General features: G+C 37.4%; 3 protein-coding genes and 1 non-coding gene across 12 annotated transcripts in view; 2 read left to right on the top strand and 2 right to left on the bottom strand.

The window, feature by feature from the left end:
• Positions 1-16,580, bottom strand: part of DEPTOR (DEP domain containing MTOR interacting protein) — a 148,079-nt gene extending 131,499 nt beyond the window's left edge. For all 3 annotated transcript variants that reach the window (XM_068525539.1, XM_068525540.1, XM_068525542.1), the window contains exon 1: positions 16,398-16,580. In XM_068525539.1, coding sequence (XP_068381640.1) covers positions 16,398-16,519 — 122 coding nt within the window. In that variant the 5' untranslated portion in view covers positions 16,520-16,580. The remainder of the gene's footprint in view (positions 1-16,397) is intronic.
• Positions 16,581-28,044: 11,464 nt separating this feature from the next.
• On the top strand, positions 28,045-44,097 carry DSCC1 (DNA replication and sister chromatid cohesion 1). Of its 3 annotated transcripts, none has more exons than XM_068525567.1 (9): positions 28,045-28,494; positions 30,520-30,688; positions 32,937-33,071; positions 35,305-35,395; positions 37,179-37,317; positions 37,775-37,827; positions 38,018-38,172; positions 40,596-40,744; positions 43,750-44,097. In XM_068525567.1, the coding sequence occupies exons 1-9, from the start codon at positions 28,316-28,318 to the stop codon at positions 43,856-43,858; spliced, it is 1,179 nt and encodes a 392-aa protein (XP_068381668.1). In that variant the 5' UTR covers positions 28,045-28,315; the 3' UTR covers positions 43,859-44,097. The 3 variants fall into 3 exon arrangements, with proteins under 3 accessions (XP_068381668.1, XP_068381670.1, XP_068381669.1); XM_068525569.1 differs by having other exon boundaries at positions 40,596-40,792; positions 43,750-43,837; XM_068525568.1 differs by having other exon boundaries at positions 40,596-40,748; positions 43,750-43,824.
• A 2,166-nt stretch (positions 44,098-46,263) lies between these two features.
• TAF2 (TATA-box binding protein associated factor 2) lies at positions 46,264-127,541 on the top strand. 5 transcript variants are annotated; one of them, XM_068525696.1, is made up of 27 exons: positions 46,264-46,634; positions 47,056-47,109; positions 55,628-55,788; positions 63,253-63,371; positions 64,712-64,853; positions 66,071-66,302; positions 68,593-68,777; positions 70,104-70,217; positions 71,820-71,919; positions 73,559-73,644; positions 76,343-76,478; positions 77,473-77,627; positions 78,279-78,393; positions 78,749-78,858; positions 80,722-80,787; positions 82,868-83,120; positions 84,574-84,714; positions 87,360-87,470; positions 91,755-91,948; positions 92,778-92,917; positions 95,300-95,369; positions 101,633-101,742; positions 110,710-110,939; positions 112,268-112,423; positions 112,916-113,021; positions 115,406-115,528; positions 126,098-127,541. In XM_068525696.1, the coding sequence occupies exons 1-27, from the start codon at positions 46,551-46,553 to the stop codon at positions 126,358-126,360; spliced, it is 3,756 nt and encodes a 1,251-aa protein (XP_068381797.1). In that variant the 5' UTR covers positions 46,264-46,550; the 3' UTR covers positions 126,361-127,541. The 5 variants fall into 5 exon arrangements, with proteins under 5 accessions (XP_068381797.1, XP_068381799.1, XP_068381798.1 ...); XM_068525698.1 differs by lacking the exon at positions 112,268-112,423; XM_068525697.1 differs by lacking the exons at positions 46,264-46,634; positions 47,056-47,109 and adding an exon at positions 49,881-49,984.
• On the bottom strand, positions 98,355-98,461 carry LOC137751642 (U6 spliceosomal RNA). The gene has a single exon (XR_011070892.1). It is a non-coding gene; the product is annotated as a U6 spliceosomal RNA (small nuclear RNA).
• Positions 127,542-144,179: the final 16,638 nt, after the last annotated feature.

The raw sequence follows: 144,179 nt of genomic DNA, 5'->3' as shown, positions 1-144,179 counted from the left end.
CTAAAAGAAAATCAGAGTAACACCAATCCAGTGAATATCGCAACAAATTACATAGCTATAAAATTTAGAACCTACTGCCAAGGGATGATTTATCCATCTCTCTTGGCAGAAGGAAGCCTGGTGTTAAGCTATTAAAAACAAGGCCAGAGGTTAAAAGACATAACCTAGTTTGACCTTTGAACTAAATACCCTCACTTATAAAATAAGGTAAAGTTTAAAGTCCTCGTTTCAAAACTTCAGAGTAAGTCAAAATGCACTTGTAGCGTTGAAATACGGTATGCCTCTTCCTGGATTTTAGACAGAGAAGTTCTGGACCTAAGAACGAGTGAGGTGCCGTACCTTGCCTCGGAGAGTGCACAGACCTGCCAGCTGCTGGGGGGGACACGGCAAGATTTGTGACCTTAGAGGCCCAGCTTGACTTCACAGGCAGCGAGCTGGCTGGGACTGGGAGCCTGGTCTTTCCCCAGCAGGAGGGGCTGCACCCAAACCCAGCTTCCCCTAGGATTGGTGGCCGCCTTTCCCCAGCAGGAGGGGCTGTGACTTCGAACAAGCCCCGGGGGTCTCCAGGTGCTGTGCATCTGGCATTTCCCAGCTCGGACACTTAGGCGCCTGAGTTCACATTATTTGTAACCTAGAGATAAGGCCATGCTCATGCTTGCATTATAGGAAGGTTGTGTAGCCGGAGGTCAGGCTCCCTCCCATGGAACAGAAACACACTGTATGTCAGGCAGCTTCATGCTTATGCCCAACTGTGGAATAATGAGAGAATGGAGGACCACATATCCCCTCTTGCTGACCCTTGGCATTGATGGGCCCGCAGTAAATATGTTCTTTAATCCACACCATAAACCATGGTATTCACCTTCACCCTCCCTCACTACACAAGAAGGACAAAAATGGAAAGGGTTGTAGATGCCCTGATGTACACCTGTACAAGGTACTGGAAGGCTCAAAACCAGAGAAGCACCCATTCTTTTAAGTCACTAGAATAAGTTCAGCAATGAGAGCTGGACTTCCCTTTTAAAAGGTGTTACCTTTTGCTGACACCTCCCATTTCTAAGTCTAAAGGGCAAAAGGAGTCAGGCCTGCAATCACCTTGACCCTCTTCCAGAAGAATCATGAAACTGGATGCAGGGGCTCTTAGAGAAGAAAACATCTGCCCCGTGAAAACACATACTTCGCTTGAACAATCCTTCTGGTATGGGAGGTGATGCAGGTCACACAGATAAGATACGATTCTCAAGGCCTTATGGTGAAATACTGAAATATCTGCATTCCAGTAAATGCAGTTTTAAGTGACACACTGAGTATCTCAAATTTAACCTTCGAACACGTCTCTGAATAGACTACCAAATAGATTTAAATAAGTGTTTTTTCTTTGTTACCTATTGTACTATAATCTCCATGAAGGCCTATCTCCCAGAATTCCCCAAGCAATATAATTTAGTATCTACTGCTATGCTCTATCAAGAAGAACATTTTTGACTACAAAGTAAAACAAATTGTCATATTTTATTATAGATGGGTGTTCTTTTAAGGAATGCCAGGCTACATTTCAGTAAAAAAAATTTTTTTTTCACATAAGCCACCAATAAGGACTACAATGATTTCCCCAAATGTATATTAGATTCCATAATTATGATTGCAGTGCTAAGGGTGGCCTATCCCCTCACTACCCATACATTTAGATGCTCATAAAGAAGTGACTGAGTCCTGGCCACTAGAAGTTTTCTCTGGCAGAGGCTAGAAGGTCAGCTGAGGAGCATTAGTTGGGTAGGCACAACATCAAAGAACTGAAAATGTCCAGATAATCCCCCAATTCTCACAGGGTTCAAACTCCTCCCTGAATAAACATTCTTTCAGAACTGCTGACAAATAGCCAAACCAACTTCCTCTCCTTCTCTGTGTTCCCCTTTCAGAAATGAAATTATCTAGCAGCAAAATAACCACCCAAAGTGGAGCTACAGGAAGACAACTGAAGAGATTCCCTCTGGTTCATTAAGCTTTTAAATAATCGAATGGTTTTGTCCCTTGTTAAACAAAACGGCCTGACAAACCCTGATGCATTGGAATTGTGGTTTCTAAGGAATTCCTGGCCCTAACCACTACACCTCCACTTGAGGTATCATAATTGTAAATTATGATAAAGTCCTGAATAATCAGACTCTGCTCTTCTTGGCTTAAAGCCCCGATTACTGCCAAGTCAGCAAATGTTGAACATGTAGACAAATGCATTGGCTCCAAGCTCAGCTTCTTAGCTTTCATGGATGCTTCTCAATGGGTTTAACTGGAGCTTCTCTCTTTTGTAGGCAACACAGGCATAAGAAAAAATCACAATTTTATATCACATTTTCTTGTCAGTACTTGAGGACAAAAGGTTTATTGCATTTGTACACACACCACCCATTTTGAAGAATAAAAGGCTAAACTCATGCAGTATTCTCTAAGAATAAAACCATAAGAATAAATTTGGATTTATTCCTATTAGTTATCTTTATGGTAAGATGTGGTACAAAATCAATGCCAAAGTTGCTATTGTAAAGTCAGTGCAATGGTGCAATGAGATATAAGCTTAAATCTTACTAACAGTGGTGAAAAATCTGCCTTCTTGATAATCAAAGGTAGCTCCTATTTCCAATTTCTGGAGAAGGGAGGGAAAACATTGACAAAATATATTAAAACACATGACCTGAAAGACCTTTCTTTTGAGTTATGTAAGTAAAGAACATTTTGCAACTTCCTCAGAAAGTCTGCATCTTAATGATTCCTAAAGCAGCCTGCTTAAACAAAGAGATAACTTTTATACAGCTTTGGCTGGGAGTCTTTCTGGGTGGAGGTGTTACTTGGAAAGACATCAAAACCCAAGTGATGCGAAAATCATTCTTTGCAATTTGAACCTGAGCCACCTGCTGTTTCAGTCATCTGTTGAGAGTTCTATTTTACTTCTATTAATTACTGAGCAAACCCTGAACCCCAGAGGCATCTCTTCCATTTCAGAGGGTAGTGAGGGGTGAAAGGTGAGGGAGGGCGCATATGGATGACGAACAGGTGATCATCATGATGGGGAAGTTTACAGGGAAAATTACTTTGAAAGCAGTAGGGTCCAGGATGTATGCCAATGTCTCCTAACCGTTCCCAAATTGTATCTCCTTTGTGGCTTTTCTGTGAGCACTTTCTTCTTCTCTGTATAAGCTCCCCCCCTGCAACTTTAAGTTATTTCTCCTAAAATTTGGCCTTAATTACACCATACCCTGTACAATTTTTTTTCCACTGCATTCTCATCATTGAGCTCAAATTATCATTTGTGGAGGACACTGGGCTTATCTCTGCAACACTCAATGAACCCTTCACCAGAGTATAGCAGCTATGATCCTACCCTGTGCCCCTAACGAGGAGGCGGGGGGCTCCTGCTTGACTTAAGGCAGTCAGGGTAATACCATCCTTCTTGCCACAATATTGCAGATGGGTAAGCCTAGGACAACCAGCGAAGGACTTTGTTCTGCTTTAATATCTTGTGAGTCTGTAAGTCAAGATGATCCAAAAACATGAAAGCTCAAGACTGCTGTAGATGGTTGATGGCAGCCCTCTCTCTTCAGTCTGACTGGTGCTAGTGGCCATCATATGACTGCAAAAGAAGCCTTCATGAAGGCAAAGTTAATGCACAGAGAAAGGTAGAATCAAGAGAACTTAAGAGAAATAGACCTGGAATCCTAATCAAACCTCATGTGAAGTCTACATATCTCTGAAATTTAACATTACATAAGCCAAGAAATCCCCTTTATTGTTTAAACCACTCTACATGTTGCCCTTTATATACTGCCCCCATATATTATTTAAATGCATATGTCTTTTTCCCCTCTCTACCTGGCATAGGCTGTGACCTGAAGGCAAGAAGGATGGGCCTTACTGCTTGATAGTTCACAGAGTTATTTCCATAGTTGTTTGCACCTAGTAGGAATTCTGAGAGGCCTGGATTCAAAATCAAGCTCCCATACTTACTACTTATGTGACTTTGGTCAAACTGCTCATGCCTTAGTTTCTTCCATTTAAAAATAGGGATGACAGAATTATTTTCAGAATTCAATAAAACAATATACATGCAAGCTCACAGAACAGGACCTGACATTTTGCTATTATTATTGTTTAGTAAATGCCTGAACTGTCCAACTGTCCCTCACTTTACAATCCACATATAAAAACACAAACCTTGGTCACCCTCCTCTACAATGATTATCATCATCTCTAACTCTTTTGTACCAAATTTCCCTACAAGTTATGAGAAGATCTTTGTACTGTACCAAACTACTGCCCCATGCTTGTTAGGGAAGAGTAGCATATTCAGGGCAACCCAGAACCTGAAGACCCGCTTCTGGCCAGGTTTCCCATGATATAAGCTGTTTATCACCTCTCAGACTCATGTCCTAGGTCTCTGGCCTATGTCTTTCTTTTGTCATTGATCCCTCTTGCTCTGCAGGAATTTCTGACTCAGTGATCTCCCCTGTGCTAGAAGCATGGCTTCCATTTCTAAGTGTCCTTCTCTGCCATAAATGCATCTTCGACGCTCCCCCATCCTTAGATTTTCAATAATTTCTTTTCCATTTCTCTCAATTTTTATACTTACTGAATTATACTGCATCATTAATACATGAATTTATTAAATTATATTTATTATGTATCCATATTTTAAAACAAATTTATTATGCAAAGATATACGAGACATGAAATTCATGTAATATATGTTATTTGCCCTTTCCCACCCTGGCATCCTTGTAGATTCCACTCCCCTAAGGTGTCCACCCCTTCATGAAATTAATTTTGCTTCAGGACAAATACAAATGGAACAAAGGACTCTTGCCTTAAGCAAGTCCAGAAATGTTATCTTAAGATTAATATTCTTTTCATTATTTTGCACTTGGTTTATTTCACGATTTGGAAATCTTAAACCATAAAAGTGAAAATAAAGTTTCTGATCCACAGTAGGCCAAAAGCGTGCTTGAAACTCTGAGAGATACAAGTGATGACAGAGGGAAGTCTGGAAAATGAAGGTCCTCCTCTTGTCCCCAGCACCTAACCCAGTGCCTGACATCTAGATGGGCTTTGGAAATTATTCACAGAACTAGTGATGAGACACTGAGAGGACTCCTGCCTGGATATGGGGGAAAGCAGAACCCTTCATGCTGCTGTTGAAACAGGTTTTGGCTTCAAAAAGTAAAATCCAACCTTTCCTTCAGCTTTGCAACACTTCCGCTGAGTGCTGGAAAGGAAAGGGAGGTAAGGACTCCATAGATGACAATTCTATAGTAGAGTATCGTAATTCTAAGGATACAGTATTATTTCAGAAGAAATATAATTACGTATGCACATGGTATCAGTTGGTTATTCACATCTCCTGGATTTCCAGTTACGGGGGTGAATACATTGTTTGAGTCGATTTTCTGTTTCTTGCAGCCAAAAGCATTCAAAGATATCCAGATAGGGGTTTGGGTTTCACAGATATATGTCTTAGTCAATACTCATCAAATGGTGCATTTCATTATACATAAGTTTTATCTCTTAAAAAAAAAAAAAGAACCTTGTAGCAACATGAATGGTCCTAGAGAGTATCATAGTAAGTGAAGTCAGTCAGACAGAGAAAGACAAATAACATATGATATCACTTATACGTGGAATCTAAAAAAATGATACAAACAAACTCATTTACAAAACACAAATAGACTCAGACATAGAAAAAAACTTATGGTTACCAAAGGGGAAGGTGGGGAAGAGCGATAAATTAGGAATTTGGAATTAACAGATACACACTACTATATATAAAATAGATAATTAAGGACCTACTGTATAGCACAGGGAACTATAATCAGTATCTTGTATCACGTGCTAAAGCAAGCACGGTGGAATGTTAATTGTGGAATCCAAGCGGTGGAGAAAAGGACGTTCACTGTAGAATTCTTTACACTTTTCTGTATGTTTGAAATTTTTCATAATAAAATGTTGGAGGAAAAAGCTCTAGTTCACTCTCGTTCCTTGTATTTGAATGTCCTTAAATACTCTGTGATAACTTTTGGCTCTTGTAAGTATGGTAGCAGGATAAGTGTACTTTATCATGGCAACTAAGGTCTATTCATCCTCTCTCATGAAGACAGGTTATACCCACTGTTAGGTCTGACTATCAGAGTCTACGAAACAGTCATTAATAAAGTAAATTCTTTTTTCCCCCAATATTTATTTATTAATAAACACTCATAACACTAATTCCCTGGCATAGTTCTAAGTGCTATACATATATCAACGTATCATTCTAAGACCAACTTACTGAAGTCTATTTTCATCACCAGTTTACAGACTAAGAAACTAAGACACAGATTCATGAAATAACTAACCCAAGGTCATCCAGCTGGTAAGTAACAAAATCAGGGTTTAAGCCGAGGCATTCTGATTCCAGTCTATACACTCTTCAGCACTGTACTTTCAATCCAACATAATCAACATGTGATCCTTTTCAGCAACTTCATCTGTGATCTCTGGTTATTTCAAGAAAACCTTAGAGACCACAAATGAGTCATGCCATTTGGTACAGACCAGTAATGAGCAAATTTTAAAAAATGTATTAATAGTTATCTTTTTATCACTTCATTTGTTGTATCTGTGTTGTGTATGTGTGTGCTTCATTTATTGTTTTACTCTTTAATAAACTTATTTTAGAACAGCTTCGGATTTAGAGAAAAGTCGTAAAGGTATACCACACACCACTAATATGGCAAATTTGATACAATTGGTTAATACTGACACACTATTATTAACTAAAGTTCATACTTCAGTCACATTTCCTTAGTTTTCTTATTTTTTATTTTTAAAATGTCATTTTACTTTTTTTATTGGAGTATAATTGCTTTACAATCTTGTGTTAGTTTCTGCTGTACAATGAAGTGAATCAGCTATATGTATACCTATATCCCCTCCCTCTTGGACCTCCCTCTCACCCCCCCACTGCCATCCCACCCATCTAGGTGGTCACAGAGCACCGAGCTGAGCTTCCTGTGCGTTATAGCATGTTCCCACTAGCTATCTATCTTACGCATGGTAATGTATATATGTCAATCCTAATCTCCCAATTTATCCCACCCTCCCCTTCCTCCCCCACCACCGTGTCCACATGTCCATTCTCTACGTCTCTATTCCTGCCCTGCTAATAGGTTCATCTGTACCATTTTTCTAGATTCCACATATATGCGTTAATATACGATATCTGTTTTTCTCTTTCTGGCTTACTTCACTCTGTATGACAGACTGCAGGTCCATCCACATTTCTACAAATGACCCAATTTCATTCCTTTTTATGGCTGAGTAATATTCCACTGTATATATGTACCACATCTTCTTTATCCAGTCATCTGTCATTGGACATTTAGGTTGTTTCCATGTCCTGGCTATTGTGAATAGTGCTGCAATGAACATTGGGGTACATGTGTCCTTCTGAATTATGGTTTTCTTAGAAAGTAAATTTTAACAAATGTGAAGGAAAATGAATCATGGTTATGCATCAGATAACTGTCTTAAAACCTCACCTCTAAACTGATTTTTGTTGTCTGTTTTTAAGAAGAAAATAGTACAAGTAGGAGCTTTGGTAAAGTCTTATTTTATCAACCATCTTATAGCTTAACTAAAGATGGTATAAGAGGCACTTGGCATCTAGATGTAAAATACAGTCATAGAGCACCACTGCTTTTTGCAGTGAATACATTCTGTGAAAGTCACTATCATTTATGGAAATGTTAATGAGCAAAGGTAAGTAGAACTTTTATAAAAATATTCAATGAAAATAGGGTCCAAGTTTACCCCATTCTCCTTTCCTCCTGGGGAAGAGGAAAGGAATCGGGAAGCAAAACAGTACTTCTACAGTCCAAAAGTTCACGCTTTACTGGACTCAGTATATGTGCCTGAAAATAGTGTGCAAACCGTATAAAAAGAATTGCATTTTAAATAGAAAACTAACCCAGGATCCTCAACAGAAAATGTGCTAAATCCTTTTTTAAGATGGAAAAAAACAATCCTTTCTTAACATATCCTTTTTGTAAATTTGCACATTTACACACTGGTTCTTCTTAAACCAGTACCTCGTTATATATCTCTACACTAACCCCCTCCCAATCTCCCTTGTTTTTTTTTTGTTGTTTGTTTGTTTTGTGGACACACCACTCATAGTGTATTCCTCCAGAATTTTACAACTTGTTAGAAAATGGCCAACTTCACACATAATAAAAGCACAGGGACTAACCTAATTGTAATGAAAATAGGATAGCATGAAATGAGGCTTTCTCTCTTAACGAGAGAATGTTCATTCTGAGCTTCATTTGTTTCTCACACTTTAAGTCATGATCAGAGAAGCTACTGAGCATTCTGTACTAGGACTGGTCCTTCTGAAGCCTACCTGAACTGCCACAAAGCACAAGGTTCGGTTCTCTGGGGCTGTAACAGTTTCACCACCCAAAGGAGAGCCTCACAGAGCTGGATGATCAAAATAAGGCCAAGACCTAAGTGGATGCTGGGCCACAGTTTACTTCAATGAAAGGAACCTCTGGGTAAATATCAGAATCAGAAATCTGTAGGTACAAGTGTTGCAGGGAGACAGTGCCATCAGGATTAAAACAAATAACAAACACACACCACCAACAATAACAAAATCACCAGAAGCAGCTAAAGGTTCCAAGTGGAAAGATTTGAGCCTTTATCTGATGACACTAGCTGCTAACCACCTCCTCTGCAGCTGCTATGGGCTTCCCCCAGCTGGAGGCCCTGGTATTTGTCCCCTCTTGCCACACCCTAGCAACAGCTGTTATCAGAAAACTGCACAAACAAAAGGATATCTTGTCCCCCACACCCAGGTGTGTTTTCTTTCTCCATCTCGCCTCTCTTATTCAACCTTAAACATATTTGAAAAGCTACAGAAAAGTGACTCTTTGTGCAGACGAGAGTAAATTCCTGCTCTCTCTGAACTCTTCCAGTATGGAGCCATCCCAGCCCTGATGAAAATAGCTCCTGTTGCCCCTGCTGGCACTGCCACGGGAACAGCTGTTTACAAGCAGGCTGTCTGATCCGCTAAGCTCTCTCCCCGCACTCCGTCTCCACTGGTGTTCCCCCAGCATCTAATAATCAACAAAAACAGTCACTGACATAAGCTTCCAAGGTTGGTTAAAGCTGATAATACGGGGACAAGGATCCCAGATCTGGGACCCATCTATCCTTGGTAGATAATGAGGAAGAGAGAAAAGTGTGATGACTTACTAGGTAGAAAGAGGGTTGATGATTGTTTCCTTTGTCTTTTCCTAATCACTAAACTCATAAACACCAACCATTTAAGAGCCGCCACCTAATAAAGGGACGTGAGTTCCTGATCCAAATAAATACTAGAAATTATAGGAGAGGAGAACAATCATCCATCACCTCTCATTCTCTTCTTTTGAGGTGTGTTTATTTAATAACTTATTTTCAGGTTTATTGATTCCAAAGTCGACAGAAGCCAGAACCTAAATATCAGCATCGGCCTTTTAGAAAAGTCATCACAAACATAATACTCAGAAACAATTAACACTGCACACATTTCAAAAACAGGTTTACCTAAGAATAAGTGCATGAAAGTGTAAAATAATTCCACAGTCATGTATTGAGCACTTACTAAGTGTCTTCCATTTGCATGAGGGTTTTGGCAAGCGACAAAGTACCTTCCCAGGCTCTCTCTCCAGGGGAGAAAGGAGTCTTTACTGAGCTTGCTATGTGCCAGGACTGTGCCTGCTGTACCCACATCCAGTGTGTGAAGCAGAAAAGATGTTCATAGGAACAGGGTCTGTATATGAGAAAAGCCTCTGGCGTAAAGGCAGTTCAACACTCTACACGAGGCTTGTCTGCGCTGACTCCAAATACAGTCATTTGCCATTTCCTAAAGTTCTCCCTTTTTCATCTGAACAGGCGGTAATTTCCCAAGGCCAGGATATCCTCTCTGCTTATTAGAAGAAAAAAAGCATATTCCTCCTGCTTGGATCCCTACATTTCAATAGTAGCATCTGGGCAGTAGTTTTCCCTCTATTCCCTTTGGTTACAATGTCTAGTAGAGCTAGGCTTCCATATTAACGGAAGCCAGTAGGGGCTACCCCCTAAGACATTCTCTAAGCCAATCTCGAAGTTCCTTAAGTTCAAAGTGCAATAAAACAAACTACAGCTGACCCTTGAACAACTGGGATTTGAACTGCTCAGGTCCACTTATACTTGGATTTTTTCAATATAAATACTACAGTACTACATATTTCATGATTGGTTGAATCTGTGGATGGGGAACCAGGGATACAGAGAAAGTCTGACTATAAAGTCATACTCGGATCTTCAACTGTGCAGAGGGTGGGTGCCGTAACCCGCGCAGTGTTCAGGGGTCAGCTGTATTTCTCCTTGTCCTATTCTGTATCTCTAAATTCCATATCTTATATTTACTTTATTGTAGATTGGGCTTTGGTTCCAGAAGCTGATTTTTACCTTCTATCAGCATACTGCATTAACACTGGCAAAGCAAATTCAGAAAAGCAACTCAATATTGATTTAACATGTTTTTATGAAAAAGGCAATAGCAAGGCTGTAAGAGTCTGGAAAGGCAGTCTGGTGTAGCAAAAAGGCAATACATCAAACAATTTGAAAGAACTGCAATTTCCTACAACTTCCCTAAAACTCATTGCCTCATAAATTGCTTTTAGGGACCCAGCTTTAATGACTGGATAAGACTGTTGTAATTAGCATATTTAGTCTAGGTAGATGAGCGTAACTGAAAAGCTTGAGGCGTTTTCTCTCTTAATTAAGCATTCCTCATTACATTCTTAATTCTCCTCCCTACCCCACTCCCCTCCTCACAGCTGGCAAAACAGTGAACTGTAATTTATCTTCCCATTAAAATGATTACAAATTCAGAATGAGTGGAGTTCAAATTAAGTTTTCAAAACCATATGGCAAGGGAGACCCACTTTAAAAGTTAACGGAGAAACTGACCATTCTATCTTGTCAAAACATAAACACTTCTAGAAATTAATTAGCTTTTTCCCAACAGAAGGGAAAAATCATTTGTCTACTTGCTTGTTTGCAAAAGTTCTCATACCAGAATATCATAGTCTTATATATATGATTCTGTTTTACATTGGTCTTACCCTGACACTTCTTAACCCTCTAAATTGTAATCTAGCATTTTGCTTAAGAGCAAGAACTCTCAGCTCTAGCACTTTCTGGCTGAAAAATCGATGGCCAGTTAGCTTACATGCTTCGTTCCTCAGTTTTCCCATCTGTAAAATGAGGATAACAAGTATATCTTCTACACAGAGTAGCTTATAAAGCTTAAAGGCATATATATGCTTTTGATAATATATATTAATATATATATATATTTTAATAATATATATAAGCACTTGGAAGAGTCTTTGGCAGGTAATATATGCCATGTAAGTATTATTGTTATTATTATAATGCCTACCATTACCACAGAGAGAAGAGTGATATTCATTGGCCTTCTTTATTTAAATGCTCTATTACAAGCCACTTTCTTGCTAAGTATCTCTGGGATTAATCTATAGAAGAAACATAAGGTGGATTTTGGATGCTGTAATTAGAATGCCAGTTATGATTGCATGACAAATTTCAAGATAAAAGATTTATATATAAAACAAAAATAATGATTTAAAAAGTCATCGTATGAAACCTCACTAATATGAATGATTTTTATATGGTTAATTATCTTCAAATCAGGAATGTTCTGAGACAATTTTCTGGACTATTTATGGTATATTTTCTCTGTGCTGTATCAAGAATACTATAAAAAGATATATGTAAAATATCAGTCCCATCTGGTGTGGTAGTAATGTGTTATCAAGTTAATGATAAATATCATCACATTCTTTGGCCAATCCAAAAAGAAAGCATAAAGTTTATTTTAAAAGTTTTAATATTTTGTCTTTCATCACTCTAATGTGTCATCCAAATGCATTTTTGTAATAGTTTTATTGAGATATAATTCACACACCACATAATTCACCCATTTAATGTATATAATTCAATGGTTTTTAAGCATATCCACAGAGTTATGATATCACCACAATCAAGTTTAGAACATTTTCATTATCCCCAAAAGAAACTCTACACCCATCAGCAATCACCCTCCGTTCCCCCTTCCCACTGCCACTGGTAACCACTTTCTGTCTCCACAGATTTGCCTATTCTGGACATTTCATATAAATGGAGTCATATTGGGTTGGCCAAAAAGTTGTTCGGGTTTATCTGTAACAGCCTATGGAAAACCCGAACGAACTTTTTGGCCAACCTCCTATTATGTGTCTTTTTGTGTCTGCCTTCTTTCACTTAGTATCATGTTTTCAAGGTGCATCCATGTTGTAGCATGTATCAGTACTTTATTCCTTTTTATTGCTGAATAATACTCCCTTGTATGGCTAGACCACACATTATTTACCCATTCATCAGTTGGTGGGCATTTGAGTTGTTTCTGGTTTTGGCTATTATATAAAATGCTGGGGGCTTCCCTGGTGGCGCAGTGGTTGAGAATCTGCCTGCCAATGCAGGGAACACGGGTTCGAGCCCTGGTCTGGGAAGATCCCACATGCCACGGAGCGACTGGGCCCGTGTGCCACAACTACTGAGCCTGCGCGTCTGGAGCCTGTGCTCCGCAACGGGAGAGGCCGCGATAGTGAGAGGCCCACACACTGCGATGAAGAGTGGCCCCCACTTGCCGCAACTAGAGAAAGCCCTCGCACAGAAACGAAGACCCAACACAGCCATAAATAAATAAATAAATAAATAAATAAATTAAAAAAAATGCTGCTGTGAAAATTTGTGTACAAATTTTTATGTAGACATATGTTTTTGTTTCTCTTGAATACATACCTAGGAGTAAAAGTGCTGGGTCACATGGTAATTCTATGTTTAGTCTTTGAGGAAATGCCAGAATGATTTCCAAAGTGGCTGCATCATTTTACCTTTCCACCAGCAGTGTATAAAGGTTCCAATTTCCCCGCATCCTTGCCAACGGTTCTCATTATCTGTCTTTTTGATTACAGCCATCCTGGGGATGTGAAGTGGTATCCAAATGCATTTTTAAGATACAAAAACACTCAAATACATTGAGCAAGGAAGTAAAATCTTTTATGACAAGGGAAAGCACAAAGAGATTAGGAAAAGGATCCTGCAGTCAGGCTGGAAAAGAAAGCAGGAGATGTTTTTAAATGTTACTCAATTTCATATCCTTATGCAACCAGCTGCCCTTACCAAAGTGTCAGGATTACAGAGCCAACCCCCAATTTCACACCTGGAGCTTATAATAATCATAGCAACAACTACTCTTGATTTATTGATTTATTTTACAAAGTTCCTTCCCATGTTATACCCCATTTGATCCAACACCACAGATCTTACATGGGAGAATATTATTATTCCCATTCTGCAGGTGCAGTCACTGAGGCCCAGAGTGGCTAACTGATTTGCCCAAGCAAAAGTAGTTCAAAATAAATACATACATCCATATATACAATATCCATATATACATCCATAAATAAATATTAAATTAATAAAATTCACAGAGCTGGACCTGGAAGCCAAATTTTGTATTTCAAATCCCAATCCTGGTGTCTCCTTTCCTTACCACCTTCATTCACCTCATCTTTGCTGACCCAGAAAGCAATGGAAAGGAAAGAGAAGGCAGAGAGGAGGAATTGTCTGTGTGTCTGTGAGTGTGTGAGTGAGTGTGTGTGTGTGTGTGTGTGTGTGTAGCTATTAGAGGCAGGAGGCCTGGGCATCACAAAGTCCCCATAATCAGCTTGTGAGAAAGCAGTTAGGGATGTGAAAACATGTTGTGACAGTGAAAGCCAGGAGGGCTGCATCCCTACTCCTTTATGAGAGGTTCCTCCAGTAACCAAGAAGCTAGTGGCATACATCGCCACTTAAATCCCTAAATTCTGAATATTACATTATCTGTATTTACAATAGTATATTTAATTACATACACTAGTTATTCAAATATTCGAGTAATTACTATGTATTCTGTACTCAGCACAGTACAAAGATGGTAGAGATTTTTAAAAAGCAATGATGACAGTTTCCCAAAGTAAAATTAAGTAACTAACATTTACTAAGCCTTTTACATGTAGCATCTCCTCATTTAATCCTCACAAAATTCCTGCAAGAGAAGTAAAACGGAGGTACAGAGAAGTTAAGTAAATTGTCCGCAAGTCACAGGACTAACAAATGGAGACAGAATAAGAACCCAGGCAGCCTGTGTTCTTAACCACCAACCAATCCTTTCTGCTAGATCTTGCTCAGCTGGAAGTCACGTGTGGTGACACACAGACACCAATAACACTCATCAATTCCAACAACCGTTTGTTGAATGCTCTTCAATACATGAAGCCCAGGGGAAAACTCTCACAACAACCCTATGAAGTGCAATCTTCATTGCCTTTCTACAGATGAGGAAACAGAGGCTCAGAGAAGAGAATTAACTTGTCCAAAGTCACAGAACTATAATAGCTAAGGCTGGCATGGTGCATACTATATCCCAGGCACTGATCTAAGCACTAACTCATCTAATGAATCCTCATCACAATACAGAGGTAGGCTCCATTATTACCCATCATTCTTAGTTAAGTAACTCGTCCAAGGTCCCACACTAGTAAGCAGCAAACCCAGATTCACTCTGGTTTTAAAGTCCTCCTCAAAACAACTTAATGTTAACTCTTGGCAACAAAGTGGCTGAGCATAAATTCAAACCCAGGTCTATGTAACCCGAGTGCGAGACAGCCCTCTATCTTATCGACACGCTAAGCCTAGCCCTCAAACTTGCTGCCGTGCAGAGGGATGCCTGGGACGAGGGGAAGTGCTCTGGGGACCTCCCCAACCAAGGCAGGGGTATTTAAGCATCTCGAAGGAGAAAGTGCTTTCTGGACAAACAGAGGCACCCTGCGGTTTATTATTTTAAAGGAAGTGAAACGTACCCAACTGAGGAGCGGATAAATTATTAAAGTGTTTCAAGGTGAATCAGAAAAACTTTATTTTGATTTTTTTCAGTTAGAAAATCTCTTGATGGAAAAGAAGCTTTTATTCCCTTTAATTCTGACTATACATTAAAAAATCATCAAGGGATAGAAATGCGCAATTTGCCTCTTGTAACGTTAAACTCAATTAATTTTGACCTCCAATATTTACTTTCTCAATCTAAGGGCAGCAAGCAGGGTGGTTACCAAACCTTTAGGGATCGTTGCAAGAGTCTCTCTCCTTCGGGTCGTGAAACACAGCATTTTAGAAACCGAAATGAGCCTGGAAATTCAGGCCAAGAACTAGAAGTAAGAGGCAAGCGCACCGTTCCGATGGGACAGGGGCCGGCATGCAAGTTTTGGCTCAAACACTGTAAAGCCAAGGGGTTTTTCCCCCTGGCAAACTGATTCATGACCACAAGACGGACAGCTGCGGAATCGGTCATACCATAAGGAGAATTCTCAAACATGAATCCAAGAAGGACAAGGATGGGATGGGAATGATAAAGTGGGCGGGAGGGGGTCCTGAATCTGGGGGTAACTGCCTGTCCTGGACGCAGTGACACACATCAAGTCCCAATTCTTGCAGCAGCTTGGGGCCGATGGACCCTGCTGCCCAAAATGTGCGCGCTGGGGGAGCTGGCAGCAGGGCAGCGGGACAAGGTGCCTCCACGCCCCCTTGCGGACCCAAATAATGACTAATGAGTATGTGCCAATTAAGTGATAGGTACAGTGTTTCAGAAATGTTCTCAGTTTAGCCACCACCACAACCGTTCAAGGAAGTTGCCGTGATCAGCCCCATTTTACAGATGAAAATACTGAGGCTCAGGGAAGTGAAGCCAGACTTGCAAGCCAAAAGGAAAACCTTAAGTGAAGGGGATCTGGTCTGGCTCCTTTTACCTAGGAGTAAAGGGGCTGGGGTTGGGGCCGGCGGGGGGCCCTTCACCCGCCCCTCTCGCTCTCTGAGGGGAGGAGGAGCGAGCTGTCAGCCGGGAGGCCTGGCAGCTCCCGGGTGCCCGGGCAGAGAGGGCGCGCGCGGTCGGCAGCAACGCGTCTGCGGGGCGCGGGGCTGCAGCAGCTGGGCGAGGGCGCAGCGAGCACCGCGCGCCCGCCCGCGTCCGCCTCGGGAGCCCCGCGCCAGTCCGGAGTCCGCAGGGCGCCGGGCTGCAGAGGCTAAGCGGGGGTGCGGCGCGGAGGGTCGACGCGTCCGCAGGCGTCCCGGAGCCCCGCGCGAGTCGCTACCCACGAACCACGGCGCGCGTGCGCGGGCGACTGCCACGGACACTGGCTGGCAGTGCCACCGCTAGCCTCCCCCGGCACTGCCCCTCATCTTACCGTAGCTGCTCTCCGGTGACCAGAACCTCAGCCATGCGCTCCAGCTCCCTTTGCTGCGCCCCGCCACTCCCGCTGGTGCTGCTGTCGCTGCCACCGCTGCCAGCGCTGCTGCCCTCCTCCATGGTCGGGGCTGCGCCGCTGCCTCTGTCTTCGCTGTCCGCCGCGGGTTCGGGTATTAAATCAGCCTGCCCTCACTGAGGCCCTCCCCGCCATCTTTGTTAGGGGCCGTCCCGTAGTTCAGACGCGATTGGCTGGAGAGGGAATCCCTTGTGGGTAGGCTGAGGCGCTCGGCGAGTCCGCCCAGTAACTCCAGCTTGGGGGCGTGGCTGGAGCCCCGCGTGGTCGGGGGCGGGGCCGAGAGAGGAAAATATCAACATCTGGGCGGGGGGCGGTTTTGAGCTAATTGTGCTGTTTGAGGTCGAGTTCGTTGTGGACCTCTTCCTTTACCCACAAAGCTGATGTTGTGGGATCCTGGGGACAGGCGGGGAGGTTACTAGACAAGTGTGGAGGCATTTTTATTATACTGTCCGTGTCCCAAATTGCCAGAGAGTGAAAATAGTAATTTAGCTAAATAGTGAACAATGAAGGCTGTACATGTCATTGCAGGGCTTTAAGCAATTAAAGCAACTTCCTCACCAAAGATAGCTTACTTACCTTACGGTGTAGTCAATAAAGAACGCTGGCCTGGGAATCAGACAGACCTGGGATCCAGCTCCACACCTATCATTTTGTAACTAAATGTGCTTAATCCCCAGTTTCTTCCTTTACAAAATAAAAATAATTGTGGCTATCATCTGTTGACAATCTGCTGCATTAAAGATGCTTCAGGTAGTTGTTACCTTCTTTCACTGCAACAAATTATAAAATGAGTATTGTCCTCGTTTTACTCAGGAAGCAGGCCCGGAGAGATGGGGTAATTTGAGCCTCATTCTGCATAAAGTAGGAAAATCGTTTAACAGAAGTAGAGGTCCCAGAGATAATGAGATTAACTGGCTGTTGCTCATGTTTTAATTCTGTAATCATTACATAGACTATCAAAAGTTTGCATGGACTTCAAGCTCAAAAATGAAGTTTCTATCCTGATTCTGTCATTTACCAACTTTGCAAACTTAATGCTAGTTAACTTCTCTGGGCCTCAATTTCCTATCGATAAAACAGGAATAATTCCTACTTTATAGGGATGTTGTGTGGCTTAAATGAAATAACATTATGTAAAATTTCCAAGTACATGCTATGTATTCAATAGATGTTCTCTTTAATATCATTACTGCTTTTAATATGAAGAAGAAGAGAAAGAAGGAAAAAAAGAAGAAATTCTTGCCAGATACTTTCCATTATGAGTTTTTGATGCTAGACAAAACACTTTTCCTCAGGTTATCTCTAATGAATTTTTTATTATTAATAGGCCTTCAAAATGAAGAAAAGAGAAGTGCAGACCTAGCCCCACGAAATCTCTTTGATTTAATGGTTTTAAGCTTTTTGAAAGTGCAAAATGAAAAACAAAATTACCTATTCCTAATTATCGATTGTTCAAGCAACATTTAGTTTTATCCAAAAGCTCTATCTACATATTGTAAATCATATCACTATTATGATTGTCTTCCGGTTTTTCTCCCTTTAAATCTAGTCATGTTTGGTTTGAATTCAGACAGATTCCTTTACCTGAAAAATAAAAATGAAAAATGTTTTTTTGTAAAATACTTTGTTTAATAGTTTTGGATAAAAAGTTCATGATCAAAAACTTTTATCATACAAGTTTATGATAAAAAAAAAAACTATTAAAAAAAGCACCTTAACATAAGGGGAAAAAAATCAAGTCAGTAACATACCTGATACCACTACTCCAGTGAGAGATAGGGCAGAATTTATTTTTTCATGCTTGATGAGAAGGTTGTGTGTGTGTGTGTGTGTATGTATGTGTGTGTATAGATGTGAACAGGAAATGGGGAATTGGCATGCTATTATTGTTTTAACCTTTCTTTTGACATGTGAGACACACCATGTTCCATTGGGTTAGAAGACAGACCCTTTCTCCTAACTTAGGGAAACATTAGTGAACTGACTCTTGAGGACATGTGAGCATAAATGCCACGACTCTGAGCTCTGGAGCAACTGGTCCCAGAATAAAGTGTGACCTATAGGTATTGCTAGATGAGAGAAGGGTGCTGAAATGGCAATTAATCCAAGATCTTCAAAGGGCTAAAAATTCCAGCAGATCTTGGTTTGACTCCTGGCTCCATTAGAGAAAGTTCATTATCTTTTCTATGTTTTTTCCCTTCTTTGTAAAGTCAGGATCATACCACCAATCCCACTGGGTTGTTGGGAGGATTAAATAAAATTGAATAAGCCCACTTGTCATAGGTAGAAACTATTAAATGTGAGCCTTCTCCTCCAGCTCACCCTACTTACCTGCTTCATGCCTTCTGGCTGTTTTGGTGTTCTGGAGCCAGTGCTTCTCAAACTTTTGGTAGATAAGGATCAAATGTGTGTGCATGTGTGCTTGCACAGGCGTGTGCGTATGTGTGTTTTCAATCCACTGAAGACTGACACGTTGGTAAAACACAGTAAAAGAGAAATTTAAAAAAAACATACAAAGCACAAGCCCCAATTTTTTATTGTTGTGGTCAACAGACAGAAAATTGTCAAATTTCTATAAACATTTATAAATGATTTCTCTCAATATCTGTATGTCTCAGTGTCTCTCAATACAGGTAATGGTTACCAGCTGGCCGACCACGCTTTGAATAGTTCTGGAAAAGGGTGAGCAGCAATGTGAGAAGATGAACTTGATTAAAACCGGTGAAAGAGGGGGCTTCCCTGGTGGCGCAGTGGTTGAGAGTCGCCTGCCAATGCAGGGGACACGGGTTCAAGCCCTGGTCTGGGAAGATTCCACACGCCACGGAGCAACTAGGCCCGTGAGCCACAACTACTGAGCCTGCGTGTCTGGAGCCTGTGCTCCGCAACAAGAGAGGCCGCGACAGTGAGAGGCCCGCGCACCGCGATGAAGAGTGGCCCCCGCTTGCCGCAACTGGAGAAAGCCCTCGCACAGAGGTGAGGACCCGGCACAGCCAAAAATAAATACATTAATTAATTTAAAAAAAAAAATTCTATGAGAACAAAGTTTAAAAAAAAAAAAAACAACAAACCTGTGAAAGAATACTGTCAACTACGAAGCTTAATAAACATGCTAGCTATCATTACTGTTATTGCCTCTTCGTATATACCTGATCTTAAAGACGACTCAAACCCCACCTTCTTTGTGCTATCTCCTTGCACTCCCCAAAGTGGTGTGTTGTTCTTGTCTACACATTCTCATAGTATTTGAAGACGTACGTTATTCTTAACCATTAATGGAAGTCTGGAATCTCCAGCTGCCACCATTTTTATTCTCTTTCTGTGAATGGAAGCAGATTAATGGTTTAGCAACATCCTGTCCAGATATTTCTGTTGATCATTTAAGAAGGGAACTTGTCTTTAAAAATTAAATGTAAAGATAGAGAAAAATCAAGTATTCACGTGTTCATTACTTGCACACATTTTCAATATTTTTGTCACCTTTTTGTAGTGATAGAAATAAAACATTACAAATAAATTTGAGGTCCTCCAGTCCCAGCCCTGCTCACTCCCAAGTTCTTAACGCTGTAAAGGTGTCAAAAATACTTACTCTTTGGTATATGCTGCCTCCTAGTGGTCTGTTTTGCAATGACACTAAATGATACTGGGTCTCCTGCAGGAAAAGGGCCACGCTCAAGAAGGCTTCGGGGAAATTTGGATGGGGGTGGGGAGGAGGGTGTAGTTTGTCTCCTTATTGGGCGTGTTCCTGGCCTTTAGTGAGCATGGACTAGGGATACTAGGTATTCTCATTTTCTTGAGACAACACCTCACAAAGAAGAAATGAATTGTCCTAAATCCTGAATGTCTTTCTTATGTCCTGTGGGGATCTTCAAGTGTAAGAAAAACCTGTTTGCAGTTAACTGAGCTTTAACCTGATTTGGTTTTACATAGAAACACAAGATATTTTTAAATTTTTAAAATGTAATCTTGAATTGTGCATGGATGCAATTATTGTGTACATCAAGAAAAATTTGTACTTTGTTCTGTTCAGAACTTTACCAAAAAAGGTTCATCACTGTATAAAATTGCTTCACCCACCATTTGTGTGGTACCATGAGAACAGCACACCTTTTTCAGTGCATTTGTTAGATATTGCATGCCTGTGTGTGTATTTGCACAGGAATATATTAAGCCAAATTGTAAAATACCAAATATAAAAAAGAAATGATGGCAATATTCAGTTAAATATTGTCTTAATTCTGTTATTCTAAAATTATTCATTAGTTATAAATATCTGATGACCACACTAGGCCTTCTACTAGAGTCATTTGAATATTAAAATACACATTATTTTGTTATATGTGATTTTCCTTTTCTTTTTCTTCCCTATATTTCAGCATAAGGGCATCATATTGATTTTCTTTTAAATAATGCACCTAGAAAGCTTATGTTCTCTATGAATGTAATGACAAGAAAATAAAGTGAGCATCACATACTCTCTATTATTTTTAAAGGGGACATTGAGTTAGACGGGATTGAGAATTTTTTAATAATGTTATATTTATTGAGCTCTTTCTCTGTGACTGGCCATGCTCAAAGGGTTATACATGTGTTAAACAATTATTCCTCAGAATAACCTTGTGAGTTGGCCACTTTTCTTTCTTTCTTTCTTTTTTTGTTGTTGTTGTTGAAGTATTGTTAATTTGCAATGTTGTGTTAGTTTCTGGTGCACAGCAAAGTGATTCAGTTATACATGTGTGTATTCTTTTTCCTATTCTTTTCCATTATAGTTTGTTACAAGATATTGAATATAGTTCCCTGTGCTATACAGTAGGACCTTGTTGTTTATCTATTTTGTGTATAGTATCAATAGTTTGTGTCTGCTAATCCCAAACTCCTAATTTATCCCTCCCCCAATTCCCCTTTGGTAACCATAAATTCTTATTCTCTGTCTGTGATCTGTTTCTGTTTTGTAAATAAATTCATTTGTATCACTTCTGTTTTTTTGGCTATGCCGTGCAGCTTGTGGGATCTCAGTTCCCCAACCAGGGATCTAACCTGGGCCCTCAGCAGTGAGAGCACAGAGTCCTAACCACTGGGCCACCAGGGAATTCCCTGTAACACCTTTTAGATTCCACATATAAGTGATATCATATATTTGTCTTTCTCTATCTGACTTACTTCACTTAGTATGATAATCTCTAGGTCCATCCATGTTGCTGCAAATGACATTATTTCATTCTTTCTTATGGCTGAGTAGTATTCCATTGTATATATATATATACACCATGTCTTCTTTATCCATGGTTGCTTCCACGTCTTGGCTATTGTAAATAGTGCTGCTATGAACATTCGGGTGCATGTATCTTTTCGAATTAGAGTTTTCTCTGGATATATATTGTAGTTTGTATCTGCTAATCCCAAACTCCTAATTTACCCCTCCCCCCCACTTCCCTTTTGGTAATAATAAGTTTGTTTTCTATGTCTATGAGTCTGTTTCTGTTTTGTAAATAAGTTCATTTGTAAACTTTTTAAATTGCTGAGTAATATTTCATTGTATATATACACCACATCTTCTTTATTCATTCATCTGTTGATGGACACTTAGGTTGCTTCCAAGTCTTGGCAATTATAAATAATGCTGCTATGAACATTGGGGTGCATGTATCTTTTTGAATTATGTTTTTCTCCAGATATATGCCCAAGAGTGGGATTGCTGGATCATATGGTAAGTCTATTTTCAGTTTTTTAAGGAACCTCCATATTGTTTTCCACAGTGGCTGCACCAATTCACATTCCCACCAACAGTGTAGGTGGGTTCCTTTTTCAAGGATGTATAGTTTAATCCCTACGATAATTGCTAAAAAATTGCCAAGAGAAAGGGCTAAAAGATCAGTTGATAAATTATAATGACATTCTTTTTTAAAAATTCAAGTAATCCACAGGAGGGCAGAAAAGGAAGGAAAGAATAAAAAAAAGGTGGGGAAAGAAACCCAAATAAAAAAGTGGCAATTTCACTAGGAAAGACCATGTGCTAGGCCACAAAACAAGTCTCAATAAAATTAAAATAATTGAAATCATATAGAGTATGTTCTCCATGTATAAGCCATACCATAATGACATTAAGTTAAAAATTAATAAATATCTAGGAAATCACAAATATCTGGAAGTACAGTCTACTCCTAAACAATTCATGGGTCAAAGAAGTGATCACAAAGAAAATTAGAAAATATTTCAAACTGTGTGATAATGAAAGATAACTTTTCAAAATTTGTGTGATACAGCTAAAGCAGAGCTTTGAGAAAAATTTATAAACACGTGTTTATATTAGAAAAAAAGAAAGGCCTAAAATCAATGATAAGAACCTAGAAAAAGAAAAGTAAAGCAAATCCCAAGTAAATAGAAGTTAATATTTCATAAATATTCCTTCTCCTTTTTCCAATGGGCATAAGGAAACGTTTGGGGGTACTGAGAATGTTCTGCATTTTGATTGTGGTGGTGGTTTCACCAGTGTATAAATTTGTTAAATCCTTAAATTGTACAATTTAAATGGATGCAATTTATTGTACTTAAATCGTATCTCAATAAAGTTGATTTAAAAATAAAGGAGTCCTGAGGCAGCAGTGCCTCCTGTAAATTTAGGGAATAGCAGGGGCACCTGGGTGAGGGGGTGGGGAGGGGATGAAGATTGTATAAGGCCTTATGGGCCTCGATAAGAACTTTGAGGCTGTGGACACAGAAAAATTAAGATCAATAAGACAAAGAGCATTGCTCACCACCCAGCTCTATAAGAGTAAAGTCATAACCCACTGCCATTGACCACTGCCAGTGTACCCTGAAAGGAATTCAGGATGAAAAACAAGATGAGGCATTCTATGCTTTGGATGAGCAGGCCCTTAGATAGATAGATGCATATCTCAGTGAGAATTTCAATGATGCTAGATTATTGCATGTTCCCATACACAGAAAACCAGTAAAATCATTAACTTGAGATATGTATTCTTTGTGATCAGCAGTCATCTTTTACCAAGGTGTATGGCTGACTGCACATATTTCCTAGCCAAAAATCGTGTATAAACTGGTTTTTCCCCTACCTCTTCAGAGTTGTGTGGTTGTCTCCCAGGCTCTAGTCCTCATTAAGATCCTGAATAAAACTGAAATTCACAACTCTTTCATTGTGTATTTTTCTTTAAGTTGTCAGAATTTATTCTGAAAGTGATCAGAATCCTTTGGTGGATTTTGAACAGAGGAATGCTGTGATCTGACTTACATTATTGCAAGGATTGCAGAAGATAATGTATACAGGATACACACCTGAGTGCTTGACTCAGTAAATATTTAATAGATACTTCTTCTCTTTTCTAAGGCAATGGAGAACAAAACGCCAAAGCAGGCTACTCTGAGAAACATAAAACACTACCACCATCTAGTGGGGAAAATCCTGTTCTATAAGCAAAGCCTAAAAAGTTTAATTAATAAAGGATATGAAGTTAACATCTAAACTACTGTATTTCCCACAGAATGAAATAAATCTTGCTGTGAATCAGCACTTCCTTACCTGAAGTGATTTTAAGTAAATACAAGGTAATGTGGTTTCCAAGACACTATTCTGTTTTTCCTACCATGTGCAATTCTTTCCTCCAGGGAGGTATTTCTTTCAAGGCTTCCACCTCCACTGTTTGGTGAGATTTCATCTTTAGTCCAGTTTTTAGTTGTACATAACACTCTTGCTGGGTGATCTTCTTACCAAACCAAACTTGGGTCTGCTTGCCTGATGTGCAGCAAAGCCAATCTACTGACACCAGGTTGTGGTGAAGAAAAGTGAAACTGAGCAGGACCCCGTGGGGCTCCTGGGCACAGAAGCCTTTCAAACAGTTACTAATCAGGGAAGGGAAGGGATGCAGAGACAAGGGAGGAGAAGTCAAGTAACAATAGTGCAGCTTTGGCGCAGGGTCCTGGTTCCCCTTCAAGGGATACACACAACAATATCTTTGAGCTCTTTTACAGAACTAAAACCCCCAACAAATGGAAGATGTTAGCATTCTTCATTCCAGAGAAGGTCACAGTTTGATATCCTCCAGAAGCTCATCAGGAGAACAACTGAGGCCAGATTAAAGGAGTGCAGGCCCTGCACACACCCTGATCCTTATCAGCAACTCTGCCCTCGAACAACTGCTATAAAACTCCTCACCAAATCCTCCCGGGTTGGGACACACAGTTTTTCAGGGCAGGAGCCCACTGTGTCCCCCTTTGCCTGGCAAAGAAATAATGCTATTCTTTTCTACCTCACCCAAAACTCTGTCTTCTGAGATTCGATTTGGCACCAGTGCACAGAGGCCGAGTTTTCATCAAAAGTACAGCTTTATTGTGAGGTGCTCAACATGGGGCTAAACAAGGAGAACAGGCAGCTCATGCTCAAATGACCAAACTCCCTGACGGCTTTTCAGGAAAAGGTTTTTAAAGACAGTGTGAGGAAGAGAGTCATAGGATGTGTGATCAGCTCACATACAATTCTTCTGATTGGGTGGTGGCGGGGCAACTGGGTGGTATTTCAGGAGTCAACATCATCAACCTTCTTGTTCCGACTGGTCTGGGGTCTATGTGCTGGTGGTCAGCAGTTAACTTCTTCCACCTGATGGGGGTTTTAGTATCTGCAAAACAACTCAAGGATATGGTTCAGGATATTATTTGTAGCCCTTGAGGAGGAACTAAAGGTCCTTGATTTTGTTTCGTGGCTAAACTATTATTATTTTGTCTTGCTTGACTGTTTTCCTTTGTTTCTGTATTATCTCACTTCTCTGATTAAGTTTGTTCTTTGGAACTAGGGAAAGGCCTAGGAGGCTAAAGTTCATCTATAAACAAGAAGAGGGGATGGGGGGGGTCTGTCCTTGGAAAGGTCCCACAGGGTCCTGCTCAGCTCCCATCTCATTCACAGGCACCCTTGTAATTACCATATATGTGCATTTAAAAGCTTTATCTTTTAGCTCCTGGCCAAACCTTTTTTCAGACTCCAAGTTCTAGATCCTCACATGTATATTCTCATAGCAACTCAATCTCCACGTATCAAATCCAGAACTCATCTGACTCCAAACCTATTCCTACCCTTCCTACAATATGTTGTAAATGAGGGGATGCAGTTGCTCATGCAGGAATCTAGAATTCATCCTTCATTCTTTTCCCTCTCTTACTCTCCATGTCTAATGAAGTAGCCACTGTTGTCCTTTCAATCTCAAAAATTATTTCTCAAGCCCAGCCACCCTCATCAATCATTTAAGATCTTACTAGTCTCCTTCTACACTTGTCTCCCTTCAATCTGTGCCAGGAACTCTTTTTCTCCCTCTTCCCTCCCTTCCTCACTCATGTATGATTTATTACCTGTCCATTGAAGTTATCTGTCTGTATGTCAGGTTTTATTTTTTTGTTTGCCACACCATGAGGCATGCAATATCTCAGTTCCCGGACCAGGGATTGAACCCGTGCCCCCTGCGGTGGAAGTGCAGAGTCTTAACCACTGGACTGCCAGGAAAGTCTCCATACGTCAGGTTTTGTAATACTGAGGAAAAATATTTTAAATATATTTTATTACACATGATTAATGCATGTATATGCTCTCAGTGTTAAAATTTATACAGTAAAGAAAAACCAGAAATCCTTTTTGATGTCCCCCTGCGCTCCCCTCCTTAGAGGTAAACATTATCACAACTCATTCATTTATTCACTCATTCAATTGTTCAGAGAATATATATGAAGATCCATTATGTGCTGGGCACTCTGCTTAATGATGACTGAAAACATATCCTAGTGAAGTTTATAGCTTACAGTCTTAGAGAAAAAAAAAAACAAAACAATCAACCAAACAAAAAAACCCCACATTAAGTAATTACACAAATGCAAAATTACAACTTACTTAAAATCTAGGCATGAGAGGTACCTGTTGCCATGAGATATATATTTGACAGGCTTGACCTGATCAGGGAGGTCAGAGAAAGATTTCTGAGACGTGACTATTGACCCAGAGTTGAATGATCCAGTGTAGTAGCCACTAGCCACCTGTGATTATTTAAATTTAAATTAACTAAATGAAGTAAAATTTAAAATTCAGGGACTTCCCTGGTGGACCGGTGGGTAAGACTCCGACCTCCCAATGCAGGGGGCCTGGGTTCGATCCCTGGTCGGGGAACTACATCCCACATGCATGTTGCAACTAAGAGCCTGCATGCCGCAACTAAAGATCCTGCATGTCACAACTAAGACCCAGGGCAGCCAAATAAATACATATTAAAAATAAAATAAAATGCAGTTCTTCATTCACATTATCCACATTCCAAGCAGTCAAAAGCCACCTGTGGTTAGTAGCTACCAAATTGGACTGTGCAGATATAGAACATTTCCAACATCTCAGGAAGTTCTGTCAGACAGTGCTCAACAAGGACTCTACTTTCACTGTGAGGGCCCGGGTTCAGTCCCTGGTCAGGGAGCTAAGATCCCACAAGCCGCACGGCAAAAAAATAAAATAAAATAAAAGACACGTGCTCAGCAAGAGAAGAACATGCCAGACAAACAGAGGCCCGAATGGTGGGAGGCACCGAAGATCTCATTGTAAGCTTGTGTGCCTTATGTTAGGAGGAAGCCTTGAAGAGGAAGAGGGAAGCAGTAGTAGATGAGGCGGGATATAGACCTTCCAAATCGCCAGAGGGAAAAAAAATCAAACAAACAAAATCAGTTTAATGAAAGACAGTGAAAAAATAAGAAGCAACAAAACCAAAAATGTTTAATAAATAGAAAAAAAAAAAGATAGCAGAGAAGCAGTCAAATATTTATATTAGATCTAAATTTGCATACCGTGTATGTGAGCCTGTGTAGATCTGCTCGGGGGAAAAATGCTACATTCAGCACAGCCTAAGATCTAGGTTTGGTAGAAGATCTTATCTTGACGTATTAGAAGACACCTTAGAGGAAGCCGAGGGAGCACTTTACACATCCTGTAGTGGTGAGTTTGTCTCCCCAGGACACTGCAGGGCCTTGCCTACCCCAGGAAGGTGCTTTCCTCTTGACACGGGGTCTCAGCCCCTCACCTGCCACCCACCCCGGACTAGGTACTCAACGAATGGATGGATCTAGTCCGATCCATAGATTGCCAGATATGATGAGTGGTCCCCAGACCCAAAGAAGTGAGATGCCCTGTGCAATTCTACCAGGACCTCACTCCCGGTCCAAGGTGTTTGCACAAACTCGGTGTGGTATTTTTCGAGCCGTAATAGACTAGACTGGAATCAGACTTTACTACCTCCTGGCTGTGCCACCTGGGGTAAGGAGCTTGCTGCCTCATTTGCAGAACGGTATTTAAAAGGCTCCACTTCACAGGGCTGTGGTGAAGGATTCATGAAATTATGCATGCAAAGTGCTTATTGCAAGACCCGCCACTGGCGGAAGACGCGACTATTTGGATGGCGAGGAAATGGGGGTATTGGCAGGAAACAGGACGGGGAGGAGGGCAGCGGAAGCGGTGGGGGAAGGTTCCACGTGGCGCCCCGCGGGGTCGCAGCTTAGCTCGCGCCAGCTTCCGCCGAGAGCTCCCCGCAGAGGCCGGGTTTCCTTCCAGCAGCCGCTGCTAGGCCTCGGGTGAGCCGGCAGTCCTCGGCAGGGCACGAGTCCGGGAAGCTTTCGGACTCTCTCGGGGACGCCCCCGCGGCACGCTCCGCCCCGGAAACACGCCCCCAGCCGCCTAGGCGCGCTTTTAAAACAGGCTCTGTTCTATTTCTTGTTTGTTTCGTCGGGTCGCGGCCGCCCGGGGAGCTTCATTCTCTTGTCTTAAACCTGCGGCCCCTCGCGCACCGCGGGACCCCCTCTGAACCCGCGCAGCGATGAGGAGGACCCGCGACGAGGTGGACGCGACCCTGCAGATCGCCAAGCTGAACGCGGCCGAGCTGCTGCCCACCGTGCACTGCCTGGGCTTCGGCCCCGGGGCCAGCGCAGCCGCCGGCGACTTCTGCCTGCTCGAGTTGGAGCCCGCGCTGTGCCAGCAGCTTGAGGCAGGACACAGGTGAGCCGGGGCCGGGACCTGCCGCCTCCAGCCTCTTGCCATCCACCTTCTGATTTTCCTGCGGGGAAACACAGGATGGGGAAACTGGGCCAGAGAGGTGCATTGATTTGACCAGTTCCCTCGCAGCAGGCCGGTGACCTGATCCCCAGCTGGCTGCCTTTTCCCGAGGAGTCCGCGCCACTGTTGGTCCGTCCAGTTAGCTGGACTAGTCCGGCTGGTCTTGGAGGCCTCTGTCAGCGGAAACAAGTCAGGAAATAGAACCTCGGGGAAGTTTTGGAAATGTTAACAGCGAGGCCAGGCACTACACAGAACGCTTTGCCCATTCTATCTTAAAGTCCAATGGTAATATCCAGTATTTATGGAGTTCCTCTTGCCTGCTACTTATACGTATTTTACTCAGTAGATAGGAATGGGGGGGGGGGGAATGAGTGTAAAGCTGTTTTTACAGACTTGGTAATTGTGGAAGGCCCTCAAAAAACAGACTTGCTTGGGGTCACTCAATGGGGATCGGAAGCTGTTTTCTAATTCTAGGTCAGCTACACATTTGCTGCAAGACCATGGGTTAAAAAACAGAGGAGAAGTCCGTTCTGTCAACTTTGTGCAGTCCCTGGAAATGAGGGAAATGAGGAGTTAGGGGCTCTGTTCTGCTCTGTTGTTCCTCCAACACCTGTATTTTATTAGGTATAGTTTGTTCTCTGGTATGCTTTTTTAATTGAATCCTTTAGGCTTTCACTTTGGCTACTTTACTCATCTAACTGTGTTATAGTTAACTGGCCAGTCTTCAGATGCTAGCAATAACGTATCTTCAAGGGAACTGAAGGAGAACGTCACTCATGGGTTTTCATCCCAGCTGAGTTGGCAGGAATTTGAGAAAAGACTTCAGGTGCGAGGACCTTCTTTGTCCAGTTATAGTTGATCTAGCTGGCAAAAACCAGAATGAAAATGTGTGTTTTAATTTTTTTTTTTTTTTGCAGAGGGAAGGGGTAGTTGTTTTAAACAAAATATTTGAAAGCAGGGATAGTGCCATGTGGAAATAAATGTTAAGAGTAGGTACTTGGGACTATTAAATGTTGTTAGTACCAAGAAGCTTTAAAACAAAACCTTTTATTTTCACTTAAGGATTAGTTTTAAAAAAATATTTTCAGTCTTCTATTTCAGGTTTTTTATTCTTTATTTAAAAGAAGTGACTTGTGTACAGGAGGTTTAAATACTTTATAGACAAGGAAAACTACTAGAATCAACTCCTTTTTTGTCATCTCCATTACCTTTATCATTTTTCTTCTTCCACCTCCTCACCTTTCTCCTTCCCCTCTTCCTTCTTGCTTTTTTCCACCTGTGACCCTTTGTCAGAGACATCATTTAGTCTAGTTTGTAAACATACCATTTTCATATTTTTCATTCAACATTGCAGCTTTCTTTCCTCAGGGTCCCGATTTCTTTGCAGCATAGGTGACGATTAGGCCAGCGTGTGCTCCTTTGATTGTTAGGGGACACTCAGGCCAAAACAAGAAGGACAGCTCTTGGGTGGGTACCAGGACCAGCAGCATGGTCATCATCTGGGAGCTTATTAGTAATGCAGAGTCCTGGGTCCCATCCCAGACATACTGCATCCTGACCTGCTTTTTTAACAAGGTTCCCTAACGTGCCTACACATAAGTTTGAGAAGTATTGCTTCAGTAATTTTAGAAAATTGTGAAATCTTGACTGAAGCTTTTGGATGCTTTTCCCAGCAGTTTGCACAAAGATGCCACGTGGTAACATTTGGCCTCTTGGCCTCCTTGGATCTTTTTTGCCCGTGTGGAATTATTTTTCCTTAGTGAGGCCACTGGCTGCCCCTCTGGGTCTCAATTGGCCCAGGCCTTGCTCTGTGGAGCTCATGGGAGGGCTGTGAGAGCAGGGGCCAGACACAGCCTTAAGACTTAGCTTTAAATTCTAGAAGCCTAGAGGATTTTGGAACTGTTTATAATGGAGATGTCCATTGGTGTCTCGGTAAACCAAGTATTTTCCTTTCCCACTTTCCTGCAGTCTTGTGATTCGTGGTGATAAGGATGAGAATGCCGTTCTGTGCAGTAAAGACAAAACATATGACATGAAAATAGCAGACACTTCCAATATGTTGCTTTTTATTCCTGGTTGTAAAACTCCAGACCAGATGAAGATGGAAGAGACACACTGTAACATTATTCACACTGAGGTACCGTCTTCTGTTTCCTGATTTATGTGAGAATGACAACACATGTGCTAATCTTGCGTTTAATTAAAAACTCGAGGTGTGGGACTTCCCTGGCAGTCCAGTGGTTAAAATTCCATGCTCCCAATACAGGGGGCAAGGGTTGGATCCCTGGTCGGGGGAACTAAGATCCTGCATGCCGCACAGCGTGGCCAAAAACAAACAAACTTGAGGTGTGAAATGTACGATCACAGAGAATCTGAAAAGTTCTCTAATGAAATCTGAAATTTCTCAGCATTATTTTTGTTTGTTCGGAGTCATGTAAAGTTGTCTTTATTATCCCAATCTGATTTTTAAGTCCCAGATAAGCTGACCATTTCCTGTAATATAGAAAATTTGCTATTAGGTGACTCATTTTAAAAGTTTTACCATGGATAGGTTTTGAAAGGACTCCCTCAAACCATAACTAGTGCATTAGATGAGGCAGAGAAATGAAGAAGTTTGTTTCTGAGGGAAGTGTGTTTTTCACCTTTGAAATTAGTTTAGTTCATTACTATTCATAGCCATGTATAACAAATTTTTAATTATTTTGGAGACTGCTGTTGGCAGATAGCAAACCAAAGTCTCCATCCTGGCTAGATTGTTACACATATACAATCAAAGCACAGCCTTTAATTCTATTAAACTTTAGGCCAGCTACTTCCTAAAAATAGAATTGGAATAGAAATAAGGGAAAATACTGGGACATTTCAGTGATTCATATATGTTGATAGAACAGAAGAACTGCCAGTAAATATTGTATTTTGTTTTTTGTAGGGTTGTGTCTTTCATTGTAATTAACTAGAAATATGGACAGTTCATCCTTTTGGAAAAGGTGTTATTTTTCTTATCATGTACCTGTTTTGTAGGTGTTTGGGGGCGGGTATAACAACACCTGTGAGTATCTTTGAGCTCTTCTTATGGGAATTCTGTGTTCTGAGACTGAGTAAAACTTAACAAAGCTCTACTAACCAGAGTTTTTAAATCTGTGGTTGCACTTTAGATGCCTAAAAAGGCTGGGAAAGGAATGCACGTGAGCAAAGCAGACTGGTGTTGATAAGTGGTAGTGGATACCCAGTCTCAGGAGTAATAGGGAATGGGGGATCTATGGCAGATTGGAGCACACAAGCCCCAAGTAAGTGGATGGGCACTTCTTGGCCTTGTGGGAAAGCAGGCCCAGCATCGCCAGATCTTCTGATTTCTTTTGTCCAAGTGAAGCTTAAAATTTAGATTTTGGGGAGCAACATCTTATTTTTCAGTGTTGGCAACTAATGGAAACTCTATACTAGACCTCCCTTTTTCCCCAACACAAAAGTACACACCAACATCTGTGCGTTGGATACAGCCAGCAGGCTGCCAATTTGTGAACTGTGGATGAAATCAATCTTTGTGTTTTGGTCCTTAAACTTTTCTTACATTCAGCAGCATCTCCATTAGGCTCTGGGCCTTGTCTTGTCAATCAAGGCTTCTACTAGTTTTAGAGTAGATGCATTCCCTGACCTTCCATGTTAGAGCTGGAAGGAGACAATCCATTTCTGCGTTTTTCCCTTCTTTCATGTGAAACAGTTATTGGGCACCTACTAAGTGCTAGACATTGGGCAAATCCTGGAGATACAGAGAGAGATAAGAAATATTTATCCATCATTTAGCCACTGTCACCTGGATTTCTTTAAGTGATAAGCCTCTCACTGTTTCACAAGTCCATAAGGAATTAGTTGCAATTCTAACTAGTGGGAAGTTCTTGTATTGAATAGGAGTCTTTCTTCCTTAACATCATGAGCGACACAGAACAAGGGTTTCCCCCCGCCCCCCGCTCCCTTTATCATATATTAATTGTTTGAAGACTGTGATAATGCTTTTTCTTTATTTTCTGTTTGTCAGCCTAAAGATATTCTTCTTCTGTGTTTCTACCTGGTTTGCAGAATTCTCACCATCCTGGTCATTCCTTTCTGGGCATACTCTACTTTCCAGAGTATACGTGAGATATGGAGCTTAATTATCCATGCTCACTATGTTGGCAGTCTCTCCTTAACTGGGGATTGAAAAGATGTTACCTGAAGATACCCATCCATCTGCTTGAGGTGGCTGGATGGGGGCCTTCTCAGCAGAAAGCAGAATACTTTGGCTCCCTTTTCTTGCTTCTTGTGGAGGGCAGATGGGTTGGTTGAAATTTTATATGAAGTTTTCTTTTAGAATGGCCCCTAAATGATTATGATGTATTTGTAATTTCTAGATCTTTGGTTTTTCTAATAATTACTGGGAATTAAGAAGATGTAGACCTAAATTAAAGAAGCTAAAGAAACTTTTGATGGAAAATACCTATGAAGGACCTGACAGTCAGAAAGAAAAGGATTCAAATCACTCAAAAGTAAGACTAGTATTTTCATTTTTTAATTTGGAATTTAAAAAATAGAGCTATAGAGACACTTAATGCTGACTTTTTTTTAAAGTTCATATTATGAAAATTTCAAACATACCCCAAAACAGAAAGACCTCCATATATTCATCACTCTCTTGAACATCTATCAATATTTTGTCAATCTCATTTTATCTGTCCGCCTGCTGCCTTCCACCTTTTTTGTTTTTTTTCTTTTTCTGGAGTATTTTAAAGCAAATCCTAGATATCATGGTGACATTTATGTAGCTGAAAGCTTCTCATGTTCCTAACTAAGAAATAATAGTTTTTTAGAGGTTAAAATAATTTATTTAATTAAAAGTTATAATTAGGGGCTCTTGAGAAAAGACATTATGAAATTGGAAAGTCAGAATGGACTAATTCCTGGAAGCACGGAAAAATATTTATAAACCAGGTAAAAAAATTTTTAAGTTTTAAATGTAATTCAAAGTTATAGAACTCTACTGGTATTCTGAAGACCATATTTGTATTAGAAGTTTGACTGATTGATTGAATTTTTTTCTTTGTAACAGCTTTATTGAGATATAATTCATATACCAAGCAACTTACTCATTTTAAAGTATATAATGCAACGGTTTTTAGTACATTAACAGAGTTGTGCAATCATCACAACAATGAAGTCTAGAATATTTTCACCACCTCCAAGAGAAACCCTGGACCCCTTAGCTGTTAATTTCTAATCCTACCTTTTCCTCCTTCTCTCTCCCACCTCAACCCTAGGCAGCCGCTAATCTACTTTCTGTCTCTATTGATTTGCCTCTTCTGGACCTTTCATATGAATAGAATCAATAAGTGGCCTTTTCCAACAGGCTTCTTTGACTTAGCATGCTGTTTTCAAGGTTCATTCATGTTGTAGCATGCATCAGTAGTTCGTTCCTTTTTATTGCTGAATAATACCCCATCTTATGGATATACCATATTTTATTCATCCATTCATCAGTTGATGGACATTTGGGTAGTTTCTACTTTTTAAATATTATTGATTATTTGATAATTATGGATAACACTGTTGTGAACATTCATGTACAAGTTTCTAGGGAACCTATGTTTTCATTTTTCTTGGAGATATATATATACATATATATATATATATATATATATATATATACACACACACACACACACACACACACACACACCTAAGAGTGAAATTGATGGGCCCTGTGCTTACTCTGTATAACCTTTTGGGGCACTCCCAGACTGTTTTCCAAAGTGGCTGCACTATTTGACATTTCCATTGTATGAGGGTTCCAGTTTCTCCACATCCTAGACAACAGTTGTTACTATCTGTCTTTTCTGTATCCATCCTAATGGGTTTGAAGTGGTACCATTGTGGTTTTGATGTGCATTTCCCTAATGACTAATGATGTTGAGCATCATTTCATGTGCTTGTTGACTATTTCTGTATCTTTGGAGAATGCCTATACAGAAACCCCTTTGCCCAATTTTTAATTGGGTTATTTATCTTTTTATTACTAAATTGTAGGAGAGTTCTTTATATAATCTAAATACAAGCTCCTTGACAGATATATGATATGCAAATATTTTCTCCTATTTTATGAGTTGTCTTTTCTTGATTTTTTAAAATTGTGGTAAATAAACAGAACATAAAATTTACCACTTTAACCATTTTGACCCGTACAGCTCTGTGGCATTACATACACTCACATTGCTCTGCAACCATCACCAGTATCCATCTACAGAAAATCTTCATCTTCCCAACCTGAAACTCTGTACCCATTAAACACTAACTCCCCAGTTTCCCCTGCCTCTCACCCTCCGGCAACCACTATTCTACTTTATGTCTCTGTGAATTTGTCTATGCCAAATCTCCCATGTAAGTGGAATCATACAGTATTTGTCCTTTTGTGTGGATGATGTTTTGAAATACACAAGTTTTCATTTTGATGAAGTCCACATTATCTGTCTTATCTTTTGTTCCGTGTGTTTTTGGCATCATATCTAAAACCATTGCCACATCCAACATCACAAAGAGTTATCCTCTGTTTTCTTCTAAGAATCCACTGATTTTATGTAGTAATCATTACAGATTAACAAAAGAAATTAAACTAGGGTACCTTGCCTTAATCTCTTCTATGTATTTATTCAATAAGTCTAAAAAAAATTCTTTGGCCTTAAAATGTGCTTGCTTTTTTTTTTTTTTTTTCTTGTTTTCTTGTTTCAGTATACAACTGAAGATTTGCTTGATCAAATTCAGGCAAGTGAGGAAGAAATAATGGCCCAGTTACAAGTTCTAAATGCCTGTGAGATTGGAGGTAGCATGACTTACTATTATTAATAATGATGGAATTGGGCATCATATGAGAGACATTTTTGGACATCTTCACCTGTTTATTGCTGTTGCATGCTATTTATTTAACCTTTTAGGCTCAGAGATGATGATATTTGTATTTTGGGGTGTGGGGTAGAGACTACATGTGATCACCTTTACAGTCTCTGACCAGTGACTTTTTCCACTCCTTACAGGCCTTTTTCTTTGGACTGAGTGGTAATAGAAGAACCGTATTAGATCAGGAAAGGTCTTAGATATCAGGTAGTCTGATCCCTTCATTGTTTTCAATAGGTGAGGAAACTAAGGCCTAGGAAGGGAAACGGACCTGTCCAGGGTTCCATGTTGAGCTAGTGACAGGATAAGGCATAAAACCCAGGTACTTGAACTCCTGGTTCAGAATTAACTCACTGTATTTCCAAATTGCTTGGAAGATGTGTTTCTTCTTGTGATAACTCAACATACTTTTGAATGTTAAGTAGTTTATGTAAGAAGCCTGTATAAAAGTTGTAGTGGTATGTGTTGGTCTCAGGGGTTGATGGAGAAGCCCAGTAGTATCTTGTATTTTGATTATCTCCTGGTCTGGAGTGGTAGAGTAGGAGCTATTTTTTTTTTTTCTGGCATCTGGGCCTGCAGTAATACTTGAGCAGATGTTTGTGTGCATTTTTCAGCCCTCTTAAGCTTGCCCAGAGAAGCAGTAATTCTGCACCCATGTGTTAGGAAGGAGGAAATTAGCATGGTTTGGTGGATGCACTCTTAAATCTTCCAAGCAAGATTAGCTTTTGTGAGACTGTAACTCTCAAATGTGGTGAATTCTGCTGAGTGAAGCAGCTGCAAATGACTTTAGAACTAACTGGAAGCACTTAGCTCTTTGTTGTGGTGCCTTGAGACACATTTGGTCCTAAGCATCGGACATAAAGTTTCCAATTGTGGATGCCTGCTGCTAATTACTATGGTATAGGGGGTACCATGAATGTTAAGCTTAAAAAAAAAAAAAAAAAAGAAGAAGAACCAATGGGCTTAATGCAGCCCTCTGTATTATTCACTTATTGCATGGGAATGGATAACATTTTGGGGGGTATGTGTGTGTGGGGATGCAAAGATTATTTTTTCCTAGTTTTCTTTTTCAGTTTTACATCACGCATTCCATTTTTTAACATTGCCTTTATTTTTTCAGAGTAAGAATAGGAACATTCTCCCTTGGTGTGAGTGTACTTGATTTGGTGGGTGTGTACGTGATTTGTTTCTCCAGGGCTGGTGGTCCACATTGTACTTCTGAGTCTGTTATCTCTTAAATGAGCTAGACTTCTTTATGAGCATGAGAACACCTCTCCAAGATAGCTGAGATGAGGGTTGTAACCGTGGCAGTGCCCCATAGCAGAGATCACTGTGTGGGATATCCAACCTATGACCTTCACCTCATTTGTATGACTTTCTAATGAAATGACTGTACCAGCTACAGGTTTCCGTATTTCCATTTAGAACGACAAGATTATTGTGAGATAATTGAGTATTAAAGCACTTGAAAAAAAAAATCAAAATGTTAGCCATATGGAAAGTACTCTTTAAAAACCATCTGATCTCCCATAAGACACAATTTGTAATCATCAGGAGACAAGCATAAACAGAAGCATTGTTTATAAAGAAAGCTGAGACTTTTCATGTCTCTTTTTTGCAGTGGGCAAGAGTTTACTGCTGCTTTATCAGTCTATCAGCCAATTCATTTGTTAAAAATGTCCTTTGGTAAATATAACTTTTGGAATTTGTAGGTTATTGGAGGATTCTTGAATTTGATTATGAGATGAAACTTCTGAATCACATAACTCAGCTTGTGGATTCTGAATCTTGGTCTTTTAATAAAGTTCCCTTGAATACATGCCTTCAGGAACTTGGACCATTAGAGACAGAGTAAGTATGTTATTCATTGTCCTTCCAGATTTCCTTAAGGGGAAGAAAATTATTTTCAGGGTAGGACTAAACCCGGGGCGTAGACTATTTATATTTTGATATCTTATAGGAATCTAAAGAATATACAACCAAGAAGGACTTGGGAATTTTGGTCATTGGGGTGAATAAATGTGTATCTTTTTTTTCTCTGCCATAAAAAATATAAAGGAATAATTTAAGCTATTTTATAATAAAGGTATGCTCATATAATTTGTGTAAAACTATTTAGCATGGGCCCTAGTATATAGTAACTTTCCAGTGTATTTTAGTTAGTTTCTAATGTAAAGTTTTACACTTGGCAACCAAAATCCTTTAGTTATTTCAAATTTATATCTTAGTTTCTAGTTAGCAATGGTGTTTAAAAGATAGTGTATAAATATGTGAAAAACTTTTCAAATAAGTGTTTAAAATTTTTCAGGGAAATGATCGGACACTGTCTTAAATGTTATGGAAAGAAATATACAGAGGAAGGTAAGATTGGGAAAGTATTTGAACGGGTATTTTAACTCTTATGTGTTAAAATTGGTATGCCTTTTTCAAGCGTCTTCCTGTTAAAAATAAGAACTCCGTAGGGTGATGGGAGATGAGTTGTGTATAATAATGAGTTGTATAATTAATTGTCAGAGGACCATGTGAAAACTCTCTGATACATTTTCCTTAGGTGAAGTTTATTTTGAATTGAGCGCAGATAAAATATGCAGAGCTACAGCACAAATGCTACTTCAGAATGCAGTGAAATTCAATCTCGCCGAGTTTCAAGAAGTGTGGCAACAGAGTGTTCCTGAAGGAGTGATGACTAGGCTTGATCAGCTTAAGGTAAGGTCGCCATGGTGATCACCTCCGTAACTCGGGAGGTTACTAGGTGAAATGAAGCCTGTATTGGAACTGAATTTGGAGCCTGTTTATTTTCCTAGCCCCCCATTAGGAGTGCATTCTACATCCCAAAAATCCTTTAAAAACCCCCCAAAATCCCACTTTATTGAAGTGTAATTTACATATCACAGTTCACCCTTTTGAAAAGGGTGATTTGTAGTAAATTTAATGAGTTACCAGCCACCACAGTCTAGTTTTAGAACATTCGTCAACTCAGTGAGATCACTCAGGCCCATTTACAGTTAATCCTGGTTCCCACCTGGTGTATCTCATTTTGTTCCTTTTCTCTCCATTTCCATCAGCATTGTCTTAGCTGAAACGATCATGTTTGGCTCACAATAGCATCCCTAAGCAGGCCTTCTGTACTTTTAACTGCCCACCTCCAATCCATTCTCTGCGGTGCTGCTAAAATGATCTTTCAAAAGTGTCCATCAGATTAGATGAACATCTTGCTTAAATCACTTTAATGATTTCCCATTGCATTTAAGACATAAAATCCAGAGTATTATAATATGAAGTAATATTTTACAATATAAAATATATAAAATCTTGGTCTACAAGGCCCTTCATACCATCCCCTGTAAGCTTCATCTCTTGATACTTTCTCTCCTGTCCACTGCATACCAGCCTTCTTTCAGATTTTTAAGATCATCAAGCTCTCTCCTACCCTAGGACTTTTACACAAAGCTTGTTGTTCTAGGATAAACTTCTCCCCAGTTTCACCTGGCCACCTCCTACTCATCTTTTGAGTCACTTCATCAAGGAGGCCTTCCTTTACTCTAAAAAAAAAATACTTCCTGTTTTACTCTCCATGGCACCCTGGATTTCTCCTTCATGGTACTCTCACTTAGCTTCAGAAAAATGTTTCATTATGTGGTTCCCTGCTCTCCACTTTCATAGAATTTTTTTCACTGTTGCTTGCCAATATATAGCATACTGCCTGGCATGTAGTATATGCTCAATGAGAATTTATTAAATAAGTGAAAGTATTTGCTCAATATTTACAGAGTTCCTTTTATGTCTAAACACCTTGCCAGATGCTGAGCAGAAAACGTTACACAAGGTGCCATCTAGGTCCTCAGCCTGGGGTCCGGCAATGGGGGTGCACATTACATGTATATATCTCTCCTGACAATGTAGAGTGATCTGTGCCATGGGAAAAGCATGCGCAAGATGTGATGGGAGCAAATGAAGGGGCTTATCCATCTGACCGGTCAATCAGGGATGATTTTCTGAAGGAATGACTGTTTTAGCTGCCGAGTATGAAAGGATCATGTGTTGCTCTAGACGGAAGGGCAGAGACAAGGTTCCAGGAGAGACTAGCTCCCAGGAGAGCATGGAGGGATAAAAATTGGGACACACAGTAGGGATGCATGACCGGAGAGAAGGGTGCTGGTGAGTTGGTGAAGGACATTATGGACTGTGCTAAGGAATTTCAACTCTTATCTAGAAAGCTCTTTGGGGCCATTGAGTGGCGTCAGTTAGAAATGCTACCTGATGAGTTTTGCCTTTTGGAAAGAACACTATGACAGTAATGAGGATGGATTGATGGAAGGTTGGCTGGATTATGAAAAATTTAGGTTTCCAACACTTCACTCCTAACTAAGAGAGTATTGGCCAAAGAAATAGGTGATGGGGAAAGGATAGAGAAATGTTAGGGCCTTAAAATCTGTATGATTTAGTGACCACTTAGATGTGGGGTTTGAATAATGGAATCTAGGATGATGCCTTGGTTTCCTAGGATTAGCGGGGTGAGAACAGGTTTGGATGACAAACACAATGAGCGCATATATAGGTTTGGATATAGAGGTCTGGTGCTCGGAAGAGGGATTTGAGTTGAAGATACTTGCTGATGACTGTAATATTTGTAAGTAAGTGGTGGTTGAAGTAACGGGTTCAGAGAGGTTACCCAGGACAGTGACGGTGAAGCAAGTAGAGGGATGGGGTAGGGGGCCAGGGAACTTACAACATCAAGTTAGGAGAAAAATCATGAGATGGTGATGCAGGCTTAAGGGCTTAAAGAGGAAGGAGCGATCAACACTAACAAAATAAACGGGTCTAGCGAGATGAATCCAAGAAGAGGGCCCACTGGATTCGGCAACGACAGGTCATCCATCAGTGACCTTTAGCGCTAGAGCCATCTCCGTAAATTGGTGGTGGTAAAAGCCAGATTACAGAAGGGAAAGTGAGTCACTGCTTCGAGGAGCTCTTTTATGGAAAAGGCTATTGTGAGTTTCCGGGTAGTTTGTGTAAGTTTCATGCGGAAGATGTTTTAAATAGCTTGGGCTAAGCTAAACGTAAGGTAAGTGATTCATTTTTAAACGTCTGACCTTTCCCTGAACTGTCCTTTTTCCCGCTTCTTATAGGGTTTAGCCTTGGTGGATAGACAGTCAAGACCAGAACTCATATTTTTGCTGAAAGTAGATGATTTACCTGAGGATAGTCGGGAGCGCTTGAATAGTCTGTTCTCTCTGAGGGAGAAGTGGACAGAAGAAGACATTGCTCCATACATTGAGTGAGTAAGTCATTCCCTTGCAGATGGATTTGGACTGTTCCTCTTATGGTGAGTGGCCTAGGGCTTTAGATTATCAGAACTTGTTTTTGCTTGGTTTGTTCGTTTTCGAGCATTCCTGGAAGACACCGCTTCCTTCCAAACTTTCTCCAGTGGTGGCTGTCTTCTCTATCATTCTCCACAACTACTGACCTGGGAGGTGGGGTACGTGTCATCTCTCTTCCCTACCCCTGCTTCTAGAATCGCTTCTTTGCCCTTCTCCTTGCAAACCGCAGCTCACAGAGGGACAGTCAACTATATACCCTCCTATGACTCGAAGGCAAGCAGCCCTCTCCGATGGCCACCTTCTTTCTTTCCCACGCCCTTACTTTAACATTCTGGTAGAAGCCAGACTGTGGAAGGACAAGTTAGCCCCGAAGCCACTGCTTGTAGAACCAACCTCAAAGCCACTAATAAACAGTACCACTTGCTCACTGCACCTCCCACCTCTCGGGGCCTCTCTCTTCTCTTTCCCCGGCTTGCTTTCCAGGGTCAGTCTTTCTAACTCTTCAACTGTACCCGCTCTACTCCTTGCACCCTATCTCTGTGTCTCGTCATACCTCGTTGGCAAAAATCTGCAAAGATTAAACCCAACTTTCTGTTTGCTCTGTACCTGCACCAGGGCGGCTGAAATTTCCTGGAGAAAAATAACACAGTGGGGCTTGCTAGTCTCACTTAAAAACTTAAGTGGTAATTAGCAGGGCCCCTGGCAAGGCGCCATTTCCTCATGAAACTTCTCAACCATTGGAACTTACGTTACATCTTCTTTTCTCTTTTCATACCAGCAATGCCCCGTTTCCTCTTCACCCTCAGCTTATGACCGTATTTTCTTTCTCGGCTGCATTGGGTCTTCACTGCTGCGCGTGGGCTTTCTCTAATTGAGGTGATCAGGGTCTCCTCTTCATTGTGGTGCGTGGGCCTCTCATTGCGGTCTCTTCCCTTGGTGCAGTTGCAGAGCACGGGCTATAGGTCAGCAGGCTTTAGTAGCTGTGGCCCATGGGCTCAGTAGTTGTGGCACACGGGCTTAGTTGCTCTGCGGCATGTGGGATCTTCCTAGACCAGAGCTCGAACCTGTGTCCCCTGCATTGGCAGGCAGATTCTTAACCACTGTGCCACCAGGGAAGCCCACGACCGTATTTCTTGAGAACACAGAAGTAGACAAGAAAAGACAAGAACTACCTCCTTTCCCACGGCCCAGCCTGCCAGCCTCCTGTGTGTGCGCACACTTGCTCTGCCGTCCCTCCTCTGTGATGCATGAACTGTCCTTGCTCCTAAGGCCAACCCTCCTTCTGCACTAGATCCATCCCCTCTGGCCTTGTTAAAGGATCCTCTAGTTGTCCCTTCCCGTGTTGTGTTATCAACGTCTCCCACCAACTGGATTATGGCCAGCAACACGTGTATTGCTGTGAACAGTATCCTGTAGTACTGTTCATCTTAAAAAAAAACAGTAACAGTCTATGGAACCCCACGTCCTCTGCTCTCCTTCACAAGAAAGCTTCCTTTAAAAGTTTGTGTACTCACTCTCTGCTTCTTTGTCTCCCGTTCTTTCCTTAACCCAATGACAGATCCTTAACCCAATGGCATCTGTCTTTTTTACATTCAGTGGTCAATTGTCTGTCCTTGTTTACTTGGCCTCTTAACACTATTTGACGCAGTGGACCGCTTCCTACTTGAAACACACCAGCCTTCTCCCTTCTCCCCCAAGGCAGCTCCTTTTCCATCTCTTGCTGACGTCTCCTTGTTTTCCCAATCTTTAAATGTCGGAGTGCTCTAGCATTCTATTATTGGCTGTCTTCTCTTCATTTTGTATTTTTTTCTTTTGGTGCCCTCCTGTAAGCCCAGTGACTTCCTAATTTGATCTTCACACTTGACCTTTTTCCTGCGCTCCAGATTCTTACATCTAGTTACCTAATCTAAATTTCTGCTTGGATATCTAATAGGAATTTCAAACATGCTCATAATGGAACTGTTGATTCCCCCTGTCCTAACCCCATCACCCTCATCTCAGCTACCAGCCCTACCATTAATCCAGTTACCCAAGCAAAATGTCTAGAAATCTTCCTTGTCTTTTTTTCTCTTGCCCCCTGTTTCAAACGGTGAGCAGATCCTGATGGATCATCTCATACCTGCCTCTGATGGGTCTCCCTATTTTAGTTTTTGCTCCCTTCTCCTCTCCCCACTTTTAAACTTCTGGAAATTTTTAAACATTCAAAAGTAACAGTAAAATATAAGGAACCCTCCGTGTACTTACTACCTAGCTTCCATCATCATCAACTCATCGCCTCCATCGAAAACTTAGATCACATTATGCTTTTCCATGAAATAAAACCCTCCACGGGCTTCCCATTATACGTACAATTAAATTACAACTCCCTCTCATGTTCTTCAAGGCCCTATGTGATCTTCCCTTGATCCCTTCTCCAGCTCAGGTCCTCCCATATCTTCCCTTCCCTCATGATGTTCCGGTCAAAGTCTTCTCTCCTTTGAGGTGAAGAAGAGGAAGCTAAAATTCAGGTATGGTAGGTAACCTAGATAAGCTCACACAGGTAGCCTGGTGTCCAGGTTCTCTGAGTCTAGACCCCACTGTATCACATTGCTTTTATGTCTGATTTGGAAGCCTGTGTGAGATAATGGAAAAAAACACAGACTTTGGAGACCTACAGAGCTGGCTGCAAAATTTGGCTCCATCCTTTACCACCTGAACCTCAGTCTCCTCATATCTAACATGGGGTTAGATGATACATTACTCTTACCGTGAAGGTTGGAGATAATACATACATGTAATGTACCTAGTTCAGTTATGGCTTAGTAATCTCTCCCTACCCTATCTCTCCCACAAATACACACCCTTATGTTTGTTGGAAAGACGGATTTGGGGGAGAGAGATATAAATAGCTAGTGCTGTGAAAATTGTGTTATGTTCCCTAGAATATTTATGATGTTCACTAATTTTTTTACTGTTCCCACAGAGATTTGTGTGGAGAGAAGCAAACCATTGGTGCATTACTCACTAAATATTCTCGATCTTCGATTCAAAATGGTGTTAAAGTTTATAACTCAAGAAGACCCATTTCTTGAAAAGAACAACAGTCTTGTCTTTGCGACTAAAGTTGCTTTGTAAAGTTGCTGGTTATAAGAAAACTTTTTATGTGTTTGTATTCCAGACTTTTAAAAACCTAATTCTTTGAGGCATTTTTCTCCTCATTTTAAGCATTTTAAAACTACTGCTCTTTTTTTTTCTTAAACGTAATAGGGTATTTTATATCTTTCAGGTTATATTTGTATTATGTACACAGTGAAAACAAGGACAAAAGAAAGTGTTATTTCCTGTATTTAGTGTCGCTTAGTAAGTAGTCTTTGTGGGTTTATTTATAGAATAACAGTTTTGCTTTTTTTATATTTAAAATTGCATTTCTTTAATTAGGATTTGACATTCTAATTATTAATAAATTTAAAAGTTTTCAGAGAGCTAAATAGTTTCCTAGAAGAGAATTATTTATTCACTTAAATGTCATTTCTCAAGTCAGTTCCCCTCTACTTTTGACTTTCCACCAAAACAGGAAGTCACATGATGCTATATCATTTATCTAAATTAGTTGCTTATATTGATGAAATTGGCTTGACAGTTGCTCCTGTTCACCTGGCTGATGTAGATATGATTTCAGAGAGACGGCAGTGAGCGGTTCTTAAGAGAGATCTTAGTTCCCTGCCCAGGAATTGAACCTGGGTAGCCTGGATGAAAACCAGGGATCCTAGCCGCTAGTCCAGCAGGGGCTACAGGCTAGAAGCAAAGTTCCCCTGGCTCTTGCCCGGTTTGAAAGCAAGAATGTTTCTAGAAGGCAAAAACTGTAAAAAACAGGTACAAAGTTTATTATTAGAGACATGGCACAAGTGGGAGAGCACACAGAAGAACAGTTTAAGACAGAAGCAAGGCAGAAATACACACCCAGAGAGAAAGGGTGTGGGTGTCCTCCCTACCGAGGAGGAGGGCAGTAAAGAGGTGATTTAAATCAACTTACGTAGGACAGTTTTTCTGGGTCTTTGTTTATCTTTGGCCAATTATCTTGTTTCTTTTCCCACAGCTGACCTGTTCTAGGACACTCCCTAACGTGCGTGCCCAACTTCTTGCTAAGGTGGATTCCACCACAGAGGCTTGTGGGGATGTGTCCACACTTATCATGGGTGGCACCCCTCTCTCTTTTGACCTCCAAGGAGTTTTCCTGTGCCTGTGCAGTCAGGGGAATTTCCTTGACCTCAGGAGTGGTCATCTTATCTCTTTACATCAGCAGAGGTCAGCTTCTGCCACTAGCTTTGTCCTTGGAGTATGGGGTGGGGGTGGGGGGGCAACAAAGCTTCAATTTTACTTCACTTGACAGACACCAGGTGTCCAGCCCAGGGGCCCATCTACTTCCCACCTCAGATATGCACTCTGGGATGAAAGTTTGCGTACTCCCTCTCTGCTTCTTTGTCTTCCATTCTTTCCTTAACCCAGTGACCTCTCTTTAACCCAATTGCATCTATCTCCCTAAATATCCTCCATCTTCCATGCAAAATGGTGTTAAAGTTTATAATTCAAGAAGACCCATTTCAGTACTAATCCTAAATGAATGCTAACAGTAGTTTATAATCCTATAATAAAGGATACTGACACAGGTAATACTCGAAAACTACAAGTAATCTCTGGCTGGTTTTGGAACGCTTGATAAAGTTCCTTTACATCTTTATTTTCCTAGTGTGTTTTCGTTTAGACCAAAGTTCAAATTAATTTTAACTTAGCTAATGAACTTGTCACCAAGACAGCTGGAAGGGTTAGGCCAAGGTTAAATCTGGTCCGAAGTTAATTTTTTTTTTTCTTTAACTGCATAATCCACAATTAACCAAGATTTAACTGTTATTGGAATTTACAACTGTTTTATTCTCATGCATAAAATGCAAATACGATGGCTTCAAAATATTTGTCCGGTGTTTCAATAAATTCTGCATCTATACAATCCACTAGTTTTATTTATTTGTTTTTTTTCAATAAACACTGAGGCAGCAGTGCCTGGTGAGGACTCCGGAATTCGATTTAGACTCCTTGAGGTCTAATCACGTACTTTACAGTCCAAATCACTGAGCTCCAGTGAGTTAATGGTGTCTTTTCACACAGCCGACCAGAGGCACACCTCTCCCAGTTTCGTATTTCCCGGGTTCCTAGTCCCCAGCCCCCGGCTCTTCGAAAACCTTTTCCCCATACTGTTCAATATGTTTGCGCTAGATCTTTATTCCTCTAAAATTTAGTGTTTCCTTCTTCTCGCTGTGTTCGCCTCCCCCACAAAATATCTCTGGCCGCTTTCCTAAATTTTAACAGTTCTCACCCACCATCCGTATACGAAAAGACGACAACAAAAACTCCGTCACGCCGGCAAGCCCCGCCCACTGACACATAACTTCCGACTCCTGCCCCCACGGCTGTTCCACTTCCGCCGACGTCGCAGGTCAGAGGTGAGCGGCAAGATGTCGGCTGGCTGGCGCAGTCGGGGGTTGGTGTGAGGAGCATCGCCGTGACAGAAGCTCGGCGGAGACAGCTGACGGAGCCGAATCGCGGGAGCGAGTTGGAGGCGTTGGCGGCGGCAGATCGGGCAGGGCCGGGAGTGGGTGCCGAGGGAGCCCCGGCCGCGGGGTGTGACTGTTGGGTGCGCGGGGGAGCGGGGAGTGTCAGCTGCCGGAGACCGGTAATGCCCCGCCGCCCCCCGTGAGGCCGGGAAGCCGAGCTCCGCGGGATCCCTTCATGCCGCCGACTGGTTTAGAGCCCGCCAGAATGAACAGGAAGAAAGGAGACAAGGGCTTTGAAAGCCCAAGGCCTTATAAATTATAAGTATTTTTTCATCTCCCTTTCTTCTGCGTTTGGTTTTCTTTAGTTATATTTTGTGATTGCTTGCAACTGATTTCGTGGGCCTGGGAGGCCTAGTGGGAAACTGGGAGCCACTCGCGGTGATGGGAATGGTGTTTGTAGGGCGAAAATGGTTTGAATGACAGTGTAATTCAGCAGATCTGCTGCTCCTTGCAGGTTAATAAACCTTTTTCTTAAAGTACTAAGTTGCATTTTTGTCCAAAGAAATTTATTTTCGTGGCTGTTGCTAAATTTAAAATGAGCAAGTTACGCTAATTTGTAGGGTTTTAGCATGACAGATAAGTGTGATTCTGAGCTGCCTAGAGCACAGTTCTTGTTTATACTTGGATAGAGTTATGCATTATTTAATAACTGAAATATTTTCTTTATTCTTTCATGTACAACTCATCAGGTCGTCTGCATCAACAACATAAACTTCCAGAGAAAATCTGTTGTGGTAAGTATATTCTCAGCGGTTATAAGCCATAACAGTCCTTCCTCTACAGTACTTCGAAACTTTTCTGTCCGGGTAACTGTGTTTCGAGAATAGGTAATAATTAGAATTCAAAAGTCTATATGACTCTAAGGGCCATGGCTGTGCTGTATTGGCTGCCACCTCAATTCTCTCTTTCCTTTTCTTTTTCTTCCTGTTTCCTGATTAAAGTTTTATTTCTTTTAATCTGTTGTGGAGTATGAAAGTCTGTATTACCAAACATCTTAGAATCGTGTATGAAAGAAGAATAAGTCCACAGAGAGATTTCTTCTATGAAAAATGTTAAGGTTGGTACGTGCACTGGCTTTTTAACTTGGCTGTTAAGGGGCCACTTGTGATTTCTGATTCTCGGCTGACCTTGTTTAGATGGCGTTGCTTTACACTGAAGCTCTAGATGAGGTGTTTAAAACCTAGTAAACTGCCCGCCCCGCCCCAATTTAGATGTATGGATTATTGATATATCCGTTCTAGGAAAAGTCCTTGATAACCCAAATAATTTATTCTTTCAGGGAGGTCTGTATTAACTAGATCAAAATCTCAGTGAGAGCCGGTTTTCTTTGCGTGAGGACATCAACTTCCCTCTCAAACTTGTTTACTTAAGATGAGCTATTTAAAAATGGAACCTTTTCATTAGAAACACAGAATCTTAGATTTATAAGGATCCTTAAAGGTTTATTAAGTCCAATATCCTCATTTAAGGAATTTCTCTTTCAGAATCCCTTACATATGATTATTGACCTTATACTTCATGGAAGGATACTTGAGGTGTGTTGGGTTGTATGAATTGGGTATGGAAGTTATGAGGATTAAAGAGTCTTGTTAAAAGGTTACTGTAATAATCTAGGGTAGAAATGATTTAGCCCTGAATGGAGGTATCATTAGTAAAATGGCATAGAAATAGAGTTGACATGATTGACTGATAGTGAACATTTATTACATACATACTACATGTAAGACCATCTTACATGGTTTTGTGTGTATGATTTCACTTAATCTTCACAGTAACACCATGAGATAGATACTATTTTTTTTTTTTTAGATAGATACTATTTTAAGTCTTATTTTTATAAATAAAGCAGCTGAAAGAATGGAGGATAAGTAAATTTCTTAAGGGCATGAAGATAGCAAGTGATGGAGCCATTTTTAATCAGACGTTCCCCTTTCCGCATCCTCTACCCCTGGCAGAATGATAGGCAGAAAGGAAGTGCAGATGACTCTTAGCTAGGAATGCTAGAAAGGAGTTGTAGATGATTTTTAGGTCTCCCACTGGAAAGGTTTGTTAGGTGGCCTATGGGCTAGGGTCCCAGAAGGCACATTCTACAGATTAATTGAGGGAAGTAATGAAGGGACTACTTAGGGTTAAGAGAAACCAACAAAAGTTGGAGGAGCACCCTAGGTTAGCAACGAGAAACAAGTTATCACTTCTAAACCTGAAAGAACAAAAGAAGGGAGAGGTTACAAGAACCTACTGTACCTGTAGGAAAGACTTAACCTTACAGGAGCTATGGTCTTTGATAGAAGAGTGGAGCTACTGCCTCCTTCAGCCTGGCAGGGAGGAACCTGGGGGAATAAATGTAAGGAGCTCGATTTTCTTCTGCCTTCAGTTTTCTCTCTGTGCCTCCCAGTTGATCACCCCAACAGGCAGCCAGAGGGCTAGTGCCTAGTTAATGCTACTCCTGGGGTGCAGAGTAAAGCAGAGAGGGCAGATTAGGAGGGGCAAAAGGAGAATATCTAGAACAGTCTACCCCTTTTGCCCCAGATCATCGTCTCTTGTCTTTTGTTATGATGAAAGTGTTCCCAACTTAACGAAGCCCTATCAGCTATTGTAGGCGTTGGCATTAGCTAACTTCCCGTTTTTGTGAGTCAAGTTTTATTTGATCACAGCCACAGCCATTTATTTATACACTGTCTGTGGTTGCTTTGGAGCTACAATGGCAAAGTGGAATAGCTGCGACAGAAACTGTGTGGCCCGTTATGTCTGTTTACTATCTGACCTTTTAAGAGAAAGTTTGCTGATCCCTGGACTAATCTATCGGTGTGAAGAAATGGCAGTTCAGCATTATTCCCTTCTAAGATATTAGCTGTCACCAGTATCTTTCATATAAGACAGTAGAAGAAAAGTGGTTGAAAGGATGTGAAAATTAATTGCTACAGCCTCTGCTTTCTTTAGCTGGTGTCTAGGTCAGAGTTGATATACACAGCTTCCTTATTCCTCCACCCATTCATTTTTCTCTTTCCTTTTGACAGCATTTCTTTTGGTCTGCCCTAGACCTTCATTCCTGTAGGATCTACATCCTTGCTTGTTTTGACTTCATTGAGTTGTTGCAGTTTTCCATTGATTAGGACTGTTGGTCAAGTGGACCTAGGAGGCATTCCAGTGAACCCCCTGGATTGCAGATGGAATTCTTGCTTTTATTGTGTAGTAGAATCTCAGTTGCTGCTCGTCATTCCAGCCAGTACAGTGACCCCTTTCTCTGCCTGTTGGTTCAGTGGCATGAGGAGCCCAAAGTGGTCAAGTCTCAGCTTCCAGTTTAATAGAACCATGACTCTGTGCCCAGGTGGATGCATTCCTCCCTTAGCTACTAAGACCTCCAAACACACTGACCCTGAGGTCATGAAGACAAGAAGCAAAAATTGTTCAGTGGCTTTCTGAAGGAATGTTGAACATAGTCACTCCAACTTTTGTCCCTTGGTTCCCAGATCTATTTTGGCTGTGAAGAGATGACCTGATATATTGTCCACTAGTTTAAGATGGCATCCTGTTGGAGGTCTCAATTGGTGCTGTAACTGAGCCTTCAGTAGTTGATCGTGTCAGCTGCTCTGGATGATAGGACAAAAGGTAAAACCAGTAAATTTTGTGTGTAAGAGCCCACTGCCACACTTTTCTGTACACATGGAGGCATGTATGGGATAGCATGTTGACATGTATGGCTTTTTGCAAGTATATTATAGTTAGGGAAGGAAAATGTAGAATATGTGTCTTTTTTATATAAGGACAAATTACTGTCTCCCTCCATGATACCAGCTGTCTAATGTAGTCATTTTACTGCTGAGTGACTAACTGATCCTTCCTGGGAAGGTCCCGTATTAGAAGTTCATTTTGATCCTCTGCTATTGGGAGGTGAGCACTCAGCAGTGGTGGTAGCCAGATAAGCTTTGTTGGGGGAAGACCATGCATAGCCTGGATTCATGCATAGCCTCCATTCTTGCCCCAATGACCACTTTGTATATTGAGCAGGGTGGCTAGGGAAAGAGTCTGGGACATCTACTGGATAGATAATCTTGCCAGTTGATTTTTGAGGGCCCCCTCCGCAGTCTCTGAGGATGCCTCTGTTGGTCACTTATGTGATGACATAAATATTTTCATATTATAGCTACTCTGAGAAACTCATTTTTACATTTGCTTCTCCCACCATCCTCTTTATTTTCAGTCTTCTTGTCTTGTTCTTTCCATATTCCTAACCAGCTGGCCAACCCAGCAGTTGCCATGGATCAGTGTAGATGTATACTTCAGGTCATCTCTGCTTCTATAAACAGTGTACAGCCAGTTGTATTCACCAGCGTTCTGCCCACAGTAGGCTTTTCTTCCGTCGTCTTTCAGGACCACACTTCAGTGGGTTCTGATGGCAGCTACCATCCACTTCCAACTGCGCTGGCGTGCTGTGCAGACTTAGTAGTAATTGAGGCTTGTGCTTTGTCCTATTCTTTTAATTGAGCATGGGGACCTCTCCATGAGGCCGTGGGTGTGGATTGAGGGAGCGGTGGCGATGCAATGGGAACAAGTCCCGTTGGATTCTGAGTCACCTGCTCATGCTGTTTGCTCTTTGTGCCTGTGAACTTGCTTGGGCCTGGTCCAGAGGTGGTGTTTCCATTTAAAAATGGAAAGCTACTGCACATACTGAGTTCGTAATGGCCATTTTAGGTAACAAAAATTACATGAAATTTTGGGGAGTCCCATGATCATGTGTGCAGTCTCTACTGCAGGGTCTCATAGCAAACCAGTAGTTGGCTTTGCAAATGGAAAACAGTTGTGGGCAGAAGAAGTCATGGGTTTCCTCTGAAACCCCAGGAATGATGGTGTACTGTCATTCTGTTGAAGAAAGCTGGAGTCAGTAAAGTACCTTTGTCTGCTGTGGACGTTCCCAATACTGTTGGACATGCTGAGTCATAATGCCCAAGTGGCAGGGCAGCTTGAACCACAGCCTGGACCTACTACAGAACCCTTTCTTGCTCTGGACCCCTCTCAAAGCTGATTGCCGTATAGGTTGCTTAGTAAGTAGTATGCCTAAATGTGTATATTGCATTCAGAATCCAAAGAAGCCTACCAATTTTTGTGCCTCCTTTTTTTCCCCCCTCTTGGTGGGCAGTGCAAAGTGAAGCAACTTGTCTTTCACTTTAGAAGGTTTATTTTTATGTGCCTCAGACCACTGGAACCTTAGAAGCTTTATTGATGTGACAGGCCCCTGAACTTTCATGGGATTTAACTCGCAGCCTCTGCTATCCACGTGTTTTCTATTAAGGCATTTAGAGAACTTACTCTTCCTTTCTTACCAGGTCCAGATAGCATGATGTTGTCAATATAACATACCAGTGTAATTCTCTGGGCTGTCCTGTCCTCTGGGCTATCAGGGGACTTTTGGACTATGTTTTGACTGAGCAGGAGAGTTGATATAGTTATTAGTTACTAGATGACAGTGAGGGGTTTCTGACGTCTGGAAGACAACCTGCTTCTGATTGATTTTTTTTTTTTTTTTCTGATAGGAATTGGGGGGAAAAAAATTGGCCTGATAATTAATCGCAATATCAGCTACCAAGAACTGTGCTGATTCGCTGCGGTCAAAGTACTGCATCTGCAAACATGGTTGAGATTGGCAAGTTTGTGATAAATCACTATCATTCTCGAAAACCTACTTGACTTTTGCACTCGCCAAATAATTGAGTTAAATGAAGACGTAGTAGGCATCATTCAAGTCTCTGTGGTGGTGGCATTAATCTCTGCAGTTCCCCAAAGATGTCTAGTTGCGTTGATTTACTCTCTTGGAGAAGGGGGATGGGTGTTCCAGTGGTGTCCACTTAGTCCTTCCACTGTAGTCCTCACTCAGAGAGTGAGGTCAGAGAATGACTATGGGGATTTGCCAATCACTAAAATGTATTCTGTATGTTCTGGACTGGGGAAATAATCTCCAGTCCTACTCTGCATTAGACATGGGAACCCCTTTATTACTTGACCTCCAAAGACCGCCAGTCTGGGGAATACCCTGGCAGTCCAGTGGTTAGGACTCCACTCTTTCACTGCCGAGGGCCCGGGTTCAATCCCTGGTCGGGGAACTAAGAGCCCACAAGCCGCGCTGCACAGCCAAAAACAAACAAACAGAAAAACCCCCAAAGACTTCCAGTGTGACTAGTGGACTACTGTAATGTTTTGGGACTCCAGGGATTAGTGTCAGTTCAGAACCAAGATACAGTAACCCCAGGAAAAGGGCAAAAATTAATTTATTTGAGGTGACATAAATCTCAAGATTTTAAAAGAAAGATAAATGAGAGTCGAACGTGTTTGTAGGCATGGAAAAAAGTCCTATAAAGAGGAGAGATTGTAATTATAGGAGAGGGTAATTAATAGAGCAGGATTTCTGAGAATACTGCAGAGGATGACCTCTAGTGCAGTAGTGGAAGGATCCTTCCTAAACAGGAGGGAAAAGATAGGTATGTGCAGCAGAAGGGCAAGAGAATCGATAGTTGGCAGTAGAGTGGTTCAAGTTAAGGATCTTGGGTGGATGAGGAAGAACGTAGCGCTAAAAATACCAGGGAGGATTGTAGTGAGAAACTGGAGGAGGCCAAGGAACAGGAGAATTTCCTGTGGTTGAACAGGAGGACTGGCAGAGAAGTACAGGCATTGTGGACGTTCCAGTTTAAAATGTCAGCGTCAGAGCGGTCCTGAGCAGTGAAGAGGTGTCGTTCAGAGTGGGATCTTGATTGCTCTCCTGGAATGGCAGTGAAGGTTGTAGGAATTGAAATCAGGGAACTTCGAAGCAGTGGTACTGCATGGATCAGCTGTGTCTGCATTCATGTCATGTAGAGTGATGGCTGAGATGGGTTAGAAAGGTAAAGAATGAACCTTCAATGAGTATTGGGGAATTTGGGCAATATTAATGAGAGGAACAGAGGATGGTGTACCTGTATGGCTTGAACGCATAGGAAAAGAAGTAGAAAAGGACAATAATGAAAACATTTACTAGATGCCAGCTATGATTTTAAGTGCTTTCCTTGTATTGCTCAATTATAATAACACCAATAGGTAGGTAGTGTCAATATTCTTGTTTTATGGATGAGGAAACTGAGGTACAGAGAGCTAGAGTAACTTAGCTCAAGATCATATACTTACTGAGTAGTGGAGCTGGACTTGAATGCAGGCAGTCTACCTCAAGAAGACAATGACACTATTCTGCCCTTGCTCTTATGGCATATGCTATATAAAAGCCTATAAATGATCTAGAAATAGTGGAAAGTAGGAGGTTTCCTGTTTTCCCTTCTTCTAATTTATAGTGAGTGAAAGAATAAGTAGCTTCTTTTCAAAGGGGATTCAAGAGATGTTTCATCTAAGGCTGACAGGTAGAGGAGTTTTTGAAAAGGTTGAATAGCACAGGGGAGTTACTTCAAATGGGGTAGGGACTCTAGGAGGATGGTCAGCTGTCAGGTGGTGGGGAGAGAGCAGGAGCAAGAAGAAGACAGTAAGTGAGAGGTTAGATGACCCGGGGGGTTGCAGTTATGCTAGTAGCCAAGGCTGACAGGGATTGGAGGCCAGTCAGTGGGTCTGTATGTTGCAGGCAGGTGTAGGTTAGGGCTGTAGGTGGTGTCAGAGACCTGATGGTTCAAGGAGACTGGGCTTTCCCTATCTTCATGAAGTATACTCCGTTCACTGTTTTATTATTGTTAAACTTAGTTTAGAAAGCAAAAGCCTATTCTTATGTCTCACTCCTGTGACCACTTCACGACAGCACTTTCCATCATCTTTTCTAGTTCACTTTTGACATTATCTTGGTTCTCCTTGCTGTCTTTCAGCTGATCCAAGCTCATTTATGTAGATTGGTCATTGGATTGCTGGTATGCTAATTAAGGGAATTTGGATTTTCATACAGTTGCTCACAGTTTAACACCTTTCAACTCAAGAGACTTCATCAGCAGTATTTTTGCTTCTGCTTTTTTCTGTTCTTATTTGCTTCCACATAAATCTGTCTAGATGGTCTAATTTAAGGATGTATGACTCTCTTATTTGGGAATTGGGGGAAAAAGGGCTGTGCAATCAATAGGCTTTTGAGCAGTTGGGCTGAATGTTATCTAAAAAATATTCTTACGTTCTTGCATGTTATTTAAAAGCATTGTACTGAGAGACATTGTGGCATAATGGGAATCAGTTGGGATCATTTAGATGTGGGTTTGAATCTCAGTTCTCCACTTATTAATGGTATGATTTTCTTAACTCTTAATCTGTAAAAAGTATAAAGTAGTACTTGTCTCTTAAAGTTGTTAATGGGATTAGAGAGAACATAGGAAAGTAGTGTAACGTCTGGCATATAGTAGTGCTCATTAAATAGTAGCCATTACAGTTGTTATAGTCTAGTTCTGTATGGTTATTGCCTGAATTTCATCTTAGATATTCCTGTTGCAGCCCCTGAAATGTTACTGTTTCATGTCCTCCATATTTTATGTTTCCAACCCAGAATATTAAACTCACTGGACATACATTCAGTGTTTCAGTGGTCCATCCTTCCCATTTGATTCAATGCAAGAGGGTGGTGGACAGTCGGTAGGTATATTTAGCTGTCTCTCATGTCTTATGTACCTGCTTCAGATAGATGGCTCGCCACACAGCTAATGTGGTAGAACTGTGTATGGCCTTGGGACTGCTTGGTAGGAAATGATGCAGCACTTTGAAGTGTCTGCTGCTCTTGGAGGTGGCAGTAGATTTTTCCCTACTTGCCTAAATGTTTCTTGTAACTCTTGCCACTTCACGTCCTGATTTACCTCCCATGAGGAGAGACTCATACTTGTTAGCTTTGGTGGTATAGTTTTTTACCCTATTTTGAGGGGCCTTGTTCTTTTACTCACTGAAGTGGTTTTGATTCTCTTTTTGCTCTGTTGGTTTTTTTTTTTCCCCCTTCCTCTCTGTTTGGATTCCAGTCTGTCTATAAATTCTTATATTTGTGAGTAGTCCTTTTACTTTCTTTTCTAGCAGATGGTCTACTTTTCACTGATAGTGAATGTGAACCACCAGGATGATAAAGTATACGTAATTCACACCCATTCAGTCACTAGGACAGCCATAGTTGAAGTGAAGATCCTTGGAGAGTACTTGTATGTGTGTAGCTATTTGGGATTCTGTCTCCGGATTGTAGTATGTGTATAAGTAGTAGAAATCAAAGAAATATGTTCTAAAACATACCTGTGTTCATTTTAATGAAATTATTATTCTTTATCTTTACAGGGATTTGTGGAACTGACTATATTTCCCACAGTTGCAAACTTAAATAGAATCAAGTTGAACAGCAAACAGTGTAGAATATACCGAGTAAGGATCAATGATTTAGAAGCTGCTTTTATTTATAATGATCCAACCTTGGAAGTTTGTCACAATGAATCAAAACAGTAAGTTACATGCTTTAAAAGTCGGTATTTCTAACAGTTTTTTTTTTCATTGATTGGATTAATTTTTTTCAACAGATTTTTCTTAGATTATTATTAGATTCTGGTTCCCAATTTATTTTTTCTAATTATAATTTCTGTTGCTTCTACCACTGCACACATTTGGTTCAAAAAATTTTACTAGCTCTGGCCAACATAGTAAGTGATTAAGTTTCCTTTCTTCAGACTGCAGTTTTAAAGAAGTACTATCAGAGAACTTTAAATAAATTTTCTTAGCCATTTTTCTACTTTAAAAGTTTTAAAAAAAATATTAGTTTCATAGATATTAGTGTAATCTTCAGTAAATTAGATGATACTGTAATCTGTAGACCAGAAACTACTTTAAAATATTCTATAAAATATTTGACAGCTTTAGAATATCATATAAAAATAGTCTGAAATATCTCATTCCTTCACCTTAAGTATTGCATCTATTGAGGCTACTTCTGATTTTTATCAGTAATCTTATATCTTTGTGATCAGCTTTATGTTCTGCATCTTTCATTTAAATACTTTGTTTTCACCTTTCCACGTATAACATGATAGACTTCGTTTTTTTATTGTTTTTATGGTCAGGTAATATTCCATTTATTCAGTATACTGTGGATGACATGATTATTTTCTAGATCTTTTTTTGTCCTTTTACTTTGAATTATTTCCTTAGGAAAATAGGATTACTTATTGTTCTTTTATGGCTCTTTTTAGCATTTCACTTGATTGTGCCCTGGGAATATTTGTACTGCTTTAAATACTGTCAACTACATTTGAAGGCACTTGTTTTTTCCGTTTTGATAGCATTGGATTATATCATTTCTGTGATTCTTAGTATTTTGGGTTAGAATGCCCCAAACTGTAAACTCTGTTTAGTCAAGGTGATATTTTAACTAGTCTGTATGTGTAATATTTGACTTAAGGGCAGCAGTTCTCAAAGTGTGACACCTAGACAAGCAGCATCAACATCACCTGGGAACTTGTTAGAAATGCAAATTTCCAAGCAGTACCCCAGACCTACTGGTTCAGAAACTGGGGATAGGGTCTTGCAATTTGTGTTTCAACTAGCCTGCCAGGTGATTCTGATAGAAGGTAAAGCTTGAGAAGGAACCACTGCTTTAAGGGATTGGGAGGGTTGAGAAAGGGGACTTACCAATAGACATATTTATCATCCCAATAATCATTGGTTTAAAATCTTTGAAACTCAGAAGAGAAAACGGTGTTGGGAAAATTCAGGATGTCTCTGAATTGCTCATGTGACTTCCCGTTCTATAAAGGTGAGTGGTTGAAATTACATGCTTTTACAGCCACGCTTGTGGAACTGACATGAAAAGACTTATTACAAAATCATCTGCATCCTCTTTCCCCCAGAAAAAAACAATCATTTGCCTTTGGAGCAGTAAGTCTGTACCACTAATGGATGGAAAAGGCATGTGTAAAAGAGCAGGTAGGGGAGCCATTACCTTGCCAGAGGCCAAAATAGCCACCCTGTCGAGCCTAGAACTCTGCATTGATGACAGGGTAAGGAAGCTTCTCCATCTGCCAGTCACAAAACAGTGTTTGCACAGCTGCTTTACCAGTTGTTGCTGCTCAGGTCTCAAAGAAGATAACCTGTGACAGTGCAATGACAGGAACAGTGGACTTCAAATCTGTTGAGAAAGCAAGCTTTGCTATGTTAATTTTGAGGTGATGATATCCCCTAAAACTTTTCTCTAGGGATGGGGAAGATACCTCATCACTTTTAGTATTATAAAGAAAGAAAAGGAAGTCATAAAGGAGAATATTTTCGAAGGTTGGGTTAGGAAATTGGGAACGATAGAATATATTTAAACTTTTCTTTTCAGGTAGCACCAGAGCTCTCTTAACCGTGGTCACTTAGTATTTTCTGCCTGGCTCTAGAATCCTGATTACTTTTTAAGAGAGATGACAGTTATTTTTGCTGGCGTTTGTTTATTCTCTGACTTGTTCAAAAGAAGATTTGAGAGTGGTTTTAGAATTTTATTAGACAACAGTTTTTTAAAGTAGCTAATGAAATTAGCACAAAGGGTAAAAAAGTATAGGATGGTGGGTACCACACTGTTAAGTTACTAGAGGAAAACTGTAGATTTGGTTTTGATATTTCTGGTTGCCATACGAAAGAGGGAAACACTATTGTTTATAAGATTTGTAAGGCAAAAGACAGAAACCTACCAGTTATTCAGAAGAAATACTGCTTAGCAGTTAGATGTGAAAGGTATCTCCTGTGAATGATGTTATTTATTTTTAAAGAGAACTTTGGCAAAAGCAGATAGTTAAGGTCTTTAGCATGTCCCTAGATACTTCTGTTACTTTTCTTGTTTCTAAAGTAACTTTCTTTCTCTAATGAAGCAGTAGAATTTCTGCTAAAGCTGAAACAGAAATTAAATGTAGCAGATTTGAATTGGAAGTTAAACTTAAAACTCAGTGGTTAAATTTAGTCTTGAATATGTACAAGAATGTCCTAACATTCAAAGAAGTAATATGCTACTTCATCACATTTTCTCCTTATTTGTTTTAAAGTTAAGGTGCCAGGCCCTCCTATTTTTAATGGCAAGAGTGTGCTTACCTTGGTTGAGATTCAGCACCTTTGAACTGCAGGGGGAATGCAAGGAAGGGAAACATTTAGATAAGGGACTAAAAGGCATTTCTACCTATTTGATCCAGCTAAACGTTAGCTGAGTTGTTAAATTACCTGTGCTAGCAAATAAAATACCTGTTGGTTATGTAACATCTATAAGGCTTCTCTTTCTCTCCGTCTGTGTCTCTGTCTCTCTGTCTCTCTGTCTCTCTCTCTCTCTCTCTCTCTCTGGCTTATTGTCTGCCAGGAAAATAATTTAAGCACTTGAAGTTTCTCCAAATATATTTTCTGTTTGAATCTTACATATTGTAGGTATAGTTTGCCTCCGTAGAAGCTATGTCTCTTTGGTGGTTTTTCTGTTTGTATTTGTTTTTTCTTTTTTTCTTTTTTTTTTTTTTTTTTGCTACATTTCTGTCTTCTTAGAATAAGGTAAATGTAGATTTTACCAGAGAGACTGTTTCTGTGCGTGAGTAGCCTACAGTGGCTGACATCTCTTTCCTCCTTGTTTCTTTTCCTTCCCTGGATAGGCTTTGCTACTTTGAGAAGACCTTTTTTATTTTACTTGAAAAGTCTCCACTTTCCTGAGTTTCAAGAATCAGTTTAATTCCTGTCTCCTGTCTTCATTTCCATTAAGGAGTGGCAGTAGAAATGAAGCTAACTTAAGATATAAATGAAGTAACTTTGAGTGATTGGAGCAATTTTTAGAGTGATTAGAATTGATTTTTTAAATTGCTTTTTTTAAAAAAAAGATTTTCTAGGTCCTATATTTTAATACAGACGTCTACAAAGAGATTTTAAGTGTTATTATTTTACTGATATCATATGGTAGAAGTGGTTGATTCCTTTATTGATTATGGTTAAGTAATATGGATACTAGTTTTATATTTTAACTCAGCCCACAGTGCCTCACTGGCAGTTGTTTTAGTAGTATTGCTTGGAATTTAGTTGTCATAATTGAAAGAACTTTGGGGTTTGTTTAGTCAAAACTTCAGCAGGAATTTTTCCTATACTATTCTACCTTCTGCTTGAATACGTCCAGCTCAGGAGAGCTTACTATATTTTAAAGCACCCCTTTCATTTCTGAATGCTAGAAAGTTCTTTATTACATCGAGCCACAGTCTGTTTTGCTATAATGTTCACAAACTTATGCTAGTTAAAAATTGTTTTCCCATAAGTTTTCTCTTTTCCAGTCTGTAGTATCTCAATACTTTCAACCATTCCTCATTTAAAACTCTTTCCAAATTTGTTAACCATTCTCTTTGCTGTGCTCTGAGTACTCTCTGGTTTGGCATTGTGTTTTCTTAAATGTGGTAACCCTAGAACTAGATAGGGTTCTTCTTATTTGGGCTTCTTGTAATCACAAATGCATAGCAGTAAAGCCATTTTGTTCTTATCTATACTCATTATTTCTAGTGGCTTGAAATTCATTAGCTTTTCACAAATAGCTACTTTAAAGTAATTGACTCAAGTTTGAGCTTGTTATCAGTGAAATACCCTAGGCTTTTTCATAGAAAAACTTGTTAAGGTAGAGTTTTCTCTAAGCAACCTTATTTCATGGCATCATTATCAAATGTTGTTTCAATTATTTTTGAAAGTCATTTTTATTAATTTTGATATTGGTTCCATTTCTGGAAAATGGATTTTTCTGTTGGCTTTTACTTATTTATTTATTTTATTCTGTATGTGAATTATAAGACAGAAGAAAAAACTGAGTGTTGACAAGGATATAGAGTAGAACTCTCAAACACAGCTAATAGAAATGTATATTGAGATTGAATGTATACATACTCTATGATTGGTGGTCTCACTCCTACGTGTATATCCAATATGTTCACCAAGAAAAAAGTACAGAACTGTTCACAGCAGCATTTGTAATAGTCAAAACTGTAAATTACCTGAAAACCCATCAATGGTAGAATGGTAGATTGTGGTATATTCTTACACCGTTGGAATTCTAAAAGTAATGAGACTGAATGACCAACAGCTAGATGCAATGATATGGATGGATTTCACAAACTTAATGTTGAATAAAACAAGTCAGACACGAAAGAGTGTGTATTAAGTTGTTAATCCTATCTCATTAGATGTCAGAATAATAGGTTACCCTTGGTGGTAGGAAGCAGGGCTAGGTTAGTGATTACAAGAGGGCTTCTGGGAGGCTGGTAAAGTTCTGTTCTTGCTCTGCATGCTGGCTGCTTTGGTTTTGTGAAAATTCATTGAACTGTATACTTAGAGTGTATATATATATTTCTGACGTATATTGTGCTTCCATGAAGTTTTTTTAAATGGAGAAAAAGTTTACAAATAATTAGATCTTAAGTTTTGCAAAATCTGCACACACAGTTTTAAGAAGCACACGTTCTTTATCTGACAAAGAATTAACAGATTATTTTAATTTAATATAGATATTTATAATAGGTTCTTGGAGAAAATTCTTTTGATTACCTTAATTTACTAGTTTTTACGTATCCCCTACAACATTACTCACCTTTAAGCTTTGTTTCCTTAAGGAAGAATGGGGATTGCCATGGTGGTAGTTATAGGGCAGGGGCATATTAATATTTTGCAATCATTATTATTCTGAAAATTGGAAACACTTATAATCTTGTCTTGTAATTTTTGGCTTTTATTAGGTTATTATGGAAGGAAACATTTTTGATTCATATTATGAAAGGAAACACTGAAATCCAAACCATGAGAAGATTGTTCCTCATAACTGACTTTCCAATAGATTCCATTTATAATGACTCACCATTTTATTTGGACCACTTTACCTTTTCTCAGGAAATAAGATTAAGTGAGAATAATTTTCCATAAAAAAAAAATGAGTGGTTTAATATGTAATATTTAAATTTGGCCTTTTGTGTAACAAAGATTTTTTTATTTTTGAATTTCACAGATAACTGGGGGATATTACAGGTTCTTCAGCTATCTTTCAGATTTCATGTTTTTGAAGTTTTATTGAAAAGAAATTGCAACCTATAAATATACAAAGTAGTTTTTAAAATTAGATGGTATGTTAACTAAGTACTGGTAAGGATGCAGAGCAACTGGCATGTTCATATATTGCTGATGAGAATGCAGAATGGTATAGCTATTCTGGAAAACAGTTTAGCAGATTCTTACAAAGCTAAACTTATATTTACCATATGACTCAGCAGTCCCACTCTTGGGTGTTTGTACTACAGAAATGAACATTAAATTCACATAAAAACTGATACACAGTTATTTGTAGCAGCTTTATTCCTGATAGCCAAAAGCTGGAAGCAACCCAGATGTCTTTCAGTGGACGAATGAATAAACAATCTGTGGTACAGTCTATTCAATGTAATACTGTTCATTATAAAAAGGGACAAACAATAGATACATGTAACACCTTAGATGAATTTCAAAGACATACTGAGTGAGATAAGCCAGCCTCAAAAGGTTGCATTCTGTATGATTCCATTTATTTGACACAGGGCATAGCACAAGGGGCTTTTGGGGATGGCAGAACTGTTCTATATCCGGATTGTGGTGATGGTTACACATGTTAAAATTTATAGAATTATATACCAAAGGAAAAAAGTTACTTTTACTGTATGATAATTAAAAACAAACAAAAAAAGATGGTATGTGAAAAAACAGTCATTTGTTTTTTATTGTGGTCCTGGAGTTTTTAATACCTTTTATTTTACTTATTTATCTAAGAGAAAGAAAGTGTTAAAATTATTGAGAAGTCTGCTTAACTACTTTCAGAACCTTGTGTTTTGTAGTTGTTAAAAGTCATAGTTAATAGTACATCCTTCCTAGTTAGGAGAGAGTTGGAGATGGGGGGGGGAAATGGCCTCCGTCATATTGAGAGTGTAAGTTTAATGTTTTCTTTCATGGCTTTTCCTCTCAAAATTTTCCCTATAATTACTCTGTAGAGTATATGAAACTTGTCTTTTAACTAGGTTAAAAATTTATTAAGCAAGTGAAATATCACTGACTTTACTTTGTGGAGTTATCTAATGGCAAGATGATAGACATAAAGGTGCACAACAAGAATATGGCTCACAGTATTGTGTCTGATCTTGTTTTCTTGCTCTTGCCATTCCTTGTCTTTTTTCTTTCTTCCACTTCTTCCATATTACTTTAACTGATTTCAGTGAGGAAATGCGATATGTGTGTGTATGTATATACATATGTATATGAGTTATTTTTATGGAATAAAATTAGAAAGTCAGATGAGAACAGTATTTTCATATTTCCATAAGGCTTCTGTGTATTGTTTTCATTCAGTAGGAAATAAGGCCAAGTACCTATTGAACAAATATTTTTTGAGTGCCCCCTGGCATTTAGGGGATATAACAGTGAACCATCCAAAAGTTCCTCTCCTTCATTAAGCTTACATTGTCACGTACTGGGGAGTGGAGGGGAGCAGTATTATATTTTGAGGAATTAATTCCCATTCTGATTTGTTTTAAACATCTTAATTTCTATTAGATTATAAAGCTTGTTGAATCCATTCAAATTTTCGCCAGATTGATAAAGAATAATTATTTCTTCAATTCTATGTATATTCTTTACATTTGTATTAAGAAAGTGTAGTGGCTTTGGCATTCTAAAATTAATGAAGGGTGTGATAGTCATAATAATCACATAGCATTGGCAAGTAGACTATATATGCCATTGCATTTATAGTTTAATAGTTTTAGTCTTGGGAAATAGAGCAACAGTTACTTGGCTAAAGAGCATTCCTGTGAGTTATGTAAGCTGATATAATGGTTACAAACAAATGGTGCCAAGTATTTAAGAAAATGCCTGGTGAAATATATGGCTTATTATTAAAGCTGGCTTTCTCTTTTTTCCCCCCCCAGGAGAAATCTCAATTATTTTTCCAATGCTTACGCAGCTGCGGTTAGTGCTGTGGATCCTGATGCAGGAAATGGAGAACTTTGCATTAAGGTTCCATCAGAGTTATGGAAACACGTTGATGGTAAAATACCAAGAACATGTTGAGTATACAGTAAAATCACGTTGGATTCAGTGACTAGAATCTTTTCATGAAAATTAATGGTACCTAAATTATAAATTAATCAGTTGAAATATACAGGAGTTGGAAGCTCTTTTTTTCCTTAAAGATAATTGGCTAACAGGAAAATAGCAATCAAGGGCTAAGACAAAAAGCAACTCATTTCACTGTTGCTGTTAAAGCGAAAGTTATAAAACAAAAATTAGATGGTTGGAACAATTTGTCAAGATTTGAGAACCCACACAGTATTTACTCAGTTTAGAATTATAGCATTTTATAAAAGGAAGGATCCTAAGAAGTCATCTGATTCAATTCTTTCCTTTTACGGAAGAGTAATCTGAGGTTTAAAGAGAGTAAGTGACCTGCTGAATGTCACTAATTAGTAGTAGAGCCAAGGCTAGAACGTAGGGCTGCTAACACCCACTCTGCATACTTTTACTTTGTCTTATTGTTTCTGAATCTTCTTTATTTCCTTGTATAAAGTTACAGCCATTATAATTATCATACATAACCTTCTGCCTACCTTTATTTTGCTTTATAAAATTAACCAAGATAAGGAAGTAAAAGACTTTGTTCTGTTTTTGCTCTTTTTGGATAGTTTGTGTGTGTATGTGGTGGGGGGAGGGGTTTACCTTGCAGGGGGGTTGCCTAGTTTAGGGGGCAGGCGTGGAAGGTCATCATTGCATGTTCACGGGTTGGAGAAAGTCCATATTGGTTGCAATGTTTGGAGGGAAATTAAAAGGAACATCTTTTTTAATCTTACAGAAGCAACACGTATTTATTACTTAGAAATCAAACATAGTAAATAATGCTGCATAATGTAAATTTTTAGGTAGTCCTTCCCTCCTACCCCACTCCCTACTCCTCCTACTCCTTAAAGTCACAAGTAGGGTTAACAATCTGTGCGAGAATGTACTAACAGAACAAACTTGAAAAGTAAGTTTTGAATTGGATCTGGAAGGCCTTAACCATGTGGTAGTTTTAAACTCTTTTCTTTAGGCAGTATAGCATTGTCAGGAATGTTGAGAGGGGGATATGGTACGACCAATATTTTGGGAGAACACAATTAGCAGTGACTCGAATTGAGTGGAGGTAAGAACACCAGTGGAAGGAGACTGTTGAGTTCCTGTAGGCAAAGAGATGGTAAAAGCCTAAACTAGGTTAAGTAGTGTGATCTTTTATGTAAAACTCAGCCTTTGATTCCCACTTTATGTTCAGTGTAAGTCTTTGCCCTTATTATATCGACCACTGTTACCTAACTATATTTTTATATATCAATGTATGTATGTATTTATTTGTTGCAGAATTAAAGGTGCTAAAGATACACATCAATTTTTCTTTGGATCAGCCAAAAGGAGGTCTTCATTTTGTGGTACCCAGTGTAGAGGGAAGTATGGCAGAGAGAGGTGCTCATGTTTTCTCTTGTGGGTATCAGAATTCCACAAGGTAGATTACTAATTCTTACGTATTTCAGTTGATTTCATTTTTTCAATTGCATTTTTTTCTATGAATATGCAATACATGTATTTAGTATAAAATGAGAAGTATGAGCTTGATCCCCAACTACTTGAACCTCTTCTGAATCTTGTTCCTCTTCAATCCTGTCTTCCCTCCTTTCCTTTTCAAGTCTAATGTTCTAAAGTCGTCTCAATTCTTTCATTTTTTAAACTTTTGTATTGAAGTAAAACATACAGAAAATTACACGAATTGTAAATAGAAAGCTCAATACATTTTCACAAGTGAACAAACTCGTGTAATTCACACTCACATCACGAAAAAGAACATTAACATTACCAGCATCACAGAGTACCCCCTTCTACCCACTTCCATTCACTCTTGCCCACCTGGTAGCCTCCTGCCCTAGGGCAACCACCATCCTGATTTCTAAAATACTGTAGATTGATAACACCTATCTTTGAACTTTATTAAATGGAAGCATATGCCTTATGCTCTTTATATCTGCCTTTCTTGTGTAACATTGGTAGTGAGATGTACCTTTATTGTTGCATGTAATTGTAGTTCATTCTCATAGCTCTACAGTTAACCATGTTATTGAAATATTATGTGTAGTCTCCTCAGATTATTAACTCCTCCAAGCCAGGGATGATGTCTTATATTTCTCCGTGTTTCAGTAACAAGTACAGACCCTGGCACATAGTAAAACCTGATCTGAATAGAACGCTGAGTAGAAATTTTATGTCTGGCTTTACCAGCACTGTTTGAATTTATGCAATGCATCACATACTCCAGAAAAGCAGTTTCCTGACGTTATGGAATAGATTCTGAATATTGTATGTTTTAAAACTTTTTTGTAAGCATTTTTAGTTTCCAAAAATGAATGCTACATAAAAACTGACTGTGAATATACAAGTAAAAATTATTTTTAATTAAAAAATTGGAAACTAAGAATTGCTTACCTCTTTTCAGGGTTTAAACTGGAGGTACTACATGATATATTTTATTAATATTGCCAATAATATTTGGAGACAGGACTCTATCTTTAATCACATTCTTTCAGATTGCTCAGTAAAAAACATCAGTGGGCAAATAGCTAAAATTTCTTCTTGTGCATATTCTGTAAATGTTAAAATAACTTATATGTGGCAGAAACAATGTAGGTTACACTTTCAACATGTTTTCTGCACTGTTGATCTTTTTTCTAGATTTTGGTTCCCATGTGTTGATTCATACTCTGAATTATGTACATGGAAATTAGAATTTACCGTGGATGCTGCAATGGTGGCTGTTTCCAGTGGAGATTTGGTGGAGACAGTGTATACCCATGATATGAGGAAGAAAACCTTCCATTACATGCTTACCATTCCAACAGCTGCATCGAATATCTCCTTGGCCATTGGACCTTTTGAAATACTTGTAGATCCATATATGCATGAGGTAAATCATAAGCTTCTTGCTTCTTCCCCTCCCACTCTTTCATGCCTAATCAGAAGAATATTAATTAAGTACTAAGTTTTTCTTAATTCTTCTTTCAACTGTTAGAACTATCACTAGAGAGAAAAGGTTTCTTTACCTGAAATATATAATGACATGAACTCCTTTTAAAATGCTGGCATATTAAAATTCTGTATTTTTTTCACCAGAGGGCTTAGTGTTCCAAAAGAGCTTCAAGTATACCTTAGAGTATAGGTTGGTTAGAATATAGGTTGATTTCTGTAACTGATTGTGTTACAGAATTAACATGAGTTTATGAATGTTCTAGTTCCATCTCCAGAACCTGAAATACTACAATTTCAAAATTAAAGAGCAAGATTTATTCTCTCTTCAGCATATATAGAGGGAAGAGAAAAGGCTGAGGCAGGCAGGGTTAGAATTCTGGTCAATGAACTAATGAAAGTTTCCTCCCAATTTCCTCCCATCCCACATCTGGCCACAAATCATGGATCAGTTGATAAGCCCCATAGTGCTTTTAGGCCTCCTCAAGCATCAACTTTCTGGTGGTTTTAAAGTGATTCATTGGTTATTGACACTCATAGCTTCTGTATAGGTTTAAAGTAACATTTGAATGAATCTCTATTTACTCTTAGTCCTTTATGTTTTTGATTACAGTTAGTTTAGTTTTAATTATAAGGCTTATATTGTGACTGTGTATATCTCAACTTCTTTCAGTTGTATGAGCAAAAATTGAGGGCAACCAGGAAAGTCAGTGAGCTCCTCAGTCTGCTCTTGTAATTTGCTTTTCCTGAAATTTACAAGATTTATAAAATCACTCATGGAAAATACTCAAGATATTTTATGAATGATTTGCTTTTGGTGTCTTGACAATGACTCCTAAAAGTATATTCACTGATAAGATTGGCAGTGAATTTTATCATCTTTGGTAAATGATCAACTTGAAAATCAAGATTTGATTAGTACCTGCTTTGTATTTTGGAAGAATTTTTGTTTTCCCACTCTGAGCCATTGGATGGGAGAAAGGTAAATGACAGTCAAGAAATGTTTTTCCTGAATACTTAAAGCCCGTGACTTAATCTTTCTCTGTCTCAAATAAATAGTTTCTATTGCAGTATCAGTAGATTTGCTATCATGTAGTTTTGTCTAAAAGTGAGTCTTCTTTATTTGATGAATAGTATTTTATTTTTTGTTTGTGTACCAAGAGGAGTGCTTACCATGATGCAGTTTGGGCCCTGACCACTAATGTTAAATAAATGCTCACCGTTCACTTATGGTAGTCTCTAATCTGTTCTTTTATAATGTTGTCAGAAGAATAGTTTTTTATTGTATATTAAAAACTTTCCTTGCCTCCATATCCTGCAGTAATCAAATTTCTTCAGCATGGCTTTCAAGAGCTTCTAGAATTTGACCCTAATATTCCTTTCTAGCTTTTTCCTCATTACTTTTCTATTTATGTTATATTCAATATAGTTTACTTAGATTTTTTTCTGACCAAACCATATTTTTTCCCGTCTTTGACTGTTTGGGATGTCCTCTTTTCCTCCTCTCCTTACCTATGAAACTTTTGTTCAATTCAAAAAGATTAGCTCAAATGTAGTCTTCATGAAACCTTGCTGAGTCATTCTAGTCAGAGTGATATGTCATAATTGATGTTGTTCATTTGGCACAGAATCATAATAAGAGACAGTGAGACAGTATGTGATATTTGAGTGTCTGTGTCCAAAGTGGGATGTAATGTGAGAAAATCAGAATTATTATTTCTGTTGCTGGTATTTCTTATCTCCTCACTACCAGTAAGCTTCCCTGCAGTTTTCATATTGTTTTTTATATGTACTGAAGATAGTATAATGACTGTTAATTATTTAAGATAGTACTACGATGTACAGTATTCACTAGGTTAGATATTTATGAATCAAAGGCAGGTTTACAATAAGCCTTGGAAATTTAGATTGTTCTTGTTTCGTATGCATATGCAAAAGAAATTTTAATTTGGAACCAAAATTATTATTTTCATTGGATCTAAGCATTTCAGACTTATAATCCATCATGAAAATTTAAGTCTTAAGTGCAATGAATGTTTTGTAAACATAGTAAAAATAGTCACTAATTTCATACCAGTATTTTCTCTCAGTGCCATGGATTTATTAAAAAAAAAAAGGTTGGGGGGGAGGGATTTATATGCAGCTTCATTTATAACTGAGATATTTAGGAAATTTAAGATTTCAGTTAACTCTTTTATTTAATGATCTTCTTCCCTGCTTTTTATTTTTAGGTTACTCATTTTTGTTTACCTCAACTTCTTCCATTGCTTAAACATACCACGTCGTATCTTCATGAAGTTTTTGAATTTTATGAAGAAATTCTTACATGTCGATACCCATATTCTTGTTTTAAGACTGTATTCATCGATGAGGCTTATGTTGAAGTGGCTGCTTATGCTTCCATGAGCATTTTTAGGTTTGTATCCAAATTCAAAAGGCCTAAATTAGGTTAATGATGTGAAGATAGGTTATTTATTTTGTGATCAATTTTTTTAAAAATTTATTTATTTAATTTATTTATTTTTGGCTGCGTTGGGTCTTTGTTGCTGTGCGCGGGCTTTCTCTAGTTGTGGTGAGCAGGGGCTACTCTTCGTTGCGGTGCGCAGGCTTCTCATTGCGGTGGCTTCTCTTGTTGCAGAGCACGGGCTCTAGGTGCACGGGCTTCAGTAGTTGTGGCTCACGGGCTCTAGAGCGTAGGCTCAGTAGTTGTGGCACACGGGCTTAGTTGCTCCGCGACATGTGGGATCTTCCCAGACCAGGGCTCGAACCCGGGTCCCCTGCATTGGCAGGCAGATTCTTAACCACTGCACCACCAGGGAAGCCCCTGTGATCAATTTTAAGATGCAGTTTGAACCTTTTCCCTTCATTTTAGTTATGGTTGGCTTTGTAGAAAATCCAGTGTTTTCAAGATTGAAAAATGTAGAAAAGCATAAAGAAGAACATTTCAAAATAACCCAAAAGATTCATATTATCTTTATCCAGAATTAACTGATACTAATTTTTTACATATGTGTTTTAGTCTCTTTTTGGCTTATGCATTAAAAACAAAAATGATACAAGTTACTATATGGGTATCTAGTGAGGTTTTTTTCCTAGCACTATTTAAAAATTTACTGATATCATCAGAAATTTGTATGCAAAAAAAAAAAAGAGAGAGAGAAAATTTTATTTCTTTTTTCTTTTACCCTCTTTACCTCCCTCCCTTCTTTCATTCCTTGAAAAGTGCCAAATTTAGAAGTTATATGTCTCAGGGTCAGTCATTTTTTTTGGGGGGTCTATTTTCTCATCTGTAAAATGGACATAATAATAGTGTTCTTGCATTCTTCAGAGTTGTTTAGACAATCTGATGGGTCAATGCATTTGAAAGTAAATAATATAGCACAAAAAATTAATAGTGTTATTAGGAAAAGATTTTTGAAATTAGAAGAGCCCTTCATAAAAAGATTAGTGTCTGATTAACATATCAGTTTCTGATTGATGCTGCAACCCCCTACCCCCCTAAAAGGGTATTTATATTTTTCATGGAAATCAATGGGAAACATTACAGTCCTTGCTTTAAACAAAAGTTATCAAGATGATGAGTTTCAGCTAAAATTGTAAAAGCTCTTGGGGACAGTATTCTGGTTTTTCTCTTTTATGTGTTAATTAAATTCCGTTATTTTAAAAGTGTGATTATTTTATTTTGATTGAATAATTATTTATTTCTTGGTTATAATGAGCTGTCTCTTCTTTTCAATGCCAGCACAAACCTGTTACACAGCGCCATGATCATAGATGAGACGCCTTTGACTAGAAGGTGTTTAGCCCAGTCCTTGGCCCAGCAGTTTTTTGGATGTTTCATATCCAGAATGTCTTGGTGAGTAATTTCAAAGTTTACAACTACTGAGAAGAAGAATCAGGAAAGTTTATTTTTATTTTCTTTTCCTGCAGTGTAAGTTGAACTTTGTCCTAACTGCAGATAATTAACAGACACTATTATATATATTTAAAGAAAAGTAATCAGTATAAATTTCATCCTAAAGTTTTGGCCGTGTCCTCAGTATATCAGTAGAGTTAATTTTGTAAATTGCAATAAGAATAAGGTAAGAATTTTGATAACATCAGTTTCTTAAAGAACTAAGTAAATACTGTAGATACAAGGACTTCAGTGTACAGAGAACTATAGTTACAATTCTGATGTCAATATTCAGTGCAATTGGTAATACTTAAGGTAAAATAATGGTCCTCTACAATAGTGATGATGCTATAGGGATTTTCCTGTTAGTTCCTAGATTTGTACTAATTTACTTGAAAGATGTGAGAAATAAAGCACTTTTTATTTTCTTTTTTAAACTTGAGGTGAATTTGAAGAAATAGACAAAATTCCCTTAAGACTATAACTTATGATTATAATATATAGTATGTAAGTCTTGGTGTCTTTTTCTTTCTTTCTGGAGGGGAAAGGGTGGAGGGTAAGGCCTCTTGATTTGTAATTTTCCCAAGACACATAGTTTCATTAAAGGATAGTGTCTGGAACATGATAGACAAAATGTTTTAATGAAGGAATGAATGAATGGATAAACATACGAATAAATAAATGAATGAAAGGTGTCATTGCCTTTCCACTTAAGAAACTAAAAAATAAGTATTTAAACTTGAGGTCTTAGGATCTCACTGATAATTATGCATGGGATTGATAATAAAAGAATGTGGACTTTTAAGAATTGAGCAGTATTGGGCTTCCCTGGTGGCACAGTGGTTAAGGATCCGCCTGCCAATGCAGGGGACCCGGGCTCGAGCCCTGGTCCGGGGAGATCCCACATGCCGCGGAGAAGCTAAGCCCGTGTGCAACAACTACTGAGCCTGCGCTCTAGAGCCCGCAAGTCACAACTGCTGAAGCCTGCGTGCCTAGAGCCCGTGCTCCGCAGCAAGAGAAGCCACCACAGTGAGAAGCCCGCGCACTGCAATGAAGAGTACCCTCCGCTCGCTGCAACTAGAGAAAGCCCGCGCACAGCAACAAAGACCCAACGCAGCCATAAATCAATCAATCAATCAAAAAAAAAAAAAGAAAAAGAATTGAGCAGTATGGTCCTGGCTATGTGCATGTCTTTCCTTAGAGGCAGACAGTATGGGCAGACTTGGGTATAAGGGAAGCGGCACTGCCAGAGCAAAGCACAAACATAGGTACCTTGAAACAAGAGTATAAAGTGGTCTTATAATTAAGTTGATGCCAGATGTGAAGACGGTACAATGAATGGGTAGGTAGAATTCAGCCAGAGGAAGTGGGAAAACCAAATGGTTTGATAACTTTCATTTTCTTTAAGAAGGCAGAGAAGTACATGCTAATGCTTGTTTTGTTACCCTCTTTGGCCTTTGGCCAAAAATATCTGAAGAATTTTTATTATTAAAATAATTTATTATATTTTATTTATATTAAAAATACATAAAATGATGTATTATTATTTGACTTTTTGCTTAGGTCTGATGAATGGGTATTGAAGGGAATCTCAGGCTATATTTATGGTCTCTGGATGAAAAAAACTTTTGGTGTTAATGAATATCGCCATTGGATTAAAGAGGTAAAAGCAACTAGATCCATTATCCACTTAGAAGTCAATAAGACATGTTAGTGTTCTCCAGATTTTCAAGTCATGTGTCCTTTATTTTTTAGTAACTATAAAATACTTATTGTCATTTGAAAGTCCCTGAGTTTTTCCAGCAAAATGAGAATCATTTTACAGAGAAAGACTAGTGGTCTATTTTATCTGCTTTCCATTGTCAGTGTTGGCCTCCAAAGACTTTTTTGCTAAGAACGAGAATATTTAAGCTCCTTAAACATGAAGTTAGTTGTTAGATATATTCCAACTCCTCATAGTAGTCATTTTTAATGTAATTTTGTGCTTTCTGAATTTGTTTAGGCTTAGAACCTAGATTCTGGAGTCAGTTTGCTTTTCATTTTGCTTCATACATTCACAAGCTTTATTTATGATTTTGCTTAATCTTTCCAAGCCTCTTTTGTATAAGGAGAGTAAGTAGTAGTAGTATCTTCTACTACTAGTAGTATCTACCGCTACTACTAGTATGGACAGGGATTGTGAGACGTTATACATGTAATGTGCATAGTGCCTAGGTCATAATAAGTACTTATTATATGTTGGCTAGTCCTTCGGTGTATTTATGTTCTCTGTCATTTTCACATCTTTTCCCATTATTTAAAGATTTGGCCAAAAAGAGAAAGTCAGTTGTATTTTGCCTAGCCCATTCTGTTCATACACATTTTAATCATATCATGTTTATCTTCTCACCTCTCAGGTGGAAAAATTTCAGCCTTTAATAGCCTCATTAAATAGACCCCCTCTATCCTCCTTCTTTTCTCATTTTATATACCTTCACCATCTAAACCTAAACTTAAGTAAGCCAAAAAGTAATTGCAAAAGATTTCAAATATCGAGAACTATAATAAAAGATTCGTACATCTAGAACTGAAGAGTCCATTTTTAATTTCAAAAACTTAGTGTTTCAGGCACTGTTACAGACATTTTATAAATAGTAACTATCTTAATCCTCCTAACTACTCTGTTATTATTTGCATTTTACAGATAAGGAAACTGAGGCACAGAGAGGTTAAGTTATTTGGCTAAAGTTACACAGCTAGTGAGTAGTAGAGCCAGGATTCAAACCTGGCTTTTAACCACTTCATTATGATTTTTACCACTTCTCTGTACTGCTTGTATGTTACTTAAACTAGTCATGAATTTCCAGCACAGTTGTGTTGTCTTTTTTTCCACTTAAACTTTTATTTTTTCATTTTGAGCTGTGTCATATTAAAGAAAACTAGAGAAGTTTTAAAATTATAGATCCTGACATAACTTTATCCCTATTTGTTTTTACTTGCCTGAATCCTCCACCAGAAGCAAAATACAGAGAAGGAAGAAATAAACTTGGAGAACAGGTCAGAGAGGTTGAGGAGAGCCATTAGGAAAAGTTGCCAGGCTACTGGCCAGCCCTAAAGTCACAAAGTAGAGAAGGCTTTTTGGCTCTATCATTCAGCCAGTTGTGTAGTCTGCTTTGTTTATAACATAAACTAGCCTTCAAATACATTTCATTTATTTTCAGAAATTTACATTCTGATTCCAGCAAATTGGAAACCACAGTTGAATTCTAAAATTTGATATGTAAAATAATTTTCACTGACCCCTATTTTTATATCTTTTTAAGGAGCTGGACAAAATAGTGGCGTATGAACTAAAAACTGGTGGAGTTTTATTACATCCCATATTTGGTGGAGGAAAAGAGAAGGATAAGTATGTTTATTGTTCAGAGATACTACAAACCTTGATTTGTGGGATTAGTCTTTTAGGATCACTTGTATGTGTATCGAGGCCCACACAGGCCAAAGAAGTGGTAATAATGGTCTGTAATAATACTGAGCCCACAGACATTGGTAGTATTCTAATTACTCCTTTCATTACTATTGCATGTGATGACTGTAAATGGATTTAAACATTAAAAAAAGACTAAAAATAATAAAGCTTTTTTCTTTTTCATGTTAATTTCCTAATGCTAATATATCGTACTATTCTCGTAAATGTTTAAAAATAATAGAAAAGGCTAAGTAGATGATTTCGGCATCAACACATCCTACCTATACCTGTTTATCTGAATGGTCAGCTACCTAGACACTTATTTACTCTTTCCTTTTTTCCCTCTTTCTCACTTTCCTTCTTTTCTTTCCCTTTCTATTTTTTAGCAAGTCACTGAGACAACCACTTACAACAACATAATGGTACTAGCAGGGATTCTTATTTGTTCTAGGGTCCGTGAATTCCCTAAGGGAATATGGATTGAATTGGATGGGAAAGTTTTTCTGTATTTTTTACTCAACCATTAACTGAAATTTTATATTTCCTTTAATTATGACTGTAGGTAACAGACAGTGCTTTGACTTTGTCAACAGTAGAAATCATGGATGTTTTCTTGTCACATTTTAATTGTTAGCAAGTATCTTGAAATATTCTTTGCACTCATTACCTTAAAGTTACTACAGTAGACCACTGCTAGGTCTTGTTATTTAATGCATTAATAAACTAGCACATATGTTGGTAATGTCATAGTTTTAAAAAATATTTTGATAACTGTATTTCATTATAATTGGTTTCCTTTGTAAACCTGTGTATTTTATCGTGCACATTTAAAAGCAGTTTTTTCTGTGGTCCGTAGGATTAACCAGACTACCCAAGTGTCTAAAAGTACAACAAAGGTTAAGAAACTGCAAGTTGTATAATCAGTAGTCTTTTCTTTGGTGGAAGCATGGTCACTGAGACAAGATTAAGTCAGTGGGAAGGCATAGGAATTTGGAGTTAGACAGACTTGGATTTTTGTAGTTACTGATTTTTGTGAGCCTAGAAAATTGTATAACCTTTGTGAGTGTGTGTGTTTTAATGTGTCAAACAACAATGATGATCCATCTTAACCATGTTGGTTGCCAGGATTACTTGAGATAAAGCTTTATACATAGTATGCACTCATTAAAATGTTAGTTCCTTTCACTTTCTTCTCTTGACTGTCTGCTGTATGGCAGTTTCCCAGCATATAGTTAGAGCATTCCCATTGTGTGTAAATAATTATTTACACTAAATGCTTTTACCTTTGCTCTGTCCATTTATTTAGTTCCTTTTGTATGTTTGATTTTCAAAATTTATGTATAAAAGCAACACATGAATGCATGCTCTTTGAAGAGATTCAAAACAAGACAGTTCAGAAGCATGTGGAGTAAAAAGTAAAGGATCTTTTTTAGCCCTCTTACCACTTCTCACTCCCATCACTTCCTCTCCTTGGAGATAACCATGATTATAAATTTGGTATATTGTCTTCCAGACCTCTTGTTTTTTTCTGGTCTTTATTTATGTGTATATGGCAGTTACAAAGTATAATTTAGTCATGCGTGTTACTGTGTACTTCTCTTTTTTTAAAAAATTAACCGTATCTGTATTTTGGCAAGCATTCCATGTGACTGTATGTGAATTTCCTTTGTTCTATTTATGTGCTATATAGTATTCCATTATACCTTGGAATTTATTTAACCTTTTTCATATTGCTGTCCATAAGCCCAGAAGTAATAAGTAGAGTATAAAAGTAATTTTTCAAATATCAAATTACAAAATTTTATATTTCAGTATGCCATGCTTTTTAAGGAGTGTAATGACTATTCTTACACATTGATTGTGAGAGTGTAATTTGGTACACTGATTTTGAAGGGTAATTTGTTAGTACCAATCAGAATTTTAAAATGGGTAATTTTTAGATTCAGCAATTCAACTTCCGAGTATGTTATCATATAGAAATTATTCTTCTAGATGTTTGCCATACAGAAATACCTGCACATGTATGAAAAGATAATCACTGTAGCATTATTTGAAATAATAAAAAAGTGTAAACACCTTAAATGTTCATGTATGTTGTAAATATTTTCTACGGACTGTACCTATCTTTTAATTTACTGATGATCTCTCGTGTCAGAATTTTTAATTTTTACATAGTCTGGTCTTTATGTCCTCTGGATTTTATATTTTTCCTTGTGAAGATTTTTCCCACCCCAAAATTATGAAAAGAAATTTTTTTCCTTTATTTTCTTCTAGTACTTTTATAATGGTTTTTGTTTAAGATATGTAATCCATCTTGAATGTTTTTTGTGTATGCTTTAACTTGGGGATATTGATTGGAATTGCATTGATTGTATGGATGAATTTGGAAAACATTGAAATATTTACACTATTGTGTCTTCCTGCCAGGAGGCTGGCATGTGTTTCTGTTCATTCCAATTTTCCTTTATGTCTAGTTAGGTTATTTTTAGATGTTTCCTAGTCTTCGTTGCTCTCATACTAAGGAAATTGCTACGGTATTCCCATGAGGTTTTTGATTTATTGTCTTGATGTAGCTATGAAATTTATTGTTTATTTAATTCAAATTTGTTATATTAAACAAATCTGTTTATTTTTTTAGTCCAGCATCCCATCTACACTTTTCCATAAAGCATCCACATACGCTGTCCTGGGAATACTACACTATGTTTCAGTGTAAAGCTCACCTTGTGATGAGATTGATTGAAAATAGGATCAGTATGGAATTTATGTTACAAGTAAGTATTAAAGAACTTAACAATTGTAAAGAAAGATCTGTTCTATATGTATATAATCTGAATACTATTCTGTAGAATAGGAGTCAGGGCATCCAATTAGCTGTTTGCCCAGCAAGTAACCTGTTCTTTTTGTTGTGTTTCCTCAGATGTAGAGTGGGTATGAATACTTGACCCACTTAATGCAGGATTTTTATGAAGATAAAACTAAAATGTGAGGTTAAAAGTAAAACCTGTTTATGCTACGATTTTGTGTTTGGCATTATTTAGAATATTAAGGATGAAGTGCCGTTTACAAATATTTTCAATAGAAGAAAGCAAATTTATCTAAAAGATGGTTATTTTTGCTATCGCTAAATTCTGCCATATGTTTTAAGCAAGTTTGGGCGGAAATAGTTGATATGTACTAGTTGAGGTAATAGAAGCCAGTTGTATTATAAATGCTCAGCTATTCTTTTTCCATTGATAATATTCTTAGAGGTAAGTGGAAAATAACTTTTTAGTAATCTTTTTTTAAATTTGCCTTAAAGTTAAGTTTCTTGAATCCTTCTGTCCTTTATCTTGCCTTTAAAGAACAGAAATATTAAATGAGATGTGGTCTGTAAAGAGCCGGTTCACTTCTTAGAGTGGGATAAATGCAAATGAGTGTTCTCAACTTCTTAAAGAATGTATAGTTCCTATGTAAAGCTCGTAGCACAATATGTTATAGGTGTTGTATATTATTATAGCTCTTAAAAACACAGTATTCATTGTCTGGCCAGGATGTCATTAAAATTCAATTATATTTAGAGGAAGAATGATTTTATAGTCTGGCTGTTTAAATCTTTTCACGCTTCCATTGCTAATAGTCTTTAACTAAAACAATCAATGAAGTAAGATGTGAAATTGTTTTCTGTAATTGTCTATAATAAAGTTATAATGCAAAGTGGGAATAGTACAGAATTGCAAGCAATGTATATTATCTTATACAAACTAAATGATACTTTGATTCTTGCAGGTTTTCAATAAACTGCTAAGTTTGGCTAGTACTGCTTCATCTCAGAAGTTCCAGTCACATATGTGGAGTCAGATGTTGGTTTCCACATCTGGATTTTTGAAATCCATCTCGAATGTCTCTGGCAAAGACATCCAGCCTTTAATAAAGCAGTGGGTGTATCCTTTTCAATAGCAGTTCAGCAAAGGAGGGAAGGTTAAGTGCATAAGGGGAAGGAGGAAGAAACGGGCTTTGCGGGATAAAAGGAGGTAAATAATAGTAGAAATAACCAGGAACTGTAAATCATTTCCGCTGAGGTGCCTACTAATTATTGAGACACACATACATACACATCTGTATCTGTAAAATTTGGCATATTTTAAAGTACCTTTTAGTGTGTGAGTATAGCAATAGGCTTGATGGTGAGGGAGGTAAATAATCCACCAGACAGGCCTGTAGGATTACTTGTAAGATGCAGTGGTCTGGTGACTTTTAGATGTGGTTAGAGGTTGGCACAATTTGGTGGTATCTTGGAACTTCTCAATTGTTACATTTTTTTCATTTCAAAGCACTATATTAATAACCCAGTAGAGTAGTTTTGCTTCTTTCAAAAAAACTAATTTCTTAATGTTTCAGAATTTCTTTTTAAATCTGGGGAAACATTTTTCACAAGAATTTTGAATACTTTGCCACCTGGTTTACAGTGGAGTATGCTCTTAAGCTTTGAACGGGGGGAATGCGTTTGAAAATTATTACTACCCTGATGAATAATTTATTTTGTTTAGTACGTATTTATTTTAGTATGCAAAAATTCCTTTACAATTCTTCAGAGACCAGAGCGGAGTGGTAAAATTTTATGGAAGTTTTGCCTTTAATAGAAAACGAAATGTCTTGGAATTGGAAATAAAACAAGATTATACATCTCCTGGAACTCAGAAATATGTGGTAAGTTTTTTTTCCAAAATGGCCTTCTGCACTGCTTTCTCGCCAGTTTAAATAAAGGAAGGGTTTATGGGTGGGGAGCTGGTTGGACGTTTCATAATGAGATTTTGTTTGCAAAGAATGAAATTGAGAAGACACCAAGTGTCAGGGAAGGGAGAAGAGGGCTGCTGATAGAGATCTTGGAGGAAACAGATTCTCCCTATTATCCCCACCTCTGGTACCAGCTGCCTTTCTGTGTCTCCACATGGAGGTCTTGTATAGTGTTATTTTATATCTTGATATGTTTACCTGTACACATAAGAACACACATTGGTTTTTATTCTAGTACTATCTTTGAACAGTATGTTTCTTTTTAAAGGGACCACTTAAAGTGACAGTACAGGAGTTAGATGGATCCTTCAATCATACATTGCAAATTGAAGAAAACAGTCTTAAACATGATATACCCTGCCATTCCAAAAGCAGAAGGTAGGCATTGGATCATAACTATAAACTGCAGTCTCATAGATTAAAATGCCAAAATAAAAACCCTAATGTATACCTAATTTTTAAGTAGAGAACATGTTACCTAGTATTGTTTTTCCCCCTTTTACTTCAAGTTAGTATTACCAAACATTCTTTTTTTTTTTTTTTTTTTAATTTACTTATTTTTGGCTGTGTTGGGTCTTTGTTGCTGTGCACGGGCTTCTCATTGCGGTGGCTTCTCTTGTTGCGGAGCATGGACTCTAGGTGCGCAGGCTTCATTAGTTGTAGCGCACGGGCTCAGTAGTTGTGGCTTGTGGGCTCTAGAGCACAGGCTCAGTAGTTGCGGCGCACGGGCTTAGTTGCTCCGCGGCATGTGGGATCTTCCCGGACCAGGGCTCAAACCCGTGTCCCCTGCATTGGCAGGCGGATTCTCAACCACTGCGCCACCAGGGAAGTCCCCAGACATTCTTTATTTGCTTTCTGTTCTTGACAACATTTGTATCCTTAGAATTAAATAATTAATTTTAAAATTTAGGTTTGAGAATCCTTATTTTGTAGGGACAGGGGGAGGTGGAATGGAAGTTTGAGTTTTTGGAGCCAGGAAAAATTCAAGACAAATCGCTTAGGCTCATTCTTATTAGTCTCATTTGATTAATATCTACAGAAAATGTTGGGGAAATGATCATCGACTATAAGGAAAGTAGCTGAATACATATGTCACGAAAAGCCCCTGCATCTTCTTTATTACGTCTCCTTTACTCTCCCTTTTCTCTGTATCACCATGCCCTGAAAGAACATTCTTGATGTCTTTCAAAGGCACATTACCAGTTTACTTAAAAAATGTCCAATGGTTCATCTTTTATTTAATATATTTTTTCTTTACCACTTTTTTTGTTTTTTAATTCAGCTATTAGCCTGTGCTCTGAACAGTGAAAGGAATGTGTAGTAATATCAAAATTTCAGGGACAGAAGTCTTATACATATGACTACATTTAGGTTGTCTCAGACAGACAAGAATGTCAGTTGATTTTGAAGGCGTTTAGAGAACTTGATTCTGAAATCTCTGTAATCATTCTCTGTGAAAATTCTTTCTTAGTTCAAAGTGAAATTCTTCTTTTTGTCCTGTCCACCTTTGAAATCGAGAACACCTGATAGCCAACCTTTTCATAACACTTCCTTTGTTTTGCTTTCTCTGTAGTAATAGCACGTCATTTATGTATCCTTTGGTGTGAGGAACGTAAGAAGACTGTGCTCTCTTTTCCTATTTTGTCCTCATGTGACCATGCATTTAGTGTAGTGTCCAGTAGATTTTATGATTCAGGAGTAATTTGCATGGAAGCAGTTGCTTTTGTTTTGGCTTATCTTAAATCTTGTGCATATTACTTAATGATACACATTAATTACTACTGCTAAGATGTTTTGTAGTTTACACTTGCTTTATTTCATATAGGACAGCACCTTGCATGTACAGAACGTGTTCAGAATTATTCATGTCTCATTTCAGGCCTGGTTATTTTTTCGTTTTTTTATAAAGGATTTCTTTATTTGGTAGATCTCTTATCTTTCTGTATAAAACTTCCAGGTACCAGTTCTTGGGAATATATATATGTTTTAAGTTAACACTTAATCGTATATTTCTGATTTTTGTTAAACTTTGATGAGGAAGACATTTTAATATCATTTACTTCATTCCCTTCAGTTTCAAAATAGACAGGTTTTGTGGTGTTTAAATTCCATTTTCTATCTCTTCCTCCTTAGGATATCTTTCAACACTGTGAAATTCTTAATTTGAACTTCAGCTGTTCTTTATCTGTTTTCAGAATTGGAAATGTCACAATTTTCAGACTTACTTTTCCTTAAATGTAGGAATAAGAAGAAAAAAATTCCACTGATGAATGGAGAAGAAGTTGACATGGATCTTTCTGCAATGGAGTAAGTTAGTTACTTAAGTTTAAGGATATAACATTTTCTGCATTCTCATTTGTCTTGTAATATATTTACATCTAAAAGCACGTAAATGTCCTGAAGTTAGTGCTTTTAATACTTTTAGAAGGCAATAAAAACCTTATGTTGAAAACAAATTTTAACATAAAATTATGATTAATCAAAGAGAAAAGTAAATCTAGCCTGGCCCAGGTGAAATTCAGAGGAAGTAACCTTGCATTAGCTTTCTTGCTTCCCTGGTGGCCTCTAGAGCAGTGCTTCTCAAACTGAAGTGCATGTAAGTCACTTGGGGAATCTTCTTAAAATTCAGTTTCTGACCCAGCTCTTCACTAGTGGGTCGTGATAGTTTGCATTTCCAGTGAGTTCTCAGATGTTATTGGTTTTCTTTGTCTTTGGACAAAGCCCCAGGGCACTTTGAGACTTGCTATGTTTGCGAAAAACAATTTAAATCTCATTGTAAAAATTTTGTGGCAATATTTATTGATTGACAGGCATTTTATTTTTAAATATAATGTAGCTCAGAGTTTATTTCGCCCATCCATATTGTGCCTGTGTATTTTTTATAAAACATCTGTAATTATTTACTAACTTGGTTACCAAATATCACTTCTATTTATTACACAGTTTATATAATCTTTCCATATTAAGTCCTTGCCTGTAGTAAGTACCCAGTAGTATTTGTTGAATTGAGTTTATATTTCAGGTGGTGTTCTTCGATAAGAGCGTTAGACTAGATTTTTATGATGGTTGCTTTTTTTCTTTTTTGGCCACGCCCCAGGCAGCATGAGGAATCTTAGTTCCCCAACCAGGGATTGAACCCGAGCCCTGTGCAGTGGAAGTGTGGATTCTTAACCACTGGACCGCCAGGGAAGTCTCTAGACTAGATTTTTAAAACTGTTCTTGTTACTTTGAGAGGTACATGAGGATAAATTTATGCTATACCTCTGAACTATGATTTCAGAACTTTCTGTTTGATAAAAATGATCATGAGTCTAGCATTTTTTTAAAAAAAAGTCAGCTAAACAAATTAATTTAATAAATTAATAAGAAATAAGTTTATCTGGGACTTCCCTGGTGGTCCAGTGGCCAAGACTCTGCACTTCCAATGCAGGGGGCCTGGGTTCGATCCCTGGTCAGGGAACTAGATCCCACGTGCCACAACTAAGAGTTCGCACGCTGCAACTAAGAGTTTGCATGCTGCAAGTAAAGATACCGCATGCCACAACGAAGATCCCGCGTGCCACAACTAAGACCGGACGCAGCCAAATAAATAAATTAGTTAATTAAGAAAAAAAAGAAATAAGTTTATTTTAGTTACAGATTGATGTCTCATAAAGAGTGGCATTTATAGCCATTGGCAAGTATTAGACTTTAGGAAGTAAAATGAAGAAATTTGGTCCGATTTCCCCTTTCACATCATACAATCACTAATCAAAATCCCCAAATTAATATTTTCAGATGGATTTTTTTGTTTCAACAAGATCAATGTAGGGGTTCCCTGGTAGCGCAGTGGTTAAGAATCCGCCTGCCAATGCAGGGACACGGGTTCAAGCCCTGGTCTGGGAAGATCCCACATGCCACGGAGCAACTAAGCCCGTGCGCCACAACTACTGCGCCTGTGCTCTAGAGCCCGCGAGCCACAGGTACTGAAGCCTGCATGCCACAACTACTGAGGCCTGCGTGCCACAACTACTGAAGCCCGCGCTAGAGCCCGCGCTCTGCAACAAGAGAAGCCACCGCGATGAGAGAAGCCCACATACTGCGACGAAGAGTAACTCCCGCTCGCTGCAACTAGAGAAAGCCCGCGTGCAGCACCGAAGACCCAGCACAGCCAAAAATAAATAAATAAATAAATAAATAAATTTATTAAAAAAAGATCCATATAGATTAGACATTGTAAGAAACTTGAAATTCATATTAAACATAATGAGAAAATTGTCAAAGTGATTTTTAAAAACGAACGCAGTAGAACTGCATGGAGAAGGGACTCTGGTTAATAAATGCTGTGTTTTTATAAATATATGAAATTGAAACAATAAATAAAACGGAAACTTATATTTTCTTTCAGTGCTGATTCTCCTTTGCTGTGGATAAGGATAGACCCAGACATGTCGGTATTGAGGAAAGTAGAATTTGAGCAAGCGGATTTTATGTGGCAGTACCAGCTCCGCTATGAGAGGGATGTTGTGGCACAGCAGGAGTCCATCTTGGCCTTGGAAAAGTTCCCCACTCCAGCATCTCGGCTTGCCCTTACTGACATATTAGAACAGGAGCAGTGTTTCTACCGTGTGAGAATGTCAGCTTGCTTCTGCCTTGCAAAGGTGAGCTTATGTACAGTAGAAAGAAAACAAGATGGCTGATGCATATTTTAAAAAAAAAAAATCTCTGAAGGTGAATTAAGATTCACCGTAGTCTTTAATTTTACTTGGTGGTTGGTCTCTTGAAAACTTTTGCCAAATGCTTTTAACAAGGCTGATTTGAAGAAACACGTTTTGACCTGAAAATAAATAATGCACTAAAATTTTATGATTGTCAAACTGAAATTGAGAGTTTAAAACCAAAGAGAATTTTCCCATTTTATTGAATTGCCAACCAAAGAATTGTTAAAGCAAAGAAGAAATGTAAGAAATTCCTTGGTTTGAGTGATATTTTATACTATAGTGCATGAAATCAGTTCATCTTAATTATCCTACTGTGGTGGTGATTTCTTGTTGGTTTGAGCTTAGTAATCAATATTAGGGATATGGAATTTAAAATGATAGGTTCTGTTCTTTAACGTACTAGAAAAGTTAATTTATTAAGAAAACTACATATTTTTCTTTAGATACAAAAAAAAAAAAAAAACCTGAAGGTAGAACAAATGAAAGCCAGAAAATGCAGGCAAATATTTGGCCAGAAATACTGGGTTCCAGGTATTTAAAAAGCATATTGGTACTAGGTTCATTCCCATATAGTAGCTCTCTTGCCTTCCTCCCTGCTAAATCCACTTGTCCAACATTTCAACAGATTATAATGGTTTAGATTTGTTTTATCTCTAATGCTAACTAGTGAGCAGTTTGATTCCTACATCTACTCAGATATATGAGGGAAAATGTGATTTTCTTTGATAATCATCTGCTAAGGATGTAATTTCATTGCTCCTATAAAGTTCTTCGTGATTCTCACATGCTAAATTCTTAGCGGATCCATAAAATTATAGACTTATTTAAAGTTAATTATAATTTCATTCTTTTCAGACGTGATTTTTATATACTCTAAAAGTATCAATAGCAAGATGTGGATTTTTTTGTGAAGTGTTCTTACAGACTTAAGTGGTAGCACTGTACTTGCTTATTTTTAAATCAGGGTGGATTTAAAAGCCTTATTTAAAATCCATGGTGATGTTTCTATCTGATAAATTTAAAACATTAGAACTGCATCTGCCTAAATGGACAAAACTTACTCAGAATAAAAGTCTTTGCAAGCAAGTTTTCTTAAAACATAAAACATAAGAAGAGTGCTCCAATTTAGAAACTAACTTGTAGAAAACAGTTACAAGTGTACATAAGAATTTTAGGGGGGGTAGAGTTTATATATATTTATAAATATGTAAATATATTTATATACATTTTCTTGGAAATGATCATGAGAAGCTAAAATGTATTAAATTTCTAAGAACTGAAATTGTTAAAAATGAATCCGATTGTATTGATAACTTTTAGAAAGCTATTTTATTTATTTAAAAATATGTTTTCCATGGTGATGGAAATTACTTCATTTTCTAATTATTTGCAGATTGCAAATTCAATGGTGAGCACATGGACAGGACCACCAGCCATGAAGTCACTCTTTACTAGGATGTTTTGTTGTAAAACTTGTCCGAACATTGTGAAAACAAACAACTTTATGAGCTTTCAAAGTTACTTTCTACAGAAGGTACATTTTCCCTTCTCGTTTTCTTATGATTGTTTTTTGCCAATATCTGTATATCTCAGTTTAACCTGGGGACTCTTCAAATATTATTTACTTTCTTATAAATGATTTTGTCTGTGTTCTCTTTGTGCTTCTAAAATGTTTTCCAAAGTTTCAGTTGTTCATTAACTTTATGAAACTGTGTGCGAGTAAGTCACTGTCCATATTAATACTAAAGTAAGTAGAAATGGCTAATTTGACTTTCTGGTTGGTTACATGGGGGATGGAGGCATGGGTGAGTCCTCCTGATGGCCATCCTTGTAGGATGTGGGCAGCATTTCTGAGTCGGAGACAGTAAGTACAGCACGCAGCTCTAGTTTCAGTCCCAGCTCTGCTGCTCACGAGCACTTTGCAAGAGGACAAGTTTCTGAACTCTCTAAGCCTCAGTTTACTCAACTGTAAATTTGTCTTTTTTTAGAATTAAATAATATCAAGCATGTGAAGTGTTTCACACTATATTTTTATCAAATAGCAAGTTTTTTACAAATGGTAATTTAGAAAGTGGTGGTGTGATAGAGTCGCTGTTTTAGGAAGTGATGTGGGAATGGCAGGGTGGTCAGCATTGGGGCCATTTGGAAATCATTTGTAAAATATTTTGAGTAATTTAATAATGAAGGCCCAGATTAGATGAACTAGATTGAACTAGAAGGAGGAGTAAAGTGGAAGTAGAAAAAAACTAATGAAGTCTATTCTTTCATGATTTGGTGTTGAAGAGTGTGAGAAAGGTGACATGTTGAGGATAAAGCAAGGCTGAGAAAGGACATTTCAGGTTTTGTTTTGTATAGAGGGAGAAAAAGCTTGAGGCATGTTTGGCACAGAGAAAGGAACCAGTGGAGAAGCAGAGATGAAATATTCATCTCTTGGGAGCAAGTAAATATAAAAAACCTAAGATAGAGCAAATTCTGAAGTTATTTGTAGTGGGTGGGGACATAGTTGTGAGGTTAGTTTTAGAAAAGATAAGACCATTCCTTTTCCTGAGGCAGGTAGAAAGCAGATTAAAAGTAAATGAAATGGTAGATGTTGAGGGGAATGTTAAGCAAGGTGAGATTTGTATGTGATGGAGAGAGATGTGAAAAGAATTACCCAGCCACATTGAAACACATGCTGAGAGTGGAAGTCATGACATATTGATAGTGAATTTCATCAGCAGAACAGATTCAGGAGGTCTGGGTTTGGGGAAAGCCAATATTGGTGTGATCAAGGAAGTCTGAGGCATCCTGTTATTTTAAAGAACCGAGCATTTCATAGTACTTGAACATGTTGCTCAGCTCTCTATTGCCATTTCACTAATGTATGGTCTGGAAGCAAGTTAATTTCTGTGACTACCGAATATGTCCCCTTCATTATGCCATTGTGCTTTCATATACCTGAGAAGATCAATATTCAGATTGGGAGTTGTGATCCATTAATGAGGCGGGTAATGAAATCAATTTGGAAGTTTTGTTTCTTTTTTTTTAAATAAAACAATAGGCAGTATCAGAATGCGACACATGAAATAAGGGTAGGTGTAAGGTTTTTTTGGTTTTATTTTTTACTTTGTATACATGACATATAGTGTGTGTGTGTGTGTGTGTGTGTGTGTGTGTGTGTGTGTGTGGTTGGGATGTAAATGTATTTCTTACTGTGGGTTACAGTCAAAAAAATTGGAAAAGCAGTGCTTTTAGACTAGTTCACCTTTCACATAATACTTCTAGTGGCAGAAAAGAGAGAGAGAGGATTAGTGCTTAAATCAAATTTAAGTCCTATTTCTATGGAAAAAAACCTTTACCTCAGTTCTTACAGCATTAATAATAACTATTGTTAACACTGACCGTCCCCTTGCTTCTGGTCCTTCAAGCAAGCAAAGGAGCCATGCTACTTTCTGTCCCCCAGTTTAGAGGGAATAGTTACTTTGAATCAGAAGATGGGGTAGTCCAAATCTCTCCGTGTACTGGGGACTGTGATGTCTATTTGTCTGTAGTTCTGCCTTGAGTTTGAATAGCTTGGTTTTACTGGTAGAGGTTACCACTGTGAGTCAGGCTTCTACTTCCTGAGAAAAGTTGCCTATGAAAATTTGGAAAGGAGAAAGTTAAGCTGGATTTTAGATAATTTACCATTTTTCCTTAGGCTGAGAATGGGGTGGTGGTACTGGAGAATCAGTGTCTTCTCAGACTGGTGATTGAACTCTACTGTCTGCCTGCCACATGCCTCCAGCCACTGTATCCGTTAATCCTGAAAATGGTTGTGAGGAAACTAGACTCCTGCTCAGTAAGCAACTAGCTATAATAATCCATCTTACAAGGTAGTGGAGTAGAAGTTGAACAATGGTCTTATCTCTAATGTTAAAGCCCATACCTTGTCCCTTGTAAAACACAGAACTGAATTTACATTACACATACCTCGTCTAACAAATGGGCTACAGAGTGTATCCAGTTATGCAGCTTTCCCCTTGGTTTCCTACTCAGCTCCTTTGTTAGCATGTTTGAGACATGTTCCCAGTGGGAGGGGGGTAGGAGTCGGTGGGGGTTGGGGTCCATCCAGATACCTGTGTCGGCCCCAGAGTAACCCTGTTTCAGCATATACTTCATTGAATTGTAGTAATGAAAATTAAAAAAAAATTTTTTTTGTAGACTATGCCAGTTGCGATGGCTTTATTGAGAGATGTTCATAACCTTTGTCCCAAAGAAGTCTTAACATTTATTTTAGACTTAATCAAGTACAATGACAACAGAAAAAATAAGGTAAGATACCTTAGTATTATAAAAGTAGCCAGTGATATTTTGTTTTTAAAGAAATATTTAGACTGTGAAATCATTGTTGTGTCAATTATACTTGAAATTTCTAGAGAAAGAAATACACAAACATGATTTATTATAATAATCAGTAGATGAAAACCAAGATAACTTGGTTTTTAAATGTTCCTTATACCTGTTATAACGTGGAGATAGAAGTACATCAAATTTTGGGAACTCAGCTAACTTTTGTTTTGGTGAAGTCTGACAGCCCAATTTTATTTTTATTCCTTTTTTCTTTTATCAAGTGATACCCAGAAAACAGTTCCTCTTGGGATAACTTGTTCATTGATGAATTTGACTTTTTTCTTTTTTACCATTATGTGTGTTTTGTTCGTTTATTTAGTGAATAGCTATTGAATGCCATGCTTCAAAAGCTATTTCACCTTACTTGTTATCATTCTAACCATCAGCAAGTGTTTTTGAGAATATATGCTATGCTAGGCGGTACACCACGTTACATAGAAAGAGTTGCATGGTAGTTGCCATCTGGAATTTCATTTAAATTAAACATCTATTGAAGAACTGCTGCATATCACAGTCTGATTCTGGGGCCTCAAGGATTCAGCCTAATGGGGAAATCAGACAAGTAAATAGGTTTTGCATAACTGCTGAAGTGGAGGTATGTATACACAAATTTCTAGGGAGATTCAGAGGAAGTAGTGCCTTCTTCCAAGGGTATAGAGAGGCACTCAGGGAAGTTTTGTACATAAGATGTGACCCTCGAGCTGAGTCATAAGCAATAGGATTTTCCCAGTCTGAGTAGGGCCTGTCTAGGAAGGTTACCCCAAGCAGAAGGAACAGCACATATAATGACACATGTAACTTGTAGGATAAGTTGAATTCGTGAGAAGTTTAATAAAACATTACAACAGTAAAAAAAAGTCACAAGTGGACCTCCCTGGTGGCACAGTGGTTAAGAATCTGCCTGCCAGTGCAGGGGACATGGGTTCAAGCCCTGGTCCAGGAAGATCCCACATGCCGCGGAGCAGCTAAGCCTGTGTGCCACAACTACTGAGCCTGCGCTCTAGAGCCCGCGAGCTACAGCTGCTGAGCCTGCGTGCCACAACTACCGAAGCCTGCGCGCCTAGACCCCGTGCTCCGTGACAAGAGAAGCCACTGCATTGAGAAGCCCACTCACCGTGACGAAGAGTAGCCCCCGCTCGCCACAACTAGAGAAAGCCTGTGCGCAGCAACGAAGAACCAACGCAGCACCAACGCAGCCAAAAATAAATAAATAAATCAATCAATTAATTTTTTTGAAAGTCACAAGTATTTTATTTACAAATGGTGATTTATAGTGAAAATCAAGAAGGCAAACTTTTCCTCTTTAAGTCAGTAGAGTGACATTCAAATGATTTAGGAGTCCTTAAATTAGTTCTTTAAAAGAATACATTATAGCTGATGCACTTTTTCTTTACATTTTTGAATATTGTTAAAGAAGTTTTTGTAAGATTTTTTTCCTTCCTAATCTGCTGGTTTGTTTTGACTTTCACTTATAGTATTGCTTTCTTCATCTACACGTGAATTTCTTTTATTTGAAGATATAATTGTCTTCAGTTAAGACTAGCACACATCTTAATCCCTGAAGATATTAAGGACAGAATAAATGCAAATAATAACAACAGTAATAATAGCTAGTTTTTTGTATGTTCCATGGCCTGTACCAAAACTTGATTAATATGATCCTCATCAGACCTCTGAGATAGATACTGTAATTATCTCAGTTTCCATTTGAGGAGATAGACGCTAATAAAAGCTAACAGATTTACTCAAGGTCATATATGCGGTAGGGCCAGGAGCGAAACCCAGATTTGTCTGATATCAAAACTTAAAAATTATGGTTGAGAGAAAAAGATTTTGTTGTTATTTAAAGATTTGCAGATTAATGGATTAAAACTGGAAGAAAAGATGTGATTGGATGGTGCCGAAGAATATTTCATTGATTTTCTTAATGTTTGTTTTTAAAGTACTTCACTTCCAACCACTAATGATTTGTCTCTGAGGGCTTTGGTTAAGCATATTTTTTAAAAAAGTTTCACTTTTTTAAAAGTTATTTGTTTAGTTAGTTTTCACGTAACTGGAGAATCATTTCTATTTTCGTTAAATAATAAACTTACTTAAAACCAATATTTTTAGACTTAAAATTATTTTCACTGGTATAAATATTGTGAAGTTAACTATCTTTTGGACTATATAAAATTATAAAGTGCATGAGAAGAAATGAAAGATTTTTCTGCGATTAAGATTAAATTAGAAATACAGAACATTAAATGCCAAAAAGAAGTTGGGATTTGGGGGTGGGGAGATATTTTTAAAAATTTTAACATCTCATGAATTGGGCAGGAGCATTAAATTCAATATTCTAGATAACTTAGTTTTCAAGAAGACTAAAATTAAATCCCTTTCAAGCCTGGTTATTAGCCATTTTATATGAAAATCTTTTATATATACACATGAATTTCTAACATATATTTCTAACAAATCATATATACGTTTATGAAATTTGTCTTCTTAAATAAGTATGCAGGACGTGGGTTGAACTATTCCTGATACCAAACGATCATTGTTAAAAACTTCAGTCCGCCTTTGCTGCAGTACGTTGACGTTGATGCCTTCAGTTGTTTTTTTTTTGTAGGAAGTTTTGCTGTATGTACTAAATGCCCCCACACCCCCCCCCAGTTGTGTTTCACAAATTATTTATTCTTCACTTGACTTTGGGGTGATCAGATAATCTAGCCTGTTCGATTAGGAGTATAGTGTCTGTGAGAATTGGATATGGTCTGAGGGGTAAATGTTAAATATTTTGGTTTTTGTACTTCATCCACATCCCTGTCTCATTTTTAATTTCTGAGTTTATTCTGTGCTCTCAATACTTAGTTCAGAAACAGTGGTTAAGTAAGTGGTCTTTTGCTTTGTTAGCAAAGTGGTTATCAGAGGTAACAATGAAACTATAAAAATACTTGGAGAAAACCTATAAACATTATTTAAATGATCTCTGAATGCAAATGGCCTTTCTGAGTGTGAAACAAAACTTAGAAACCATAGAGAAAAGGTTGACTGAAGTTATAGAGATTAATTTTTTTAATCATTGGAACAGTTTGAAAACAAAACTCGTCCATGGTGAATACTTGCGGAGTATTTTTTCTTTGGTTTTGTGTGTTTTTATGTGCCTTGTTTTTTTTTCCTACCTGGTATTCAAACAGGAATGTTTAGGGACTGTGCCATTGTGTGTGTCAGTCAGAGGTTCTGGCTCCATGGTGGACGTCAGAAGGGGCCAGGTCTTCTTCCTTTGTCTCCTGGCAGTTTGTTTTGCCACAGCATAATCCCAACACTGCTGATAGAAGTAATTAATTTGCTTGCTCCATGTTCAGATTTCTAGGCTAGAGCATCTGAGTTGCTGAGTTTAAATCAAACCACACTCAGATTGCTTTCAATAAATTGCTTCTCTGGGAATTGACTGGGATATGGATTTAGGAATTTTTATTTGTGTTTTTGGATGGTTACCTCCCTTTTCTCTGCTTCTCTTGCTAGAACTCCTATTATTTGTATGTCATGTGTTCTACACCAGCCTTCCAACTTCCTTGTGCTTTCTTCCCTATTTTTTGCTCAAAATTTTAGGAGTTTTTTTCAATTTTATATTCCAATTTAATTTTTATTCTGATTCTCTGCATATTTCTTTCTTTTAAAAATGTATTATCCTGTTGGAAGGCATATCATTGGTTACTTCTCAGACAATATTAATGGTCGCTTTTGAATCTTTTTCCCTCTACTGGTTTTCTTTTCCTTGTATACTCTTATTTCCTCCAAGTCGCTTTTCCCACTTTGTTCTGGTCTCTCTTTATGTTAATGCTTTCTTCAGCTATCTGGTGACCCTTGGTTGGATGTTTTAGATGAGAATAGGCACTGAAATAGCTGATTTGAAGCTCTGTATTAACCAGCAGGATTTGTGGACTGTGGTCTTCTTTTAGAGGAATCTGGTTAGATTACTATGAGAGTGTCTTACATGTAGTAAACATTTGTCACGTAAACTAATGTACTTCTAATTAGTAAACCTCTTTCACTCTTTTTTCCATTGTGTGACTCTATACAAAGGACGGAATTGAATACTAACCTGTGAACTTGCTTATGTTTTCAGATAAATTATGTTTTTAAGTTATCATATTTTATTTTATTAACTTTTGAATAGAAATGTAAATTCTGTTGTCTTCTCGTAATTATTTTTTGGCTTAGTTTTCAGATAACTACTATCGTGCAGAAATGATTGATGCCCTTGCCAACTCTGTTACGCCTGCAGTCAGTGTGAATAATGAAGTTCGAACTTTGGATAATTTAAATCCGGATGTGCGACTCATTCTTGAAGAAATCACTAGGTTTTTGAATATGGAAAAACTTCTTCCAAGTTATAGACACACCATCACTGTCAGGTATGATGATTCTTCATATTTGTTTCTTAAAGTTATTTGCCTTCATAATTATACGAGAAATTTATTTGCATAGAGAATTGGGAAATAAAGTGTAAGAAAATAAAATCCTATATGATTCTACCACCCATGGATAAATTATTGCTATTTTGGAGAATGGCCTTCTAAATTTTTTCCTCTGGTAAGTATATAAATTTTTAGTTATTTGCCATATTGTATATATAGTTTTTATATTCTGCTTATATCATAAACACTTTCTCATGTCCTCAGAAATTCTTCATAAGCATTGTATTTGATGTCTGCATAATCTTTTATCCCATTGGGTATAATTTAAACTCTATTATAGTTTATCCCTGTATTGTTAGGCTTCTTTTAAGACTTTTTGCTCCTGTCAACTTCTTTGTATGTATGACTGTCGACAAGTTCTGTCTATTTCATAAGGAGTTCGCTAAAAAAAAGTTGATTTACCCATTCAACATTATGAACAGTTTCAACTTTCCATATATACTAGTGAATAAACTATATATGTATTACTGAAACTTTTGGAGAGAATACTTTAAGTTATATTTTATGCTAAATACATTTTTCTGAAGTGTGTTCCAGTTATAAGTGTAATACCTGAAACTGAATTTCCAAAGTTTTGAAATTTGTTTTCTTTTAATAGGGTTTTTTATGGTCATGGCAAAAATTGAATGTTAAAAAATTAAAAAGTGGATTCAAATTACATTAATATTTCAGCTTACTGTTACGGATTAATTTCCAATGCCTTGGAAAAAAGTTTAATTTAGAATACTTTAACAAGAGTATTTACCTATAAATACTATTTTCCTAGTTGTTTGAGAGCCATACGAGTGCTTCAGAAGAATGGCCATGTGCCAAGTGATCCAGCTCTTTTTAAATCTTACGCAGAATATGGCCACTTTGTGGACATCAGGATAGCAGCTTTGGAAGCAGTTGTTGACTATACTAAAGGTAATGCTCTAGAAATATATGCCCATAATCATTTTACCAATAGAAAGAATTGTTTACCATTTACTATTTAGTTATTAGGGTTTTCGTATTATGTACAATACAGATATTTTGATTTTAAATTCTTGACTCACTGATTGAGAGTGTTTGGTAAATGTAGAATTCATATAAAACTTAGTAAATGAGGGAAAAGAATAGAGTTATAGATAGATATCTTTGGTGTTTCTGAAAAGTTAGTGTATCATTTTATAGCTTTAATTACATGTTATTTTAAGAAATAGAAGGTTTGGGAGAAATTTATAATTACATAAGGATTCAAGAAGACATTTCGTACCTGTCAAAACTCTTATCTGTGAAAGTAGAGCAAGAGATACAAGTAGGAACTTCAGGAGGGGGATTAGGCATGGCTTTGTGAAGTTGACCAAACACGTAAGGAAAAAAATGAATAAGAGCACACTTCATATTCAAAACATTTTCAGAAATACAGAGGAGAAAGTTAAGGAGATGAAAATGTTTTAAAAAATTGTCATAAAGAATAGAGCAGGTGGAAGAAAAGCAATAATCCCAGAAATAATAGAATACTTTGAAAGAGTGTAAATGAGACTGACCTAAGGTAGAGTCTGATGAAATTTAAAATTTTAAGGTTAAGGGAAAAATGTATAAGTTTCTAGGAATGTCAGAACCCAGTTATTGTACAAGGTGAAAGAATACTGTGGCCTGTAACTTCTTCAGAATAAGAAGAGTTCAAAAGGCAGTGAACACAGGCTAACATAATGCGTAGGGAAAATTATGGCCTAAGAGTCTCTTCTTTGCCCAGTTGTTGTTCCTATAGCCTTGAAGACTTAGAAGTACATTTCCTATGTAACATTTTTAAAAGTAAAATTCTGGAAGATAATTTTCAGCTGACCTGGAAATGAATCAAAATAATAACTCAAGATTGATGAAAGTGTGATATGAAAGGCCCAGTGACAAGCAACTATGCCTATAAAATAAAGAGCTAAGCTTAAATATTTGTTAACATGGTTGTAAAATTTAATGCAAATTTCAAAACAATTCTTAAAAAATAACATGTCAATATAAGAAATATGTAAATTAATCTAAATTCCAGATTATACTAAAATATGGGAAGAATAAAGAAGTTATGATAACATTCTCATCTGAATGTAGAAAGAGAGGAATGGGTGAGGGAAATTCTTTAGTAGATATTGGTTAAGTTTCACGTGTTAAGTAGAGGAAAATATACTCAAATCCTTATAATTTTTTGTAAATTTCAATAGAAATACTGCTTCTAGAAAGACATTATAAAAGAGTAAGAACAATATAGTGTGTGTGTTATATGTGTTGGCCCAAGTTCAGAAAGGACTGTCATTTGTTCTTCCTTTTTGTTGAGGGTTAAAGTATTCTTTCTTTTAAAAAATGCTGGTAAAAATAAGGATGTTTTTTCACGTATTTCTTGGCAAGAAAAAAAATGTAATCCTGTGTCAGTTTTCAGTTTTATTTTGACTTTTACCAATTTGTGAAATATGGAAATCTTGAGGTCTACCAAATATGCCATTATTCCCAGCCAAGGTATATGAATGATGTTCACTCACATAAATCACATAATATGAAGAATTCATGAATTAGTACTACCTGAAATCAAACAGAATGCTAATATTATGATTTCCAAAAAGAATGCTAAATTAGTAAGTGTAATTTAATTGAGAGATGTTTAAGTGTGAACCATGAATCCAGTTCATTAGAAAATGGAAAAATGGAAAATATTAGAAATAAAATTCTAAAAATAAAGCTTTTCAAATCTTAAAAGCAATACTTTTTGAAAAGGTAAATGGAAATAGCTAATGAGTTATTTTGTTAAAGTTAATTATGTTTATAGTACTAGTTTTACGGTTGTTTCTTATGTTATAGTGAAAAGTTAAGGCTGCTCTTTTGTCTTAAATGAAAGAAACCACTGGGCAGAAACAGTTTACCATACTGTATGATATAGTTGAGATACCATTGAGTATCGAACCTCTCTATAATTTGATTAAAGCATCTAGAAAAACAATTTAAACACATTTCCATTTAGAGTTAATCATCTCTAATTTAGGGCTCTTAATAAATTACAATTTGTTTTATGTTGTATTTGCTGTTGATTTGCGCCTTAGTGGAAAATATACTCTTGGTCCTGTTTTATGTTCTGGCTACATATATAGCACAGTACTTGTAAAATTTGCCAAGTGGCCTGTTGCATTAAAAAATGTAGGAAATCGCCTACATCCTTCAGCTCTGATTGGAAATACGGCTAAGGCAGAATCCTAAATATTAAGTGTAAACTCCCTATCTGTCACTTGTTTAAATTTGTTATAATTAACAACAAAAGTATTTCTTTATTTTTATTTTCAGTGGACAGGAGTTATGAAGAATTGCAATGGCTACTTAATATGATTCAGAATGACCCTGTACCCTATGTAAGGTTAGTTTTTTTATGCTGTAATATTTTGTTTTTGTAAGTCCTAAAGTAAATAATTTCAGAGCATTATACATGGAACAAGTCTTAATTTTTGAAAATATAGGAATATGTTATCCATTTACTCATGTCCTTTTTTATTTTATTTGCCTTTGGAAAGACATTTTAAAAAATATATTGTTACTAAGGGTAATTCCCTGAATTTTACATGTGATTTCTATTGTAACTTAAAGAAAAGCTTGTGTAACCGTTTTTAGTGCACATGGGGGAAGCCCTTATCCTAAAACCTCTGTATCGATGGATCTAATCTATTTTAAAAGTAAATAAGGGCAGTGTTTTGATGTATCCCATTTGTTCCTTTCTATCTTATATAGAATCTTAATTTTTAATAAATGGATTTAGGATTTAAAAATGGAATATGACATTGTTAAAAATTTAGAAAATAAGGGATAATAAAAGAAAATCCTGGTCCTGACATGGTAACTATTTTCATTTTTGTATTTTCTTCTTCATTTCCTTCATTTCTGCTGCTTTCTTTGGCAAAGTAGGATATTTATAGTGTATTCGAGCAGGACTAAAATTTTTACCATTTCTGCCGTCCTTTCTTTACACCTAGTAGACTCAAATTTGTGTTCATATGTTGTAATAATTCAGTTTCATAGAATGAAATTTGAAAGCTGGAAGATAATTTAGATTTTAGCTATTGCAACTAGAAATAAGAACACAGACCTAGAGACATTGTCTTCTTCAACTTTACGCATAAGTTGGCAGATATTTTTCATCTAAAAAGGCATACAAATAAACTCTGCCTTTTAACTTCACTGAAATGCATCTGAGCATGAAGCGTCCATGTAAGAGATTTCAGCTAACTGAAATCTGTATTTCAGTGTTTTTAAATGATGCTTATTAAATAAATATTCTTTGTACAAAGTTCTTCTCTTTGTATTTCATAGTTCTTGATTTGTGATCTGAATTGTATTTTAAATAATTTGTCCTTGTTATTGATGTGTACAAGAGGTAAGGTTGACATGGACAAAAATCTCATAATCACCCATTCTGAAGTAAATATTCATATAAAAGAGAATCGGCAGGAAACCAGCCTCATCTCTTTATCTGGCAGAGCTCATGCATTTGAAAGTTTATAATAAGATGCTGCTGATGACAAGTAGGGACAGAAAGTATAAATACAGTATAAATAAAGCTTATCGTGTATTCATTTATGTTTACAATTCATATCAAGAACTAACATCAAGGCACATATTTCTTTGTTTAAAAAATTAATTTATTTATTTTTAACTTATTTTTATTTTTGGCTGCATTGGGTCTTCGTTGCTGGTCATGGGCTTTCTCTAGTTGAGGCGAGAAAGGGCTACTCGTCCTTGTGGTGCACAGGCTTCTTGCTGCAGAACACAGGCTCTAGGCGCGCGGGCTTCAGTAGTTGTGGTGTGCGGGCTCAGTAGTTGTGGCTCGCGGGCTTCAGTAGTTGTGGTGCGTGGGCTCAGTAGTTGTGGCTCGCGGGCTCTAGAGCGCAGGCTCAATAGTTGTGGCACACAGGGTTAGTTGCTCCGCAGCATGTGGGATCTTCCCGGACCAGGGCTCGAACCCGTGTCCCCTGCATTGGCAGGCAGATTCTTAACTACGGCGCCACCAGCGAAGCCCCAAGGCACATATTTCTGAGATCTTAAAATTGTGTTTTGAAGATCATTTTCAGCAGATTATAATATTATATAATACTTGAAGTTATATTTCTAAATTATATACTGTACAGTCTAAATGATTGCTTTTGAAATGTGGAGCTATTAACGTCATTCAAATTTTAAGAGCACTGTTATTTACATTCTAAACTGAAAATCTGTATAAAGATATATTTCATGATTATATTTGATGTGTTTACTTCATAAGTGATGTGATTCATTTATATCACGAATAGGGAACCTCTTAGGCTTTACTTAATATCATCTAGGCCAGAGTTATAGTTTAAAAAAGTTCAACACGTCTTAAAAAAAGTCTTTTATGGCAGTGAATGGTCACAGGATAGGAGTGTTACCACGTCAGGAGTTATTGTATGTGTGTATTATTTGGTGTCTTGGGATATCTGTCTCTATTTTTGTGGGGTTTTTTTTTTTTTTCTATTTTTTATGCTTTGAATAGGAACTCTGTCCTTTTCTCTTTGTCCCCATCCTTACCTTTTCTTTTCTTTCTCCCCTCCTCCCTTCCTGTCTATTTATATTGAGGTGTAATTGACATATTAGTTTCAGGTGTGTAGCATATTGATTCCATATTTCTATGTTTTAGAAAATGATCACCACTATAAGTCTGGTTAACATCCATTACATTACATAGTTACAGATTATTTTCTTTTGATAAGAACTTCTAAGATCTGTTCTCTTAGCAACTTTCAAATATGCAACACAGTATTACTAACCATAGTCACCATGCTGTATATTACCTCCCCATGACTTATTTATTTTATAACTGGAACTTTGTACCCTTTGACCCCATTGACCCATTTCACCACCCCCCAGCTCCCGCTTCTGGCAACCACCAGTCTGTTCTGTTACTTTTTCTTAAACTCGTTGAGTAGCCATCATATAGAACTGCTATATTCTGCTGTGTTAATTGGATAGAATTCTTAATCTTAAAGGTAGGTAAACGTTTCTGTTTCTGTCTGTCCTAAAATCAATGACATTCGTCTCTCCTGCCCCCAAAAAAGCGTTTTATTTTTATGGCTTTTGGTTGATTTTTAAACTCCTAATAGTAAGATGGCCATTAATAAGAATTAAATTTCTTTTTAAATATTGATTTTAAAAATTTCTGTCTTTATTATTATGTATATCACAATTGCTGATTTTTTTAGAGTTAGATAAAGCTCTGAAGAATTTGGGGGCTGAAACCTTAAAATTTAGAGGAAAGAAATTAGTTACTTGTAATTACTCCTTTACGCTTTAAAGCTAAATTTTTTTTTTTTTTTTTTTTTTTTTTTTTTTTTTTTTAAATATGGAACGCTTCACGAATTTGCGTGTCATCCTTGCGCAGGGGCCATGCTAATCTTCTCTGTATCGTTCCAATTTTAGTATATGTGCTGCCGAAGCGAGCACTAAAGCTAAATTTGAACACCATTTCTACAGGGATACTTTCTTGACTACCTGCACTAGGTTAGGTCCCTCAAGCCATAATTGCCCATAAAATCCTACAGTTGTTCCTTTACTCAAGTACATACATACTTCCTATGTATGTGTATTATTATAGTTTGATTTTTTTTGTTACTGCTGTCTCCCCCATGAGAGTATAAGTTTTAAAAAGACAGGGACCTTGTCTCCTTTTGCCACTGTGTGTCTGGCACATAGCATGATGCTTTGCATATAGGTAATTAAATACATGTTAAACAAGTGGTTGGAGATAATTTTTTCCCCCTCTAATCGTATATATGTTTAAGTTAATTCATATGTTAAAGAAAAGTGATTTCATCTCTGTAGTGACAACTGTATGTAGAAAAAAACTTTAAGCTGTTTAATTATTCTTAAATGTTTGGGAAAGTTCTTGGTCTTTTATTTGGGTTTGATGTTTTAAATGTAATAATAGGGTTGTTGGCTTTCCTTGTATAGTCTTCTCTCAGTAGAAGATTTTCAGGGCTTCCCTGGTAGCACAGTGGTTAAGAATCCTCCTGCCAATGTGGGGGACATGGGTTCGAGCCCTGGTCCGGGAAGATCCCACATGCCGCGGAGCAACTAAGCCCGTGCGCCAAAACTACTGAGCCTGAGCTCTAGAGCCCATGCTCCGCAACAAGAGGAGCCACCGCAATGAGAAGCCCGCACACCGCAACGAAGAGTAGCCCCTGCTCACCGCAAATAGAGAAAGCCCGAGCACAGCATCAAAGACCCAATGCAGCCAAAAATAAATAAATAAAATAAATAAATTTAAAAAAAAAAGATTTTCAGACTGTAAATCAGTTCTTTATTAGGATATCTTAAGAATTTAAGTAAGTGTGCTTTGGTTGGTGCATTGTTTTTAAAACAAATGAAATTTACATTTTTGAAAATTACAGTTTCCTTTCAATGGGAATAACTTAAAATGCTCATCCAGATTTGGAAAAATATAAACTCACATTAAGAAGACAACTTAAAAATAGCGTATAATTATTTCAACCAGAAGCAATAATTCTTAACATTTTGGATTATTCCTTTCCGGTCATTTCTATGCATGTATATTACTTTTTACATTAATAGGAAGAACTTATTAAATATATTTACTTTAGATTTGGGTAGGATTATTTTAAAGATGACATGGAATTATCTTCTCATGTTGGAATCAAGCATGCATATATGATCACAATGTATCAGTTCCTCAAGGGACACACTTATACTCAATGCCTTTTCTCCAGAGAGATTTTGAACATTTTTCTGTTTTCGATTTGACTGCATTTCTTATAGATAGTGATTGGCAATGGGATTGGACTAGTCCACCAAGAAATTTGTCAATTGTTTAGGGAAGTAATGTGATGATTTTGCTGCCATGAACATGGCATAAACCCATGATTTTCGCAGGATTTGCTTCAGGTCTGTTTTGTATATCTGAAGTGTATGCTTATTGTGAATTTTGTTTAATCTCTGAAAAGTTAAGCATAAGATTCTCATTTTCTGCCCTTAAACTTTATCTCCTCTGAGTATTGCATTGAGTGTTTAGTCAGTTATAAATACTTCCTTGTGAAAGCCTTTCTTCTATCATCTAAACTTTAAAGAAAAACAAAACTTTTGAAAAAATGCTTAATTTACTAAAAGTAGTACACATAATAATCATTATTGCTCTTTTAATTATAATTTCAGAGCTATCCCCAGAGTACCATTTACAATTCATTGGCATGGCTGTAAAGAGTTTGTAATGATCTGAGTAAATACCATAAAGTTTTATTTGTTGGGCCCTACCACTTTGGTATTTGGGGTAATTGGGGAAGCAGCCGGATAGAAACTTAACTTTTCTTCTTCATGCAAATTAAAAGTATTAACATTAACATCTTCTAAAGAAAAATCCATCCACGTTTTAAACAGTGTTATTTACCTGTAATACTGATCTATTCTTACAAACAGAAATTGCTCATAAAGATATGAAAATATCTTTACTCATAAAGATATGAAAATATGGATATGAAATATCCATAAGGTATGTATCCCCTTTCATATTACCTATGTATAAATTGCATCTATAACCACATTTCACTTTTGGTTCTCATAGCCTTTCAATAGTCTTCAGTCTTAAAATTTCAAATCACAAAAGGATGTTAGTCACATCTTTCAGTTTTACAGACATGATATTGAAGCCAGAAGGGGTTAAGTGACTTAACCTACAACCTTGCAGTTCTACTTTCCTCCCATCTTTTTTTCAAGTACAAATACAATTTGATCTCTTACCACTAAACATAAAAATTTCCCAGGTTCACCTTCTGTAAGGTCTTGCTAACCTAAACAAATATAATGACCTAAGTTTCTTTCTTCCTTAGTTATACCCAAGCCTTCCCTTATTCTGAGGTCTTGAATTTCTCAGAGCTAGTCCTAGACCTGGCTTTTATCCTGAATGCTAGACTACTAGACTGCTGCCGTGGCTTCCTTGCTTCTCCTTTTCTTTCTCTATTCTTTTTTTATGGTGTCTCCTGCTCGTAGCATTGGGCATTTGTTTTTCAAATTTTGTTTTGTGTGTCCTATTTTTTCAGAAGAGTCCATAATGTGTTTGGGTAGCCTTTCATGTAAGGTAAAAACTTCCAATAGTGGAGTTTAACTCTTACCCTCTGTGAGGATACTTTTCTTAATTGACTCTTTTAAACTTCAGCTTATTTTGAGGAAACCTTTTTGCAATCTCCATATTTAAAATAGTGCTGCACATTTTCATGCTTTGCAAGCATGATTTTTTTTTGCCTCATTTTAGCATTTTTATATTTACTAACCAGTCTTTTTTGTAAACTTTTCTAAGAAGAGTAAAATGTTCATTTTAGAAGTGGGATAGGAAATGTTGGTTAGGAATATATAGAGTCAGGTTTTAGAAGACCTCATTGTACCCTAAGGCACTTTTAGAGAGAACAAATCCACCAGAATGTTTTAGTAAAAAAACAATAGTAAATGTTTAGAATGTAACATAATGTCTTTTGAAATGGAACTAAACTTAAACACAAAGCTAGATGTCAGAAGAGAGACGACAAAATAGGAAGGAGGAACTGCAGATAATTTTCAAAAGTTTTTATTTAATGGTTAGCAAAAATTTAATTTTTCTTTATCTTTCAGACATAAGATTCTAAACATGTTAACTAAGAACCCACCATTTACTAAGAACATGGAGTCTCACTTATGCAATGAAGCTTTGGTAGATCAACTTTGGAAACTTATGAATTCTGGTAAGACAGCAGTGGCTTTTAAAAATTTTTTTATTACTGGGGTATTTTAATTTTATAACAGGTTATCCATACTTAAAGAACTGTGGTTAATTTTTGTTTTTTTTTTTTTTTTTTTTTTTAAAGGAGAATACTTACCTTCACAGTGGTGGCTGTGATTACATTTGCTAAGGACATAGACACTCACTTTGCCCCACAGGGTGGTTGAGGAAACAAAAATATTAATTTATGGGAAAGTGTCTCAAATGTTTAAAGAGCTGTAGACATGAATTTGCAAATATTATTGTTATTTTTATTTCAGAAGGTTACAGAGGGTTGAAAAAATGTCTTCTCACCTCTTTTTCCCTAGCCTCCTAGTGGCCTTTCCCAGAGGTAACCAATTTCTTGTGTATCCTTTTCAGAGCAGTACATATTGTTATTGTTCTGCACCTTGGAGATCGTGGTATCTCATCACAGTTTTAATTTCCATTATTTGAGTGAAGTCAAGAGGCGGTTAGTGCTCCCAAGCATGAGCTCTGGACCTAGTTTGCTGAGGGTTAAGTCTCAGCTGGATGACTTACTCTCATTGTGACTTGTCTGAGCCTATCGTTTTTCATTTTTAAAATGCAGGTGATGATGATACCTACTTCTGCAAACTGAAAGTTAAATGAGTTCATATTTGTAAAGCACAGTAACTAGTTCATATTATGTGCTCAAAAATGTTGTTATACTAACATAGTAATGATATCATTATACTTCTCATATGTGCCAGCTATTTGTAGTTCCCTTCATGTAAGTCATTCATATTCTTTGCCATTTTTATTTAATTGAATTATTGGTCTTTTCCTGTTGACTTCTAACTGTAGTATATATGTAAAGAAAATTTGCCTTATGTCTCTGATATGTTGAAATTGTAATACTGGCTTTGATGTAAAATTCAATCAAAAGCTAGGCTGAAAAGTGTTTTGCTTAAAGATAAGTTGTTACAGATAGATAGTGAGGGAGCAGTGGGTATTCATTCTAATAAATATGTCACTTTACCTTCTTTCTAGAATATTGGAAAATAATTTGCCCTGCCTATCTTGTTAGCGACTGCTTGACTGAATCACAACTAAATACCAAGTTCTGATTCTTTTTCAAAAATTATTTAAGTTACTATCACTGAGATGTTGTGGTTGTATAACTTCTGTCCCTCAGTTTCATAATCATAGTTCAATACCCCCAAGTAAAGGCACCATAGTAGATATTTCATTGAAATTTAATAAAATTGAAAATAGAATGGCCCTTGTTATCACAATATTCAGAAAACAACACATAATCCAGTTTATGTCGATATTGCCAAATTATTATTCTCATATTTTCCCTAATACCTAGAAGAATAAGTGCTACTGTTTACATAATGTTTTATATTTTGCTACTTGTGGTTACCTTAAAGAATGTTGTGATTACTGTCATTTAGATCCAGGGGATGAGCACACAAGTTCACAAACTTATAAAGGATCATTCAGCAGTTAATAATGTGGCACAAACTGTACTGTGTTGAATATATTCTTAATAAGAATACATGATTCCATGGTTGTGATGGATTACAACTTTGAGGAAAGCATAATGAAGTACAAAGAATTCTCATATCACCTTCTAGGGAAGATTTCCTGGACAAAATAAATGTGTGTTTAAGATTAATGAGACAATCTCTAAAACATTTGAAGCCCATTGGAAGATTGTGGTTATACAAACTCAAGGTCTGATTGATGTTTAGTATTTATTTTTGATAGTGTTCAGTATAAAGTACAGTTACTGCTTCAGTTTGGAATTCTCTGTGCCAATAATCTAAACAGAACAGATCAATGAGACCATAGTCATAAACAATTTTTTGCTTGGTTCTTCAGATAAATAACTGGGAACAATATGAACAGTGGGAGTGGCACAAATAATTGGGAGGGTTTTTTGGTTTTGTTTTTCTTTTTAATGTTTTTGGAGAACATTGGGCATTAGGGAAGATTGATTAGAAGGTTGCCCATTTCCCTTCCAATCCTGGGCCTCTGGGATACATAAATGAATCTGATCTAAGAAATTCCTTTAAAGTTTTTTTTTTCCATAATAAGTAGTATCATGTTGCAGAGTTTGTCTGGACAAAATAACAAAAAAGGAAAATACTATATAATTTCATTATGTCTCCACTGTTAAGATTTGAGTGTTTTTGGCCTTTAGGGAAAAAAATTTCTTTTTGTGTATATGTGTATGGACATAGTTGTAGTGAAGTTTTTAAATTGCATTTTATCATGAGAATTTTTCACACTGCTATATCATCTTCTTAACAGTTACTGTTTTAAGAAATGTGAATGAGAACTCACTTGTAACAGAAGGAGCTAGAGCATCATCTAAGTCCCCGTATCCTGCTGAGCTCTGCCTGCCCCTTACTCCTTATTGGGGTTCCTGGGTTATCACGTCACTTGAGATAAGCATTATCTTGATTTACATATGGAGAACAAATAAACTGTGGGCGATAGGGATTTAATTATATTAATTCATTTATTTTTGTCCTGTTCCAAGTTGGATTTGAGAGGTGTTGACTTTGCTTAGTTATAAAATTTTTGAACTCATTTCAGATATATGGAGACGTATCATGGCAGTTAAGGAAGGATCATCTTATGAGATGGGCATCAGGTACTCTTGAGCAATCAAAGTTTCTTTGCTTAGCTGGTCTCAGAAACTTTTCAATAAGAGATTAATTGCAGTAGGATACGTAGAAACAGGATTTAGAAAATTGAAATTAGTTTGAAAGTAAGATGAACTAAGAAATCATATTTGTGCTTTTTAAGAAATTGATACATCATTCAATGACTATTAGTAATACTCTTTTTAGAAATGTACTGGGGGGATTTTAATGGCTCTGTGCCAGAAGGAGGGTTCTCAGACTTCTACTCTCAAGATGCCAGGACTGCCAGGTCTCTGCACTCTGCCTGCTGTGTGGTAGCTCCACTTATCCTTGAGTTTTGGGCGCTACTCACGTATCTTCCTAACAGTTTTTGCTGTGAAAATACACACACACACACACACAACTATAGATGTATGTACACATGCATACTCATATCAGATATCTTAACTCATTCACTGGTTTAATTTTCCCATATAACATTTTCTCTCCACCATTTTGTTTCTAAGATTTTCAAAGCTTAGAAAAATTTAAAAAATGGTATAATGAATAACCATATATTGAATATTTTCAGCTCTGTTAACTAGTTGTTAACATTTTACCATATTTACTTTCTCTCTTTTCACTCTCTGTGTGTATGTTACAAACCCTCTTTTTCTGAATCATTTGAAAATAAGTTGCCTCATGATACTTTTCCCAAAATACTAAGCGTATATTCCTAAGAATAAGGACATTCTTCTACTTATACACAATACCATTATCACACTGCACCCCAATATATATCCCATATTCAGGTTTCCTCAGTTGTCCCCAGAAATGTCCTTATAGTTCCCATACAGCTTTTAAAGTAATAATCCTCCACAGAAAGTAAAACATTTTTAAAGAGAAACATCTTTCACGTTATATAGTCTTCATCCCTCGTTGCTTAAGAATCTTAAATAGTTTTATTTTTAGTTAAAAATATTACATTGTCCAGGGGCAATTCTTTTTAAAGGTTTCAAGCATTAATTTATTCACCAGTTATTTCTTGAGCACCTCCTGTTTGCCATTGTGCTATGTTTTTGCATACAAAGATGCCTTTTGCATTAACTCAGTATAATGGAAAGAGAGACATAGGAAAAGATAAACTATAATACAAACAGGTAGTTGCTAAAATATAGAGAAGAGCAAAATACCCTGGTCCCCTGAAGAACAGAACTATGAGCCCTGCCTGGAATGCTGGAATATTCATGGGGTGGTGATATTTGAGCCAGCTCTTGAGGAATGAATGGAAAAGAGTTTGTCATAGGAGAAAGACATTTTAGGTAAGAGAATTAATTATATGTAAAACCTTTGAGTTCTGAAAGGGTATTTGGAAAATAGTGAGTGTTACCTGGAAAGATAGATTAGGATCCAAAAGCAAAGGGCCTCAGGAATTTGTGTTTTATCCTATAGGCAGTGAGGAGCAGGTGGAATTATGACCTGTCTGACTTCTGTTAGCTGTATGTATTTTTTTGCACACTGAAAGAAATCATTTTCCTTTCCCAAAGAAAAATGTTTCAAAATTCAGAATATATGCGATCCTACCTTTTGTAGCTTTTAGGTAAAATACTGGATTATAGCTCAACATGACAGTAATTTTAAGAATTCATTAAAAAAATAAAAACCTAAGAATTAGAAATCTTTATTGGTGCTATTTTTTTTTAAGTCAGTATAGTGTTTATTTCCCAGTTACAACAACTGCAACAGGCGTAAAGTCATTCTTTATAAAATTCACAAATCAAAGTACTGAACATAAAATACAAAATTCAAAATTGTAATCACAGTAATAAAAAATGTTAATTATAATTTAGTAATTTGTTTAAAATAATTACACATCATTCTTCCATGGCAAATAAATTTATTACAGCAATTCCAATATTTATTTGTAACTGTGTCTCATCCTATAGAATTGGCCACTGGACTAGACTACATTTTTTGTAATACTGTAGACCTTAAATCATGTTTAATAGATTTTCAGTTTGAGAATACATTCTCCACTGGCACTGATATTGACAGAGTTACATGTAAACTGACAGCCAGATAAGTATTTGGAACTGTGCGCAGTAAATTAATGCTGCATGATGATGTCCCATCAATATGTTATCAATATGTTAGCATGTTCATCAGTAAATTTCAGTTGTAAATTTTTAGGTACTTGTACTAATTCATTTCTACAGATTTCAAAGTATATATGTCATCTAGAACAGAGGTCAGCTAACAGTGGCTCTGTGGCCAGATCTGACCCACCGTCTGTTTTTGTACAGCCCATAGGTTAAGAATGGCTTTTGCATTTTTAAATGATTGGAAAAAATGTTAATAGTATCTCATGACACCTGAAAGTTTTATGAAATTAAAATGTCAGCGTCCACCAATAAAATTTTATTGGAACACAGTCCTGCTCATTTGCTTACGTATTGTCTATGGCAACTTTTACACTACAGCATCAGAGTTGAGAAATTGAACAGAGACCAAAAGACCCACAATGTCTAAAATATTATATTTTAAAATGTAACTACTTTCTCTGGCCTTGCCTGCTTAACAATGCTTTTTTTTCCCCTTAAGATAATAAGCATTCATTGAAGAGATACTGTATCATCATGAAGGAAATTTTAGCCATTACTCCCAAGCTACTCTTCATTGTTTGGCACTTCACTGTAAGAATGACGTAAAAACATTTATGTAATTATTCAGAACACTGAAGGCTATTTATTTACATCATAACTTTTAATGTTTGGAAGTTTATAGCTGCGCTCTAGGGGGTAGAATGAAGGACTACTTAAAATTCGGTTCGGTAGGATTTGCCAGGTTTCTGAATAAGAAAATAAACAATTTTGATATTAACATCAGATTTCAAAGTTCCGCCCCTCTGTTTCTCTCTCCCCCAAACCCTTCCTCTTAGACATAGGAATGGTGGAAGAAAATGAAAACATTTTTATTAGACATAATTCATTTTTTTGTCAGAAATTATGCATTATGCATTATGCATATGCATTATGTAAACGCACACATGAATATATATGAAATTTGCTGTGTTTTTTTTACTTTAGTGTAAGATGGACAGAAAGATAGGACAGAACTACCATATGGCAGTCATACTTGTGTGGCCTAGCTGTACAAATTTTTAAGCTTCTGTCATCAATAAGGAGTGCTGGGTTTATTGAAAAATGTCCTGGGGAATTCCCTGGCAGTCCAGTGGTTAGGACTCTGCACTTCCACTGCAGGGGGCACGGGTTTGATCCCTGGTCGGGGAACTAAGATCCCGCAAGCCACAGGGCGCAGCCAAAAAAAGAAAAATGTCCTGAAAATGGTGGCTTTTAAAGTGAGCTTTCTTCTTTGGAGCTTTTTGGCTTGATCAGCTTTAATGTCAATTGCTTCAGAAAATGAAGTGATGGTCTTTTTTAAGATCAGATTTGTTATTTGGGGGATTTGTCTTTAGATACTTTGTGATTTGAATAGAGAACATCCACACTGAGCATTGTTCTTCTGATTCAGGTAAGCAGGGCTGGTCCCAAAGTATAACTGCTAATGAGACCAGAATGGACAGCATTTTTACCTGAGAGGAAAGAATAATGACTTGTTTTTTCGTATATATGAGCATTCCTTGCCATATAAGTGATTGTGTTGGGAGGGGTAGCTAGAAGATTAAAGAAGGGTCTTCAGAATGCTATCACTGAGGGTAGAAATCAGGAGCTCTTTCAGGGCTTATTTCCCAGAGAATTGGTTGATTTGGAATCATGGAATTTTAGACCTGAGAGGACCTTAAAGATTAAGTCAATTGCTCTCATTTTATGGCCTGGGCAGCTGAATTGCCCAAAATCACAGAGCTAACTAGTAAGTAAGCAGAAGTGTTTTTTCCGACTATATTCCACTATAAAGTGACAACCGTTTTAAGATTTTATTCCATGATTTTGAAACGTGATGTTCTCATTTTTTTTTTCTGTTTTATAATTTTAACAGAAGTACTGCTTATTTTTTTAGCTCCCTCTTATCAGCCTTAAATTGTAATATTTATAAGTCAGTTTTTTGTGAGAAAAAAACATTTAATCAAGGACTTCCCCCCAGGAACAGAAGAATAATGCTCATTCCTCCATACAAATTGAAGGTCTACCAAAACCTTTACAAATCCAAAACCAAAAAGCCCACATAGAAATAAAAAGTAACAAAAACCATATTCTAGAGGTTCAGTGCTTTTAGCAGCCTTCATACGCTGTGCTGCCTAACCATCCTTAGCTGACTTTCAAAAAACAAAACAACACCCTAGCTCATCAAAATATACATTACTTGCTTTTTAAAATTAAAATAATTTTTAAAGAAACATTTAGGAGTTCATACTCAGTTGCCTGACTTGTTTCAATGTCATCTACATTCTATAAAGATTCCAGGATCATTATTTGCAGTGGACATAATTGGGCAATACTGCTCTTCAAGGTTAAGCTTTATTCCAGTGTAAATGCACCCTAAGCCATTCTAGTTTCTTTACTGATAAAGTGCCTGAGATTCACTTCTTTTCTTGCTATACCCATGGATAGATAGATACAGGGCTAGCTGCTCTGGCAGGATCCCCTCCCTTTCCTGAGAGGGTTGAGCCCCTGCAGCCTTTGTAATAAAAGGCCCAGGAATCTGATACCTATCCTTTGTGGAACATTTACATATGTAAAATTCTTTGAGGAGAAGAATAATGAGTGCCTACAAAAAACTAGGCAATGTCAGTCCATTGAATTGTCCAAATATGGATATTCCAGAGAAGGAAATGGATTTCCAGTATAAAATCCTTACTTTCACTCTGTACTGTTCTTCCGATTTCTGGTTTCTCTGTAGTTTTTATGATATAAAAACTCGTACTTCTCGAGCTCCTGCCTCTTTCTCTTGCTTCCAGCAGTGTTATGTATCTGTTAACCTTATCACACAGTAGCAAAACTGAAGATGTCTCAAATAGGATTGATAGCTGTTTAATGGCATGCATAGCGCCTAGCAAGTGTGTAGTATATAGTAAGAACTCTGTAAATTAAAATTATAAATCCATGTGGATGTTCTTTGCACATAGTTAATATAATAGTTACCTATCTGTCAGAGTAAATCTTATCAAAATCGTACTTGATTACAATGTATTTACTTATTCTAATATTTGTTGTTGAAAACCACAAAGCTTAATATTTCTGCTGTCTAAAGTTTGCTGTAGCAACTTCTTTCCTTTCTGTTTCTCCTTTTTAAAACATTATGGTACCCGTTTGAAACCACATTTCTTGGCCAAAGTTAAGTATTTATATGGTTTATTTTTCTTATCCAGAAGAATATTTCTTATTCTCACATGTTTTAAATTCTCTAGGTCATTTTAGATTCTGCCTAGAAACCATAGAAATTATCTAAACCTAGATGATAATTTCACCTTGACACTTCTATTTGGTGGCAGTATCTACCTGGAGTGTTCCACTGGGGAAAAGAAGGCAAGTGAGGAAGAGTTCTGATGTCACTGTGCTCTGGTCTTTTATTGCTATAGGGTAAGGTATAATCTGAGACCAAAACCCGTATTTTGGAGATGAAGACACTGAGACTCATCAGAGAAATTGGAAAGTGTCTCTACTTTAAACTGAATTTCTACAGATGCAGTTTTCTTCTGGTCAATACATGTTTTATGACCTGTTGCCATCTCCGGGGTTTGCTTATTTTTGTTTTTTGTTTTTTTAAATAAATACCAACTGGAACAACACAAATATGAAGGTGTTTAGCAAAATAGTTTCCTTCTCTAAAGTCAAAGTTTAGAATTGTGTTATTTCAAATAGTTGTAGGGTTTCTTACTGTATTTAAAACCTGAAAGTAATAAATTTGAGGGTTAGGAGAATTTGTTCCCAGTGGTAGGGTTCATGAAGGCTCTTGGTGTGCCGTCTTCCTAACAAGCTATTAAAGAAGAAAATCAGACAAGATAAACGGAGAATGAATGAATGTGGAGCAGTTACCACGGAGGAGGAACTAAAAGGAGGATTTAGAGCCAGAAAAAACACTGTTTTGGGAATATTAGATTTATAACTATGTCTAATTTTTATTTTGTAGGAAGAATGAAAGAATAAAGTTTTTCCAGTTTAAGATTCATGATTTCATTTGAACATTTATTGTTTCTGTAACAGTTGTAGGTTCCCGTGTTATAAGAAGCGTCTTTAGAGTGGAGGGTTTGCCATCGGGGCCTAGGTCAATAGGTGGCTCCTTTAGGTATCATAACCCTCTAATCCCTTCCCTCTGTACAGGTTCTGGAATATTTTTAAAATGTATGGGTAAACATGTATGTTGACTTTTTATTATTACTATTATTTACTTCCTAGGTACTTCACATGACTGGCGGTTACGGTGTGGTGCTGTGGACTTGTACTTCACACTTTTTGGCCTCAGTAGACCTTCCTGCTTACCCTTGCCAGAACTTGGCTTGGTCCTTAATCTGAAAGAGAAAAAAGCTGTCTTGAATCCAACCATAATTCCAGAGGCCATAGCAGGCAACCAAGAAGCTGCGGTTAATCCAAGTAGTCACACACAGCTAGCTGGATTTCAGAACCCTGTAAGAATCACGTGTTATAGAAGGTGTAGTTTTATTATATAGAGCTCTGAAGAAGAGAATTGTTTCTTTTGAACTGGTGAATTTTAAAGCCACTAACAGCTTCTTGTGTCATTTAGAAAACTGCTAGCTGACATTAGTTTAGCACTTTACAGTTTATAAAGTGCTGCTGACAACTATTGATACGTAGCTGCACATAACAGACGACGTGCTGCTAGTCCGTTTTCTCCTTTTTTTGTGATGACAATGATTTTCTTGTACTCGAGCGTAGAATTTCTACTTGCAGTAGTAGAATATTGAAATGAATATTTAACCTGTTACATATTAACCTGTCTTGTCCATATATTGTAATGGCAAGCTGTTTGAACACAGGGCCTTGACTTTTCTTTTTTTTTTTTTTGCTACTTTGCATAATAGCACAATTCTAAACATATGAAAGGTGCCTGGAAAATGCTTATTGAATCAAATAAATAACAATGAATGGTCGGGTAAAAGCGTAATCTGCTGATTTTGGGAGGAGAGTATGCATTATATTTTTTAATTTACATATATGTGTATGTGTGCCTTTAGAAAAGCTTTTATTTCCAACTGTGCATTATGAAATTACCAAACTTTTTGTAGAAAGACCTTTAGGGTACATATCAATTATTTTACTGTAATTTAAAGAAAGTTTTCCAGAAATGATTTTCTTATTGATGACAAAATGTCCCCAGTACGTCAAGCTTCATTTTTCACCAATATTTAGACCAGATTACTTGCCTGGCAATTCCCTACTGGTGTTTTGACACTTTAAAATTCAAATTTCTCTTTATGCTAGTTAATAGTAGTCATTTAAAAGTACTTATCCACCTAGATTTTCTGAAATATAACCAGACTTATTTGTTATAAATTTAAAGTGTATCCTAGAGTTTGGGTTATGAAGAAGTAAGACACATCTTTTAAGAGAAAAAAAAAAAAAAAAGAGTCTCATTAAAGAGCTCTTTTATATCTGAATATTTATAAACCAGTGGAAATGAATATGTTTATAATTCTTGCCCATGTACGTTAAGTTATCCATTTTCATACTTGGAGTCTTTAGGATAAGAGAAGAAAATGACACCAAAAGATATATGCTTTGGGGAAAGCTTTAAAAGTTCACTTTACTATCTCCCTTCTCCCCCCAAAAAGACCAGCAGATAGGAAAAGGTGAGATTTATTTTAAGCCCATTGCTGATAACTTTTAGGCACTGGGCATGCTCTAATCTGCATGGTTGCTATAGGTATTAGTTTTCAGCTATAACATGAGCTACTTGTCTTCAGAAATCTAATTTTGATCTTGAATATTGCCACAGGAAGATGATCACCTTGCCAAGGAAGCATCATGTAATATATCAGCTCATCAGCAGGGAGTGAAGAGGAAGGCTGATACACCACTGGGGTCCCCACTAGAACCTGGTCAAATACTGGAGAAGAATGAGGATAGCAGTAAAGTCAAACTCAAAATCAGAGTAAGAAATACAGGTTAAACCTGTATTAACAGTGTAGGATATTCACCTTCTTGTAAATCTTTTTGAATACTTGCAATGGTTTTTCCTTAGCAGGAACAGTTGGGACAGACTGAATCATAAAAGAACTCAAATGTCCATCTAAGACATTCCAACCGATTGTTAAACTTATATTATCACATACTTCTTCTCTGTTTGGAGGAGGAACTGTGTGTGCACAATCTACCACAGCTCACTGTTTCTTCCCACAACATAGGAACAGATTTTAGTTGCTATTATATTTCCTGTAATTTCCAGTCAGCTTCTTTTGGAGGCTGAACCAAATAATCTTTTCTTTCTCTTAATACTTTTTGAGAAAAAGACTACTTTTCCTTTTAAGATTTTTTTGGGGGTATATCCTGTGGCCTTTCTGCTACCTTTCTTAAGAGCAAAAATCCAAACATAAAGTGATATAATGGCTCTTTTGCTCCTTTGTTTTGTATGTGTGTGTTTTAGTTTTCAAGCTCTCAAGATGAGGAGGAGATTGATATGGATACTGTTCATGATAGCCAGGCGTTCATTTCCCATCATTTAAACATGCTTGAAAGGCCGTCAACTCCAGGTAAGATATATTGCATTCACTGGGGTTGATGGAGAAAGTTCACACGATATCACTATTTTAAGGTGTGTTGCTTTATTTTGAAGGGAACAACTATGAAGTTTAGAGGAAGCCAGTATAAAATACTAGATTGTATCAGATTATAACACATATCAGCAAAGGAATAAAGTTTTTTAAAGTATTTTGTTTGATTTTCTACTTTATTGTGGTCCTTTTAAAATATTTGGCTTACTTCTGGATTTGTTTTTTCAAAAATCCATTCATCAGATTCCTCCCAATAGCTTTCATTTCTTTTTTTTGTTTTGTTTTTTGTAGTAGGCTTAACCTCAAAATAAAATACTAGATTTGTTTTTTTATAAATAATGTAACCATAATTATATACAAAACTTCTTGACTACAGTAAATGCAGCCTGTAACACAACTACTTTCTCTTCTTGACTGCCCGTTCCACATAATATTATGTCATATCATAGATTTTTGCATGCATCTCTCAAACATCATAATCTTTTCTTTTGAAAATGTTACCTGAGACAGTACTGAGTTGATACACTTGAATTTACCTTATTATTTCCCTGTGGGCAGGCATTTGTTTCCGATTTTAATTTTTTGCAAATAATTCTCTCTGAATATCTTCATACAAAAGCTTTTGTTTTTGTCAGATTATGCTCTTAGGATAAATTCCCCAAAATATATTTTTGGTGATTTTTTAGCTTTATTGTAAGATACTTACCTTTAGAAGATTTTCATAGCTCTTGATATTATTGCCATAATGCCCTTTGAAGAGATTATACCTAGTTCATGTCATCAGCATTTTAAAATTTTCAGGAATAAAGCTTTGATGTAACTTGCAAATACAGTAATAAAACAAATATCGGTGAACCTGCCACCCACCTTAACATGTATATTATACTCCATGCCGTGGCCTTTCACTTTATGCTTCTTCTCTGATTCTGTTCACCTGTCTTTGCATTACAAGTAAATAAATACTGTCTTGAATTTTTTTTTCTTTTTCTTAATCATTCTGTTGCTTTTTGTTACAGTATACCACATATATATATGATCTATATGTTTACTTGCCCTTAGTTTTTGAATTATATGAAAATGGTATGATACTCAGTATGACTTGGTCTTCTTCACTCAACATTTTGCTGCCAAAATTCATCCATATTGATCCATAGGTGTAATTCATTAATATTTATTTATCATTTTTATATCTCATGGTACTATTTTATTGTCAATGTAATAACTTAAAAGATACTTATTAACTATAAAATGATAATTCAAGTTTATAATGCATTTCTTTTATTATGAATATGACTATTTTTCTTTTTTACGGGGGAGGGACTGTTCCTGTTTCTTTTCACTGGAAAATCCTATTTATACTTCATGCTGCTTGTGGTTATCTTTTGTGACCTTTACATTTGAAAAAGGTTTTTTTTTTTTTTTTTAAACATGCTATATTTGTGCAAGTCTCCCTTACCTACCTTGGTCTGCTTTTTGTTTGTTTGGCTTTTTGTTTAATTTTATTTGTGAGACCTAAAGTACTTTTTACTATCTAGTAATCTAGGATGAGCTAGTAGAATTTGAAAACTGGCATCAGGTAGAATATGCACCTAATTATCTTTGAAAACTGACAGGTCGTGAATTCTTTGGCTTTTGTAATTGTAAGAGATCTTAACAGTTATTTATCTATTCTGTCAATTTTACAGATAAGGAAATTTAAGCAGAGAGATATTAAATGACTTACCCTAAATGACACACTCAAGTAATAGCCAACTCAGTGCTAGACCCAAATCCTCGAACTTTTCCATGTGACAAATGAAATTGAGGCACAAAAAAATAAATGTCTTACCTGGACTGTATATCTAATTTGTGGATAATTTGGAATTAGAACCTGGGTCTCCTGATAACTACAGTGCTGTTCACGTTATACCATTAAAACGTTCCTGTTTTAAATATCTTCTGTAATCCCTAAATTATTTTGATCTATTTGTTGAGTAAATATTATAATAGAATTTATTAATAAGTTTTGGGGGGAGCAGGCATGCTTTACTATATGCAAAGTTCCACATAAATAATAAAAAACATGACATAGTTCTGCTCCAAAATATAGACTCCAATTTATATGTTCAGCAGTCGAGTCAGGTAAACTGTCTTTCTTGAATGTGTGTTTTTCTCAGACTTAAGTATATTGGAACCATGACAAAGAAGTAAATCAAATGCGGGATCTTCAGTACTTTTAAAAAGTAGTATTCTTTTTATTATTGGAATTTTACTGTTGAACTGATTCTGGCTTTAAGGTTAACTTATAAAAACCTTCAGACTGTTTTCTTCTTTTGGGAAACAAAGAAATAAATCCCTGTTTTCGCTCTTCTTTGGCATTTTAGGACTCTCTAAATATCGGCCAGCCAGCTCCCGATCTGCTTTAATCCCCCAGCACTCATCAGGTTCTGATGGCACACCCACCACAAAACCCCAGTGGAATATGGAACTTGCACGAAAGGGAACAGGTGAAATTATTATTATCATTGCTGTTGTTATTTTGCTCAAGAACGAATCTATTAACTTCATAAAATTTCTTTATCAACTTAAAGAATACATTAAAAACTACAGATCTCAGGACTTGCTTTTCTTGTAGCACATTGACTCTATATTATCTGACATAAAGACTTTTTTTTCAAATGTAAGCTACATATATTATTATTTTTTATTGAGGTACAGTTGATTTACGATGTGTTAGTTTCCGATATACAACACAGTGATTCAGTTATACATATGTGTATATATATATATATTCTTTTTCAGATTCTTTTCCCTTATAGGTTATTACAAAATATTGAGTATAGTTCCCTGTGCTATACAGTAGGTCCTTGCCGGTTATCTATTTTATATATAATAGTGTGTATATGTTAATCCCAAACTCCTAATTTATGCCTTCCCCCCTTTTCCCCTTTGGTAACTGTAAGTTTGTTTTCTTTGTGGGTCTATTTCTGTTTTGTAAGTAAGTTAATTTGTATTGTTTTTTTAGATTCCACATATAAACAAATATCATATGATATTTGTCTTTGTCTGGCCTACTTCACTTAGTATGATAATCTCTAGGTCCATCCATGTTGCTGCAGATGGCATCATTTCATTCTTTTTTATGGCTGAATATATACAGTATTCCATTGTATATATACACCACACTTTCTTTATCCATTCATCTGTCACTGGTCATTTAGGTTGCTTCCATGTCTTGGCTATTGTATTTAAATAGTGCCACTATGAACATGGGAGTGCACGTATCTTTTCGAATTATGTTTTTCTCCAGATATATGCCCAGGAGTGGGATTGTTGGATCATATGGTAACTCGATATTTTTAGTTTTCTAAGGAACGTTCATACTGTACTCCTTAGTGGCTGCACCAATTTACATTCTTATCAGCAGTGTAGGAGGGTTCCTTTTTCTCCACACCCTCCAACATTTATTATTTGTAGACTTTTTGATGATGACCAGTCTGACTGGAGTGGGGTGATACCTCATTGTAGTTTTGATTTACATTTCTCTAATAGTTAGTCATGTTGAGCATCTTTTCATGTGCCTGTTGGCCATCTGTGTGTTTCTTTGGGGAAGTGTCTATTTAGATCTTCTGCCCATTTTTTGATTGGGTTGTTTACTTTTTTGGTATTGAGCTGTATGAACTGTTTGTGTATTTTGGAAATTAATCCCTTGTCAGTCGCATAGTTTGCAAATATTTTCTCCTATTCTGTAGGTTGTCTTTTCATTTTGTTTATGGTTTCCTTTGCTGTGCAAAAGCTTTTAAGTTTCATTAGGTCCTATTTGTTTATTTTTATTTTTATTTCCATTACTCTAGGAGACGGATCCAAAAAGATATTGCTACGGTTTATGTTCAGAGAGTGTTCTGCCTATGTTTTCTTCTAGGAGTTTTATAGTATCCAGTCTTACGTTTAGGTCTTTAATCCATTTTGAGTTTATTTTTGTTTATGGTGTTAGAGAATGCTCTAATTTCATTCTTTTACATGTAGCTGTCCAGTTTTTCCAGCACCACTTATTGAAGAGACTGTCTTTTATCCGTTGTGTATTCTTTCCTCCTTTGTCATAGATTAATTGACCATAGGTGCATGGGTTTGTTTCTGGGCTTTCTATCCTGTTCCATTGGTCTGTTTCTGTTTTTGTGCCAGTACCATACTGTTTTGATGACTATAGCTTTGAAGTGTGGCCTGAAGTCACGGAGCCTGATTCCTCCAGCTTCGTTTTTCTTTCTTAATATTGCTTTGGCTTAAAGACTTTTAAATTAGGCTTTTTGCTATTTCAAAAGTAATATACTCCTATTGTATAAAACTTTGAAATAACAGAAAAGTAGAAAGGAGGGGAAAAAAAGCATCCCCTATTGTGCCGTTTAAAGATACCCATTATATTAACATTTTGATCTTTCCTTGCAGTGCTTTTTCTAAGAATACTGTAATATGAAAAATGTCAGCCTCAGTAGCAAGTGTGAAATCTGTACCTTCATACTTTTATCAAATATAAAAATCAACTACTTACTTCCCTCTCAGCCTCCCCCTGACAGGTTTACAATTGGTCATTCATGATCAATCATGAAGACTTGATGCTATATATACCTAGAAAACTAACATATTTTGTCTTTTAAATTTATTTCATACTAGTTGGGCTTAAGTTTATGAAAGATAATTCAGTTCAGATGTGACTGTTACCTATTTTACTATTCTACATTGTCTTCTACTTACCCTGTTCTTCTTTTGCTTAGAAGATTATAATCCAAATAAAGAGTGAACTTGTGATGCTGATGAACAAAGATTCAGTCTTCAAGTTTTGGAGGGACAGGGAGTGAAAAACAAGATACATAAGCAAAATCATTTTTAAAGAATACTTCTTCCAGAAGTCATTAGTCAGGCTTTAAAATTCCAACTGATGGATTTTGTTTATATAAACCATGTTTTTATCATATAAACAAAAGAGTAACTGTTTAATGATTTGAGGAGCTTAGGGATCAGCCGTGATTAGTAGGAGACTTTGAACAAAAGCAACACCTCAAAATATTTTGGTATTGAGACCCCAGACTGTTGGTTGCTTGTATCTGTGTGCTTTATGCATTTATTGTAACAGATTCTCACAAAATATATTCCAGAAAGAAGTCAGCTGGAGACTTTAGCACTTAACTTTAATAAGTGAATTTTGACATTTCTCGGCCCTTGCCGATTTTGTATTCTCTGTTTTTGTTTTGGGATTTGGTGTAAATTTGCTTTATTATCATTATACTTATTAAAACTTTTTCAGACACGAAAAGTTTTCTACATCTTTTAAAATTATAAAGCATAGGGCATTTCAAACCTCTTGACATAGTTTGAGAGTGATGCTTCTGCCTATCTTCCATGCCTTTAAAAAAAAGTAAATTCTGTCTAAATTCCAGCAGTCAAATAAATTCTTGTTCCAGTAAAAATTCTGAGTATGTTTGTTTGGTTTATCCTAGTGATGTGGCACACTAACATATGTATAGAAGCAAATCTTAACACCTTTTTGTGCCCACCAGTGTGCCTTTGTTTCATATTGCTTTAAAAATTACATTTTTACTTTTTTTGGAATCTCTTTACTGTCTTATAGTTCTCATGGCATCATATGGGAAGACTGGGGAGGAGATAAAGGGGTAGTGGTAGGGAATAGGAAAACATTAACATTTTAGCTTTGGTTGCTTCAGTGTAGGGCCCTTTTATGTCACGAAGTAAATTGTATACCAGTATATTATATAGACTGATCTGTAAAACTTAATTTTGAATATATTCTTTAATGTGCCTTTGTAATCTCCCTTAAATGTAATTATGCTGTCCAGTACCCTATGACCACTGAGCAAGTCTTAAAATTCAACATTGTCATTATTAGAATTTAGAAAACATTCGTTTTACAAATGGTAGTGTTCCAAAAGTTTATTTATACATGTATTTATTTTGGAATTCTGAAAACAGTTTTCCCGTAGAGTATTGTTATATTTGATAAGTAGCTTTCCCAAACTAGCCAACAAAAACCCTTTTTAACTTATACTATACTGAAGAATAGAAGTATCAAACCTAACCACTGTGTGTAACAGTATTTCTAAGAGAAAGGGCACTAAGAGCTCTATATTTTGGGATGTTGGAAGTACAACTTTAACCTAACCCAGGTAAAGTTGGCAGTAAAACAGGAACAGAAGCTGGGATCTCCTGCTGTGGTAGCTACCTTGGCCTGGGGTTGAGAGTTGGGGGTTCTGGAGAAGAGGCATAGAATAGTGGTAAGGGAAGCTGTGATCTCTCTTAAACCTCTAGGGATTCTAGATTAAAGTTCACAGGTGGGTTTGAGGGGCCTTATTGAAGCTCATCCAACTGAGGCATCTTTTATTTGGCTGTAGAATTCTTACAAAAATTTTTGAAGTAGTTGACTAAAAATGAAGAGACTACAAATAAAGATTTGGATTTCCAGCTTCTCTTGAAAAAGAGTTAACTGAGAGGCCCTCTTAGGCAGGGATGTGCTTTCCATCCCATTGATTCCTTCTGTGTTTGCACCCGGTAGTCTGCTTACTCGTTTATGCTGTCTCCTTAGGTTCAAGGCTTTTGAGTTTGAGATCCCTGGTGTTTTTTTCATGTGCTGAGATGAAGTCTGAGATGGCTCCCTCAGAGCCAGCATGCAAGATGGCAGTTGAGAACTGGAATGTGTTGCAGACATCATCTGGGAGGGATGGACACCATTAAGTAGAGGATAGGTCATGGTTTACTTTCTAACACCCCACCAGTTTTCTCTTTCCTTGCATATGATAGTGAGAGGCATATTTTAGGGTAGGGATGATATGTGTTTGATAGGTTAAGCCATTTGGGATAAGAAAGGAGAAGCGGCAGGGATATTTTCCTTCATTGCTTAACTTTCTCCTTCCCCTGAGTTAAGGAAGGGAATCCGGAGAAAGGGCTGCGTGGGTCGTATGGTGTGATGGGTTGAGCATACCACGTCCTCTCCTCTCCCACCGCTGCAGTGCCTGAGGCTGCTGGTCTGTCTCCCAGGTTGCTGCGGGGATTGCAGGGATGAGAGGAGGGGAGGAGTGGAAGGAACAGGAGCGGAGGGAGATCCCTAGTGGTTTCTGTGGGGAAGAAAAGAAGAGTTCCTGCAGCTGCCCAGCTAGGGCTGCTGTACTATGTAACGAATTCTTGCCTAAGTCAGAAAAGCACTATTCTGGTATAGAAATCTGTTTAAAAAAAAAAAAAGCTAGAGTTCTTTCTTTTGAAAGTCTAATATGAAAAAGACTTTGATATTTTTCTTTAAATTATAATGATATAATTCTACACTTTATTTTTTTTTTGATCTAAAGAAACTGAAGAACAGACTTCACACGTTTCCTAATAGAAACTGCACGTTTTGTGTTAAATTTAAACGTATACCTAGTGCGATAAATTTAATAGAATTAGCAGGTTACTCACTGTTATCAGCACTTTTATCAGATGGACCCGAAAGCTTCCACATTAGGTGTGTATTAAGTACCCCTTTCTGTTTGTTTTGCATTTGTTAAATTGACTGCAGCTAACCCTTATCCATAGTGAATTCAGTAGGTCTCTAGGAAAGATTTTATGTTAGATAGAACAACAAAACTGAACATCTGTTTTGTTCTTTCCCTATAACATGAAATAGGCAAATCATAATATTGTGAATTACTTTTATCTCCTTTTCTTGATATATCTCCTATCTGCAATAGAGACATATATTTTGGGTCACTAAAAGTGCTTTCATTAGTTTTATTATTTTTTTTTTTTTAATTTTTGTTTTACATTGGAGTTTAGTTGATTTACAGTGTTGTGTTAGTTTCAGGTGTACAGCAAAGTGATTTAATTATAAAAGGGCTTTCATTAGCTTTAAAATGAGTAGCACCTAACCTTTGGTGGGCCTCAATTTCCCAGGCATCTTGTAAACCCCTAAAATGATATGTGGGATTATGCATTGTGTCACGGGGATGGTAATGTATGCATTTTTCTCAATAGAGATTCTATAGATGACCTCATTATGCTAGTGTGAAAGTAAGCTCATATGTGTCCCAAATCTTACTGTTATACAGGTCCACATGAGAGGGAAATTGTACTTTATAATCACCTTGAATTAGACCTGGTAAAAATTATTCAGGAAAGAAATTAAACAAATAAAAAATATATATTGTCTATAATAAATGAAAACTTACGAGCTAAAGGTTAGTGGTGATGATAGGGTAACATTAGGTTTTATTAGATGTTCTGTTGTTACAAACACTATTCTAATGAATATTTTTGTATATGTTTCTTTGCACTTATGCATGAGCACGTTTGTGGGATATGTTTCTAGAAATGAACTTTCTAATTTAAAAAATATGAGCATTTAACATTTTCACGGATAGTGCCAATTTGCATTAACTTCTCCTTTTTAAAAAACACTTTTATTATAGAAAACTGTGAAGTAGTCAGACTAGTATAATGAACCCCCATGTATCCATTATTCAGATGCAGAAATGATCAATCAGCTCATGGTCAGCCTTGTTTTTTATCTATACCCTTTCCCATTTCCACCTTTCTGAATTATTTTGAAACAAATCCCACGTATCATTTTATGCATAGGTAATTTCGTGTGTATCTCTAAGAGATAAGGACTTTAAAAAGTCATAACCACAATAATATTCTTGTACTTTAAAAAATAAATGGTTTTTTCATATCATTAAATATACAGTCACTGTTTACATTTCAGTTGAATCATAAATGCCATTATTTTTATTTTAATTTTTAACAATTTATTTATTTGTCTGAATCACTGTCCACATAGGGCCTACACATTGCAGTTGGCTGATAATATCCTTTACATCTTTTAAAATTAAAAGTTTCCAGTCCATTCTTTTTTCCCCTTTACAATGTTATAAACTCCAGGGTTTTGATCTGTAGTTTTCAAGTCTGTATTTTGCTAATTGTATACCTGTGGTGTAATTAACATGTTAGAGTCCTGTGTATTTCCTTTAAATTTGTAATTATATCTAGAAACTTAATTGGATTCAGGTTTATAGATGGTAGTGTGTTCTTCCATCTAGAAGCATACAATGTCTGGTTGACTCTTTCATGAGGTTAGCCACTAAGGTGTTCAAGGCCTGGATCCATTAATTCATTAAGGGTTACAAGATGGTGATATTCTAATTCATCTTTCTGTTTTTATTTATAAGCTGATTATTTCTATAAAGCTAACTTCCCCCTCACCTGCTGTTAGCCATTGGTATAGATCATATAGCAAAAGAAAGATAAAGACTTGATTCTCTCTATGTATTTAATAATTTTCAAAATAATAAGTTGGCTAGCATCCTCCAGTGGTGATCAGTCAGTTCTAGTCCATCACAGTTATTGTCTTTAGCAATATTCAGATTTTCCCAACTTTGATTGGTGAGAACCTCTTGACTCTTGAGTTCTTGAGAAGGCTTTAAACTTCCTTTCTACTATTATACCAGATGTTTCAGGCTCATCTTGTAAATATTCTAGCCAGACCTGGAATCAGCCATTTGTCCTAGGAGTCCTGGTTTCTAACACCTTTATCCTTGGATCTAGCCAATCCATTGTCTTCTTAATAGACTTCATACAAATCAAGAGAAATGCAAGAATTCTAATGAGTATATCTTGAATGCAAAGTGTAAGACCGCTAGACAAGAGATTGAATTTACTTTTGAAGTGGCTATTAGTATTCCTTGGAAAAGAGTACACTCAGTTGTATACTTGGCAGTTGCCTCTACTGGGAAGTACAGTTTCTAGTATAATCGTTGGCTTTTCTGCAATCCAAGTAGGTGTTTAGGATTAGATGATGAAATTTCTCTCAGTGCAGAAAAGGACCTCAGACTCCCAATAGTGCAGACAGCCAATTGGAAAGCTGCAAAGTCTGTTGATGTAGACTGACTAAATAATGAGATAGGAGTTAAAGGAATTTGTTTATGAAGCTCTATTACTTCTCCTTGTCACTTGGCTATACTCTGTTAGGTAGGGACCTATATTCCCATATTTATAGAATCGAGAATATATTTTTATAGTTCATTTAAAATATAAATTAAAATTATATAGTGGCATATTTAACTTAACTATAAATCAGATATCTCTCAAATGTTTTCTTTTTCTGAAGAATATCTGGGCACCAATTATTGCAAAAGATACAGAGTCCCCAAACTAGCTTATATATATAATCTCTCTCTCTTTTTTTTTTTTTTTTTACATTACTGTTAGTGTTAGCTTTACCAAAAAATCATGAATATAAAAAATGTAATTTTGCAGTAGTAAAATGTGAATAATTCTTGCAAACAGGAACTTTAACACATTCGCTTGTTCTAAAATATTGGAACAGTGCCTGACACAAAGAAGGTACAGTAGTCCATACCAGTTTAATGAATGGTCTGTAGTAGTTTCTGTACTTTATTCCTCTCTCTTCAAAATCAGTGACCTTCAAAATGCATTTAGTTTGACTAAGGTCACCTGACATCCTATTTAAAAAGAAACACAACAGTTGCATGATTCTGTTGTGTTAATTCATTCATTTAGCAGGTTTTGGGGAGGTGGAGGTATGAGGATGCTAGGTGCTGTGCAGTACGCTGGGATACAAAGACGATGCCCTGTCCTTAAGGAGCTATGAGTCTAATGGCAGAGACCCCAGGATGAAAACATGTGCGACAGTGTGCACCACGCCATGTGCAGATGAGCAGAGTGCTTGTGGGCACAGACTCTGGAGTTCAGGCTCTTTGGTTTCGTAGCTCAGATTTGCCATTACCACCTTGGGCAAGTCACGTAATTTCTCTGTGTCTTAATTTCCTCGTCTGTATTACGTTGTGGGAACTAATTCTTTTTGGGCAGTTTGGGGAAAACTTCCTCAAAAATGACATTTAAGCTGTTTTAAATTAATAAGAACCTAAAATGTTATTTTCTTTTCCTTTCTCCTCCTTTAGGTTACAGTTTAAACATAACTTCCTTGGAGAAGTTTGTCTTTGAGTCCCACTGCCCCACTAATTTAAGTCTCCTCTTGTGCTCCTGTTTCACTCTGTGTTTTGTCTTTTTATTAATCAGGAGTACTTATTCAATTTCGTTCTTCTTTTGCTACTTTGTAAGCTCCAGGAGAACTGAGATTTCTCCAGTTTATCCCTATTTTCCCAGTTCCCATGTAGTTCCTGATGTTTGTAAATGAATGTGCAAGTCAGACAAGAAATAAGGGAAGGGCATTCCAAGCATAGGAACAGCACTTACAAGTACACAGAGTTACGAAAGGGCTAGTCTGGAATATATATAGAAGGGAATAGTGGAAGATAAGATAAATTCAAGACAGATTGTAAGCTGTCCTTAAAATTAGTGGTGAAAGTGATTTTTAGAAAACTTCTATGGTGATGCTTGTTTTGGTAAAAACATGGCTTGGGGCCGGATTGGATCAAAATCAGCACTGAGAATTTACGTTGTAAAAAGGAAAAGAAACAACTGCATTAAAGTCCATTTTAGTGAAAAGCTTGTTTTTTTGACTACTCTGAATAAAAAATATGTATTTTTTCAGAAATTGCTGCACTGAAGTCTAAGGATTTTGTTCTGCCAGTAGAACTACCTGAGTTTTTAAACAGTCATGATCAGCTTTGTTTTTAGGAAGATAACTATGCAGCAGGGCCTCTGAACATCAACACTGTTGACATTTTTGGCCATGAGAATTCTTTGCTCTAGGGGGCTGTCCTGTGTGTTGAATGGCAGCATCCCTAGCCTCTACCCACAGTCAGGCTAACACTTCCTCCCCCCACCCCACCCTAATCGTGACAACAAAAACGTCTCCAGACATTGTCAAACAACCCCTGGGGAAAAAGTTGCCCCTGGTTGAGAACCACTGCTGTGCAGCTATGTAAAGTGTGGATTCAAGTGTTAAGACACTTCAGGCAAAGAAACCAGTTAATAGGAGACTAGTACTGTGATCCAAATGAGATGAGGTGGTCTGAATTAGTACAGTTGCAGGCGGGATAGAGAGGCAGATTAAAGAGATTCCTGTAAGCAAGAATAAACAAGATTTGGTAAGCAGCTAGATCTGGAAGGGAGGGCACCTGAGATGATTCTTAAATTTTTTTCTTAGTTGGCTGCATGTAAAGCAGTGCCATTAACCTAGAGTAATACAGAGAGAGAATTCTCTGGGTATGGCCCAAGAATTGTAGGGTATGGAGGAAGCAAGAAATTCCTGTACACTAGAGTCTGAGAACTACTCACTATTATAGATTCCTAGGCTGATAGAACATTGGAAATGGAAAGAACCTTCAAAGACATTTGATCCATTTCTAGGTGAGATAAAATACATGCTGAAGTTTTTGGTTTGCCATTGCATCTAAGTTATATTTATACTATACTGTAGTCTACTAAGTGTGCAATAGCGTTGTGTCTAAAAAAATGTACATACCTCAGTTAAAAAATGCTAACCATCATCTGAACCTTCAGCAAGTCATAATCTTTTTGCTGGTGGAAATATTTTGAAATATTGCAAAAATTACCAAAATGTGACAGAGTGACTAGAGGTGAGCAAATGCAGGTGGAAAAATGGTTCCAATAGACTTGATCGAGGCAGGGTTGCCACAAACCTTCATTTGTAAAACGCGCAGTATCTGCAAAGTGCAATGAAACGGAACTATGCCTGTAGTGCTAATCTCCCCCCCACCCGAATACCATAGAGCAGAACTGTGGTTAATGAGCTAAGTTTTCATTGACCAATGTCAGTCTTAATCTATAGTCATTGTCACTTCATAGTACTTTAAATTATTGAATATTAATTTTTAGAAGATGGTTGGATAAAACACTGGTATATGTCATAATCTGTATAGACTACAAGGGATTGAAATATTCACTTCCTGGTCACAATGCTGAAAACTTACCTTTGTGTAACTAATTGGATGTCTTACTTGGATACTTCTCCCATTCCTAATTTTTTTCATGGAAGTGATAAACACTTGGGAATCCATTGTCTTTTCTATACTGTCACCAACTCCCTCTTACTTTCATTTCACTTTCCTTGTTATTAACAGGAATTCATTTGGGTGTTTTTAATCTTGAAGGTAAAGAACAATCACCTTTGGAGATGAGTATGCATCCAGTTGCAGCAGCTCCACTCTCAGTATTTACTAAAGAATCTACGTCCTCCAAACACAGCGACCACCATCACCACCATCACCATGAGCACAAGAAAAAGAAGAAGAAGCACAAACATAAGCATAAGCACAAGCATAAGCATGATAGTAAAGAAAAGGACAAGGAGCCTTTCACTTTTTCCAGCCCCGCCAGTGGCAGGTCTATTCGTTCTCCTTCTCTTTCAGACTGAGAAGGGGACAAAGGAGACCTTTTCCTCAGTGTTCAGAAGAATATATGTAACTAAAGCTTTGTCAGCTATAAAGAATGATAAAAGGAAAAAAAAAAATAGTTGCCTCCCATAGAGATTCAAGTTCTAAACATTTGATTTACATTATTTATACAATTGAAATCTAATTAGGAAAACGTGTTTTATAGTTCTGAGTAAACCATTTCATCCTGTTTCCTCCTTAAAATACACACACACACACACACACACACACACACACACACACACACACACACACACAGAGCAAACCCTTTCATAAGGCCCTCATATCCACTGGCAGTCCCCATTCACATCATGATCTCCATGTGTACTGCCAAAGTCAATTATGTTTTAAAGCCTTTGATGGATGTTATAGGGCAAAGTTATGTTTTAAACAGAAGCTACAGCCAAATCTGTGGTAAAACCACTGTTTCCAGTGAAATATTGTATAACACCATTTGGAACTACTGAAAGACAGAGGCTTTTCTATAGGAATCTTCTCTATTACATATTTTTTTGCGTGTTAACCATATAAACTAAGCATCAGAATTCATAAGAATACATGATGTTTTCTTTTGCCCTAAAATACTGAAATTTTCAGAAGCAGCTTTAAAAAGAAATTTGGATAACTTTTTTGATAGCACATTTGGTGATTATGATGTTGGAATTTAACAGAACTATCAAATCCGCAGTTCTCAAATCCAAATGTTTAAATTTTAAGTTCCTTTTTTCACTAAGTATAAGTGAATACATTCATATGTAGAATATGTTTGCCAAATGTGGGCAATTTATATGCCCAATACATATTCTAAAATTATTTCTCTAAGTATGGTACCTTAAAAAGGTGTTTATATACTGTTTATTAACTTGGACATAGACAGTTTGGCTCTCATGTGAGTATACCAGAAGCATTTAAAAACATACGAAATGTTTTGGTTTCATACTTCAATAGTTTGTATGTTTGTGTGTGTTTATTTTTATTTCTAAATTTACCATGTGCTTTATTGTTTGTTTTAAAATGTTATTCATACCTGTTCTATTTTTATCATTTCCCTTATCATTAGAAAGTTGGACAAAATACTTCTTCCCAGAATAGATGTTTCAAAGGGATCCAGTAACGTTGGACTTTTGAATATACTTGTTTAATAAATAACTTTTTAAATTGATCATTCTGCCTTTGTATTTCCTTACATCTTTTGTTGCCTTTCTCTTTGTGTGTGTATGTAATACACCTGTTCACAAAGTTTGAGGAGAGCTTTGTGGATAAGCAGGATTTGAGCTGGCCCTGTTAGGAAGAGTGATTTCAGTAGGCAGATGGGGTAAAGTTCTCTCAGCAGAAGAAACAGTATTTTCAAAAGTATGGAGGAAAGCAAGGACATAGTCAGGAATTGTAAAACAGTGCATTTGGCCGAGAGTGTAAGTGCAAAGGGTGTGTGATCAGACCTTGAAGAGCCTAAATGGCAGTTATTTAAATATTCCTATTAACTGAGTGTTGGCCAACTGAAATTATTTCTGGAAGAAGGAATATTTTTTATTACAGTGTTTAGTGATACCATCTATAGAATTCTCAACTTTGAAAATAGTAAGGATAAATTTCAAGATAATTATGTATTGTCTGAAGACAGTGATGAATAATAGCTACCTACGTAATTTAAGCACCTCTTGTATATCAAGCATTGTACTAGGAACTGTATGTCATGCATGGTATTTCTAAATTGGATATTTATATTGGATGTTTCTTACGAGGAACATTTTTTTATGGGGAGCTTTCAGTTATTTAAGTTGATGCATAGAAGTAAACAACGAAAAATATTCATATTTTTGTAGGTAACTACACATAAGTAATACAAGCTCTAGTGTTAGTTTCCTCAGTCTCCTCCCCCAGAGGTAGTCACTGTTGCCAGTATTACATGTGTAGATCTAGTCTATACATATATCTATACAGTGTATGCATTTTTTTTTAAAGAACAATGACGCTGTTTCTTTTTTTTTTCCCGCAGTTGCATTTTTTTTTAAATTAATTAATTTATGTATTTTTGGCTGTGTTGGGTCTTCGTTTCTGTGCGAGGGCTTTCTCTAGTTGTGGCAAGTGGGGGGCCACTCTTCATCGCGGTGCACGGGCCTCTCACTATCGCGGCCTCTCTTGTTGCGGAGCACAGGCTCCAGACGCGCAGGCTCAGTAGTTGTGGCTCTTGGACCTAGTTGCTCCGCGGCATGTGGGATCTTCCCAGACCAGGGCTCGAACCCGCGTCCCCTGCATTGGCAGACAGATTCTCAACCACTGCGCCACCAGGGAAGCCCTGTATGCATTTTTTTAACAAATGATACTTGCAGAAATTTTTTATTTTTATATAGTTTTATGTAGTTTTTTAATAGTCATTTCTGACTACCACATTTTGTGTCATACCAACAAAGGTTTTTCTTATTCCATGATTATAAAATAATTCTCCCTTTTTTTTCTATTGGTTTTAAAGTTTTATGTTTCAGATTTATATCCTTTATCTAACTAGAATCCATCTGGAATTTGTTTTGATAGAAGGTAGGAGGTAAGGATCCAACGGTTTTTTTTCCTTCCAAGATGCTGCCCAGTGTGTTTAAAACTCCCATCTTTTCTCTCTTGACTGCAAGTGTTATATACTAAATTCCCTTATAATATTTGGGTTCATTTCTGGACTTCATAGTCGGTTTCATGGATCTGCCTACTCATCTGCCAGTACCACACTGTTTAGATTATTGTAGCACTATGATATGTTTTGATATGGTAGAGCTAGTTTCTCCTCATTATTTTTCTCTTACAGAACTTTTGGGCTATTCTTGTGGGTTATATTCTTTTTCTGGCAGACTTATTTATATACAGTAGAACCTATTCCTTGTGATGTACATTTCTCTGGATTTTGACAAATTCTTGAACTTGTGTATCCAGCAAGCACAGTCCATCACTCCAAAGCTCCCTCATGTTGCTCTTTCGTAGTCAACTCCCCCAACACCCAACCCCTGGCTTCCACTAATTGATTTTCCACTCCTGTTATTTTGCCTTTTTTTGTGGATTTATCTTTCTATATTAATATTAGAATCAGTCTTTCTAGCCTTTCCCTGAAATTGTCTCTGTAGGTTGATATTGGCTGTGTGTTAAGTCAGGAGTTAACTTAGAATTGATATCTTGGTGTTGATTATTCTTATTAGGGATGTCAGTATAACTATCTATTAACATAATATTTCTTTTTAGTTTTATAAAGTAGCTTATTTTTTTTTCATTTAGTATTCTATAAATGATGTCTTTTCATTATAAGGTTATCTAGTCCTTTATGCTAATTTTGTGCTTTTGTTACTGTTATTCATCAATTCCAGAGAAACGTAATATATATTTGTTAAAAAGTATTGACTCAGATGATTATGGAAGCTGAGAAGTTCTACAGTCTGTCACCTGCAAGCTAGAGACCCAGGAAAGCTAGTGGTGTAGTGCAAAGGCCTGAGAGCAACAGAGTCCACAGTGTAGAGTCCGGTCCAGTCTGAAGGCCTAAGAACCAAGACTGCGAGGGCAGAGGAAGATCAGTGTCCCAGCCTTCACACAGTCAGGCGGAGAGGGGACTTAACCTTCCTCCACCTTTTCTCCTGTTCAGGCCCTCAGTGACTGGACGATTGCCCACCCACGTTGGGAAGGGCCTTCTGCTTTACTTAGTCCAGCAATGCCAATGCTAATCTCTTCCTGAAACACCCTCCAGACACAACCAGAAATGACGTTTAACCAGCTATTCGCACATCTCTTGACCTAGTCAAGTTGACATGTAAAAATTAACCATCACAGCCACGTTACTAAATTCTCAATATTTTAAATGCGTTTCTTGGGTTTTACTTGGAAATAATCACATCTATAAATGATGGGTAATTTTATTACCTCTTTTCTAATGTTTGTGCATTTGATTTTCTGATTTCTTCTTTTGTCTGACTTCTTTTTCTTGCTAAGTTTGCCTGAGAGCTGCAGGGATGGGCATCTTTCCTCAACATCTTCACTCTGCATTTGATAGCCCTTCCTCATGTGTTGTGGGTTTGCGTTTCTAATTTCTTAGAAGTCGAAGTTTAAATTTTTGTTTCATGTTCTTATTTCTTTTGGATGATTCTTAAGGAGAGAATGGAAAAGCTACTTTACTACACAAGCCTTATAAACTCCTTAAAAAGACATTTTGATCAAAATCATTGAAATCCTTGTCTGGTAAATAGCTGGAAAGCTTCTTAGTTTTCCCATCCTCTTCTCCTGACTCATTTCTTCTGTTTCCAACTTACTATAAATAAATGCAACTTTTCATGTCAAATGTGCTCCAGCCCAAGCAGAACTGTCTTTCAAAGTTCTTGACCTCTAGCACCCCAGCGCTTGAGGACTGGACTGGACTTACTGACTCACTTCTAAAGAATGGAGTATGGAAAGGGGACAATAGTAGCTTTACAGCAAAGAAAGGTGGCAGACACTGCCTTAACCAAGTGATCATGGTAAACATCACCAGTGATAAGTCATGTCCACATCATGTTCTGATGTGATGAGAAGGGTACCTCTGTAGATACACTTCTCTGTGGGTATAAAAGCCCACAATCCTCGTCTACCCAGTCTGATCGTGAGGAAAAAAATCAAACCCAAACTGAGGGCCACACTACAAAATACCTGATTATTATTCCTCAAAACGATTGGAGTTGTGAAAAACAGTTATGTGAGAGACTGTCACAAGATCAGAGAAGACTAAGGAGGTATGACGAGAGTATAATGGGTTTTCCTGGATTGGATCCTGCAACAGAAAAAGGACATTAGTGAAAAAGCTAGTGAAATCTAAATACTTTCTGGAGTTTTGTTAATGTACCAAGGATGATTTCTTAGCTTTGACCAACGTTCGGTGGTAATGTAGGATGCTAACAGTAGGGGTAACCGGGTGAAGGATAGATAGGAATACTTGCTAAGAGGGGAAATTGACTAATGCAATTGTAATCCTAAGCTATGAGTGTATTTTGATCATTTCTGTAACCTTAATTATTTACTTCATGAAGAGACATAAAAATTCATTTTCCTCACCTCATGGTTTTAGAAGAAAATGTATGTACTTAATGGAGGAATATTTGAAGAGAGGTCAAAGGATAAAGACCCAAAGGTTGAAAATTGTGAAACCTATGAGGAGAAATATTAAAAAAATAATTTCTTCTAAAGAAGAGAAGAAAAGGCTGAGGAGCTAGCTTTAAAAAAAAAAAAAAGAATTTTAAAGTTTCCAATTAAGATGCTGTAAGAAAATGAGGACTTTCTGGTTCTGAGTCTCAGTTCCAAGAATTCTTGTAGTAAAGAAACATGTTTAACACATTTTCTCAAACTTACTGGACTGTGGACCTTTTTCCTGTTAGAATTTTGGAAAAGTCTATTCCGTAGGTATGATTTTCAATGTTACCCTGGTATTTATACTGTGTTGACTATTTTATCACCAAAATAGGGTTTTCTCAACCAATTATTCTAGAAAATTTATTGTCATTGAATAATCAGGCTTTACTTAAAAATATCCTTACTGTTTAATAAAACAAAACCTAATTATTGAGATCCTTCTCTGTTTATCACACTGGTGGAGTATTGTGACTTTTGAAGTTTCTTGGCCAACAGGGGTCTATATTTTTTATTTTATTTTTTATTAAAAATTTTTTTATTGAAGTATAGTTGATTTACAATATTGTATAAATTTCAGGTGTACACAGCACAGCAATTCAGTTATACATATATATACATATATATTTTTTCAGATTCTTTTCCCTTATAGGTTGTTACAAAATATTGAGTATAGGTCCCTGTGCTCTATAGTAGGTCCTTGTTGGTTACCTATTTTATACATAGTAGTGTGTATATGTTAATCCCAGCCTTCTAATTTATTTCCCACCCCCCCCTTTCCTCTTTGGTAACCATAAGTTTGTTTTCTGTGTCTGTGAGTCTCTTTCTGGAAATAGGTTCATTTGTGTCTTTTTTTTTTTTTTTTTTTTACATTCCACATAACGATATGATATTTGTCTTTCTCTGTCTGGCTCACTTCACTTAGTATGATAATCCCTAGGTCCATCCATGTTGCTGCAAATGGGATTATTTCATTCTTATATTTTTTTATTTTTTACCTTAATAATTATCTATGTCACGTAAGCACAATGATTGAATGCCTATACACGCCACATTTATTTATTTTTTTGCTAAAATAAATGTATTTCCTCTGGTTTAGCCCAGTGATCTCCAAATATTTTTGTTATTCACTCCATTAGTTTAAAAAGAAATTAAGTGCATATATCAGATGTACGTACATTTGTTTATAAGTATGTAGTAATACATAACAGTTCAGTCTGGGTGGTGTTTTTTTTTTTATCCATGCTGACAAGCTTTGTCTTTTCAATAGTGTATTCATATCATTCACATTTAAAGTAATTATATAGTTTATATAGCTGTATTAATATCTACCACGTTCATTATAAAAAGTATACAAGAAAGCATCAGATAAAGATGAAATAAATTTTTTGTATATGTCCTGCAATTTGTGATAGCCTTGTACTAACTACTTAGTATCTCAAAGCCCAGTATAAACTTTGTTCAAGTTTCATTAGTGACAAGTATTTGTCCCTCCGTCTTTCAAATTAGTAATTTATTTTTTTCTTCTCTGATTTGATTAGGGATAATAAAAAAGTTTCTATGTACTATGCACTAGTCTAAGTACTTTTTATGCATTAACTAATTTAATCTTAACGACAACCATATGAGATAGGCGTTATGATTATGATAAAGAAATTGAGGCATGGAAACGTTAAGCCAAAGGTCACACCTTGTAAGGGAAAGCATTTGGACTCAAACCTAAGAGTTGTTATCTCTTACACTAGCACTGTCTATGTAGTAGCCACTAGCCACATGTGGCTATTTAAATTTAAATTATATCTGAAAAATAAAAATGTAGCTCCTCAGTTGCACTAGCTGCATTTCAACTGTTCGATAATCGTATGTTAGTGACTACCATGTTGGACAGCGCCCGTCGAGAGAATTTCCATCATCGCAGTAAGTTGTATTGGACAGCACTGACTTACACGATCGGTCACCATGTTTTTATCTTGCAACGTGGCTTTGGAAGAGCTCATGCTATGAAACAAGCATGGGCGTAGCTCTTTTTCAGTTGTTTGTCTGTGCTTATATGATTGGTATTGTCTTCAATCCAGTGTGGTTTTTTTTTTTTTGGTAGGAATCTTTGAAAGACAGTTGTCTACTTTGTTGTGTTTGGTTTAGTTAAACCCAGAGGATATAACCCATAAGTCCATTTAACTGGGCACATATAAACTGCAATATGTCAAAATACAGGAATGAGTGAGGATACCACTGTCCCCAACCCCTTGCTGCTGTGAAATACCTCACATATTGTCTGACATAGGATTCAAGTGAGAATCTCAATGTCATTTGTATGTAGATAGAGCTATATAAGCAGATGTTCTGACTAGTCTTAGATCTCTTGCATGCTTCTTGGAGTACATAGGCACCCTACTTGTAAGGTCCCTACTGTAGATCTTTGACCTTACACTTTTGACCTGTTTATCCTTCTTCTTCAGTGCCTTGCTTTTTTAAATCATTGTTTCTCTGGCCTCCGCTTTGCAAAAGAATAAGCAAACCTTAGGGCTTGAGACCAGCAGGACTTGCTCAGCAGGGGAACTGAAATCTTAACAGGACACAGATGTTTACTATGTGGGATACAGGGCCAGAAGGAGACAATAAATAAAAGGATAAAAATAAGAGTTCTTCAAAGTTGCTTTCTTTGATTCTTTCAAGAAAAATTGTGGTTGCTTCTTTGGCAAGATAAAAATCCTTTCTTCTTAACATTTCTTGCAAACACATTTTCTTCTTTTAGTGCCACTCTTTTTTTTTTTTTTTTGGTGGATAATTTTTTTTGAACTTCTTTTTAATTGAAGTGTAGTTAATGTACAATATTATATGTTACAGGTGTACAGTATAGTGATTCACAATTTTTAAAGGTTATACTCCATTTATAGTTATTATAGAATATTGGTTATTTTCCCTGTGTTGTACAATATATCCTTGTAACTTTTATACATAATAGTTTGTACCTCTTACTCCCCTACCTCTGTGTTGCCTCTCCCCTCTTCTCTCTATCTACTGATAACTACTAATTTGTTCTCTATGTCTGAGTCTTGTTTCTTTCTTTGTAATAAACTTAGTGTCACATTTTCTGTTTATTTACCATTTCACTAGAAATTCCTCCATGCAATCATAAAAAAAATATGGCATTTTAATTGAATTTAGTTCATAATTGATAGGGCCTGATATTTGTTTTTTTAATGTGTATGAGACAATAAAATTGGGATAAATGTAATTCCTTTGCCAATACTTTTTTTTTAAAATTTTTATTTATTTACTTATTTTTGGCTGTGTTGGGTCTTCGTTTCTGTGCAACGGCTTTCTCTAGTTGTGGCAAGTGGGGGCCACTCTTCATCGCGGTGCGTGGGCCTCTCATTATCGCGGCCTCTCTTGTTGCGGAGCACAGGCTCCAGACGCGCAGGCTCAGTAGTTGTGGCTCACGGGCCTAGTTGCTCCGCGGCACGTGGGATCTTCCGAGACCAGGGCTCGAACCCGTGTCCCCTGCACTGGCAGGCAGATTCTCAACCACTGCGCCACCAGAGAAGCCCTGCCAATACTTTTTTTTTTTTTTTTGGCTGTGTTGGGTCTTCGTTGCTGTCCGCAGGCTTTCTCTAGTTGCGACGATAGGGGGCTACTCTTCGTTGCGGTGTGCGGGCCTCTCACTGCGGTGGCTTCTCTTGTTGAGGCGTACGGGCTCTCGGTGTGTGGGCTTCAGTTGTTGCAGCATGCGGGCTCAGTAGTTGAGCTTTGCCAATACTTTTCAAACAGTTGTCTGTGTAGTGTTTTAAAGTGAAAGGTGACATGAAACTAGTAGACTTCATTACCTCTTGAGAATACGCTGTGCTTCTCAATGGGAGCACGATTAGGCAGCTGGGGTATGTTGTGAAGGACTGTCCCACGTGTTACTGGACATTTAACACTCTGGTCCCAGCCCGATAACAGGCCCAGTCATTGCAACAGTCAGAACTTTCTTACCTATCTTCAGACGCCTCCCCTGGAGTGGGTACTGCTCGGGGTGCGGACTGTCTGGCTATCGGTATTTTCTCCAGATTCTCATTACTGTCTCTCAGCTTAAGGGAGAGAATGTTACTAAAAACCTCTAGTTAAAATTGAATAAAAATTTCCATTCATAAAAAACAAAACAAAACAAAGCCTTATAATTTCTAACAATAGCTCTTACTCATTAAGCATCTACCATGAGCCTGGCACTGTGCTACATACCTTTCGTGTGTCTTCTTGTTTCATACTCATTGTAACATGTGACATGAGCGGCAGTATTCTCATTTTACAGATGGATGAGGAAACCGTTATTAAATGCATAATATGTGATTAAAATTTATCATCCAATATTTGTTAAGTACATTCTATGTACTAGGCACTGAGATAAATTCATGAACAAGATAGACACATTTTGCCCTCAATGAACTTGCCCTGAGTTTACACAGCTCAATAAGAAGCATGAAGATTTTAACCCAGATCTGTCATTTCTAAAACTGTCTCCTATTTCTACCACTACCTCTACCCCAATTGTCTTCCTGAAGAAGAATTTAGTCAGCCAGAGTAATTGTAACTGATGAACTATAAATCTATGTAGGTGACAAACAGCACTCGACAGTAAACTTTCCATTCTTTCTCATACGTAGGGTTGCTGGGGTCCATGTGAACAGCCCTCTTAAGGGTAGTGCAGTGTACAGCTTGCATGGCTGTAAATGAGCAAGAGACACCTCTGCCTGGAATACCTTCCCCTTTCCTATACAACGCTTTCCTGACTAAGGAAGTTGTACCTTGTATTGAGACGCCACTAAAATACCTCCTCTGACACACAGGTTTTTCATGTTCTAATCAACCAGCCTTCCTCTCTCCCTCCCTTCCATCCGTCCTTCCTTCCTTCCTTTCACTCGTGCATACGAGTATTTTTGCATGCCCACTACACTGTGATCATATTGTCAATAAGATAGACAGTCCTGGCCTCAAAGATCACACCTCTCAGAACTAGTCTTTCCACTCCCACCTTTCTCATCGTGTGTTTAACTCATATAGTGCTTGCATAGTTTATTAGGTGCTAGTGTGTCCTTCAGTACTTCACTATGATGGCATTTGTTTGGAACATTGATTAGAGTAACACTGATGGGCATTCACTTAAGTGACTTTCTTATTTTGATTGGCATGATAGCTGCAAGTTTGTATGCCAGTGTATAGGCTGATGTGCAGGGTTTGGTACAAAGGAGAATTGCATAAAATATATTATTTCATTTTCTTACTTTCAAACATTGAGGAGTAGGCTCTGGAGGGCTTTGTTTTTTCAGCTAGTTGCCTATAGCAGATGTTCTATGTAACATGCCCATGTTAGTTATTATGCATATAGTAGAGAGAGAGGAAAGGACTCAGCAAATGGGATGGGTCAAAAAGGTCGAAAAAAATTTTTAACTTCTCAAGATAAACTTTTACCCCCAAAACATGTTCCTTGGCTATGTGAAGTCCTTCCCGTTTGATTATGAGTCACTGAGGGTGTAGGTCATGTCACTATCCTGTTTATGATGCTTATTCTCCCTTAACCGTCTAGTATCACTGCAAGTCACCGTTGGAACTTCACATGGGCTCAGATTGTATTGAATTGACTATGAAAGCAGAAGGTGATTTCATCAGCCAGAGAGTGAATAATATTGTGGAGAGATCATGGTTCTGGAAAACAGGAAACCTGGATTTTATGTCCCAACTGGAATATCTAGTGTTGTGCCCTCAAATATATCACCCAACCTCACTGGGGCCAGTTTTCTTGAAAAATGAGAAGACTGGATAAGATTGGCTCAAAGTTTCCAAAATCCTGTGATTATTCTGTTACCACTCTACAGTAAATGCATAGGGAAATTTACACATTGGGTAAGAAATCTAGGTTGTAAAGTCCTTATTTCCATTTTTAAATATAAGCAGCCTTGATCGGTTTTATTTGAACTTTCTGAAAAGGACTTATATTTCCACTTCAGACTATCTGCATATACTAGGAGCATATGCCTAAGACATTTTGTAGTTAGATACGTGAACATGAAAGTTTTCAATTGACTGTAAACTATTTTTTCTTGTCTTTTTGGAGAGACTCATCTTTTTCCCAAGACCAGCTCCCAATGATGCTCATCAACTGCTATGATTCGTTTTTAGAACTTTTACAGACTCCACAGTCATCAAGCTCACACCAAGTCAGTAGGTATCATTGAATGCCTGCTGAGTGAGAGATTCCATGGAGAATATAAAGCCCCTGCCTTCAAGGTGGCTAGGTTCTAGTAGTAGAGTTAAAATAAATACATAAGTAGCAGTAATAGGAACTTGAACCTGGAGTCTCAGCTTCAACTATTGAGATACAGATAGATCTTCCTCGATTTATTATGGGCTATGTCCCAATAAACCCATCATTAAGTTGAAAATATTGTAAGTAGAAAATGAATTTAACCTACTAAACTTCATAGCCCAGCCCACCTTAAACATGCTCAGAACACTTATATTAGCCTACAGTTGGGCAAAATCATCTAACACAAGCCTATTTTATAATAAAGTATTGAATAGCTCATATAATTTATTAAATACTGAACTGAAAGTGAAAAACAGAATGTTTGGGTCCAGAATGGTTGTAAACGTATGGGTTCTTTACCCTCGTGGTCACATGGCTGAGCTGGGGCTCCCTACTGCTGCCCAGTATCACAAGAGTATCACACTGCATATCACTAGCCCAAGAAAAGATCAAAATTCAAAAATCGAAGTACGATTTCTACTGACCACATATGACTTGTGCACCATAATAAAGTCAAAAAATCATAGAGTGAACCACTGAAAGTTGGGGACCTTCAGTACTTTAAGGCAGGCCATGAAGGGAGTAGGGGAAGCCTTGCCAAGTTCTCTTCTCCAATTACAGATATGCTCTAAAAATTCCTGGTGAAGATTTTTAATTGCATACTTTCTAAAACTCTTGGGCCCTGCCTGTAATCCTATACCAGAGAGCCCTCTTACCCTTGAAATCCAGTGTCCGGGAAGTCTATCCAGGACTGAGAGAACAATGCCAGGACAGATCCTATGACTCTTCACTGTTAATCTGTGCATATCAAGTAAAAAAAATAGGATGAGGGAGTGCAATTTTAATAAGACTCATTCCTTTTACTTGGAGGATAAGTATGTCCATCCTAGTTGTTTGTGTTAAAAAGTCCTTTTCTGAAATGATGATGACAGTGGTAGGTGATTTGTTGGTTGGCTGGTAGATTGTTATGATTGTCGTTTTAATGTTCCTACTTGGCAAGGTCAAAGTTGATAATCCTTGAATTCCCCAAGTGTAGTAACCACTGCTGTCAGTGCTATGCAGACATAGCTTATGTCTCCGTGGAACTTATCTTCTGCTCTTTCACCCTATCTGAGGAAGTAAAGCCAGTAATACTCTGCTCATTTTATGGCTGAACAAACAGAGTTGGAACCATGTGTTCTACATTTTCTATTAATGTAATACAGGCTTGTCCTGGCATTGATTAAAAATCTGCTCTCCAGACACCTCTGTACATAGTCATTATATGCATAGAGTTATATATGAGGTCACCAGACCTCACATGCCCCTTACACCTTGCAAATATGGGACCAAGTCCTTTCATGCGGTAGGGAGACATCATTCTCTAAATATTGTGGTTTTAATTAGTAATGGTAAGGTTTTTTTTAACTGAAAAATGGAGATGTCTATTTTCCTGGCGAAAACTTCTAACATCTTTTGAATATCTTGCTTTGAGGGGACACTTCACACATCAGGTTTTGATTCTCATGCAGTTGTTTTCCATTCCAGGAGGAGCCAACTATTATCCTAAAAGGTCAGTATTTGGTTTCCATGCTTAATCAAGCAATCGAGCTTCATGATAATTTTTCTATTAAATACAGAGGTTTTTTGTTGTTGTTGTTAAAACAGATGTCCTTCTGCTGCATCTTAGGTGATTGCCTGGTGTTTCAGAAGACTTAACGCAAGAGCTGGCTACTTCTTCACTTCTTTTTCCAATTATTCCTGCAGGGGCTCCAGCTGAGGCATGCCTTAGCATGTCTATAAGGGGGGAAAAATTGTGAATCTTAAGTAGAGTACAAAAGGTAATTCAGGAGCAATGGAACGGGTTAAAGACCTCTACCCAGTTGTCCTAATGACTCTTTACATTGTTACTGCTTAGGCTTTGGAGTCCACAAGGCTGCCTTTGAAACTCGCCTCTGTGATGTAAAACACTGGTTAGATGCTCACCCAGTCATATTCGTTCTCTCCTCTTGCTTACAGAACCTTAATTTTGTGTGCGTGAAAATGTGTCTCCTACTTATTTTCTTTTCAAGCTTCACTTCAGCTCGAGGGGCCGTATATGACAGAGTCCTGGCCATCTGCTGGGGTTCTGTCACAGCTTTCCTGATAAAAAGAGGACCCTTATGGCTCATACCCTCTTCTGCTCTCTTTCTGCCTTAAACATTGACGTGATGTCTAGAACTGCAGCAGCTATCATGTGCTCCTGCAGAAAACGCTGAAAGAGTCACAGATACCAGCCCCCTGACACTGTTGAAAAGCTAAACCAACATCTGCATTCACCATATTCCAGATTGTCAATTATGTAGAAGAATAAACCGTTATTTGTTTAAGCCATGATGTTCATATAGTCCTTTGCTTGAAGTTGAATACATTCCTAACTGCTACAGGAAGTACCATTCTTATCTCAGAGGAAACTGAGGCCCAGATATGTTAAATAATTTGTCTGCTTTACATAGCTAGTCATTGATGGAACTGGAATTCAGACCCCACAAGGCTGAATTTAGAGCCTGAGCTCTTAACCACTTACCTTATGGTTTGGGAAGGAATGAAATGAAATTACTTATATAAAGCGTTTTAGCTTAGCATGGTGCCCAGCTTGTAGTACATGCTCATTAAAGTGTTAAGACCTTTCCCCAAACCACAGCTCCTTGTTAACGCTTAACAACATAATCCTCAAGTTTAGATTTTGATGAAGGTATTTTCCATTCAGAGAGGAGTCAGCTTTTATCCTACAAGGTCAGTATTTTGTTTCCACGCTTAACTGAACAATCTAGTTTCATGACTATAGTAGATGCTCAGTAAGTTTGTTGAATGAGTGAATGAATAATTCTCTTCAAGAAAATTCTCAAGTACCACGCTTAGGAGGTTACTGTATACATTTTTGGTATCAGTATAGTACAAAAGTTTAGTGAAAGTTCTAGAAACTAGTCTGCCTGGGTTCAAATCCAGCCTCCACCACTGACTGATGAGCTGTGTGACCTTAGGTAAATCACTTAATCTCTCTGTGCCTTAGTTGCTTTATCTATAAGAAAGGGATAATAATAATCCAAATTGCCTCATAGTAATGTTGTTAGAATTAATTGAAATAATACAATTAAAACAATTTTTGTAAAGCCCTGGTATATGCACTCAACAGATGTTAGCTTTGACAACTATTAATTATTTTTATTAATCTATATGTGCCCTGCCAAAAGTGGCTCCAATTAATTAGGCCATGTTGAAAACAAGATTCTCCTGTAGTAGATGCAGGAATTTAAGTGTGGATTCATGGTGACTTACCCACATTCAAATGTAATAGGATCAGAATAAAAACTTGGGAGTCTTAGCTTGGTAGCCAGTTCCTACATGCTTGCTTTCTTTAGTAAAATATAAATTCACTTTAAGTCTTGGTATTTGCCTTTTAACACTAAAAAGAAAAAAAAAGTGTACTTTTAACTTGACAAATTATAAAATGTCATTCCCACTTGGTTCCCTTTCCCCATTTCTGTTTTCAGATTTGCATATAAGTTTATTTGAGAGGAGTCAAGTCAACTTGATCAGGAAAAAATAGCATCTACCTTACTAGCAATTATCATTACAACTTAAAAATGAAACAGTCAACAACAGTGACAACAAAAACTGGCAATTATAATGTTAGCTTACAGAATTCTATTTTTAAAAAGGGGCTAAAACTTCTGGAAAGGTATGAAGAGCTCTACAGACCGATTCTTTAGTGAAACAACCATAGCTGGTGAAAATGATAAAAAAAAACACAACCATTTAAAGTCTCTGGAGGGACTTCCCTGGTGGCACAGTGGTTAAGAATCCGCCTGCCAATGCAGCGGACACGGGTTCGAGCCCTGGTCCGGGAAGATCCCACATGCCGCGGAGCAACTAAGCCCGTGCGCCACAACTACTGAGCCTGCGCTCTATAGCCCGTGAGCCACAACTCCTGAAGCCCGCACGCCCAGAGCCCGTGCTCCGCAACACGAGAAGCCACCGCAACGAGAAGCCCGCGCACCACAACGAAGAGTAGTCCCAGCTCGCCACAACTAGAGAAAGCTCGTGCGCAGCAATGAAGATCCAATGCAGCCAAAAATAAATAAATAAATTTATTTTTTGAAAAAGTCTCTGGAAATTGTCCTAGGAGCGTATAGCAAATGGGGAAATATTTATTTGGCAAAATCTATCAAATATGTAAGACTAGTGAGAATCAGTGGCACTTGAACCATAATGCTCTCCCTCACTCTCTCTCCCCGCTAGCTGAGCTTGAAGAAAACTCTAGTCTAGGCTGGTGTGGCCAAAAAGACAGAATTCCCATTCCCTCAGTTCCCATTCAAGGGATGCAGTATTTTACCAGGAGGAACAGGCCAACAACATTTCTAATCCCATCCAACTTCACGTCACAGAGGCTAAGTTCCTGGTGAGTGCATCCACAAATTTGGCTACCTCTGTCCCCCAACCTTTCCTCCCCACTCCCTCCCCCACAGAGTAAAGGGTGGAAGCTTACCCTAAACATGGCAGTAGGAGAATAATGCAGCACCAATTATTGCCACCCCAGCTAACTCATAGGATGAAGATTCCATGCCAGAAGAGGCAAGATGAGAAGGCCAGTGGCTACTACCCTTCCCCAGATCTCTGCTCGTAAAGCAGACGTGTCACTCCAAGAGAAGCAGGCCATAGTCACTGTCTAGCACCTGGAACAGTGGTTCAGAGATTTTGCCCAGGGGGGAAGATGCAGCCAACAAGAACAAAGAGCTCTGAGCCTGTCCCTGAAAAGAGTTGACTTTATTTGAAACAGAGTGAGGGGAAGTTCAAGCCTAAGGGCATTCTCTAAAACAGTGGAGGCTTGGTGGTAAGAAATTAAGAGAGGCTGGTAGCTCTGAGAGCATCAAGTTAAACCATAGGCCAGCTAGTTTGTTAGAGAGAATCAGGAAAAGAGACAGCTTCTAAGAGCCTTCCTGATCTGAGAAAAAAAAGCCTCAAAGACTCGCCTCAAGCTACCCATGCCTGAATTTAATTAGATAAAACTGAGGAGCAGCTTATGTCCCAGGGCATTGTCAACAAGAATAGAACAATATCATGTAATTAGTGGAGCCTAACAGCCAAGTGTGGTACAAAAGAGACAGACAACTAAACAGAGAGATCAGAGGAAAAGACGGTCAAAGAGAGCCCTGCTAAAACCATTGTCATCCCAGGATGCCTGTGTTCATGCCAAGGCTTCACATTATGGGGGGTGGGAAAGGAGAATTAGATTTCATTAAAACAGTATAGCCAAGCCACTAGAAAAATAAACAAGTGCACGCACATGCACACACAAGAAGCCCTAGAAGGAGAGGAGAAAAATCAGTATCCAGAATTGTTGCTATATGTTACCTAAAACGTCCCATTAAAAAAAAAAAAAAAAAGACAAGACATGGAAAGAAACAGGAAAGTATGACCCATACATAGAAGAAAAGCAGTCAATATAAACTGTGAGGGGGCTAGATCTCAAATTTAATAGACAAAGCCTTCTAAGCAGCCATTATAAATATATTCAAAGAACTAAAGAAACTATACTTAAGGAATAAAGGAAGGTATGATGACAATATCTCATCAAACAAAGAATATCAATAAAGAGAAAGAAATCATAAAAAAGAAGCAAATGGAAACTCTGGAGTTGAAAGTATAACTGAAATGAAAAATTCACTAGAGGGACCAACAAGTTTGAAAGAATCAGTGAAGTGGAAGTTAGATTGATAGAGATTTTGCAATCCAAAGGATAGAAAACAAAAAGGATGAAGGAAAATGAACAGAGCCTCAGAGAAATGTGCAACACCATTACGCATAAACATGCACATAATGGGAGTACCAGAAGAAGAGGAGTGAAGGGAACAGAAAATAACATCACAAGAAATAATGGCTAGAAACAACACCCCAAATTTGATGAAAGTCAATCTACATATCTCAGAAATTCAATAAATTGTAAGCAGGAAAAACACAAAGAGATCCACAAAGAGACACATCACAGTAAAAATGTTGAAATACAAAGGCAAAGAGAAAATTCTGAAAGCAGCAGGAGAAAAAGGACTCATCACATATAAAGGAATCCCACTAAGACTAATATCTGACTTCTCAGAAACAATGGAGGCAAGAAGGCAGTGGAATGACATATTTGGAGTGTTGAAGAGAAAAACTATCAACCAGTAATCTTACATTCACCAAAGCTATATTTCACAAATGAAGGCAAATAAAGACAGTTCTCAATAAAAGCTGAGAGATTTTGTCACTAGCAGACCCACCTTACTAGAAATAATAAAAGGAGTTCTTAAGGCTGAAAGCAAGTGACTGCAGATGGTAATATAAACCCTCATGAAAAAACAACACTGGTAAAAGTAGTTGTGTAATTATAAA

Source organism: Eschrichtius robustus, chromosome 17 (genome assembly GCF_028021215.1).
Source record: "Eschrichtius robustus isolate mEscRob2 chromosome 17, mEscRob2.pri, whole genome shotgun sequence".
Classification (NCBI taxonomy): Eukaryota; Metazoa; Chordata; class Mammalia; order Artiodactyla; family Eschrichtiidae; genus Eschrichtius; species Eschrichtius robustus.
This window is presented reverse-complemented; position numbering and strand designations above follow the sequence as displayed.

Coding starts and splice junctions, on each gene's coding strand:
- DSCC1 (XM_068525567.1), top strand. CDS start 28,316: ATGAGGAGGACCCGCGACGAGGTGGACGCGACCCTGCAGATCGCCAAG. Junction 33,072..35,304: donor AGGATTCAAATCACTCAAAA/GTAAGACTAGTA, acceptor TTCTTGTTTCAG/TATACAACTGAAGATTTGCT. Junction 40,745..43,749: donor GACATTGCTCCATACATTGA/GTGAGTAAGTCA, acceptor CTGTTCCCACAG/AGATTTGTGTGGAGAGAAGC.
- TAF2 (XM_068525696.1), top strand. CDS start 46,551: ATGCCGCCGACTGGTTTAGAGCCCGCCAGAATGAACAGGAAGAAAGGA. Junction 66,303..68,592: donor TAGATCCATATATGCATGAG/GTAAATCATAAG, acceptor TTTTATTTTTAG/GTTACTCATTTTTGTTTACC. Junction 101,743..110,709: donor TTGGAAACTTATGAATTCTG/GTAAGACAGCAG, acceptor TTTACTTCCTAG/GTACTTCACATGACTGGCGG.